Source organism: Elephas maximus, chromosome 7 (genome assembly GCF_024166365.1).
Source record: "Elephas maximus indicus isolate mEleMax1 chromosome 7, mEleMax1 primary haplotype, whole genome shotgun sequence".
NCBI classification, from domain to species: Eukaryota; Metazoa; Chordata; class Mammalia; order Proboscidea; family Elephantidae; genus Elephas; species Elephas maximus.
The window spans coordinates 7,348,916-7,460,894 of NC_064825.1; the positions used below are offsets into that span (position 1 = coordinate 7,348,916).

A 111,979-nucleotide genomic window follows, 5' to 3' on the forward strand; every position below is an offset into this window, starting at 1 on the left:
CACTCCATTCACCGGATTCATCTCCAGCTCTAGCATCAGTGCGGTGGAGCACTCCACTCACCGGATTCATCTCCAGCTCTAGCATCAGTGCGGTGGAGCACTCCACTCACCGGATTCATCTCCAGCTCTAGCATCAGTGCGGTGGAGCACTCCACTCACCGGATTCATCTCCAGCTCTAGCATCAGTGCGGTGGAGCACTCCACTCACCGGATTCATCTCCAGCTCTAGCATCAGTGCGGTGGAGCACTCCACTCACCGGATTCATCTCCAGCTCTAGCATCAGTGCGGTGGAGCACTCCACTCACCGGATTCATCTCCAGCTCTAGCATCAGTGCGGTGGAGCACTCCACTCACCGGATTCATCTCCAGCTCTAGCATCAGTGCGGTGGAGCACTCCACTCACCGGATTCATCTCCAGCTCTAGCATCAGTGCGGTGGAGCACTCCATTCACCGGATTCATCTCCAGCTCTAGCATCAGTGCGGTGGAGCACTCCATTCACCGGATTCATCTCCAGCTCTAGCATCAGTGCGGTGGAGCACTCCATTCACCGGATTCATCTCCAGCTCTAGCATCAGTGCGGTGGAGCACTCCATTCACCGGATTCATCTCCAGCTCTAGCATCAGTGCGGTGGAGCACTCCATTCACCGGATTCATCTCCAGCTCTAGCATCAGTGCGGTGGAGCACTCCATTCACCAGATTCCTATTTTCTTGACCTTTCAAACGCAGCATTCCCAGTGATAGCTGGGAGTCCACTATGTGCGCCGCTGAGTTGATAAGAAAACGCTAACACAGCATTTTAAAAGGCAGAAGTGTCCACAAATATAAAGAATTAAGAAAGATGGTGAGAGACCAAGATAATTTTGTCTTAGATATCTGGTGCTGCTAAAACAGAAATATCACAAGTGGATGGCTTTAACAAAGGGTTTAGGAGGCTAGAAGTCTGAGTTCACAGTGCCAGCTCTAAGAAAGGCATCCTCTGTTGGCTCTGGACGAAGGTCCTTGTCTCTTCAGCGTCTGCCTCCTTGGCGATCTTCCTGTACTTGACATCTCTCTTTCCCTCTCTCTGCTTCTCTTACTTGCTTGTTTAATCTCTTTTACGTCTCAAAAGAAATTGCTTTAAAACACACCCTACACTAATCCTTTCTCATTAACATAACAAAGATAACCCATTCCCAAATGGGATTATAACCACAGTCATAGAGGTTGGGATTTATATCTATCTCTAAGATCCCCTTCAAATTTAGGATTCTAAGAAAATGTGTCATCTGGGAGGAGATACAGAAAATTTGAAATTGTTTTCAATGTTTAGAGAGAATCACATATTCTTCATTTAGAGAATATCCATCACAGCTAAAACTAAACTTACAACAGCTAAAACTATGGCGTGGCTACTCATCCTTTAAAAGAGCCAAAGATAGACATATAAATCCATTTTCCCGACTGGAAAGAAATTCCTATGGACTTGACAGGTGCCATCAAGCCTCTGCTTCCTGCTTCATGCAGGAACCTAATCTATTGTGGGATAGTGCTCATTAGTAGAAGAAGCTTCCTCATATTGGCTTCGTGTATACTTCTCTCTAACTTCTGCATGTAGATCTTAGTTCTTCGGTACAAGAGAAACAAACATATATACACCCATTGTCATATTCTTTCTTCAGATTTCCACGCAAAACATTCTTAATTTAACTATGTAACTGACTATGTTTCCAGCCCTCTACCTTTTTTTCTTGTGCTACTCTGGACTCTTGCTGAAAGTGAAGAGTACTTGAAGCACGTACTGATGAAGATCAAAGACTACAGCTTTCAGTATGGGTTATACCTCAACATAAAGAAAACAAAATTCCTCACAACTGGACCAATAAGCAACATCATGATAAATGGAGAAAAGAGTGAAGTTGTCAAGGATTTCATTTTACTTGGATCCAAAATCAATACTCATGGAAGCAGCAGTCAAGAAATGAAACATTGGGCAAATCTGCTGCAAAAGGCCTATTTAAAGTGTTAAAAAGCAAAGATGTCACTTTGAGCACTAAGGTGCGCCTGACCCAAGCCATGATATTTTCAATCACTTCATATGCATGTGTGAAAGCTGGACAATGAATAAAGAAGACCGAAGAAGAATTGATGCCTTCGAATTATGGTGCTGGTGAAGAATACTGGATATACCATGAACTGCCAGAAGAATAAACAAATCTGTCAGCCAGAATGCTCCTTAGAAGCAAGGATAGTGAGACTTCGTCTTGAATACTTTGGACATGTTATCAGGAAGGACCAGTCCCTTGAGAAGGACATCATTCTTGCTAAAGTAAAGGGTCAGTGAAAAAGAGGAAGACCCTCAATGAGATGGATTGACACAATGGCTGCAACACGGCTCAAACATAGCAATGGTTATGAGGATGGCGCAGGACCTGCCAGTGTTTCGTCCTGTTGTACGTGAGGTTGCTATGGCACCTAACAGCAACAACAGCAACAAAACGCTGGACTCTGGTTTGTCAATGTTTCTTTCAAAATATTGTTCCAAAAACTGATTGCAGGATTCCAGATGTAATCTCAGCAGTACAGGATACCAACTACTGACCAGTCCCTCCTTTGATCCAGACAGTTGACTCATACTAACTCAGCCAAAGGTTGTGTTAGTTTTCTTTTTAGCAACCACAACTCACAGTTAAGATTTTTTGTTTTTAAACGCTGTGGCATCAGCTCTGACTCATGGAAGACCAACTAAAACCCCTGGGTTTTTAAAAATAATAAATATTATTGCATTTGGTCACCATCATCATTTTCTTAGGAAATTGATTTTTTAAAAATATAAGTGGTAATTCTGATAATTAGACTGTCATCTTGTTGATTTTTGCTTAGTGGTCCAGGTAATAGAATCATTTTGATTCTCTGCTCTGCCATCTATCATATTACCTAATTTTTAGTTTTCTGAGCTGTGTAAAAATTCCACCAGCATGCCTTCTGTATTTTTAGTGCAGCCGTTATTCTCTGTATCACCACTGCTAGCACAAGTGCAGGGCTCATAGTAGCTTATGCCTGTTGATTGATACACTGGTAAATGGGGCAGAGCCGGGACCAGAGTTCTGACACCTTCCAGTTTGACTTCCAACAATTTCTTAGTCAGCGTTCACTTGATTTGGTTTTTCATATGACTATGAGTAAAAAAAAAAAAATTTTTTTTTTTTTTTTTTTTTTTTAATGAGTTCTGGGAAGATTCTGTAGCCATGCTACTGGGATTAGGTTTAAAAGAGCCTCCTGGACATCCTAATACAAATATTTCAATGTGTAAGATATTCAGCTCTCACTCAGTTACTTTCCATTTAGTTTATTTCTTTCTATTACTGTAGTATTTTACTAACCTCTCCCAACCCCATCAGAAACCCTGGTGGTGTAGTGATTAAGAGCTATGGCTGCTAACCAAAAGGTCGGCAGTTCAAATCCCTTAGGCGCTCCTTGGAAGCCCTATGAGGCAGTTCTACTCTGTCCTGTAGGGTCCCTATGAGTCAGAATTGACCTGACAGCAGTGGGTTTGGTTTTGGTTTTCCCAACCCCATCCCCCTCAACTAAGGCATTTACTTCTTTGAGGGTAAGGATCCTATCTTAGTCATTTTTGAAATTCCTAAACTTTTTGGCAGAATTCAACAAATGAGATTCAGTTTGACATTTATTGCATTTGAGGTAGACACTGGAAGTGTAAATATGAATATGACACAGTCCTTGCCCTTGAGAAATTCCTGGTTTAGAGTGTGAGCTCTAAAATCCGACTGCATAAGTGTGAACCTTGGCTCTACCACTTGCTATCTGGTGACCTGTGGAAAGTTGCTTAACTTCTGTCTGCCTCAGTTTCTCATTATTGTTTATGGCTAATAATAGCATCTACTTCAGAGGATTATTGTGGAGTGGTAGACACATAAACAGATACCTTTAATGTAATGTGTTGAGCGCTAAGATAAGAAGTTTGCCCAAGGAGCACAGAGAGATACTAATCTCAATTTAAAGGTTTTCAGGGGAGACTTCAAAAGATTAAACCTGAGAAGAGGTGTAAAGGCCTAGTAAGAGTGAGCCAGGTGAAGAAAGATTGGATGAACATTCAAAGAAGAAGAAATAGCATGAGCAACAGCCCTGAAGTAGGAAGGTGCCTAATGTGCTCGGGTAAGTACCATCAGTGGTGAATGTCTAGACTCAGTGTTGACAGCGACCACAGATAAAACAGAAAGAAACATGGAGATCAGGTCATGGAGGGCTCCCTCTTCCCCTTCCAGCATGATTGCTGCTCCGAAACCCTTCCACAGACAAATTCTGAAGCTGCACCTGGGTAGGAAGCTGCTGAAGTGATGGACTTCTACAATAGCAGTGGTAGACAGATGTGAAGGATGGGAGGGAGGGAGACAGGGCTTTTGACAGGAGTAAACAGATGCAGTTAGTTGCTGAGAGCTTACCATGTGTCACTCACTCTGCTGGGCACTGAACATACAAAAACCAAAACCAAACCCGTTGCCATCAAATCGATTCTGACTCACAGCGACCCTATAGGACAGAGTAGAACTGCCCAGTAGGGTTTCCAAGGAGTGCCTGGGGGATTTGAACTGGTGACCTTTTGGTTAGCAGCTGAGCTCTTACCCACTGCACCACCAGGGCTCCAACATACAAAGGTGGATAAAACACGGTCCCAGCCCTCGAAGACCATTTAATCTCTTTCATGCAGACATTTAGCCCTTATTTCTCTAATACATAAAGATATCATGTAAGACTGTTAAAGAACTTGCTGAAACTAACATGTGTCTGTGCATTGCAGTGAAATGAGTTGTGCTAGATGTCAAATGTTCCACATTGCCATTCCCGTGCATTCTGTGTGCTTGAGTATCTGGATACATAATTCTAGAGCTTGGCAGAGCAATCTAGGCTGGAGATTTAGAGACTGCCAGACCTGGTAGTTGATGTCATGAATGTGGATGGTATCCCTCAATGGAGTATGAAGAATAAAAGAAGGCAGAATCCTACAGTACCTCTCCAGCCCTCAAGGGAGTGAGCTAATAAAGAGAGGTATCCTCTTCTCCTCAAAGAGAGTCCAGAGAAGTAGAAGGAGAATAGATATAAAGAGAAAAATGTCTTATAAATCTAGGGAAAAGAGAACTTAAAGGAGGGAAATTTCAAGAAGAAGTACTTTCTATCACTGCAAATATGTCAAGCAAGATGAAGGTTTTGTCGTAAAGGGGAAACTGATGATCTTTGCAGAGGTTTTCTGTGAAGTGCTGGGGGTGGAAGCCAAACTGGAGTGAGTGGGAAGTAGCACGGAAAAAGGACAGTAGAATGTTCTTTCAAGAAATTTGTATGTGAAGAGACAAAGATAAAAGGGGATGTAGAGTCTAGTGATGTTTGATGAGGTTTTTTGTTCCTCAACTGGTAGAGAGTTGAGCATTTTTGGAAAGAACCAGAAGAGGGAAAGGTTGAAATAAAATTTATTAGAGGTCATCTGTAGAGGGCAATGGAATCCAGAACACAAGGGAATATTTGGCCAGGAGGTAAAATGCTTCCTTTATTATGAAGCGGAGGAAGGATGCAACGGCAGCTTCGGCTGCAGTTAGGTGGGTAGTTGGCAGTGCTAGAGGTTTACCCTTGGCATATGTTTCTTCTATGAAATAGGAAACAGATTATCTGTGGAGAGTGTGAGGGTGGAGGAGTAGGAGGCTTTAGATGAATAGTGAAGGTGTGAAAACCGCCATGAGAATGGGATAGGAAATTGATTAGTGCATACTGAAAATTTACTGGGCAACAAGAAGGTTTGATTGAGGTGGGGGAGACCGTGATTGCTAGAAATACCAATCCACATGGTCATGGAACTTTTCGCAGCAATGCTTGGTAGCCTGTACACAACTGCAGAGAAGGCCTAGTGTTGGATTGATACAGAGCTGGAGTTTGCTGGGTGGATCCTACAGAGTGTCAAAGGGGCCAGAAAGTTGAGGATTCAGGAAGTCAGTGAAGATAAGAATGGGCTGGGAGACTGGGGGGAAAAGTGGAGGGTGCTAGCGTCTGGAGCATAAATGAGATGAGAATGAGGGGATAAAAGGTCTTGAAATGGAATCATATTCTATTCTGGCATATTTGAGTTAGAGGCTGTTCTAGATGATGATGAGGTCGGGGGATAGCCTCAAGAATGGTTAAAGTGAAGAAGAGAGATCTTTCCCACTTTAGTTCCAATACCTACTGCAGTGCCTGGAATGAAAGAAATCCTTGATAGACATTTGTTCAACAAATGAATAAAAATGCTTTACTTTCTGCTTCCCAGTCTACTACACCGATTTCCCTCTTTCCCACATATTTCATTAGTTAATTAAAATTATGGTAAGTGCTATAAATGAAAAATACTGCATGCTATGAGATCGCTTACAGGGGATCCTGGTCTAGTCAGGGTTAGGGAATGGTTAACAAGTTTCCTTAAAAAAGTGACATTTAAGGTGCGGTCTGAAGAATCAGGAGTTAGCCAAGGGATGAGATGTGAGGAGAGCCTTACCAGAAATTTCTGAACGTATTGAGGTGGGAGGAAGCTGAGAGTGCTCCAGATGGGTGGAATGAGGGAAGAAGAGGGATGGGGCTGGAGAAGAATTTTGGAGCCATGTTATGTGAGGTCCTGTACATCTCCTAAATCATGGAGTAAATTTTGGCCTGTAAAACTTGGGATGGTAAAAGTTGACTTAACTGTTGTTGTTGACTTAAAAGCACTGATAAGAATTATAATATTATTATGGGTGTGTGATTCTACACAGTGGGATTTGAAAGCTGAAAGATTACAATTTGTCTAAAATGTCCCTTCCAGTAGCCTGCTACTTCCTTTCTGCAAAGCCTCAAGTGCAATTATTGCTCTGGATTAAATAAAGCAGAGGCGCTGGCCTTCCAAAAATCACTATTAAAATGTACTTTTGTTACTTGGAGAGAGAATTACCGGGTACTGGGTAGGTCTTCGTCTTTGCTATCCTAAATTTTTCCCATTAACTTTATAATTGGGTTAATTAGATATTTGCATTGTTGAAGGACCCCTGGCGACACAGTGGTTAAGCACTCAGCTGCTACCCAAAAGGTTGGAGGTATGAACCCACCAGCCGCTCAGTGGGAGAAAGATGTAGCAGTCTGCTTCCATAAAGATTAAAAAAAGCTTTGGAAATCCTATGGGGCAATTCTACTCTGTCCTGTAAGGTCTCTATGAGTTGGAATCGACTCGACAACAATGGGTTTTTAGTCACTCTTGAGTCAGCTCTGACTAACTAATGGTGACCTTATGTATAACAGAATGAAGCATTACCCATTTCTGCATCTTCGCATATTTTATAGGAAACAAATAAGCTTCAACTAATGAAATGTGAGGATGGCAAGGTATAGAACAGAGACCTTTGGCAGATGATGGAGAAGAGAGGCTCAGGTAAGTGAGCATCAGAAGGGAGATTTTGAATCTTGGGCTGTCCTGGTGCAGCGATAGGCCTCAGGAGATCTTTGTTTCACAATTTCATCTATTATAAACCTATGTAAAAACATGTTTTAGATTCAGGTTATCCAATTTCGTCAAGGTATAAAATTAGCATGGGCTGGCTGCCTATTCCAAGATCATTCTTGGAGAAACCATAGAGAAAAACCATTATGAAATTAGGAATAATGGGAAAAAGACAGAGAAATCCATGACCAGAAGGAAACCTCTTTTGAAGTGGTGTGTGTGTGTGTGTTTGCAGGGGGGCTACTGTTGGAATTAGAGGCATAGGCTCAGACTACTAGTGAACTGTCTACAAGGACAAAAATCAGGGCAGAACAGAAACCAGAATTGTGGAAAACTGTTAGGAATTGACTGACAACCCTATCCTACTGCCTCCAGCCACTAAACCCAAAAATCAAATCCATTGCCATCGAGTCAATTCCCACGCATAGTCACCCTATAGGACAGAGTAGAACTGCCCTATGGGGTTTTCAAGGCTGTAAATCTTTATGGAAGCAGACTGCTACATATTTCTCCCATGGAGCAGCTGGTGGGTTTGAAGTACCAACCTTTTAGTTAGCAGCCGAGCACTTAATCACTGTGCTACTGGGGCTCCTCTTCAGCCCCTAGGACTAGTGAATTACAATGTAGATTTAGCTCCTCTCCAGTCTTCTCCTTGGAGAGGACGAGGCATAAGGTAGGGCCCCACCTGAAGAGTTGCTTCGTCACCTGAGTGATTAATTATGGTAGTCTGGTGCTTGGAGCTCTCCACCCTAGTGCTTGTCCCTTCTCCTATCCTTGAGCTCATTGGGTGTTGACGCAGACTGTGATCTTGCCTTTGGTCAGCTGATACCATCAGAGGAATATAACTCGTAGGCCAGAGTAATGACCCATCTCAGGAGCACAACTGCTTCAAAAGAAAACAACAACCTGGATTACAGATGCCACCAGAAGCAACTATGTTAGATCAGACAATTAAGAAATATAAAATAAACATAATAAATAATTAATGAAAAAATCAGAAAAAGGAAATACTAGGCATGAAAAATATGTAGTTCTTTAGAACATAACACATGAGATAGACAGTGAAAGAGACATAGCCAAAAAAACCAAATTACTGAGCTGGAAGAGCAGATAAAAGAACTCTTCTAGAATGAAGCAGGAATGAATAAAGAAAAAGAATATATAAAAGTTAAGAGATTAATATAATTGGAAAGCCAACTGTAGATAACAGGAGTGTCAGAAGGAGAAAAAAAATATAAAGGGAGAAAATATTTGAAGAAATATGGAAATAAGATTTCCAGGGTTAAAGAACACCAAAGAAGAGAGAGAAGAGGAATATAACCCTGGCAATATTAGAATGAAATTGAAGTATACCGTAGGCAAAGGTAGAATTCCAAGAGCTTCTAAAGTGATAGAGCAGATTAACTATAAAGGAACTAGAATCATAATGATCTCAGGCTTCTCAAGAGCAACAAGAAGACAATGGGATAATATTTTTAAAGTATTGAAAAGATAAAAGAACTTTGAATTATTTTATACCTAGTCAAAATTGTCATTAAAATGTGGGGGTATAATAAAACTATTTTCAGGCATACCAGGCCTCGGAATGTTTGTCACACAAAGACCTATATTGAAAACAGTATTGGAAAAAGTACTCAAGAAACAAATCCAGGAGATGCTGCTGGAGATGTATGAAGTAAAGTTAATTAAATATCTGAGTAATGTGTGATGTTGTCTTTCAAAAAATGGTAAAGACCAAAGAAAAGAAAATATGTCCACAATAACCTAGACTTAAATTCTAGACAATATCAAAGGATATCCTTAAGGGATACTCTTTAAGATAGAGAAAATAGAAGAAAGAATTACTTTAAAGAAAGTAGAAAGAAGATGATAAAAATTATAGCCAAATTAATGAAATAGAAAACAAAATATAATACAGAAGATCAACAGAACCAAAAGTGGGTTCTTTGAGAAAACTAATAAAATAGACAAGCCCATGACAAGTATAATCAAGGATAAAAGGAAAATTAATTTAATAAACTAGTGTTCTCTTATAATCTTTTAACCTCAACTTTATCGTAGGTATATCCATTTTTTTTAATAAGGTATATCCATTTTGTTGTTCATAATATTGTCTCGACATTATACAAAGACATTTGAAAATAGATGAAATGCGCAAATTCCTAGAAAAATATAACCTACAAAAACTGACATAAAAAGAAATAAAAGATCTTAACAGTGCTATAACTATTAAAGAAATTGAAACAATAATTTGAAAATAGTCTCACAAATAAAACACCAGGGCCAGGTAGCTTTTTAGGCAAGTGTCTGCTGTGATACAAATACCACAAATGGGTTACTTTATTATTATTATTTTATTTTTATTGAACTTTAGATAAAGGTTTACAGAATAAACTAGCTTCTCATCAGTTAGTACACACATTGTTGTGTGACATTGGTTAACAACCCTGTGACATCTCAGTGCTCTCCCTTCTCAACCCTGGGTTCCCTATTACCAGCTTTCCTGTTCCTGCCTACCTTCCAGTCCTTGCCCCAGGGCTGGTGCGGCCCCTTTAGTCTTTTTTTTTTTTTTTTCCATGGGACTGTTCAATCTTTGGCTGAAGGTTGAACCTCAGGAGTGACTTCGTTACTGAGTTGAAAGGGTGTCTGGGGTCCGTACTCTCAGGGTTTCTCCAGTCTGTCAGGCCAGCAAGTCTGGTCTTTCTTTTTGAGTTAGAATTTTGTTCTCCATTTTTCTCCAGCTCTGTCCGGGACCCTCTATTGTGATCCTTGTCAGAGCAGTCAGTGGTGGTAGCTGGGCACCATCTAGTTGTACTGGACTCAGTCTGGTGGAGGCTGTGGTAGATGTGGTTCATTAGTCCTTTGGACTAATCTTTCCCTTGTGTCTTTAATTTTCTTCTTCCTGGCGAGACCAGTGGAGTGTCTTAGATGGCTGCTCACAGGCTTTTAAGACCGTGGGTGCTACTCACCAAAGTAGAATGTAGAGCATTTTCTCTATATACTATGTTATGCCAAGTGAGCTAGATGTTACTCAAGACCATGGTCCCCACAGCCCTTATTCCAGCAATTCAGTCTCTCGGGGAGTTTGTATGTGTTTATGGAGCTACCATGTCTTGTACAGGTTGTGCTCACTTCCCCAGTATTGTGTACTGTCTTACCCTTCATGAAATTTACCACTTATCTATTGTATATTAAGTGTTTTTCCATCCCCACCCCTCCCTCCCTCATAACCATCAAAGATTGTTTCTTTTTGTATGTAAACCTTTTCATGATGTTTTTACAGTAGTGGTCTCATACAATATTTGTCCTTTTGTGATTGACTTATTTCACTCAGCATAATGCCCTCCAGACACGTTCATGTTATGAGGTGCTTCACAGATTCATTGTTGTTCTTTAGCATTGCGTAATACTCCATTGTGTGTATGTACCACAGTTTGTTTATCCATTCATCTGTTGATGGGCATCTAGGTTGTTTCCAGCTTTTTGCTATTGTGAACAATGCTGCAGTGAACATGGGTGTGCATATATCTATTCGTGTGACAACTCTTATTTCTCTAGGATATATCCCTAGGAATGGGATTGCTGGATCATATTGGTATTTCTATTTCTAGCTTTCTAAGGAAGCACCAAATCGTTTTCCAAAATGGTTTTATCATTTTGCATTCAAGTAGGTTACTTTAAAGAACAGAAACTTATATTTTGACAATTCTGAAGGCTAAACATCCAAATCAGAGTCTTGACTGTGTTGATTTCTTCCTTGCCTGAGGCATTCCTTCGTTGGCATTCCTTGGCTTGCAGACAATCCTCACATGATGTCTGTCATCCCTTGTGTATGTCTCTGTGTCTATTCTGGTCTTTTTATAACTCAGCAGTGATGAGATTTAGGATCCACCCTCACTGATATGGCCTCATTAACATAACAAAAGAAAAACTCTTTTTCTAAACAGGATTACATCCACAGGTATAAGGGCCACGAATTCAACACTTATTTTAGGGGGACTCGGTTCAATCCATAACAGGGAGTTATAACAAACTTTCAAGGAACATATCATACTAAATTTATTATATTTTATTCCAGAAAATAAAAAGATTCATTTATGAGGCCAATATAATTTTGATTCCCAGATAAGACACGAATAGGGTGAGGAAGGAAAGTAATAGATCCATTTCACACAGGAACATAGGGGCAGAAATCCTAAACAAAATATTAGCAAACTAAATCCTACAAGGTACACAAAGTAAAATATATCAGGACCAAGTGGAGTTTACCCCAGGAACGCAAGTGTGGTTTAATATTAGAAAATCTATACACATAATTCGGAGCCCTGGTGGTGCAGTGGTTACGAACTTGGCTGCCAACAAAAAGGTCGGCAGTTCGAATCCTCTAGTCGCTCCTTGGAAGCCCTATGGAGCAGTTCTACTCTGTCCTATAGGGTCGGAATCCAGTCAGTGGCAACGGGTATACATGTAATTCACAACATTAACCCTAACAGCCTCGTTTCTGGTTTCTCACTTCTTTCAAGTACACCAAATATGAAGCTCATGCCCCCTCTACTGGTCAGCCACACTTTGTCATTAATGTCTTTCTAAAGAGGACTCCATCCTTGTGTGTAAACCTAATTTGGTATTTATTTCTTCTGCCCTGACTTTTTTTTTTTTTTGGAGGGGAGAGTTGGCAGTGAGAAAGAGAAAGAAAGAGGAATACAAATGTATATTTTCTGTGAAGAAGACATAATGTCACCAAGAACCTGACTTGTGAGCAGATGCCATATAACTTGTATGAAAACTTCGGGGGAAGAATATTGGAGTTGTGGAATTTACCTTTAGGGGCAGCATCTTCAACCTTTGCTTTATAGCAAAAACAACAACAAAAAAAAAAACGGTTCATTTTCTTCAACTCACCATCAAGTTAAATTTATTAGGCACTGTCACAGACCTCTGTCATATTGGATGTCTCTCTATCCCCTTGCCCTTCAAGGGGTGTTCTCTTCTCCTTCCTATGTTTATATGTCAAATCTATTCATCAGAGTAAAATGAGGACCTCTGAGGATGGAGATCACCTCTAATTTTCTGTCAGGTTCAGTCCCCAGCCCCCAAGTAGTGCACACCACATAGTAAATAATAATTATGCTACTTAGCTACCCCTCTCAAATTGCCATGTAAGAACAAAACATCCCCATCCACTAGCCTAAGGAAATCCAAATCAAAAGGGTGAAGGAGGATGCTGACCACTTACCAGAAGACTAAACACAGTAATTTTATTGTTGTGCCCATAATCACCCTTTGACCAGAAAAAATTCAGGATATGTTGATTTCAAGATTTGGAAGTTCAATGATCAGATTCAGAAAACATCTATTAAAATTTTTCTCCTTTAACTTCACCCTTGAACTTCCAAATCCTTAAACACTGAAGAGGGCTAAACAGTGATGATTTTTAAAAAATTCTTTTCATCTCACATAATACAGAAAACATTATTCCACATCACTTGCACTGTGTCCTTAAAACTAGACCACAAATCCCTGATAGAAATAGACAAGCAACTCTGGGCATCAAGAACCTGAAAGTCAGGCAGCATGGTTCTGTAACAGCCCTGGATTCTGGTCTCGCCTTCATTACCTTGTACCTAGGTAACCATTGGAGGGTCACTTGAATTAGTTCGTCCCTCAGCTTTCTTATTTGTAAAATAGTAATTATCATACCTGATTATTAACTTCACTGGGTAGGTAGGTAAACTCTTTGGCCCTAGGTCCTCTTCTCACGCTGCATACTGTTCTGGAATTGGGGGTGTTATATCCACTCTTCCTACTTCCAGCATGCATCCATATACTGAAGACTTCTGACTGCCCTCACATGGGCAAGTGGAGACCTGCACTGGTGGTGTGCTTTAGAGAACCGAGCATATCACCAACCACACGTAAGTACACACAAATTCTTAAAGAACACATGAGCCCCTCTGCCACTTGTGCACTTGGCACTGGCACAGCATGGCCATATGCCTAAATGTCCACTCTTGTAATTAGCATTGTTTATTGTTGTTAGCTGTCATAGAGTTAGCTCTGACTCATGGTGGCTGTATGGATAACAGAATGCAACATTGCCCGGCTCTGTGCCGTCCTCACATTTGTTTATACATTTCAGTCCCTTGTTGTGACCACCTTGTCAGTTCATCTCAAGGAGGGTTTCCTTCATTTTTGCTGACCCTCTGCTTTACAAAATATATCCTTTTCTAGTGTCAGGTCCTTCCTGGTGATACATCCCAAGTACGGAAAAAAAAAAACCCATCCCCGTAGAGTCGATTCCTACTCATGGTGACCCTTTAGGACAGAGTAGAAATGCCCCATAGGGTTTCCAAAGCTGTAATCTTTATGGAAGCAGACTACCACATCTTTCTTTCCTGGAGCAGCTGGTGGGTTCTAATTACCGACCTCTCGATTAGCAGCGGAGTGCTTAACCACTGCACCGCCAGGGCTCCAATGTCCAAAGTAAGCAAGGCAAAGTCTCGCCATCCTTGCTTCTGAGGAGCATTCTGGCTGTACTTCCTCCGAGACTGATTTGTTCGTTTTTCTGGAGCTCCACAGTGTAGTCAATATTCTTCACCACCATCACAATTCAAATGCCTCTATTCTCCTTTGATCTTCCTTTGTCATTTTACGGCTTTCATATTCATATGAGGAGAATCAAAAGACCACGACTTAGGTCAGGTACACATTAATCAGCAAAGTAACATCTTTGCTTTTTTAACACTTTAAAGAGGTCTTTTGCTGCCTGTTTGCCCAATGCAGTATGGTACATTGTTGATTTCTTGACAGCTGCTCTCATAGGCATTGATTGTTGATCCAAGAATGAAATGCTCGACAACTTCAGTTTCTTCACCATTTATCCTGATGTTGTTTATGGGTCCAGTTGTGAGGACTTTTGCTTTCATTATGTTCAGGTGTAATTAATATGTGAAGGCTGTAGTCTTTGACCTTTCTCAGTAAGTGCTTCAAGTTGTCTTCACTTTCAGCAAGCAAGGTTGTGTCATTTGCATATTGCAGGTCGTTAATGAGTCTTCCTACAATCCCAATGCCTCATTCTTCTTCATATAGTCCAGCTTCTCGGACTGTCTGCTCAGCATACAAATTGAAAAAGTAAGGTGAAAGAATACAGCCCTGCCATACACCTTTTCAGATTTTAAACCGTGAAGTATCCCCTTGTTGTGTTGGAATGACCGCCTTTTAATATATGTACAGTTTCTGCATGAGCAGAATTAAATGTTTTGAAATTCCCATCCTTTTAATATTATCCATAACTTGTTATGATCCGTACGGTCAAATGCCTTAGCATAGCTGAACATTGTTTAGGCCCCAGGAAAGCATTATTCCACATCTCTTGCACTATGTCCTCAAAACATAAGGTAGTTGCATCTGAACGCTATAAAGATTTGTGAGTTTTGCTATTCACAATGACAAAAACTGATACTACTTTGAATTATGGAGAGCATCGTGCTTAGATGAAAGGAAAGACAAATCAATTCTTCAAATCCTCTCTTTTAACAAAAATGAAGTAGATTTTTCCATAACCAAGAATTGTTCCCCAATAAGGCTGAGTGCACGTTTTTTTTTTTAAATTGAACTTCAGATGCAGGTTTATGGAACAAACTAGCTTCTCATTAAAGCATTAGTACACATATTGTTTTATGACGTTGGTTAACAACCCTATGACATGTCAACACCCTGCCTTCTTCCTATTACCAGCTTTCCTGTCCCCTCCTGCCTTCTAATCCTTGCACCTGGGTTGGTGTGCCCCTTTAGTCTCATTTTGTTTTATGGGCCTATCAAATCTTTGGCTGGAGGGTGTATTTCATTACTGAGTAACTTCATTACTGAACTAAAAGGGTGTCCAAGGGCCATACTCTTGGGGTTTCTCCAGTCTCTAAGTTTGCTCTTTTTTTGGGAGTTAGAATTTTGTTCTACATTTTTCTCCAGCTCTCTCTGGAACCCTCTATTGTGATCCCTGTCAGAGCAGTCAGTGGTGGTAGGTGGGCACCATCTAGTTGTACTGGACTCAGTCTGGTGGAGGCCATGGTAGTTGTGGCCATTAGTCCTTTGGGCTAATCTTTCTCTTGTATCTTTAGTTTTCTTCATTCTCCCTTGCTCCCAAAAGGGTGATACCAGTACAGTATCTTAGATGGCTGCCCATAGACTTTTAAGGCCCCAGACGCTACTCACCAAAGTAGAATTTAGAACATTTTCTTTATAAACTGTGTTATGCCAATTGAGCTAGATGCTCCCTGAGTCCACGGTCCCCACAGCCCTCAGTCCAGTAATTTGGTCCCTCAGGGAGTTTGGATATGTCTATGGAGCTTCCATGACCTGCCTTGTACAGGTTGTGCTGGCTTCCCCAAAGTTACCACTTATCTTTAGCGTTTTTCCATCCTCACCCCTCCCCTCCCTCGTAACTATCAAGGATTTTGTGTGTGTGTGTGTGTGTGTAAACCTTTTCATGAATTTTTATAGTAGTGGTCTCATGATATTTTGTCCTTTTATGATTGACTTATTTCACTCAGCATGATGCCCTCCAGATTCATCCATGTTGTGACATACTTCACAGATTCATCATTGTTTTTTATCGTTGCACAGTCCTCCATTGCGTGTCTATACCATAGTTTGTTTATCCATGCATCTGTTGATGGGCACTTAGGTTGTTTCCATCTTTTTGCTATTGTGAACAATGCTACAATGAACATGGATGTGCATATGCCTATTCATGTGACTGCTCTTATTTCTCTAGGATAATATTCCTAGGAGTGGGATTGCTGGATCATATGGTATTTCTATTTCTAATTTCCAAGGAAGTGCCGTATTGTTTTCCAAAATGGTTGTATCATTTTGCATTCCCACCAGCAGTGCATAAGGGTTCCATTTCCACACAGCCTCTTCAATATTTGTTATTTTCTGTTTTTTTCGATTCATACCAGTAATGCTGGGGTGAGATGGTATCCCATTGTGGGTTTTTTTTTTATATATATAATTTTAATTTTGCTTTAAGTGAAAGTTTACAAATCAAGTCAGACTCTCATACAAAAATTTATAAACACCTTGCTATATACTCCTAATTTCTCTCCCCCTAATGAGACAGCATACTCCTTCCCTCCACTCTTTCTTTCCATGTCTATTCCGCCAGCTTCTGACCCCCTCTACCCTCTCATCTCCCCTCCAGACAGGAGATGCCAACATAGTCTTATGTGTCTACTTGATCCAGAAAGCTCATTCTTCACCAGTACATTGCCTATCCCATAAAAAAAAAAAAAAAAATTTTTTTTTTTTTTTTTTTTTTTATCCCATAGTCCAGTCTAATCCCTGTCTGAAGACTTGGCTTTGGGAATGGTTCCTGTCATGGGCTAACAGAAGGTCTGGGGACCATGACCTCTGGGGTCATTCTAGTCTCAGCCAGACCATTAAGTCTGGTCTTTTTACGAGAATTCAGGGTCTGCAGCCCACTGCTCCCCTGCTCTTTCAGGGATTCTCTGTAGTGTTCCCTGTCAGGACAGTCATCTATTATAGCCAGGCACCATCTAGTTCTTCCAGTCTCAGGCTAATGTAGTCTCTGCTTTATGTGGCCCTTTCTGCCTCTTGGGCTCATAATTTGTGTCTTTGGCATTCTTCATTCTCCTTTGCTCTACGTGGGTTGAGATCCATTGATGCATCTTAGACGGCTGCTTGCTAGTGTTTAAGACCCCAGATGCCACTCTCCAAAATCGATGCAGAATGTTATCTTAATAGATTTTATTATGCCAATTGACTTAGATGTCCTCTGGAACCATGGTCCCCAAACCCTACACAGGCCTTCAAAGCATTCAGTTTATTCAGGAAACTTCTTTGCTTTTGGTTTAGTCCAGTTGTGCTGACCTCCCCTGTATTGTGTGTTGTCTTTCCCTTCACCTAAAATAGTTCTTATCTAGTATCCGATTAGTGAGGACCCCTCTCCCTTTCTCCCTCCCTCCCCCCTCTTATAACCATCAAAGAATATTCTCTTCTCTGTTTAAACTATTTCTCGAGTTCTTATAATAGTGGTCTTATACAATATTTGTCCTTTTGCAGCTGACCAATTTCACTCAGCATAATGCCTTCCAGATTCCTCCATGTTATGAAATGTTTCACGGATCCGTCATTGTTCTTTATCGATGCATAGTATTCCACTGTGTGAATATACCATAATTTATCCATTCATCCATTGATGGGCACCTCGGTTGCTTCCACTTTTTGCTGTTGTGGTGCAGTGAACATGGGTGTGCATATATCTGTTTGTGTAAAGGCTCTTATTTTTCTAGGATATGTTCCAAGGAGTGGGACTGCAGGATCGTATTGTAGTTCTATTTCTAGTTTTTTAAGGAAGCACCAAATCAATTTCCAAAGTGGTTGTACAGTTTTGCATTCCCACCAGCAGTGTATAAGTGTTCCAGTCTCTCCACACCTCTCCAACATTTATTATTTTGAGTTTTTTTTTTTATTAATGCCAGCCTTGTTGGAGTGAGATGGAATCTCATTGTAGTTTTGATTTGCATTTCTCTAATAGCTAATAATCGTGAGCATTTCTTTATGTATCTGCTAGCTACTTGAATGTCTTCTTTGATGAAATGTCTGTTCATATCTTTTGCCCATTTTTTAACTGGGTTATGTGTGTTTTTGTAGTTGAGTTTTTGCAGTATCATGTAGATTTTAGAGATCAGGTGCTGATTGGAAATGTTATAGCTAAAAACTTTTTCCCAGTCTGTAGTTATCTTTTAACTCTTTTAGTGAAGTCTTTGAATGAGCATAGGTGTTTGATTTTTAGGAGCTCCCAGTTATCTGGTTTCTCTTCTACATTGTTAGTGATGTTTTGTATACTGTTTATGCCATGTATTAGGGCTTCTAGTGTTATCCCTATTTTTTCTTCCATGATCTTTATCGTTTTAGATTTTATATTTAGGTCTTTGATCCATTTTGAGTTAGCTTTTGTGCATGGAGTGAGGTATGGGTCTTGTTTCACTTTTTTGCAGATGGATATCCAGTTATGCCAGCACCATTTGTTAAAAAGACTGTATTTTTCCCATTTAACTGACTTTCAGCCTTTGTCAAACATCAGCTGCTCATATGTGGATGGATTTATGTCTGGATTCTCAATTCTGTTCCATTGGTCTATGTATCTGTTGTTGTACCAGTACCAGGCTGTTTTGACTACTGTGACGGTATAATAGGTTCTACAATCAGGTAGAGTGAGGCCTCCCACATTGTTCTTCTTTTTCAGTAATGTTTTCCTTATCTGGGGCCTCTTTCCCTTCCGTATGAAGTTGGTGATTTGTTTCTGCACGTCATTAAAAATGTCATTGGAATTTGGATCGGAATTGCATTGTATCTATAGATGGCTTTGGAAAAAACAGACATTTTTTACAATGTTAAGTCTTCCTATCCGTGAGCAAGGTGTCTTTTTACACTTATGTAGGTCTCTTTTGGTTTCTTGCAGTAGTGTCTTGTAGGTTTCTTTGTATAGGTCTTTTACACCTCTGGTAAGATTTTCCTAAGCATTTTATCTTCTTGGGAACTACTATAAATGCTGTTGATTTGGTGATTTCCTCTTTGATGTTCTCTTTATTGGTATAGAGGAATCCAGCGGAACTAGGTACTCTTAACTATTGATGCTACATAGAATAGACTGATGGCTCCATCTCCAGTGTAAGCTGCCAGTGTCACCATGAGCACACTCTCAGACTGTGTGTCTGAAGATTTCCAGGACTTTTAATTTTAATTTTTTCTTTTTAATTTTTATTGTGCTTTAAGTGAAAGTTTACAAATCAAGTCATTTCTCACACAAAAACTTATATACACCTTGCTATGTACGCCCAATTGCTCTCCCCCTAATGAGAGAGCCCGCCTGCGCCCTCCCTCCACTCTCTCTTTTCGTGTCCATTTCACCAGCTTCTAACCCTCTCTACTCTCTCATCTTCCTTCCAGGCAGGAATCCAGGACTTTTTAAATCCAAAAGCAGAAGACTTTGTGGTACTTGATGGCTAATTAAAAATTTTTTTTTACTTATGGTTAGTGTTCAGTATTGGGTAAATAAGCATACTTCTTATCTTTGTTCCTGATCTGTCTCTAACTCTCAATTAACAAGGTCAACATGTACAAAGTAGAGCAAAACATTCCTTAAATGGTGACTTGTTGCAAATGATGTCTCTGAATTCAGAAAAAAATTGTGTACAATATCTTAGGACATGTTAGATCTTTGGACATATTATTAGATTATAAGCTAACACATTAAGAGGAACATTTAAGAAAAATAATTCTGAGAAAATAACAATACATATTGATTGGCTTTATCTGTAAAACTACGCAGATTAATGGTTATTATTATACAAAGTGCCACTTTCTTTAGTTTTCATGATGATGTCATGATTTAGTTAGGTTCAATGCGAATCTTTCTTCTTTCCCATAGGGATATGACTGGGTAAAGAAAATTTGTAATGAAAACCATGCCATAAATGTCATATTTAGAAACAAATTTCATTTAATTAGCTATTATAAACTAACTACTAAGAAACAAAGATGCACTTAATTGTGGAAATGATGCTTATAAATTCCTTCCAGAAAACTTGCCTTGTACTTGCTCTGTTGTTAGGTATTACTGAGTCAGTTAACAGAATGAAGTACTCCCTGTCCTGTGCCATCCTCACAATCGTTGCTATGTTTGAGCCCATTCTTGCAGCCACTGTCTCAATCCATTTTGCTGAGGGTCTTCTTCTTTTTCGCTGACCCTCTACTTTACCGAGCATGATGTCCTTTTCCAGGGACTGATTGCTCCTGATAACATATCTGAAGTATATATGTATATGAGGCAACTGAAAATACCTTGGCTTGGGTCAGGCCCATGTTAGTCCTCAAAGTGACATCTTTGGTGTTCAACAGTTTAAAGAGGTCTTTTGCAGCAGATTTGCCCAATGCAATAAACCCAAAACCCAGTGCCGTCGAGTCGATTCCAACTCATAGCGACCCTATAGGACAGAGTAGAACTGCCTCACAGAATTTCCAAGGAGCGCCTGGAGAATTCGAACTGCCAACGCTTTGGTTAGCAGCCGTAGCACTTAACCACTGCCCAATGCAATACGTCATTTGATTTCTTGACGTCTACTTCCATGGGCATTGATTGTAGATCCAAGCAAAATGAAATCCTTGACAACTTCCATCTTTTCTCCATTTATCATGATGTCGCTTATTGGTCCAGTTGTGGGAATTTCTCTTTTCTTTATTTTGAGGTATAATCCATACAGAAAGCTGTGGTCTTTGATCTTTAGTAAGTGCTTCAAGTCCTCTTTGCTTTCAGCAAGCAAAGTTGTATCATCTGCATATTGCAGGTTAACAAGTCTTCGTCCAATCCTGATGCCATGTTCTTCTTCATATAATCCAGGTTCTCAGATTATTTGCTCAGCATACAGATTGAATAAATATGGTAAAAGGATACAACCCTGACGCACGACTTTTCTGACTTTAAACCACACAGCATCCCCTTTTTCTGTTTGAATGGCTGCCTCTTCGTCTATATACAGGTTCCTCAAAAGTACAATTAAATGTTATGGAATTTCCATCCTTCACAATGTTACCCATAATTTGTTATGATCCACGCAGGTGAATGCATTTATGTAGTCAATAAAACACAGGTAAGCTTCTTTCTGGTATTCTCTGTTTTCAGCTAAGATTCATCTGACATCAGCAATGATATCCCTAATTCCATGTCCTTTTCTAAATCCATCTTGAATTTATGGCAGTTCCCTGTTGATGTACCACTGCAACCGTTTTTGAATTATCTTCAGCAAAATTTTACCTGTGTGTGATATTAATGATGTTGTTGTTGTTAGGTGCCCTCAAGTTGGTTCCGACTCATAGCAACGCTATGTCCAATAGAATGAAACGCCGCCCAGTCCTGTGCCATCCTCACAATCGTTCTTATGTTTGAGCCCATTGTTGCAGCCACTGTGTCAATCCGTCTCATTGAGGGTCTTCCTCTTTTCCGCTGACCCTCTACTTTACCAAGCGTGATGTCCTTCTGATAATATGTCCAAAGTATATGAGATGTAGTCTCACCATCCTTGCTTCATGATAAACTACTTTACCAAGCGTGATGTCCTTCTGATAATATGTCCAAAGTATATGAGATGTAGTCTCACCATCCTTGCTTCATGATAGTGTTCAATAAATTCCACATTCTGTTGGATCACCATTTTTTGGAACGGACATGTACATGGATCTCTTCCAGTGGTTGGCCAGGTAGCTGTCTTCCAAACTTCTTAGGACAGATGAGCGAATACAATTGGTATTTCAACAATTCCTGGAGGCTTGTTTTTCAGCCATTGCCTTCAGTGCAGCTTGGACTTCTCCCTTCAGTACCATGGGTTCTTGATCATATGCTACCTCTTGAAATTGTGGAATGTCGACCAATTCTTTTTGGTACAGTGACTCTGTCTATTCCTTCCATCTTCTTTTGATGCTTTCTGTGTCATTCAGTTTTTTTGCCCTTACAATCCTTCAGTATTGCAACTTGAGACTTGACTTTTTATTTCCCATTCCTTTGGTTTAAGAAATGCTGAGTGAGTACTTCTCTTTTTGATTTTCTGACTTCTCATCTTTCCACATTTGCTCTTTGGCTAGTAAAATCTCAGCCTACAGTTAGTAAAGAACTGACAGGCCAGGAATGTTGACAAACATGAGAACCTTAGAGAAAGAAAGATACACCAGTTACGTGGTTACTGCAGGAAAAGTTTGGTAGAGGCAAACTGGATGGTTTACCTGAACTTAGAATCCAGTTCTAGTTGTCCTCCAGTTGACCCTGACTCATGATGCCCCCATGTGTGTCACTGAAGAACTCTGCTGCATAGGGCTTTCAATGGCTGATTTTTCAGAAGTAGATCACCTTTTTCCTGGGGCACCTCTGAGTGAACTCAAACCTCCAACCTTTCAGTTAGCAGTCGAGCATGTTAACTGTTCGCACCACCCAGGAACTCCTACTTTGGAATAGATGAACTCATAACAGCAATTCAAATACTTCTGCAATACTGATGGGGTCAAAGTATGACTAGGGATTTTACAAATCCTCTTGACAAAAGTTAATTCTCTAAGCCTTTGTATCATATAGCTTTAGTTTTTAAACCATACAAGGAAATCTTTGAGTATTAATACCTTTTGAGGCACCTATATAAATTAAACTGGCCAAATAGAAAAGAAAAATCCACCAAATTTATAATTAGAATCAGAATATTGTTGAACAATATTATATATATTGAATATATACTGGACAAATACCTATGTGGCAAATCCATGCTTTAGGGGCAGGAGCTGACCAGTGGAAGGGACTAAGAAAACAGAACTGACACCTTGTCCTGCTGACATTGTGACATAGCGCATTATGTAACATCCATACATACCCATTGCCATCGAGTCAATTGCTACTCATGGCGACCCCCATGTGTTACAGAGTAGAACTGCCTCATAAGGCTTTCTTGGCTGTAATCTTTATAAACTGGAACGCTGGTGATGCAGTGGTTAAGAGCTCTAGGTGCTAACCAAAAGGTTGGCAGTTTGAATCCACCAGCCACTCCTTGGAAACCCTATGGGGCACTTCTACTTTGTCTTCCAGGATTGCTGTAAGTCGGAATCGACTCGACAGCAAAGGGTTTAAATCTTTATAAAAGTAAATTGCCAGGCTTTTCTTCAGAGGAGTCATTGGGTGGGTTCGAATGGCCAACCTTGAGGTTAGTAATTGAGCACAAGCCATTTGCACCACCCAAGGACATTTTGTGTACTACAGGAACTAGAAAAATTATAGGAACCCTAGTGACACAATGGGTAGGCACTCAGCTGCTAACAGAAAGGTTGATGGTTCAACCCCACCCAACAGCTCCTTGGGAGAAAGACCTGGTGATCTGCTTCCATAAGGATTACAGCCTAGGAAATCCTATGGGGCAGTTCTACTCTGTCATAGGGGGTTACTATGAGTCGAAAACCGGTATCTAACAATAACAACTATAAAAAATAAAAAGCATTTGACATTCTTAAATAAACCAGAAAAAGGCAGAAACATCCTGTATAACAGGAGTCTCTAGGTGAAGCCTTGAGCCCTCCCTGTAAGCTGCTAACAACCTAATGCAAACAACTTTATTCTTACAATACTGACATCTACAAATGCATGACAGCCCTTGCAGATATGACAATCATGTGAGGAACAAACTGGTTATAATTTTGGTAACTACTTGCTTTTTTCACTAAATAGCTGCTCTGATGGTTAAGGTTGCGTGTCAGCTTGGCTGGGCGTTGATTCTCAGTAGTTTGGCAGTTATGTAATGATGTAATTTGACAGGTAATGATGTAATCAACTCCATGATGAGATCTGCTTTGACCAGCCAATCGGTTGAAAAGGGAGTTTCCTTGGGGGTATGGCCTAGTGTATAAATGGATGTTCCAGCAAGGCTTTCGCTCTGGATCTGGCGTCTGGCTCTTCATCTGACCTCTGGTTCTTGGGACTTGAGCTAGCTGCTTACCTGCTCATCTTGGGATTTGTCAGCCTCCATGGCCTGTGAGCCAGAGGCCTGCTGACTGACCTGGCAATCTTGGGTTTGTCAGCTCCTGCAGCTACATGAGTCAGGAGAGTCCTCCAGCCTGATGCCTGACTCATGGACTTGGGATTTGCCAGTCTCTTTGTAACTGCACGAGCCATTTCCTTTAGATAAAGCTCTCTCTCTATGTATATATATATATATATATACACGTCACTGGTTTTGCTTCTCTAGAGAACCCAGCCTAAGACACCTGTTGTGTTCTTTGTTTGGACAGCCCAATTCTTTCTGAAGCATGCTTTCTGCAAAATACTGCCAGTAAAAATTCTTTTCTTAATGCTTTATTGTCTGAATTCTCTTTTGACAATTGATAATTGTTGAAGCTAGGTAATAAGCATTTCAGGTTCTTTTATCTTCTAGTTTTATGTATGCTTTAAAATTTCCATAATTAAAATTAAAATAATATACAGGGACTCTACAAAGCAACAGAAGGATAGTGTCAGTGCTTTCGTACAAACACACAGGGCTTAGTCTCACTTTAACTATTTTCGAAACTTGAAGGCTACCTTGAGGTTGTGTTTAATTTTAAAGCACATGCTACTAGGAGAAATGATGAACGATCACACAGATAGTACTGAAGTTGGCAACCTAGGATCAAGGAAAGTTATCTTTTGTGGTTGTGAAGCTGGTGTTTTCTGGTCTCACTGGGAGGTTAGAACCCTCAGAGTCAAACAGCAATGAAAGGAGCCAGAGTTTCTAAATTATTTGCTGCATTCCGTGTGCATGTCAAAAATAGTTCCCAAAGCTATGGTAACTGAAAAATATTTGTTTTAATCACTGTTTATAAAAGAAATGCTGGTATTTGGCTTTAAGGCTGGCTTCTCCAGAATCAATATTGGCATATTCAATGCACAATAAAGTCCTATAGCCACTTGTGTTGTATTTTTTTTTTTTTTAATCCCATATGGACTTACTCTGTAAAACCTTTTGGCACATTTGCTCAGTTTTATTTTCTGGAGGTTCCTTTGGATTTGCTTGACTCTGTTATCATGATTATTTTTTTATTTTTTCCCTTAAAGTATAGAAAGAAAGGGAGAAAGAACACTGCATCCATACTGGTTACATTCTGTCATTTATATACCAAACCGAAACCTAACCCATTGCTGTTGAGTCGATTCTGACTCACAGTGACCCTATAGGACAGAGTAGAACTGCCCCATATGGTTTCCAAGGAGTGGCTGATGGTTTCGGACTGGCAATCTTTTGGTTAGCAGCTGAGCTCTTAACCACTGTGCCACCAGGGCTCCATTAATGGTCATAACCCCCACCCCCCCCAAAATCAAAAGAATATATAAAACAAATCAATTCTGTTCTACATTTTTCTCCTGCTCTGCCTGGGACCCTCTATTGTGATCCCTGTCAGAGTGATCCGTGGTGGTAGCTGGGCACCATCTATTTCTTCTGGGCTCCGGCTGGTGGGGGCTGTGGTTCATGTGGTCCATTAGTCCTCTGGACTAACGCTTTCCTTGTGTCTTTGGTTTTCTTCATTTTCCTTTGCTCCGAATGTGCTGGGACCAATAGATATATCTTAGATGGCTGCTTGCAAGTTTTTAGGACCCCAGATACTACTCACCAAAGCAGGATGTAGAACATTTTCTTTATGAACTGTGTTATTCCAGTTGACCTAGATGTCCCCTGAGACCATGGTTCCAGCCCTCAGCCCTAGTAATTCTGTCCTTCAAGGTGTTTGGATGTGTCTAGGAAGCTTTATGACTTTGCCTTGGTCAAGTTGTGCTGACTTCCCCAATATTGTGTGTTATCTGTTCTATCACCAAAGTTAACACTTGTCTACTATCTAGTTAGTAATTTTCCCTCCTTACCTCTCCCCTCCCTTGTAACCATCATTGTTTTTTTCTGTGTGTTAATCTTTTCTTGGGTTTTTATAATAGTGGTCTCATACAATACTTGTCCTTTTGTGATTGACTTATTTCGCTCAGCATAATGCCCTCTGGATTCATCCACGTCATGAGATGTTTTGAGGACTTATCATTGTTCTTTACTTTTGCACAGTATTCCATTGTATGTATGTACTATAATTTATTTATCCATTCATCTGTTAATGGGCACTTAGGTTGCTTCCACCTTTTTGCTGTTGTGAAAAATGCTGCAGTGAACATGGGTGTGCATATGACTATTCATGTGACTCTTGTTTCTCTAGAATCTATTCCTGGGAGTAAGATTGCTGGATCATATGGTATTTCTATTTCTAACTTTTTAAGGAAGCACCATCTCGTTTTCTATAGTGGTTGTACCATTTTATATTTCTACAAACAGTGCATAAGAGTTCCAGTAATCTTCCCGAACCTCTGCAACATATGTTACTTTCTGTTTTTTTTTTTTTTCTGGTTAGTGCCAGTGATGTTGGGCTGAGATGGTATCTCATTATAGTTTTGATTTGTGTTTCTCTAGTGGCTAATGATTACGAATATGTCCTAGCCACCTGAATGCCACCTGAATGCCGTCTTTGGTGAAGTGTCTATTCATATCCTTTGTCCATTTTTTAATGGGATTATTTTTCTTTTTGTTGTTGAGGCATTGACATATTCTGTAGATTTTAAAGATTAGACCCTTATCAGGTATGTCATAGCTGAAATTTTTTCCCTAGTCTGTAGGCTCTCTTTTTGCTCTTTTGGTGAAGTCTGTTGATGAACATAAGCACGTATTTTTTTAGGGGCTCCCAGTTGTCTAGTTTATCTTCTGGTGTTTGTGCATTGTTAGTTATGGTTTGTATTGTATTTATGCCCTGTTTTTTTATTAGGGCTACTAGTGTTGTCTGTATTTTTTCTTTCATGATCTTTATCATTTTAGTTTTTACATTTAGGGCTTTGATACATTTTGAGTAAGTTTTTGTGTATGGTATGAGGTATGGGTCCCGTTTCATTTTTTTACAGATGGACATTCAAGTTTTGCTGGCAGCATTTGTTAAAAAGACTGTATTTTCCCCATTTAGTGGACTTTGGTCCTTTGTCAAAGATCAGCTGGCCATAGGTGAATGGGTTTACATCTGGATTCTCAGTTCTGTTCCATTGGTCCATGTGGCTATTGTACCAGTACCATGCTGTTTTGACTACTGTGGCTGTAAAGTTCTGAGATCAGGTAATTTGAGGCCTTCTATCTTGTTCTTTTTCTTTGCTTATCCAAGGCCTCTTTCTTTTCCATATAGTTGGTGATTAGTTTTTCTGTCTCATTATATCTATAGATCAATTTGGGTAGAATTGACATTTTCACAATGTTGAGTCTTCTTATCCATAAGCATGGTATGTTTCTCCACTTATGTAGGTCTCTTTTGGTTTCTTGAAGTAGTGTTTTGTAGTCTTCTTTGTATAGGTCTTTTATGTCCCTGGTTAGATTTGTTCCTAAGTATTTTATCTTTTAGGGGCTATTATAAATGGTATTGTTTTTCTGAGTTCCTTTTCTAAGTTTTAACTAATTTTTGTATGATGATCTCATATCCTGCTATTCTGCTGAATCTTTCTATTAGTTCCAGTAGTTTTCTTGTGAAATCCTTGGGGTTCTTTATGTATAGGATCATATCCTCTGCTAATAGGGATAGTTTTACTTCTTCCTTTTCAATTTGTATGCACTTTATTCTTTTTCTTGCCTTATTGCTCTAGCTAGGGCTTTCAGCACAATGTTAAAAAGGAGTGGTGATAGAGGGCATCATTGTCTTGTTCCAGTTCTCAAGGGAAATGCTTTCAGCCTCTCTGTCCATTGATAATGATGTTGGCTGTTGGTTTTGTATAGATGCCCTTTATTACACTGAGGAATTTCCCTTCTCTTCCTATTTTATTGAGAGTTTTTTATCCAGAATTGGTGTTGCACTTCATCAAACTCCTTTTCTGTGTCAATTGAAATGACTATGCGATTATTTTTTTTTGTTCTATTTATGTGGTAGATTATACTGACTGATTTTCTAATATTGAATCATCCTTGCATACCTGGTATATATCCCACTTTGTCGTGCTGTATTGTTTTTTTGATATGATGCTGAATTCTATTAGCTAGAATTTTGTTGAGAATTTTTGCATCTATATTTGTGAGAGGTATTGGTCTGTAATTTTCTTTTTTTGTGGTACCTTTTCCTGGCTTTGGTATCAGGGTTATGCTGACTTCATAGAATTAGTTAGGGAGTACTCTTTCCTTTTTTTGCTCTGAAATATTTTAAGTAGTACTGCTGTGAGCTCCTCTCTGAATGTTTGGTAGAAGTCTTCAGTGAAGCTGTCTGGGCCAGAGTTTTTTTTGCGGGGGTTGGTGGGGTTTAAATTACTTGTTCAATTTCTTGTTATGGGTCTGTTCACATTTCTACATCAGTTTGTATTGGTTTCAGTAGATGGTGTGTTTCTAGAAGTTTTTCCATTTCCTCGAGCTTCTCAAATTTGTTGGAGAACAACTTTTCATAGTATTCTTTTTTTTTTTTTTTAATAATTTTTATTGTGCTTTAAGTGAAAGTTTACAAATCAAGTCAGTCTCTCACACAAAAACTTATATACACCTTGCTACATACGCCCAATTACTCTCCCCCTAATGAGACAGCCCTCTCCCTCCCTGCACTCTCTCTTTTCGTGTCCATTTCGCCAGCTTCTAACCCCCTCTACCCTCTCAACTCCCCTCCAGGCAGGAGATGCCAACATAGTCTCAAGTGTCCACCTGATGAAAGAAGCTCACTCCTCAGCAGCATCCCTCTCCAGCCCATTGTCCAGTCCAATGCATGTGTGAAGAGTTGGCTTCGGGAATGGTTCCTGTTCTGGGCCAACAGAAGGTCTGGGGGCCATGACCACTGGGGTCGTTCTGGTCTCAGTCAGACCATTAAGTCTTGTATTTTTATGAGAATTTGGGGTCTGCATCCCACTGCTCTCCTGCTCCCTCAGGGGTTCTCTGTTGTGTTCCCTGTCGGGGGAGTCATTGGTTGTAGCCGGGCACCATCTAGTTCTTCTGGTCTCAGGATGATGTAGTCTCTGGTTCATGTGGCCTTTACTGTCTCTTGGGCTCGTAATTGCCTTGTGTCCTTGGTGTTCATTCTCCTTTGATCCAGGTGGGTTGAGACCAATTGATGCATCTTAGATGATCGCTTGCCAGCATTTAAAACACCAGACACCACTCTTCAAAGTGGGATGCAGAATGTTTTCTTAATAGATTTTTATTATGTCAATTGACTTAGATGTCCCCTGAAACCATGGTCCCCAAACCCCTGCCTCTGCTATGCTGGCCTTCGAAGCATTCAGTTTATTCAGGAAACTTCTTTGCTTTTGGTTTAGTCCAGTTGTGCTGACCTCCCCTGTATTGTGTGCTGTCTTTCCCTTCACCTAAAGTAGTTCTTATCTACTATCTAATTAGTGAATACCCCCTCCCACCCTCCCTCCCTCCCCCTTCTTGTAACCATCAAAGAATATTTTCTTCTCTGTTTAAACTATTCCTCAAGTTCTTATAATAGTGATCTTATACAATATTTGTCCTTTTGCAACTGACTAATTTCACTCAGCATAATGCCTTCCAGATTCCTCCATGTTATGAAATGTTTCACAGATTCACCACTGTTCTTTATCGATGCGTAGTATTTCATTGTGCAAATATACCATAATATAATTATCCATTCATCCGTCAATGGTCACCTTGGTTTTCCATCTTTTTGCTATTGTAAACAGTGCTGCAATAAACATGGGTGTGCATATATCTGTTCGTGTAAAGGCTCTTATTTCTCTAGGATATATTCCAAAGAATGGGATTGCCGGATCATATGGTTGTTCTATTTCTAGCTTTTTAAGGAAGCACCGAATCAATTTCCAAAGTGGTTGTACCATTTTACATTACTTATACAGCAGTGTATAAGTGTTCCAATCTCTCCACAGCCTCTCAACATTTATTATTTTGTGTTTTTTGGATTAATGCCAGCCTTGTTGGAGTGAGATGAAATCTCATTGTAGTTTTGATTTGCATTTCTCTACTGGCTAATGATTGTGAACATTTCCTCATGTATCTGTTAGCTACCTGCATGTCTTCTTTAGTGAAGTGTCTGTTCATATCTTTTGCCCATTTTTTGCTTGGGTTATTTGTCTTTTTGTGGTTGAGTTTTTGCAGTATCATGTAGATTTTATAGATCAGGTGCTGACTAGAAATGTCATAGTTAAGAACTTTTTTCCCAGTCCATAGGTAGGTAATCTTTTTACTCTTTTGGTGAAGTCTTTGGATGAGCATAGGTGTTTGCATAATATTCTGTTATGATCCTTTTAATTTCATTTGGGCCTTTTGTAATGTCTCCCATCTCATTTCTTATTGGGTTTGTTTGCTTCCTCTCCTCTTTTTCTTTTTTCAGCTTGGTCAATGGTTTGTTGATTTTGTTGATCTTTTCAAAGAACCAACTTTTAATCTTGCTGATTCTACTGTTTTTCTATTCTCTATTTCATTTATTTCTGCTTGAATCTTTATCATTTCCTTTCTTCTGGTGCCTGTGGGCTTCTTTTGCTCTTCTGTTTCTATTTGTTCGAGTTGTAGGGGTAACGTCTTGATTTTGGTCTGTTTCATTTTTGATATGGGGATTTTATTGCTATAAATTGATCTCTGAGCACTGCCTTTGCTGTGTCTGAAAGGTTTTAGTATGATGTGTTTTCATTCTCATTTGATTCTGGGAATTTTTTGATTCCCTCTTTGATTTCTTCTGTTACCCAGCTGTTTTGAAGCAAACTGTTATTCAGTTTTCATCCATTTGATTTTGTTCCTTGCTGTTCTTGTTATTGATTTCTTCTTTTATGGCATTGAGATCAGACAGAATGTGTCTTAGTCATCTACTGCTGCCATAACAGAGATACCACAAGTGGATGGCTTTAACAAAGAGAAATTTATTTTCTCACAGTCTAGTAAGTTACAAGTCCAAATTCAGGGTGTTGGCTCCAGGGTAAGGCTTTCTCTCTCTGTCGGCTCTGGAGGAAGGTCCTTGTCCTCAATCTTCCTCTGGTCGAGGAGCTTCTCAGGTGCAAAGACCCCATCTCCAAAGGATGTGCTCTGCTCCTGATGCTGCTTTCTTGGTGGTATGTGGTCTCCAGCTCTCTGCTTGCTTCCCTTTCCTTTTATCTCTTGAGAGATAAAAGGTGGTGCAGGCCACACCCTAGGTAAACTCCCTTTACCTTGGATCAAGGAGGTGACCTGAGTAAGGGTGGTGTTACAATCCCACCCTAATGCTCTCAACATAAAATTAAAATCACAAAACAGAGGACAGCCACAGAATACTGGGAATCATGGCCTAACCAAGTTGACACATATTTTTTGGGGCATACAATTCAGTCCATGACAGAATGCTTTGTATTATTTCGATGTTTTGTATTTTATTGAGGGTTGCTTTGTGGCCTAAAATGTTGTCTATTCTGGAGAATGTTCCATGTGCATTGGAAAAGAATGTATACTTTGCTGCCGTTGGGTGGAGTGTTCTATATATGTCTATGAGGTCAAGTTGATTGTTTGTGGCCTTTACATCTTTTGTATCTTTTTTGAGTTTCTTTCTACATGTTCTGTCCTTTACTGAGAGTGGTGTGTTGAAAAGTCCTACTATTACTGTGGAACTATTTCTCTTTTCGTGTCTTCTTGATGGATTGATTGTCCCTTTAATCATTAGATAGTATCCTTCCTTGTCTTTTATGGTGGATTTTGTCTTAAAGCCTATTTTGTCTGAAATTAGTATTGCCACTCCTGCTCTTTTTTGGTTACTGTTCGTTTGGTTTATTTTTTTTATCATTTGATTTTTGATATATTTCAGTGTCTATCTCACGGGGTTTGTTGAGCTTCTTCAGTGGTCAGCTTTTTGTCTTTCATGATATTTGGGAAGTTTTCTGCCAGCAAATCTTCTCTGTGTTTTCCAGTTTCTCCTCCTGTTCTGGAACTCTAATCATACACAGATTTTTGCTCTTGATTTTGTTCCATGTAATTCTTAGTGTTTTCTTCATTCTTTTCTCTGATTTTTCCTCAAACAATGTGGTGTCTATGGATTTGTCTCCAGTCTTGCTGATTCTGTCTTACATTGTTTCAAGTTTGCTCCTAAAACCTCAATTATTTAGTTGTTTATTTCTGAAATTTTTTTGTGTATCTTTTGGATTTCTAGTTGGTGTTTTTGTATGATTTCTAATTGTTTATTCATTTGATGTTTTGTTCTTGTATTGTTTTCCTGAATTCTTCTATTCTCTGTACTTTCCTTGCTTTTGGCTATGTTTTTGTTGGTTTGGGCTGTGTTTTCCATGATTTTATCTATTTTTTTCTTTGGTTTTGTCTGTGTTTTCCTTGATCTCTTCCCTAATCGCTTAGAAAACCTAAAATATTAGTCTTTTGAATTCTAAATCAGGTAGTTCCAATGCCTTTTCTTGTACTGGAAGGTTATGTGATGCTTTATTTTGGTCACTTGCTGGAGTCATCTTCTCCTGCTTTTTTATATGATATTGCCTGCTGTCTCTGAGACATTTAAATATTCTTTTCTTTTCTTTTTATTAATTGTATGTTCATTCGTTTCATACTGGTTTGTTTTGTTTTGTTTTGTTTTGAAATGTCAGGCCAGGCAGGTTGGGCATGCTGGGCATGCTTTTTTTTCCCCCTTTATTGTAATTTAGGTGAAAGTTTACAGCTCAAGTTGATTTCTCACACAAAAATGTATACACATATTGTTATGTGACGTTAGTTGTAATCCCTGTAATGGGACAATACACTCTCCCTTCCCAGCCCGGGTTTCTTGTGTCCATTAGTCCAGTTCCTGTACCTTCCTGCCTTCTCGTCCTGCCTCCGGACAGGAGCTGCCTATTTGGTCTCATGTATCTGATTGAACTGAGAAGCATATTACTCATGAGTATTATTTTTTGTTTAATACTCCAGTCTAATCTTTGAAGACTGGGCTTCGGGAATGGTTTTAGTTCTGGGTTAACAGAGCATCTGAGGGCCATAATTTTGGGGGTTCCTCCAGTCTCTGTCAGACCATTAAATCTGGCCTTTTTACATGAATTTGAGTTCTCTGCATTTTCTCCTGCTCCATCTCTGTTGTGTTCCCTGTCAGGGCATGGGTGGGCATGCTTTGTTGCTTGCTCATCTGTGGGCACCATAGCTCTCATCTTCTTATCTGAGTGGGCAGGGTAGCAGCAGGCAGGATGAGCCAACTTTGCTGTACACTGGTTTGGCAAGTTGGCTGAGGGCAGGCTGGGCAGGTGCTCTCTGTCTCCTGATGTTGGTCCAGCCGTGTGGGAACGTGCACAGATGGACGAGGGTGTTGGATGGGGAGTGGTATGGGCTTGCTTTCCACATTTCAACAGCTGGTAGAGTAGCAGGAGGGGAGGGGCAGTGTGGGCCCAGTGTGGCCACAAACCTGAACTCCAGGAGCACTGTAGCCATGGTGGCATGGTGGGAGCTGCTGGGAAGTGGGGGAGGTGGCATATGGGGCTAGGTGAGAGCCAGCAGTGGTGGGGGGGGGAGTGGGCAGACCTGGAGGCTGGCGGGAAGAGGGGGGAAATGGCATATGGGAGGGAGAAAGAAAAGAAGGAAAGTCAATAAAAAAGACAATATCCTTTATTTGTTTATCATATTTCATTTGCTAGGACAGAGTAGATATTATGTAAATGTTTGTTCTACCACCTGTCTGTCAGTTTGTCATACTGTGGTGGCTTGCGTATTGCTATGATTCTGGAAGCTATGCCACTGGTATTTCAAATATGAGCAGGGTCACCCATGGTAGACAAGGTTCAGCAGCACTTCCAGATTAAGACAGACTAGGGAGAAAGGCCTGGTGATCTTCCAAAAATTGGCCGATGAAAACTCTGTAGATCATAACAGAGTATTTCCGATATAGTGCTGAAAAATGAGCCTCCTAGGTTGGGAGAGTCTCAAAATACACAGGAGCTGCAACAATGGACTTGAGCATACCAACAATCCTGAAGATTGGTGTAGGAGTAGGCAATGTTTTGTTCTGTTATACCTAAGGTCACCATGAATCAGAGCCAACTTGATGGCAACTAATAACAACAACAAAAAATGTTTGTTGAACTAGTTCTAGTGTTCTCTCCATGCCACTTCATTATTATTTCCTGTAAGGAGAAACTCAGTGGGGTTTCTAAGCCTCTCTCCCTCAGCCCTTAGCAGAAGGACTTCCTCTCTCAGCAGAATTAAAAACCAAACCTGTTGCTGTCAAGTCGATTCTGACTCATAGCAACCCTATAGGACAGAGTATAACTGCCCCATATGGTTTCCAAGGAGCAGCTGGTGGATTTGAACTGCTGACCGTTTGGTTAGCAGCCATGGTCTTTACCAGTGTGCCAGCAGGGCTCCTTAGTGGGACTGGAGATCTGCAGTTCCCCCTTTCCTCCCATTTATTTTTTATTTTTTACTTTCTAATGGGAACTTTCAAACATATATAAAAGTAGAATAATACAATGAACCCCCATGTGTCTCTCACTCACCTTAAGAAGTTACCAATAGTTTGCTAAATCTTTTTTTCACCCATCCTCCTTACCTCTTAGCACATTTTAAAGTAACCCCAGAAATTGTGTCATTTTACTAGATACATCTTTTTTGGATATCGACTTTCATCTTATAAGAAACCATCATACCATTATCACTACTGATAAAAACAAAGAGAAATCCTTAATTTTATCTAGTACTCATTCCACGTTCAAACCTTTCCAGTTGTCTCAAGTGGTCTTTTTCTAGTTGATTTATTTACATCAGGAGCCAAACATCTATAATGCCTTTTACTTAAAATTCCAATGCAACCTGAGGGTTGTGTCTGCCCTGAGGCAAGTTGTGGCATCGACCTGGGTATGGGCATTTTGGACCACCCTGGCAGAGGATACTGCCTCATATCTTCTCTTTATCATGAGCACACATGAGTTCCCTTAACTGCTGACAGCCCCCCGTCTACCCCGTGAGGCCGAGTCTCTTCTTTGAGCCCAGGGAAGAGAAGAATTGGGTGAGTTGTCTGCCGGGGGGTTCCCTGGGCATGCAAATGGTTAATATGCTCAGCTGCTAATTGAAAATTTGAAGGTTTGAGTCCACCTAGAGGTGCCTTGGAAGAAAGACCTGGTGATCTACTTACAAAAGAACCAGCCATTGAACAGCCTGTGGAGTACAGTTCTACGCTAACACACCTGGCGTTGCCATGAGCCAGAATCAACTCCGAGGCAAGTGGTACCGGTCCGCCCAGGATACTGACTGGCGTTTTTTCTCATTCAATCCATTCATGATTCGTTTATTCATTGCCTGTGGGTTAGGGTTGGGGGTAAAATGGTGAAAAAGTGTGTGGTACAGGGTGGGGAGCTTAGGAGTAGTTCCTCAGCCTCGATCCTACCTAGCTGATCTCAGTCTTTAATAACGCTAGCTGTTAGAGATTCTAGATTTTAGCAAAGAAAAAGAAACAAACTGCTAAACTTCCCTGCTCCCTTTCTTTTCCCAGCTTCTATGGGGTTGTCTTAGGCTGGGTTCTCTAGAGAACCTGAACCAGTAAAGCATATAAATATTTATGTAGAGAGATTTATATCAAGGAAATGCACACATGGTTGTAGAGGTTGGAACATCCCAAGTCCGTGGGTCAAGATAGAGATATTTTCTGGCTCATGTAGCTGCAGGGGCTGGCAAACCCAAGATTGGCAGCTCAGAGAGCAGGGCTCTTGCTCGCAGGCTGCAAAGATCGACAAATCCCAAGACTGGCAGGCGAGACTGCAGGTAAGCTGCTAGCTCAGTTCCCCAGAACCGGAGGTCAGATGAACAGGAGCTAGCTGCGGGATCCAGAGTGAGCAAAAGCCCACGAACCTTACCAGAACATCCACTTACATTCAATGCAGGCCACACCCCCAAGGAAACTCCCTTTCAACTGATTGGCTACTCACAGCAGATCCCATCATGAGGGTGTTCATGTTATATCAGATTTCATCACGGAAATGATCACAACAGCATACAGCTGCCAAACCACTGAGAATCATGGCCCAGCCAAGTTGACACACAACCTTAACCATCACAGGGGTCAAAGGAAAATGGCTGAAATTCATGTATTGAGATGAGAAGAAAGGTGCTTATCAAATCCAACCTTCCAATCACCAATGGCCCCCCCCCCGGTCATAAGAACTAGCACATATATACTGCCTTACAGCACGTGGTAGAGTGGCACAAAATCATATCTGGGGGCTCCAAACCCTACCCCCAGTGCATCACGTGACCTCTTCAGGTGCCTATTCAGGGAGGGAAACCTTACAATTCTCATTGTTAGAGGGTATCTTCCTACATCCCTGAAATCCACCTGCCTTTAATTTTTGTACCTCTGGTGCGGTGGTGAAGCGCTCGGCTGCCAACTGAAAGCTCAACAGTTCGAACCCACCAGCCACCCCACAGGAGAAAGATGTGGTGGTCTGCTTTTGAAAAGATTACAGCCATGGGTCAATTCTACTGTCCTATAAGGTCACTATGAGTCGGAATTGGCTTGACCTCAACAGGGCTGTTTTTTTTGGCCTTAGTTCTGTAAAATATTAAGCGACACAGGAAGCATCAAAAAAAAAAAAAAAAAAAAAGGAATACACAGAGTCATTATACCAAAAAGAATTAGTCGACATCCAACCATTTTAAGAGGTAGCTTATGATCAAGAACTGATGGTACTGAAGGAAGAAGTCCAAGGTGCACTGAAGGCATTGGTGAAAACAAGGCTCCAAGAGTTGATGGAATATCCATTGAGATGTTTAAACAAGTGGATGCAGCACTGGAAGTGCTCACTTGTCTATGCCAAGAAATTTGGAAGACAGCTACCTGGCCAACTGACTAGAAGAGATCCATATTTATGCCTATTCCCAAGAAAGGTGATTCAACTAACCGTGGAAGTTATTGAACAGTATCATTAATATCACATGCAAGCAAAGTTTTTCTGAAAATCATTCAAAAACAGCTGCAACAGTATATCGACAGAGAACTGCCAGAAATTCAGGCTGGATTCAGAAGAGGACGTGGAACCTGGGATGTGAGATGTCGGATGGATCCTGGCTGAAAGCAGAGAATACCAGAAGGATGTTTATCTATGTTTTCTTGACTATGCAAAGGCATTTGACTGTGTGGATCATAACAAACTATGAATAACGTTCCGAAGAATGGGACTTCCAGAACACTTAATTGTGCTTATGAGGAACGTTTACATAGATCAAGAGGTGGTTGTTCAGACAGAACAAGGAGATACTGAGTGGTTTAAAGTCAGGAAAGGTGTGTGTCAGGGTTGTATCTTTTCATCATACCTATTCAATCTGTATGCTAAGCAAATAATCCGAGAAGCTGGGTTATATGAAGAATGGGGCATCAGGGTTGCAGGAAGACTCGTTAAGAACCTGCGTTATGCAGATGACACAACCTTGCTTGCTGAAACTGAAGAGGACTTGAAGCACTTGCTGATGAAGATCAAAGATCACAGCCTTCAGTAATGGATTACACCTCAACATAAAGAAAACAAAAATACTCACAACTGGACCAATAAACAACATCATGATAAATGGAGAAAAAGATTGAAGTTGTCAAGGATTTAATTTTACTTGGATCCACAATCAACACCCATGGAAGCAGCAGTCAAGAAATCAAAAGACGCATTGCATTGGGCAAATCTGCTGCTAAGGACCTCATCGAAGTGTTAAAAAGCAAAGGTATCACCTTGAAGACTAAGGTGCGCCTGATCCAAGCCATGGTATTTTTGATCACATGATATGCATGTGAAAGCTAGACAAAGAATAAGGAAGACTGAAGAAGAATTAATACCTTTGAATTGTGGTGTTGGCGAAGAATATTGAATATACCATGGACTACCAAAAGAACGACCAAATCTGTCTTGGAAGAAGTACAACCAGAATGCTCCTTAGAAGCAAGGGTAGCAAGACTGTGTCTTACGTACTTCGGACATGTTGTCAGGAGGGATCAGTCCCTGGAGAAGGACATCATGCTTGGCAGAGTATAGGGTCAGCGGAAAAGAGGAAGACCTTCAACGAGGTGGATTGACACAGTGACTGCAGCAATGGGCTCAAGCATAACAATGATCGAAATGATGGCGCAGGACCAGGCAGTGTTTCGTTCTGTGGTACACAAGTTGGCTATGAGTTGGAACCGACCTTATAGCACGTAACAAGTTCTGTCCACTGTTTCTACATAGAATGTTATGATTTGGGACAATGGGGTATATTAATCTATGATGGCTAGAAAATTCCCTTTAATTTATAGGAAAAACAGAATTGTTGTCTCAGGGCAATTAGATTAACAGTGTACACGGCTGCTTGTGCACGAGTGTTCATAGCAGCACTATTCATAATAGCCAAGAAGTGGAAACAACCCAAATGTCCATTAACTGATAAATGGATAAATAAAATGTGAGATATTCATACAGTGGAATGTTATTTGGCAATAAAAAGATATAACTTACTGATACATGCTACGACGTGGATGAACCTTGAAAACATTATGCTAAGTGAAAGAAGGAAACTCTGGTGGCATAGTAGTTAAGTGCTACGCCTGCTAACCAAAAGGTCAGCAGTTCGAATCCACCAGGCCCTCTTTGGAAACTCTATGGGGGCAGTTCTCATCTGTCCTATAGGGTTGCTATGAGTCAGAATTGACTCGACAGCAACAGGTAAGTGAAAGAAGGTAGACACAGAGGCCACACGTATTGCAATATTCTGTTCGTCTGAAATCTCCAGAATAGGCAGATTCTCTGTTTTGAAGTAGATAAGTGGTTGCCTGGATGGGGAAGGGGATGTACTGGGAAAAAAGGGGTGACTGCTAACGGATATGAGTTTTTTTGGGGGGGGATGCAAATGTTCTAAAACTGATTCTGGTGATGGTTGCACAACTCTGAATATACTAAAAATCACTGAATTGTACACTTTAAAAAGTGAATTGTATGTTATGAGAATTACATCTTAGGAAATCTGTTATTTTAAAAAGTATAAAAGGCTAATCTAATGACGGCTAATATTTAATGAGCACTTACCATGTGCCAAGGATTTTACATATATTTTGTGATTTTTATTTTCACAACAACACTTCTAGGTAGATAGTTATTATCTCCATTTAAAAAAAACCCAAAAAACCAAGCCCGTTGCCATCAAGTTGATTCCGACTCATAGTGACCCTATAGGACCGAGTAGAACTGCCCCATACAGTTTCCAAGGAGCACCTGGTGGATTTGAACTGCTGACCTTTAGATTAGCAGCCGTAGCACTTAATGACTACGCCACCAGGTTTTACAATCTCCATTTTAGAGACGAGGAAATCGAGGCTTGAATAATTAAGTAACTTGTTCAAGATGGCATAGCTGGATAAATGACAGGAACAGATTTAGAACCTAGACACTCTGATTCCGGAAACCAGGATTTTCTCCTCCGGAACCCAGGATCTTAACTACTTCGGTGTATTCTCTTATTTCTCCTTATATCCTTCTTTCCTCTTCTTCCCTTTGTAGTTAGTTTCAGGAAGTTACTTGCCAGAACCAGTAAGCATTGTGATTAGGTAGAATTTCCAAGGCATTCTTACACTGCCACCTGGTGGTAAAGATAATTAAAGCATCCTCCAGCTATCTTGGTAAATTGCATTAGGTGAACCGCTCACAGGCTTTTCTCTCTGATTACATCAGTACAGTCAAGCAGTTATGAGTTCTGTTTGATCCTGCTTTGAACCAAACACAGAGCATATGAGAACAAAGGAACAGAACACTTTGAGTCCCTGAGAGGTTCTAAATTTTGCCAATTAAAAGATGTAGCTGATCATAGAAAGCTCTTGAGCACCTCTTCTGTGATAATCTCTCTTCAGCAGATTTATTGATACTTTTTGAAACCGTATGCCTGGTCTTTGGAGCTCCTCGATGGTGTCAACGGTTAAGTGCTCAGCTGCTAACTGAAAGACTGGAGGTCTGAGTCCACCCAGAGGCTCCTCGGAAGAAATGCCTGGCGATCTACTTCTGAAAAATCAGCCATTGAAAACTCTTTGGAGCGCATTTCTACTGTGACACACGTGGGGTCGCCATGAGTTGGAATCAGCTTATTCTATTTTGAAGAACTAGTTCCTCCTGTTGCCCTCGTTCTGATGACTCATTTTAGTCACTGTTTCTTTCTGATCTTAAAATTCAGGATTTAGAAATAATTTAAGGTTAGTTAGTAACTGTTCATACAGGACAGCCATGAGTCTGAATGACAGGATGGTAACTTACAGCAGTAGCAACAACAACAACAACAAAGCAACCATTTACTGCTTTGCAAAAGAAAGAAAAGGGGAGGGCTGTACAGAAGAATTTGTCTTCTCCACCTCTGGACATGCAGTTTTCTAGGGCTCCCTTTGGTGCCTCTATTTTCAGTAGCTATATAAAACTTTTTTATCCACCATTTAAAAAAAAAATTTTTTTTTCATCCACCATTACTCATAGCAACTCATAGGTTGCTATGAATTGAAATCAACTCAGTGGCAATGGGTTTGGTTTGGGGTTTTTGGCTCCATCATTAGGCAAGTCTTAACCACGAGTTCAGAAGTCATGTGGGTATAACATGATCAACAGTAAGCTAGAAGAAATCATCCAGAAATCAACTAATTTTAGAGCTGGAAGACACTCAGAGCTTGTTTAGTCCAGATAACACAATCGGTTTGCATTTTCACAGGAGAAAGATTGGGAAATCTCGAGGAAAGGGATGGCTGAATTGATTTTTTGGGGTGCTGGCCCTAATCAGAAAGTACGAATCATGGCTCTCTGTAGCCTGTAAGGACATGGCAAAGGTGATGTGCTGGGGGCTGGCTGTGAGCCCGGGCTGGGGTGCTGATCCACCCCTTTAGCAATGCTTCATTTTTGTCTTGGATCAGAGGCTCTCAGACACTGTCAGTCACAACATCAGGACAAACTGGTGAGCTGAGCTTGGAGGTAAGGTGTACTGCAAGTAATGTTACCAGTAATAATTAGAGCACCAATGCTTGCAAATGCTTTTTCTTAAACCATTTCAAACTAAGAGAAAAGTTGCAAGTACAGTACAAAGAGCTTTCTTCTCCAGAGCCATCTGAGAGTAGGTGGCCAACCCAATGTCCTATCAACCCTTAATTCTTTAATGTGTATTTACTGCAAACAAGGCATTCTCTCACGTAATTCATAACAATCATCAAAATCAGGACGTTAACGCCGTGTCTCTTTTCCTGTTTTTATAAAGACCCAGGCATGAAGAGATTCAAGTGCACCCAAATGACCTCATCCTAACTAATTATATCTGCAACAACCCCATTTCTAAATAAGATCATATGCACAGGTAAAAGGGGTTAGGCCTTCAACAAATCTTTTTGAGGACATAATTCAATCAGTAACACCATAATAATACCTAGCACCCCGTGTAGTTCCTGACACAAAGAAGGTGTTTAAAACCTTTTGAATAAGTGAGTGAATGAATAAAATAAGAAACAATAGAGAGCATTATAGCTGCCGTATTGGAACATGCATGTAAAGGACAATCCAATTTTATCTAAGTCTTCACCTGAAACTTGTCTATGTCAGGCATAGCACCTAGCATGGAGCTTGGCGCATAGCAGGTATTCAGGAAATTCTTGTTGAATGGATAGACCCAAGGACTTATCTGATAATACATTTCATCTGTCTGTAAATTCTTTATATGTACAGACACAGACACACACACACACAGACACACACACACACACACAATGCTGTAATTTCTGTCTCTTTATGATTACGTGTGCTGCCGTACAGAGCAAGAAAAACAGAACCCAGAGGTAGGTCTCCCAAGCTCCACATCACAACCCTTATCCCTACCAATTATAGCACTGTCCATTGAAAGGCAGACATAATCAATACAATCAACATTTATTGATAGTCTACTGCGTGCCAGACCCTGAGCAAGGTGCTTTCTTATAAGGTCGAGCTGGGTGAGAGGCTGGAATAAGGGGCCGTCAAAACTTTGGGATCACATGCCAGTGGGGATCACATGCTCACTCCCAAGGCCTTATCTGAGAGTTTCACCAAGCTAAGCATTTTTGTAGAGCTTCTGAGCTTTTCCTTTGTAGAAAATAAAATTCTGTTTCTTTTTTTCTTTCCCATTCTTGTTCAATTTTTTTTTTCATGCATTCTATTAACCATATATTTCATTTTCCACCCATCCAGACTCCCTGCTCCTTCCCATTACGTCTGGGGAGAACTCGTAAATGTCATTGGTGACAAATCCACTCTCTGTGCTCGCCAGGGTCACAAACCCACTTTCAGATGGGTTCACAGCCATGTTGTCGTAGTCACAAGACATGTTGTCAGGAATGGCTTCTCCTGAACACACGCGGAATGAAATATTCTTCAGGTCTGGCCGGGTCTCAGCTAAGTCAGCTTCACTTTGTTTTCTTATGACATTATAAACCTCCAGATCTGGGCTATTTCCTTGGTGGGGAGATGGCCAGATAGTGTGTTGCTCCTTTGTGCTATGGCATGGCTGCTCCCGTGTTCTAGGGGAAAAGTAAACCAGAGCTGAGCGTTTTAGCCACAAGGGGATTGAGAACGACCCTGTGCTTGTCTCTTCAGGCAAGAGGAAGTAATTCTAGGCAGCCTTACCAAGCTGCACTTCCTACCTACCTCAGTTTACAGGCTACGGCTTTGGAGTGGAAAGAACAAACCAGAGGAAAGTGTTGTTATGTCCCAAACGATTGTGGATCTATCATTTGCTGTTGCCAGAATGTAGCCCAGGGGTAATGACCCTGGGGTCCACAAGACCCTTAAAGGGTCCATGGACGGAAATGGTTGGGGGAAACATACCACATTAAAACAAACAAACAAACAAAAACTCACCTCTTGTTGAAATTTAACATATCCTTCAATCATGAATGTAGAAAGTAAGCCATACTAGAATTAGTAATATCTGTGCCCTGGTGGTGCAGTGGTTAAGAGCTATGGGTGCTAACCAAAAGGTCGCAGTTTGAATCCACCAGCCGCTCCTTGGAAACTCTATGGAGCAGTTCTCCTCTGTCCTATAGGGTCGCTATGAGTCAGAATCGACTTGACAGCAATGGGTTTTGTGGGTGCTTTGTCACAGATACTTTCATATCTTGTCACCATTATCATAGATGTCTTCAAATATATTTTAATATCATCTCTACTTCACAATTATGATAATTATAAACCTGGTGCTATTGAGTTGATTCCAACTCATGGCGATCCCATGTGTGTCAGATCGGAACTGCACTCCATAGGGTCATCAATGGCTAGAATCTCATGGAAGTAGATCACAAGACCTTTCTTCCGCAGCGCTGCTGGGTGGGTTTGAACTGCCAACTTTTTGGTTAGTAGCTGAGCACAAACCATTTGCACCACCCAGGGACCTTACAATAATTATACCTACTACTAAATAAAAAAAGGCATTAATAAAGAAGCACGTGTATTACTGTATCCCAAATTCATTTTTGGAAATATTTTGCTATATGGAATATTGCTTCCTTTGTAATCTGATGTTATTTTATTTTATGCATTTAAAAATGTTCTGGGAAGGAGTTCCTAGGCTTCATAGACTACCAAAGGGGTCCATTGCAGAAAAAAAGGTTAAAAATCCCTAGTATAGACAGAAGAGCCCTAGTGGTGCAGTGGTTAAAGCACTCAGCTGCTAATTGAAAGGTCGATGGTTCGAGCCCATCAGCCACTCCACGGGAGAAAGATGTGGCAGTCTGCTTCTGTAAAGTTTACAGCCTTGAAGCCCTATGAGGCACCTCTGCTCTGCCCCATAGGGTCGCTATGAGTCAGAATCAACTGGACAGCAATGGATTTGGTTTTGGTTTTGGGATAGACAGACCCCCAGCTTCTGAGTCACGATTACCAAACCCTGGTAAGGTACAAAACAGGTGGCTTCACAGAGGGAAATCAAGAACCAGCTGCAGAGTAAGCAGTTGGAAAATGAGTTTGTAATATTTTGAACTAAATTCTACATTTTAGGGTAAAAGGAATTAATTTAAAAAATCATAATAAGAGCTAAAATTTTTGGAATGCTCGCTGTATGCCAGCTCTGAATGCACTAACTCCTTTAATTCTTATAAAAATTCTATAAGGAAATGATTATTAAATGAGGTCAGTTCTACGCTAGAATCTTACCATTTCATCTTAAATCGGTAACAAAAAGGATTCACATCTTAAATTAGATTTGACTAAAAATGGTGGCACACAACCCAGCTTCTAAAAAGAGTGCTCTAAGCTACTTATCGTAGCAATCAACGCTTGTGTGTTCGATTAAAAGAAAAGTCATCTAAAAGGATTTTGGCTATTTCATTTGAATTAAGTGGTTTAGTTTCATATATTTAACAAAATGTGTTGGAACAGTTATGTTCCATTTGGCTCTCCGTTCATTTCTTTGCTCACTTATGCAACAAGAATTTTCTGAGTGAGGTCACACACTCATAAGAGCCCTTTGCTGGGTGAATAACACAGTTCACCCCTGTGTCATTTAAAACCTTCCACGCACACACAAGTTAAAGAATGGCAGTTCACTCTCTTAGTCACAACGAGGCACAAAAACACTTAGTGCGTGCGAATTCCTTGAGTCCGTCAGAGAATGTGCTGTCAGCTCAGCAATGGTGGTATATTTGGAGCTGCCAAGGCTTTTAATTAAGTGAGAAGGGCAATGTCCAGATCTCAAAGAATGCCCTTTATGCAGAGACACAAAGGTTTACACGATGCAGGTTTTACTTGCCTCCTTCTACAGATCCAAACCCAACATGCAACTGTGGTGACCACAAGGAGGAGGAAAAGGGGGACACTGGGGATTAGGATGTAGACAAGATTCCAGGCAGCTTCTGTAAAGAAAAATGCACATTCACAGCATTACGGATACTTTAGGTGAGCACATTCCTGGAAGGAAACAGATAAATGCAGTTTTTCAGTGAGCAAAGAGTTTTCTAGCATCAATAAATGAGCGTTTTCTACCTGTCGTATTATCCTAGGTAATAGAATAAGGAGCCCTGGTAGCACAATGGTTAAGCATACAGCTGTTAACCAAACAGATTGGCAGTTCAAATCTACCCAGTGGCTCTGCAAGAGAAAGACCTGGCAATCTGTTTCGGTAAAAATTACAGCCTAGAAAACCCTATGGGGCAGTTCTATTCTGTCACACAGGGTCACGATGAGTTGAAATTGACTGGCTGTCACCTAACAACGATAACCTAACCTGTTGCTGTCGAGTCAATTCCAACTCCTAGTGACCCTACAGGACAGAGCAGAACTGCCCCATAGGGCCGTAATCATTACGGAAGCAGACTGCCGCATGTTTCTCCCAGAGTGGCTGGTGGATTTGAATCATCAGCCTTTCAGTTCGCAGCCATGCTTAACCACTGTGCCACCAGGGCTCCTTAACAACAACAATAGTGTGAATAAGTTTGAATTTTTGGGTCTCTTGCAAAATATCAGGAGGCCACTTTTGTTAATTAAATATCTCTCCCTCCCCAGAAAGGAAAGACACCCTCTTTTTCTTGTCCTTACTCTCCCTTAGCAAAACAGGGCTGCTAGGGCTGTGTTGATGCTATTACCTCTAAGGACAGCCACTGTGGTTACCAAGGGTGGGGAAAGGGAGGAAAAAAGAAAGCAAACCAGAAGTCTCAGCATTATTTCTAGGAAAGAGAAGGCCACAAGAAGCACATGAAATAGACTGGAAAACCTTCCCGTTGTTTTTGCTTAAGACTAACTGAATTCATGAACAGAGACTGTGAAGAACTCTTAGAAGTCTGCTTTCATGTTGGTCCTTTAGAACTTGTTAGCTGCCACTGAGTCGGCCCATCCATGTGCGATGGAATGAATGCTGCCCGGCCCGCACCATCTCTGTGACTGGCTGTGTATCGGAGGGTTGGGGTCCGTCGGAGGGCTGGGATCCGTCGGGGGGCTGGGGTCCGTCGGGGGGCTGGGGTCCGTCGGGGGGCTGGGGCCCGTCGGGGGGCTGGGCTCCGTCGGGGGGCTGGGGCCCGTCGGGGGGCTGGGGCTCCGTCGGGGGGCTGGGGCCCGTCGGGGGGCTGGGGTCCCCAGGATTGTCACTGGCTGATTTTTGGAAGTAGATCACCAGGCCTTTCTTCTTAGTCTAGAAGCTGCACTGAATCCTGTTCAGCATTGTAACAACACACAAGTGTCCACTGGCAGACGGGTGGTGGTCGCACACGAGGCTTATTGGCCAGGAATTGAACCCGAGTCTCCGTCATGGAAGGCGAGAGTTCTACCACTGAACCATCAATGTCCTCCCTTTAAAGCTTAAAACCAGAGAATTTTCCCTCAAGAAGCTCCAGGGAGAGTCAAGGATTGAGAACTGACACCCTTCCTACTCCCACTGATCCAAGATTCCCAACCATCCAGAGGCCTTTGCCTTGTATTTCTGTGAGGCTGAAACCTGACAACTATTAAAAAAAAAAATCCCAAGAACACTTTAAATACGGCCAATAATAACAATGAGCAATAAAAGTGCTCCCCACATTTGCTAGCACTGTCATCTTTGTTCAAAGCATTTTCACATATTATATCCTATTCCATTTTAGGGACACAGTCATGCTCTCAGGTAGGTAAGAAAAGTATTATTACTTCTATTTTGCAAATGATTAAACAGAAAAAAAAATATTACTTCTATTTTGCAAATGATTAAACGGAAAAAAAAAAAAAAAAAACGGAAGCACGGAGAAATTAAGTGGTTTTTTAAAGTCACCGAGTGATAAAGACCCAGATGTCTAGCGCTCCAATTTATTACCTCTTTTATGGTTTACCTTTTAAAATGTTTTGTCCATTTCCTCTATTTGTTTCATGGATGCCTTTTTTTTTTTTTTAAAAAAAAAAAAGCTTATTTATTTTATTGTTGTTGTTGAAAATATACACAGCAAACCATACACCAATTCAACGGTTTCTACATGTACACAATTCAGTGACATTGATTACATTTTTTGAATTGTGTAACCATTCTCACTCTCCTTCTCTGAGCTGTTCTTCTCCCATTAACATAAACTCACTGCCCCCTAAGGTTCCTATCTAGTCTTTGGAGTTGCTGTGGTTAATTCGAACCCATAAGGGTATTATGGATGCCTGTTAGTCATGGATGTTATGCATCATGACTGGGTCTTTCTGCTCTTATTTCTCTGTATCCACTTTCTCAGCCATGCCCCTACCACTCCCCCTCTGGGTGGTTCCCAGGCTCTATCTTCATGCCAATTTTTCACCTCCTGTCTAGTCTAATTGCCTTAGGTTAGGGCCATTTGCACACTTCACTGATGACACCTAACATTTAATGCAGTTTTTGCAAAGACACGGATATTTATGTCTAGTTCCATTTTTTAGCAGCTGTGGGAAAGAACAAAGTAGGGAATATTAACCACGGGCAATGTGTAATCAGGAGAGTTCCATTATCTCTTTGTCCCAGGAGGGTTTGGCACAGACCTTTGCTTTCTTTAAATGTTTCTTTGGCATCTTCTCTCTGTGTGTCTTCTGGAATTACGGATTGCTGGGTTGCTGGCTCTGTTCTGTCACCTGGGAGAGATACACAGATTGGGAACCTGGAGAAAGCGTCATAATCCAGGTGTTCTCTGAGGTCCTACCAGTGCCAAGCTGGGATGCAGAAAAGCAGCAGCAATTCGACCAGTGCAGTTTATAAAGATAGAAAAGTAACGGATCGGATTTTCTGCCCTAGAGCTTTCATTGTCCTCATCTTTTTGGTGAGACCCTTGCTGCCAAGGATCAGGTAATGAAACAACCAAGAAGCAGCTGGCACTGGACACATAAAATACCAAGGTGCCATGGGGAAGGGCCAGTGACTCACTGCTATAACCATAAATTATCAGTTTGGCTCACTTCCTGTCTCATTAGATGATATTATTCATTTCATATTGTGAATAATGACAAGTAATATCCCAAACTGAATTTGCAACTGTTGCTTTTTCAGCTTTGAGAGAAATAGCAGAACTACTACAGAGACTGAGACTAATGAACTACTCGTCATGGCTGGGTGTGGTGTGCACCTGTCCAAATCGTCTGGTTAACACCAATGGTATTTCTGTAGAATAATCTGGTTTAAAGAATATATGTTTCTAAATCTACGAAAAGAACCAAAATCCAGACCAATTGCTGTGAAGTTGATTCTGACTTTTGCAACCCCATGTATGTCAGAGCAGAACTGTGCTCCACAGGGTTTTCACTGGCTGGTTTTTGAAGTTGATTGCCAGGCCTTTCTTCCAAGGTGCTTCTGGGTGGACTTCAACTGCCAAACTTTCAGTTAGCATGCTTGGAAACAACCCAAATTAACCCAAATCTCAAACAACAGGCTTACCTCTAGGCCTTGTAGAAGGAGCTGTTGGTTTCTCTGTGGTAGAAAGAAACAAAACCGAAAATAATTACATTTCCAGGCCATCTGAATAAAATCGACGTGAACACAGAATTCATTTGTTTGTTCATCCCGTCATCCCAAGAAACTTTATCCAGTGTTAGCAGGTCCCAGGAACTGGGTTAGTTAATCAAAAGAATCTTTTCTCTACAAAGACCAGAGGTGACATACCAGAATCTGACCAGCTTTCTCCCAGCTTTATTTGGGTGCTTTCCTTTTAAAATGAATTTTAAAGCCTTTAAATATGAGAATTTCCAAATATACACAAAAATAGAACAACTGATAATAATGAACCTCCACGCACCCATCAAAAAGCTTCAACCGTCATCGACAAGTGGTGAACCTAGTTTCAGTAATAGCTCCACCTCCGGCCTGGATTATTTTAAAGCAAATCCTGAACATTTTATCAGTTTGTTTTGGGGGATGCTTTAGAGAACGACACACACTAATCTCTGAGCAATGGAAGTGGTTGAGGGGCTGCTGACTGAGAACCTTGAATTATTTTAGATATTTCAAAGAGCCTCAGGAAAGTCAGGTTGCACAGACAACCTATATCCAATGCCTTTGCTCTTGGATAGGACTGTGTTAACCCCTTGTGTTGGCAGGGAGTCTCTTATGCTGATCAGATGCTCTGGGGTTCATGGGAACAGGGTCTTTAAGGGTAAGATGTTAGGAATCTCAGTCCTAAGGCCAGGATGTCAAGCCTGTTCTCAAGTCTTATTCAGAAAGGATAGGAACTTTTAATTATCTCTCCATACACACGTGTGTGTGTGCGCGCGCGCGTATGCGTAGAGGTGAAGCACATCCACTATTCATTTCAAAAAACAAACCAAAACACAAATTGTCTACTATATGATAGGCACTATTCTAAGTGTTTTATAAAAATAAACCCAATTAATCCTGACAATCTTATGAAAAAAAAAAAAATCTTATGAAGTAGGTGCTATTATTACTGTGGTTTAATACACAAGGAAGCTGAGGTACAGGGAGATTAAGTAATTTACCCAAGATCTCACAGCTAAACAGTAGCTGAATTGAGATTTGAACCAAATAAATTAAAATACGAAGGAGATGAACTGCAGTGGGGATACAATCCTAAATGAGAAATAGTCCCAGAGCTTATACTCTACAGGATAGCCATAAAATCTGGAAATACAGGAGAATATTAATTAATATTAATTTTGTGATATTCCATTATAATACATAGTATACTCAATGATAGGAACCCTGGTGGCGTAGTGGTTAAGTGGTTGGTTGCTAACCAAAATGTCAGAGGTTTGAACCCACCAGCCCACTCTGAGGTAGAAAGATATGGCATTCTGCTTCTGTAGAGATTTACAGCCTTGGAAACCCTGTGGGGCAGTTCTACTCTGCCCTGTAGGGCTGCTATGAGTTGGAATTGACGTGACAGCAGCGGATTTGGTTTTTTGGTTTATATTCAATGACATGGCATGATCTGTTCATTTTGTTGTCTGTCCATAATTCAATCCACTGTGCAGAATCGCAACACACATGGCACATTAACGCAGCACCTCCATCAATCCCTGCACGTGCATCTGTGAGGCATTGCTTCACATGATTTGTCTCTAATTTCCACCTGTACTTTTAACACACCCCTGGAGAAGCAAGGAAGCCCTGGTGGCATAGTGGTTAAGTGCTACAGCTGCTAACCAAGAGGTCAGCAGTTTGAATCCACCAGGTGCTGCTTGGAAACTCTATTGGGCCATTCTACTCTGTCCTATAGGGTCGCTATGAGTCAGAATCAACTCAACGGCATTGGGTTTTAGTGGGTTAGAAGAAGTAATCAAGGGGTTCCAATCTGGGTAGCACGTAGCCCATTCCACACGGCCACATTGTCAAACCCAGCTTTAGTTATTGTCAGTCAACGAGCCCTTTGCCACTCTGGAGTAATGGGATGATGGTATGCCATCCTGTTGGAACCACGCTGGGCAGCCCTCGAATGCAGTCAATAATTGGTCAGACACATTCTATTTCCAGACTTCATGCCAACCATGACAAACTTGTAAGTAGGTAGTTAAAGTACAATGTGTGATGCTGTGATTCTTATAGCAGGGCTACCTCGCCTAGTTTTGAGGGACCCTGGTGGCATAGTGGTTAAGAGCTATGGCTGCTAACCAAAAGGTTGGCAGTTCAAATCCACCAGGCGCTCCTTGGAAACTCTATAGGGCAGTTCTTCTCTGTCCTACAGGTTGATATGAGTTGGAATCGACTTGACAGCAGTGGGATTGGTTTCTTGTTTTGGAAGCCTTCCCACAGGAGCTTATTTTTTAACTTCTTAAGCTGAAATAATTTCAGATTTATAAAAATTTGCAAAAATAGTACAAAGAATTACCATGTATCTTTCACCTAAATCCCCCAAATGTTATCATTTTACCACACTCATTTGCTTAATTATTCATTGTCTACCTGCCTAGCTACCTAGCTACATACTTAGCTACCTACCTACCTATCCATCTACCTGCCTGCCTACCTACCTACCTACCTACCTTTCTATCTATCTATCTGTTATGGATTGAATTATGTCCCCCCAAAATGTGTGTATTAACTTGGTTAGGCCATGATTCCCAGTATTCTGTGTTGTCCTCCATTTTGTGATTATAATTTTATGTTAAGAGGATTAGGGTGGGACTGTAACACCGCCCTTACTCAGGTCACCTTCTGGTCCAATGTAAAGGGAGTTTTCCTGGGGTGTGGCCTGCACCACCTTTTATCTCTCAAGAAAGAAAAGGAAAGGGAAGCAAGCAGAGAGTTGGGGACTTCATACCACCAACAAAGCAGTGCCAGGAGCAGAGCGCTTCCTTTGGACCCAGGGTTCCTGCGCAAAGAAGCTCCTAGTCTGGGGGAAGATTGATGAGAAGGCCGACAGAGAGAGGGAGCCTTCCGCTGGAGCTGACACCTGAATTTGGACTTTTAAACTACTTTACTGTGAAGAAATAAATTTCTCTTTGTTAAAGCCGTCCACTTGTGGTATTTCTCTTATAGCAGCACTAGATGACTAAGATACTATCTAGTTTTTTCTCTGAGAGTAAGTTACAGATATGATGGTCTTTTACTTCTGCATACTTCAATGTGCATTACAAAGGGGGAGCATTCTCTTGTATAACTACAGTGGGCAGTAACAGAAGCAACAGAGCATGATCCACAAAACAAAACAAACAAGCAGAAAAACAAACAAAAAACTAAATAGGTTCAAAGTCCCAAAAGAAAAAGCTATGAAAACAAAATTCAAAATTTCACATTTCAAAAAATGTTTGCAGTTTTAAGTCATAAAGCTAATAAAATGTAATGATGGAAAGCCAGTTTGTAACAGGTTCCTTGCTTTCACTGCTCTGAAAAAGGCTAAGCCAGCCCAGGCCTTTGCTCTCTCCCTGCAGAGACAACTCTGTATAGTAGGGAGAGGCAGGCCACTGGAGAGAAGAATGCACCTGAGGGGGTGAAGAGGAAAAACACCTCTTAGCAGCAAAACTGCAGCAAAACCATAGTCAAATGCAAACAATTTAAAAATGACACCATTATTTAGTCCCAAATGAGATACAACTAACAAGTCATGCTATGCCTGCCAGGAAAGAATGCAGATCTGGGGCCAAGAAGTTGCCTTCAAGGGGGTGAGAAACTTTAGGGACAGATCAAAAATCACTTCAAGTTTAGATCTAAACCAGTTAGGATGAAGGAATCTGGGAAAACCCAGCTGCATGAGACTGTGGGCTTGTAGCCAGTTCAAAACCCTTAATAGATTTGGAAGCAAATGCCAGTTGGATTTTCCAGGCATATTTAGACGGTGCTCTGGGGAGTTTAAGCCTGCTTATTGAAGTCCTTGCTGTCTCCGTCCAGTGCTGGTGAAATTCGTGTATTCTACCATCTACCTCCTGTTTCCTTAAAGCCCCAGAAAATAATCTCATATAGCCATTAGAAGACTTGCAGGAGCAATGGTCAGCATCCTTTCATATTTCTTCTTTATTTCAGGTTCCTACAGCAAACCTTACATGTAGAGAGAATAGGAATTTGGGGTTGTCCATGTAGAGGGCTTATTATGTCCTGAAAGTTCTAATAATTCTTGCTTTATCATACATAAACCAGACCCTTACTTTTCCCCATCCCTTATCTCAGCAATTTTTGCCTCTCTCCTTTGCTAGAGTTACTCCTCACTGAGGAAGTGCCACTACGTTTCCCTTTACAAGAGCTGCAAATGTTTAACATTGCTGGCATTTGCAACAAGCTTTTTCCCAGAGAGACCATATAACAAAGTCTTGGTACGAGCAGCTGCTTATGAAGTGAGAGAAGAGGCTGAGAATTCAGCCGCGTAGCTTGGAGAAGATTCATTACCGTTGGAATATTTGCAAATGAAATTGTTCTTCATGTCGCATTGGTCATCATTCCACTGGAACATGTAGGGGCCCCCGATGCCGGCGGGTGCTGACGGTTGATGGTACATGACCACACAGACCTCGCTGCCACAGGATGGCTCATCCATGTACCAGTTCCTGCAGGAAAGGCGTCAACAGTGAAGGCAACAGGGCAGGATACCCCAAGACTTCCCCATCAGGTTCTAGCGAGCCATGAACTTCAGAGTCTGCTTCTGAACATGATATATAGTAAGGGAGGGATTGAAGGACTGCCAATAAGTAGAACCACATGCTTTCTATGGATGTCTGTGGACGTCACAATCAATCATCTGACATCTACCACAACCTCTTTGCAGGGAGGAAAATACGTCTGCAAAGTAATTATGAGAAAAAGCAACTAGCAGGGCAGTCTGGATGATCTGATTTCTTTCTTGCTTTTTGATAATTGGGTTTTGTTTCCCTTTTGCGGGGGGATCAGCTGCACTGAGAAGAGACATGACTTATTTCATCCAGAGCTTACCCTGCTCCCATCTCTACATGCTTTAATCACAACTGCCTTCCTAATCCTGAGGGAAAAAAACCTAAAAAACCATTGCTGTCTAGTCCATTCCAACTCATAGCAACCCTGTAGGATAGAGTAGAACCGCCCCATAAGGTTTCCAAGGCTGTAATCTTTACGGAAGCAGACTGCCACATAGCTGTCCCCGAGAGCAGGCTTGTGGGTTTGAACTGCCAACCTTTCGGTTAGCAGCTGAGTGGTTAAGTAGGGGGAAATTCAAGCTTTTAAGCAAGACTTTCCAAAACACAGAGGCTGTCAAAGCAGCTGAGGGGGTGGGGACTCTTGTCTCAGTGGAGGTTCACTAGGTCTTTTTAGAATTTTTGATTGTTTCCACCTGAGCAGGCTGGTGATGCTACACCCCTTCCCCCCCCATCAGCCTCTGCTGTCAGATTTCTTACCTTTGTCTCCGTAGCTCCCTGAAAGGATACCTCAGGTAGCTCTGCCATCCAGTGGTAGGGGAATTAAGTGGCACTGCCATAAGGCTTGATGCTCCTTAGAAGTGAGGATGCTTTAACTTTGTCTTGCTTGCTTTGGACATCTTACCAGTAAAGACCAACTGGGGACAGGCCAGAAAGACTTCAGGGACAGATCAAAAATCATTTTAAGTTTAGATTTAAGCCAGTTATGATGGAGAAGTCTGGAACCCCCCAGCCGAGTGAATCTTTGGGCTTCCAGCCAATTCAAAACCCTTAACAGATCTGGAGGCAAATGCCAGATGCATTTGCAAGGCATATGTAGAGGGTGACCCAGAAAGGATGTCATATTTGGTAAAGCAGAGGGTCAGCAAAAACAAGAGAAACCCTCAACGAGATGGACACACTAGCCACAACAATGGGCCCAAACCCAGCAATAATCATGAAGATGGCACAGGACTGGGCAGTGTTCCGTTCTGTTATACATGAAGTCAGCACTAGCTTGAGCCAACTCAGTGGCAACCAGCAATGACAACCACCTGGTTGGATATGTGGGTGTCAGGTTAAAGCCTGGGATCCCATACAGCTCTAAGTGCTGCGAGCACTCACTCCATAAGTTGGCTCACGGCTTGGCTTTGCAGTCTGCCTGGTTTCCCCTCCCTGAGTCCAGTTTCCCTCTGGAGCTCAGATCTTGCCCTGGTTCTCAGACTGTTTAGCTGGGCCCTGCAGTTCTGCCCAGCTCTTGTCAGAGCCCCTCCTCAGGAAGGAGGCAGCTAACAGACAGGCCTCCTGGTAGCACCTCAGTTTGGATTGGCTTGAGTCCTGTGTTGCTGTCTACCAAAAGGAAGATCCTTTGCTGCTCCCACTGGGTTGAATTTGCCAGCATGATAAAAGGCTGGGCTTGGTACATCATTAGTTACCTCTAGCCCATTTTTCAACACCACTGGAGGGCCTTCTGCCCTGACTTGCCTTGTTCCCCTCCACACTGGCCTTATATGGCTTTATGTTATTTCATCTCATGGATGGATGGAATATTATGCTTGGTACATAGTTTCAGGACTTGAGCCAGTTTTCAGACTCAGAACGCACTGATAAGAGGGAGAGTCCAGGTTTCCAGAAGTAAGGTGAACATGGTAATGGTTTCCCCTATTCTTCCCCAAAAGGGACTTACGGTCATTCACTCAGGCAACTGTACACTGGGGAAAGGAGTATACCCAAATATTACCCTGCAAGTTGACATTGATACCTGAAGACATGAAGTATCATCAAGGCTTCTGGTAGAGAGGGGACATACTTGGGCCAGTTCTTAAGTGGAGTCTGGTCTAGGTCCAGCTCACAAAAGAACCCGCCCAGTGGTCATTCCCCAGTCCCCAAATACACAAATACATATTTGGTATACTCCCATATTGGTTCCTTAGACTGTGGAGTAAGAGCTATCATAGTGGAGAAGGCCAATGGAAGTCTCTGAAATTCCACTCCCTTCTCCCCCACCCCCGGCAAGACAGCAAATCAAAAACAGGGGAAGATGCCACCCTTAAAGACCTGGAGAATGCAGGGCTAGTGCTCCCCATCACAGCTGTATTTAATTCACTAGTCTGATTGCTGCAAAAACCAGGAGAAAGACTGGAAGATTGGGGACAAGGAGGGCTTGTATTAAGTGATATAAATAGACATAAAGGAGTGGGCATAAAGGAAGAGAATCTTTCCACCTCATGTTAAAGCTCACCAGAGAACATCTACTATGGAAGAGGCACTAAACAACCAAAGAGACAAATGACCCAGCCAGCCTGTTATCAGCCACCCCAGTGCTGGTGCAACAGATGCACGAACAGAGTAGTCATGGCGGCAGGGATGAGCCTGAGCCCAACAGTCTCAGCTAGCAACAGAGGTCGATGCTGAGTTCCTGATACAGCACCAACCCAACACTTGGTGGCAAGTTCACAACACTGAATGCCTTTCACCTTGAAAGGGGCAATGATTTATTTTGACAGGAATAGACACATATCTGACCTTAGGGCCTTAACCAGCACAACTATCTAAAGGTATTTGATCTACAGCACAGAATCCCAAAGAACATCTCATCAAACCAAGGGACCTACTTTATAGCAAAGGAGATGTGGGAATAGGCACTTGACCATGAGATTTACTACTCCTCAGGGATGAGAGTGATAGATGAGAGTGGGTCATGCTACAAGGTAAGCCACTGAGACCAGCAGAGGGTGAGGGGGATCTAGAATGGATGGTAGAGGAAGGAGGCCAATGAGCGTTAGTTGTGACCCTGAGACCAGCTGCACTGCTGTTCATACTTCTAACCTTACTCTTTTTACTTTCTTCTAGGTAGAGATCTACCAGAATCCTGGAGGAGCTAATCCCAAAACTTATATAAAGATATGGATCTGATTAGCATATGGGTGGACATTAGCATAATGGTGGACAGATTATGACATGCTGCCTTAAATGTAAAAGGTAAAAAAAGGTATTTTAACCTGCATTCTTTTGATTGATAACAAGATAAATTTTTTTTTTCTGTATGATTGTTTACCAATTTGATTTCCTATTTTGTGAACTGTCTGTTCAGTCTTTTGCCCCTTTATCTTTTGGAGTCTTAGTGTTCTATTGATTTATATAAACTCTGTCATAAAAAGATAACCGCTCTTTGTCAGGTTTGTTGTATTTTTCTAGTCTTATGTCTGCCTTTTAATTTTGATATTTTTGATGTGCAGAGTTTTAAAAATGTTGTAAGTCAAGTTTGTCTATTTCACTGTATTTCTTAGGGAGGGATGACAGCAATGCTATGATGGCAGGGTGGGTGTAAAGTCCTGATACTGTGGATTTAGGAGGACTCTCTAAATTGTAGCCTTTCTGTAGATCCCACTCTTGGCCAAACCATAGAGGCAGATCTTGACTCTGATTTTCTGCCCATTATCAGATTTCCCTGAGGTCTGGACTCTTATTCTGGGTCTCAGCCCCATAGAACTTCAATCTCTCAGTGAGGTCCTAGTCTAAAAGGCCTGATAGTTAGAACCACTGTATTTAAGCCCTGTGGGTATCAAAACAAGGCTGCACCCACCTGAAAAAAGCATTTTGGACATCAGATGGGCCCATATCAAGGATGCATCCACCAACTTCACTGTACTGCTTTGGTCAGTGGCTATCCCAGTGCTACTACCCTCTCAGGGCTCTGCTTAGCTGGGCTTTCTCTTCCTCACTGATGTGTTACCATGGATCCAGCCTGCCTCCTTTTAAAAAATTTTATTGTGGTTGTTGTGTTGTTAGGTGCCGTTCAGTTTGTTTGGAGTCATGGCGATCCTATGTACGACAGAAGAAAACACTGCCTGGTCCTGCACCATCCTCACACTCATTGTTATGGATAGGCCCGTTGTTGCAGCCACAATCCATATATTTGAGGCTCTTCCTCTGTTTTGCTGACCGTCTACTTTACCAAGCATGATGTCCTTTTCCAGGGACTGGTCCCTCCTGATAACATGTCTGAAGTACATGAGATGACATTTCACCATCCTTGCTTTTAAGGAGCATTCTGGCTGTACAAGACAGATTTATTCATTCTTCTGGCAGTCCATGGTATATTCAATATCTTTCACCAACACCATAATTCAAAGGCATCAATTCTTCCTCCGTCTTCCTTATTCATTGTCTAGCTTTTGCATGCATATGAGATAATTGAAAATACTATGGTTTGGGTCAGGCCCACCTTAGTCCTCACAGTGACATCTTTGCTTTTTAACTCTCTAAAGAGGTCTTTTGCAGCAGATTTGCCCAGTGCAATACGTCATTTGATTTCCTGACTACTGCTCCCGTGGGTGTTGATTGTGGACCCCAGCAAAATGAAATCCTTGACAACTTTAATCTTTTCTCCATTTATTATGATGTTGCTTAGTGGTCCGGTTGTGAGGATTTTTATTTTCTTTATGTTGAGGTGAAATCCATACTGAAGGCTGTAGTCTGATCTTCATCAGTAGGTGCTTCCAGTCCTCTTCACTTTCAGCAAGCAAGGTTGTGTTATCTGCGTATCGCCAATTCTGATGCCACATTTTTCATATAGTCCAGTTTCTCTGATTATTTGCTCAACATACAGATTGAATAAGTATGGTGAAAGGATACAGTCTGGATGTACACCTTTTCTGACTTTAAACCACGCAGTATCCCTGTTCTGTTTGAACAACTGCCTCTTGATCTACGTACAGGTTCCTCATGAGCGTGATCAAGTGTTCTGGAATTCCGATTCTTCCAATGCTATCCATAATTTGTCATGGTTCACACAGTCAAATGCCTTTGCATAGTCAATAAAACACAGGTAAACATGTTTCTGGTATTTTCTGCCTTCAGCCATGATCCATATGACATCAGCAATGATATCCCTCATTCCACGTTCTCTTCTGAACCCGGCTTGAACTTGTGGCAGTTCTCTATCAATGTACTGCTGCAACAACTTGTGAATGATCTTCAGCAAAATTTTGCTTGTGTGTGATATTAATGATGTTGTTCGATTCTGCATTCTGTTGGATCACCTTGCTTTGGAATGGGCACAAATATGCATCTCTTCCAGCCGGTCTGCCAGGTAGCTGTCTTCCAAATTTCTTGACATAGACAAGTGAGCACCTCCAGTGCTGCATCTGTTTGTTGAAACATTTCAATTGGTATTCCGTCAATTCGTGGAGCCTTGTTTTTCCCATTCCCTTCAGTGCAGCTTGGACTTCTTCCTTCAGTTCTTGATTATATGCTACCTCCTGGAATGGATGAATGATGAACAATTAATTCTTTTTAGTACAGTGACTGTGTATTCCTTCCATCTTCTTTTGATGCTTCCTATGTCATTCAATATTTTTCCTGTAGAATCCTTCAATTTTGTAACTTGAGGCTTGAATTTTTTCTTCAGTTCTTTCAGCCTGAGAAATGTTAAGCTTGTAATTCCCTCTTGGTTTTCCAACTCAAGGCTTTTGCACATTTCATTATAATACTTTACTTTGTCTTCTTGAACTGCCCTTTGAAATCTTCTGTTTAGCTCTTTAATTCATCATTTCTTCCTTTCACTTTAGCTACTTTATGTTCAAGAGTAAGTTTCAGAATCTCTTCGATATCCATTTTGGTCTTTTCTTTCTTTCCTGTCTTTTAAATGACCACTTGCTTTCTTCATGTATGATGTCCTTGATGTCATCCCACAACTTGTTTGGTCTTCGGTCATTAGTGTTCGATGAGTTAAATCTATTCTTGAGATGGTCTCTAAACTCAGGTGAAATATATTCAGGATTGTACTTTGGCTCTCTTGTACTTGTTTTAATTTTCTTCAGCTTCAACTTGAACTTGGATATGAGCAATCGATGGTCTGTCCCTCAGTCAGCCCCTGGCCTTGTTTTGATTGATGATACTGAGCTCCTCCATTGTCTCTTTCCACAGATGTAGTCGATTTGATTCCTGTGTATTCCATCCGGCGAGGTCCACATGTATAGTCACCATTTATTTTGTAAAAAAAGGTATTTGCAATGAAGAACTCATTGGTGTTGCAAAATCCTACCATGCGATCTCTGGCGTTGTTTCTATCACCAAGGCCATGTTTTCCAACTGCTGATTCTCCTTTGTTTTCAGTTTTCAAATTCCAATCACCAGTAATTATCAGTGCATCTTGATTGCATGTTTGATTAATTTCAGACTGCAGAGGTTGGTAAAAATTTTCAATTTCCTCATCTTTGACATTAGTGGTTGATGTACAAATTTGAATAATAGTTGTATTAACTGGTTTTCCTTGTAGCCATATGGATTTTATCCTATCACTGACAGCGTTATACTTCAGGATAGATCTTGAAATGTCCTTTTTGACGATGAATGCAACACCATTCCTGTTCAAGGTGTCATTCCCAGCATAGTAGACTATATGATTGTCCAATTCAAAATGGCCAATACCAGTCCATTTCAGCTCACTAATGCCTGGGATATCAATGTTTATGTGTTCCATTTCATTTTTTTTTAATAACTTTTATTAAGCTTCAAGTGAACATTTACAAATCCAATCAGTCTGTCACATATAAGTTTACATACATCTCACTCCCTACTCCCACTTGCTCTCCCCCTCTTGAGTCAGCCCTTTCAGTCTCTCCTTTCTTGAGAATTTTTCCGGCTTCCCTCTCTCTCTATCCTCCAATCCCCCCTCCAGACAAGAGTTGCCAACACAATCTCAAGTGTCCACCTGATATAATTAGCTCACTCTTCATCAGCGTCTCTCTCCCACCCGCTGACCAGTCCCTTTCATTTCTGATGAGTTGTCTTCAGGGATGGTTCCTGTCCTGTGTCAACTGAAGGTCTGGGGAGCATGGCCGCCAGGATTCCTCCAGTCTCAGTCAGACCATTAAGTTTGGTCTTTTTATGAGAATTTGGGGTCTGTATCCCACTGATCTCCTGCTCCCTCAGGGGTCCTCTGCTGTGATCCCTGTCAGGGCAGTCATCGATTGTGGCCGGGCACCAACTAGTTCTTCTGGTCTCAGGATGATGTAGGTCTCTGGTTCATGTGGCCCTTTCTGTCTCTTGGGCTCTTAGTTGTCGTGTGGCCTTGGTGTTCTTCATTCTCCTTTGATCCAGGTGGGTTGAGACCAATTGCTGCATCTTAGATGGCCACTTGTTAGCATTTAAGACCCCAGATGCCACATTTCAAAGTGGGATGCAGAATGATTTCATAATAGAATTATTTTGCCAATTGACTTAGAAGTCCCGGCAAACCATGTTCCCCAGACCCCCGCACTTGCTCCGCTGACCTTTGAAGCATTCATTTTATCCCGGAAACTTCTTTGTTTTTGGTCCAGTCCAATTGAGCTGACCTTCCATGTATTGAGTGTTGTCTTTCCCTTCACCTAAAGCAGTTCTTATCTACTGATTAATCAATAAAAAACCCTCTCCCACCCTCCCTCCCTCCCCGCCTCGTAACCACAAAAGTATGTGTTCTTCTCAGGTTTACTATTTCTCAAGATCTTATAATAGTGGTCTTATACAATATTTGTCCTTTTGCCTCTGACTAATTTCGCTCAGCATTTTTGACTATTTTTGACTATTTCCAATTTTCCTAGATTCATACTTCGTACATTCCAGGTTCTGATTATTAATGGATGTTTGCAGCTGTTTCTTCTCATTTTGAGTCACGCCACATCAGCAAATGAAGGTCCTGAAAGCTTTACTCCATCCACGTCATTAAGGTCGACTCTACTGCAAGGAGGCAGCTCTTCCCCAGTCATATTTTGCATGCCTTCCAACCTGAGGGGATCATCTTCCAGCAGTATGTCAGACAATGTTCTGCTGCTGTTCTTAAGGTTTTCACTGCCCAATTTTTTTAGAAGTAGACCATCAGGTTTTTCTTCCTAGTCTGTCTTAGTCTGGAAGCTCTGCTGAAACCTGTCACCATGGGTGACCCTGCTGGTATTTGAAATACTGGTGGTATAGCTTCCGGCATCACAGCAACACGAAAGGCACCACAGTATGACAAGCTGACAGACACCTGGCATTGTCCCAAACGGAAACTCTGTGTCTATTAAGCTATAACTCCCCATTCCTCCTTCCCTCCAGCTCACAGTAATCTCTAATCTACTTTCCAGCTCTGTGAATTTGCCTATTCTAGATATTTTACTGAGCATAATGTTGTAGCAGGGCCTTGGTGGCACAGTGGTTAAGCATTTGGCTACTAACCAAAAGGTTAGCAGTTTCAATCTACCAGCTGCTCCTTGGAAACCCTGCAGGGCTGTTCTACTCTGTCCTATAGAGTTGCTGGGGTTTGGTTTTTTAGTGTTGTAGCGCACTTTGCTGCTAACTGAAAGGTTGGAGGTTTGAGTCAACCCACAGGTATCTTGGAAGAAAGGCCTAGGGACCTACTTAGGAAAAATCAGGCACTGAAAAAACCCAGTGGAGCACAGTTCTACTCTGATGTCCATGGGGTCGCCATGATTTGGAATTGGCTAGATGGCCACTTGTAGTGGTAATACTGTGGCATTTAACTTCATTCCTTTTTATGGCTGAATAATATTCCACTATATAGGGTCACTATGAGTCAGAATCGACTCGACGGCACTGGGTTTGGTTTTTTTTACATGTATATATGGAAACCCTGGTGGCATAGTGGTTAAGAGCTACGGCTGCTAACCAAAAGGCTGGCAGTTCGAATCCACCAGGCACTCCTTGGAAACCCTATGGGGCAGTCCTACTCTGTCCAATAGGGTCGCTATGAGTTGGAATTGACTTGACGGCAACAGGTTTGGTTTTTGGATATATATACATATATAGTATATACAGTCGATTTTCATTATTCATGGATTCCATATTTGAAAATTTGCCTAGTTGCTAAAATTTATCTGTAAACTCAAAATCAATACTTGTGGTCATCTGCTATGCATTCACGGACATGTGCGTGTGCAGAGTGAGGGGAACGTGAGTCACCTTTTGTGACATATCCAACTGAGGTTGAACAAGGCTGACTCAGTATTTGCTAATTCAGTGTTCTGGGAGACTTTATAGAACATAACTACTGCAAATAATAAGAATGGACTGGGCCATGTTTTTTTAATCCATTCATTTGGTGATGGACACTTGAGTCATTTCTACCTTTTGGCTATTGTGAATGATGCTGCAATAAATATTGGTGTGCATGTGTCTGTTTGAATCCCTGCTTTCTACTCTTTTGGGCATATACCCCGCCTGCCTCCTTTTTGAGTTATGTCAAGTGAGTCAGCTGCTGTGGATCCCACACACTTACCTAAATTTTGATGTGCTGCCATCAGTCCAAGCATAAAGGTCCTGGCAGGGTGTGCTGTTGCTTTGCTTCTCCTCACGCCTCCTGAGCCCAATCCAGAAATCACCATCAAAAGCCAAGAGGTTTTCGATGAACTTTTGTATCAGTCTCTGTTCATCTTCAGACTCGATGCTGACTAGCTGGCCCCTATCCCTCCTGCAGGCTGCTCTGGCTTCTTCAAAGTTCAGTCTTCGAGAAGCATCATAGAAGTAAACGACTTTATAACAAGGCCTCTGAGTTCCTCTCTGGCAGACTGGCTGCCCTGGAGAAAAAAGAAGTCAACTTGTTTTAGCATCCCAAAAAGTACACCAGGGCAGGGATGCTTTGCAGGTATCTGAATACAGTATGGCTGAGCAGGAATCCTGATTACTCATTAGGGGACTGTTGTGTCAGTTACGGTTCCCAGAGCAAATCAGTACCCCTTCCAGCATGGAGGTGCAGTGATTTAAACTCTGATGCCTTTATTGTGTAGGGACTCTATGTTTTGTTTCAATACCTGTTCAGTTCCATTGGAAACCCTGGTGGTGCAGTGGTTAAGAGCTATGGCTTCTAACCAAAAGGTCAGCAGTTCAAATCCACCAGGCACTCCTTGGAAACTCTATGGGGCAGTTCTACCCTGTCCTATAGGGTTGCTGTGAGTCGGAATTGACTCCATGGCAGTGGGTTTGGGTTTGTTTTTTGGTTTTGGTTCATTAAGTGGACATTTTGGACTATCCTTTAAAAAAGAGGTAGATGAAGAGTTATGATTTCACTTAAAGACATACAAGTAAGTCTTTCATGCCATTAGGAAATCTCAGGAGACAGTGTGGCTTAAAGTAAATAACTCTGGTGGTTCCTTCAGAGAGACAATCTGAAGTCGGGTGTGGCCTCCTCCACCCTGGAACCTTCTTCCTATGTAGCAGGGTTGAGAATTCACTTAGTCTGTTGTGTAAACAGAAGCTAACAGTATCAGATCCATGAGGTTGTCTTCTACTGACAGTCAGCCCTTGCCTAAAGATAATATCTGCTGTTGTTGATGGATTCTGATTCACAGAGACCCCAAGTGATGGAGCAGAACTCCCCAGAGGGTTTTCTAGGCTGTAATCTTTACAGGAGCAGACCGCCAGGTCTTTCTCCCGTGGAGCTGCTGGGTGGGTTTAAACTACAGACCTTTTGGTTAGTAGCCCAGCACTTAATTGCTGTGCCACCAGGGCTCCTAGATAACAGCTAAGGTTTCTGACTTCTTACTGTATGCCAGGAACTACGCTAAGGGCAGGAACTCGGGTGGCACAGTGGTTAAGTGCTCAGCTGCTAACCAAAAGGTCAGTAGTTTGAACCCACCAGCTGCTCCTCTGGAGAAAGATGTGGCAGTCTGCTTGCATAAAGATTACACCCTTGGAACCACTATGGAGCAGTACCACTCAGTCCTATAGGGTCATTATGAGTCGGAATCAACTTGATGGCCATGGGTTTGGGTGTTCTGGATGCTAAGGGCTTTACATTCACATATATACTGTGTCTCATTTAATCCTCATAATAAACTCCCAATGTAGGTATTGTTTATGCCCCATTTTACAGATGAGAAAACTGAGGCTCAGAGGAATTAAGTAATTTGGATAAAGTCACACAGCTATCAACAGCATCACCTGCATTAGAACCCCAATCTAATTACAACGTCATGCCAGTAAGTACTGAACTATACCACTCACTCCAGCTCCATCCCAGGCTCAGGTTACACTGGGAACCCGTGAAATGTGTATCAGCTGACTGACAACTGAAGGGCTGAAGACCATCTCAGACAAATGAATGGGGTTCTATAGAGGGGTGAATATAATAAACCATTCACCAGAAGACACTACTCTAACTTGTGTCTGGGTGACTGAAGTCTTGCTTCACCAGAAATATTAGCCTCATTACTCCTTTGTTCCATCGGCATTTCTTGAATATAGGCTCTGTGCCTGGCACTGTGCTAGGCGCTGGGAATAAAGGAACAAAGGCCAATTCCTATCCCACAGGAGCACACAGCATCTGTTTCTGAAGCCAAGTGTCCAAAAGTGAAAACCAAATTTCAACCAGGGGAGTACTCGCTGCAATTTGAGAGCCGAATTGTGGGCTGTGGGTGTAAATTGCTGCTGCAGAGTGAGAGATAAGGGATTTGGTTTGGGGAAACCTCTTTCCAGCTCTCCTGGAATGTTCTCGTTTTCCTAACTTATTTTGCAGCTATGCAAGGAACCATATGGCATTCATTATTCCCAATACTCTCCTGAATACAGGGCAAAAGGCTACAGTTAACTGCATTATCAATGCTAAATGGGAACAGGGCACACAAAGATAATCCAAAAAGCTCCTGTGAATCTATCTTTATTTTCGATTTCTCTCATCACTTCTGTACAGAAATTCTAATAAGTAACAAGTAATAGCAGTTTGCATCTTTTCCCTTTCCTTGTGATTCTTCCACTGTTGCCGCTAATAGGGAGAAACTCTAAACTGGAGATCTCACGAAGCAGGACATTCTCACCAAAGAGGTGATCCAGAGAGGCTGGGGACCACCAGCCGGAGAGGCCGCGGCTGGGAGCCGCCTGGGGAGGAGGCTGCGGTGGTCGAGTCGATTCCGACTCAGAGCGACCCTATAGGACAGAGTAGAACTGCCCCATAGGGTTTCCAAGGAGCGGCTGGCGGATGGATTCGAACTATGACTTTTTGGTTAGCAGCCCAACGCTTAACCATTGCTCCACCAGGGCCCAGTGATTCCTTAAGGGGGCCCCAAATCTAGCAGCAGAGGGAAGGAGAAGGACTAGGAAGAGGAACCCACCAACCCGGCCACCTACAAAACAGACGCTGGAGTTGAATTTACTGGCAGCCCGCACTTCAGAATTGTCAAAGGAAACAACACGTTTAGCGAGTTTCCTGCAGCCTGGCCTCACATTCCGAGTCACCTGGAGGGTACCAGCGAGAGCCAGAGCTGGAAGGAGGCCCGAGGGCGCATCTGGTCCCCCTGTTTCAGGATGTGTCCTCTCATTCGCAGGAAGGGGAAAGGCGGGCGGGTCTTCTGCTCCCCACCATCCCCCCCGCCCCCCCCATCCCTCGACCAAGGACAGAGCCTATGTAGCTCTAATCGAAGCAGCTTAACTCGGTTACCCTCCTCTTCTACAGCCTCACACCCTACCCCCATCCTGAAACCAACTTTAGATTCTTTAACTCAGTTTCAAGAGCGGGGATAACTAGAGTGGAAGAAGTTTTTCCATCTTCTTGCGTTCCTCTTTGCCAATCTGCCGGCACCCGCGATGCAGGCCTGAGAAAGGGGCATGGACATCTCCCCACCTCCCCGCCCCGGCATGCAGATCAACTGGAAAGGCAAGAAGTCAGAACACGGTACCTCCTCCGAGGTCCAAGTCTGGGGCTACAATGAAACGACAAGAGAAAGGAAGCAGAGTCATTGCCGGGAGTCAGGCGGGGCTTGTCCGCCCTAACTAGGCTTCTTTCCCGATCTCTAAGCGCTCTCATTTCAGGCACTGGATCCAGCCATCCTCCCCCAAGAGGCGAACTGTAGTAACAGGCAAGGTTCCCACTGCTCCCAACGCCTCCGGGGCTGCCTCCCCCAGTGGGCGGGAGGTGGGAGCTAATTGGTGAGCCCTTCCGGCGAAGTTTGCCCACTGTCCCTCCAGCCTACGTCTCCCGGCCCTCCGCAATCTTATACCGGGATCGGACTCTGCGCGCTCCGGGATACGCAGGGAACTGGGGAGCCACGGGAACCCTGGGCAGGCGCGGGGTGATTGCTCCCCTGGAAGCACGGGGCTCCAGAGAGCAGACTCGGGGAGTGGGGCGGGCAGTGCCGCCCCCTCCCACCTGGCAAAGGGCCAGAGAAGAGGCGCGGCGACCCGGAGAGGGTCATCAGCAGCTGGGGTGCAGCGGGAGCATCAGCCCAGCCCGCCAAGCGCCTCACTCCCCGCCCCAGCGCGCGCACTCACCGCTTAGCAGTCGAACCGACGCGCCCCGCAGCCCAGCCAGCAGCACCGCTAGCAGCGCGGCCAGCAGCGCGGCTCGCGGCTGCATGGCCCGGCTCCGAAGTCCCCTTGGACGCCGGGGCGCTACGGCCGTGGAGTGGGCGGAAGGGCAGCGGCTTGCGCGACCACTGCAACGGCGGCGGCAGCGGCAGCAGCAGCATCTCCAGAAGACCCACGGAATGGGCACTGGGAAGAGGCGGGGAGGGCGCAGAGCCAGCCCGCCACCCCTCCGCCCCCTGGGACGTCACTGCGGGGAGGGCAGCCCCGCCGGCTGGTCAGCCCCGCCCGACAGCCTCCTCCAGCGCGCTAGGCGCCAGCTACTGGGCTGGCCTCAGGGGAGCTAGACGCGGAGGGTAGCCATCCACCCACCCTAGCTTTGTGGCGAGATAATGAGCAAGCCAAGAGCGCAAGGCGGAGGGAAATCCGTCTGGCGTGTCTGAAGTCTGGTAGGGTGTTCTGTGGCTAAAAACTGCACGGCATCTTGGCCCCATTTCCTCCGCCACTTCCCCCGACACACCCAAGTTCACCTAATGCCCTAGGTTCTGCATGTGGGCCAGTGGGAGAGACTAGGCACTGGAACCTACCTGAGGGCCGGTGGGCTGCAGTCAGGGCTGCACCTAAGAAACGGATGGTCCATGCAGAGAACATACGCTCAAGCAGGAGGTGCAGGCAGTGTGCACACAGAAAGGCAAGTTATGGGCACAGTGTGGGTAGTAGCATCCAGAGAAGACAGCTAAGTTGGGGTTCTTCTGGCTGACAGGAGAGCGGCTTCCACAAGAGCCAAGGGGTGTTCCTGGACTCAGCAAAGATGTGAGTCTGTTTTTTGCAGGGCACATGTTGGGAGGTGGGAGTGAAGGTTATGGAATTCAGCCTTGGACTGGTGGTAGAAGGGAGCTGAATGGGGGAAAGAATGACCCATTTCCTCTGGAAAAGCTTTCCTAACCAACCCAGCCCTCAATGTCTGCTCCCTCTTCTAACTCCCACGGTAGTTAATTGTGTTTTATATTTGTTTCTTATAGTAAGCAAAGTGTTTTCAACTATATTCAAATAATAAAGTGAGTCTCCTGTCCAAAGACAACTGACAGGAAATGGATATGATTCCTGCATTTCTCCCCATACCAAGCTGATGTGAAGCATAGCAGAAGCCCCACCTACTCCACTGACTTCTGGGTTTTGGTCGAAGATTGCTTCTGCTTGCCTGCTCGTCTTGCTTTCCAAAGCAACAGTTAAGAAAGCGGGGCTGCTCCTTAGGCCTTGAGCCTCTGCAGTTCTAGACAAATTCAGGCTGGGGAAGGATCTATTGTAGTATCATCCGATGACGTGGGGAAGCCCTGCTAGTGCAGAAAACAGCAGCATCAGCGGGGCGAGGATTGACCATTATGGCAAATTTCGCTCACAGCCTGTCTCTGTGTCCTGATTAGAATATCTCACAACCAACCCACATTCTTTCTAGAAATTCTTGGTTATCAAAATGTTCCAAGAGAGAACTGCTATAGTGAAAAGAAGCACTTGAGTTGGCATTTAATGTTCTGTTTCAAATCCCGCTTTTCTTCATTTACTGTTTGGCCTTCAGTAAGCCCTATTGTCCCTCAAAGTTTCACTTAACTCTTCGTAACACTAACAGTTACCATAAGAATTTTATGAGGGTTAGATAAGGCAAATACATATGGAAGTGCGTAGCTAGCTGGGCACAGAACCAAATGTCCATTGAAAATGATTTGTTCCTAATATTGCGACATCTACTACAGCTTAGAGAAACCGTTCATCTGGCCCAAATGTGTACGCGGTGCCCTGAGTCTGTTTAATATCCTAGACATTGGCCCAGACCGACCTTGTCGAAGTACGTAGTTAACCTAGTGTGGTGGATTGCATTACTGGTTTAATATCCTAGACATTGGCCCAGACCGACTTTGTCGAAGTACGTAGTTAACCTAGTGTGGTGGACTGCATTACTGGTTTAATATCCTAGACATTGGCCCAGACCGACTTTGTCGAAGTACGTAGTTAACCTAGTGTGGTGGACTGCATTACTGGTTTAATATCCTAGACATTGGCCCAGACCGACTTTGTCGAAGTACGTAGTTAACCTAGTGTGGTGGACTGCATTACTGGTTTAATATCCTAGACATTGGCCCAGACCGACTTTGTCGAAGTACGTAGTTAACCTAGTGTGGTGGACTGCATTACTGGTTTAATATCCTAGACATTGGCCCAGACCGACTTTGTCGAAGTACGTAGTTAACCTAGTGTGGTGGACTGCATTACTGGTTTAATATCCTAGACATTGGCCCAGACCGACTTTGTCGAAGTACGTAGTTAACCTAGTGTGGTGGACTGCATTACTGGTTTAATATCCTAGACATTGGCCCAGACCGACTTTGTCGAAGTACGTAGTTAACCTAGTGTGGTGGACTGCATTACTGGTTTAATATCCTAGACATTGGCCCAGACCGACTTTGTCGAAGTACGTAGTTAACCTAGTGTGGTGGATTGCATTACTGGTTTAATATCCTAGACATTGGCCCAGACCGACTTTGTCGAAGTACGTAGTTAACCTAGTGTGGTGGACTGCATTACTGGTTTAATATCCTAGACATTGGCCCAGACCGACTTTGTCGAAGTACGTAGTTAACCTAGTGTGGTGGACTGCATTACTGGTTTAATATCCTAGACATTGGCCCAGACCGACTTTGTCGAAGTACGTAGTTAACCTAGTGTGGTGGACTGCATTACTGGTTTAATATCCTAGACATTGGCCCAGACCGACTTTGTCGAAGTACGTAGTTAACCTAGTGTGGTGGACTGCATTACTGGTTTAATATCCTAGACATTGGCCCAGACCGACTTTGTCGAAGTACGTAGTTAACCTAGTGTGGTGGATTGCATTACTGGTTTAATATCCTAGACATTGGCCCAGACCGACTTTGTCGAAGTACGTAGTTAACCTAGTGTGGTGGACTGCATTACTGGTTTAATATCCTAGACATTGGCCCAGACCGACTTTGTCGAAGTACGTAGTTAACCTAGTGTGGTGGACTGCATTACTGGTTTAATATCCTAGACATTGGCCCAGACCGACTTTGTCGAAGTACGTAGTTAACCTAGTGTGGTGGACTGCATTACTGGTTTAATATCCTAGACATTGGCCCAGACCGACTTTGTCGAAGTACGTAGTTAACCTAGTGTGGTGGATTGCATTACTGGCACCAATTCTGTTATGCTGCCTGTATTCATGCCCTTTACCATGTGACTTTATAGCTCCTCCCACTAAAGGGACAGTGAAACCCTGGTGGCGTAGTGGTGAAGACCTACGGCTACTCACCAAAAGGCCAGCAGTTCGAATCCACCAGGCACTTCTTGGAAACCATATGGGGGAGTTCTGCTCTGCCTATAGGGTCACTGTGAGTCAGAATTGACGGCAATGGGTTTGGATTTAATGGGTTTTGATTTTGTGCTCAGTCACATGACTTGCTTTGGCTGATAAAATGAGCCAGAGGTTCTGAGCCTAGACCATAAGAGGTCTCACATATTGTTTGTTCTTTTGATTCTCTGCCGCTCTATGAAAGGAACGTACCTCAGATATCCACTGAAGAAGATGATACATGGAGCAGAGCTGTTGAAATCAATCAACAGACTTGTAATAAGAAGCAGAGCTGCCCAGCCAAGCCAAACCCCAGCTGACTACATATGTGTGAACAATAGTAAATGGTCATTGTTTGGGACCACTTGATTATGCAGTATTGTTGCAGCGATAGCTAACCATTGTAACTGCTAATGCAGGGAGGTGTCACTACCGGAAGGCTGGTTGCCAAGAGGGCTCACAAAGTGATATTTATCTTGGTAAAATTATCTTGGTCCAGGGTCCAATCCTTAGTTTGGCAAGCTCAAACTCAATCTAAGAGACTAATATAAATATATTTACATGTTGACAAATATAATTGCTAGGTAAACAAGATGTTTGCCTTGGCCTGGTGAGCACATATTTTCCTGGTGGGCATGAGAAGATTTCTCAGGGCATGGAATCAGAACAACGGGAATTATATGATTTGAAGGTTAATACTTTGATAACCTGCTATGTCCATCTTCACAACAGAAATCTACCTGACAAATACATCAACCTGGCAGGGCACTGTTTATTTTTTATGGTACTTGGATGGATATTGCCAACTTAAAACTTTTTAGATTTCCCGTTTTCTAGGCCTAACTACCTTCTGTTCAAAATATTTTTCTTCCAGTAGTGTTCTGTGACACTATTAGTTGCCCCCAATATCTCTTGTCCACTTCTTTTAGTGATGGAGTCCCTGAGTTTCAACTAGGCAGAGGGCCTTCCATCTAAAGACCATTTCCCAGCCTACCTTGTGGCTTAGTGTGGCCCTGTGATTAAGTTCTGGCCAGTGGGATGTGAGAGGAAGTATTATATTCAACTTCCAGGTCATGACCTCTAAAGGAAGGGGTATGCTCTTTATTTTCCCTTTCCCCCAACTGTTTGCTCAAATGTGTACAGAATAGGGGACCTGGACAGCCATTCTCACCCACGGGATGAAAGCAGCTTATTGACAATGGCAGAGCAGCAAGATAGAAGGAACCTGGGTCACTGATGATTGGAGAGCTTCCATATCAGCCTAGGGTTGCCTATCTGACCTTTTTTTTTTTTTGGCAAGAGAGAAATAAACCTCTTTCTTGCTTAACCCCTTTGCTTTGAGTCTCTCTTTTACAGCAGCTGAACCAATATCCTAAAAAATATGGATACTAGACAAATGATTTCATTTATGCTTACTACGTTACTAGAATCCATATTATGGATGACTGTTGACTGGCATTTCAGGAATCCCCAATTTCTTAGACATAAATTTCAGATAATCTCTTGGCTTACTCTTTCAAATGGGAAATTATACTAATTATGTGAGAATTTTACTAGTTCAACTCTGAGGTTAACTTCATTTTCCTTATTTCCAGGTTCTGAGTTGGTACTTTACTGTTACCCCTATATTGGCAAGTAGCCCTTGACTAGGACTGATATCATAAAGAATAAATATGCCAAATTTTTTGAAAGAGACATTTGGTAACAAATGTAAGAAATTGGTTTATGTTAAGGTTGGCTACTGAAAACTTATGTTTTCGGTTTTTTTTAAAGGAAAAAAGTCTTAAATGCAAGTTGAATCTGAAGAATAGTACCATTCTTTTCTCTTCCTCCAGAGACTGGATATGAGGGTGGCTCTTGACTAATCTCTGAATGCCCAGGATGAGTAGTTACAAAGCTGAGCCTATTTATGTGGTTAAGGAGGAGCCATTAGGAGAATGTAGTTCAGCAATATGTCCCTTCTTATTTATAGGAAACACATTGCATGTTACAATTTTAAGATTTTCCTTCCTTTCCTTGTAATTCCCATTACTTACCCCAATACTTCAGTAAAGTCTAAGACGGACTGTCTCAAAGTGGTGGGAAAAAGTGGTGAGAGAAAGAAGGGGTCGTGTGGAGGACCCCATACCCACTTCTCTGGTGGCACTGTGGAGTAGGAGCAGCATTTTAGGGGTTTGCCAAGGAGTTCAGGCAGAGGCCAAAAGTGAATGGTGGTCCTGAGTAGAGCCCATGAGCACCAGGAGAGAGTATACACCTATGAGTAGGACTGTCAGTCAGGCAATTCAGAAGGAATATACACTTAACATTCTCTTTTCCAATATATACAAAAGGAAATGACCCTTGGAAGTGAGGGAGGTTGGCACTGGGATTGCATGTGTAGGCTAAGCCATAGGCATACTAAGCCAGTTATTCACAAAATCAGAAGCAATTCATTTCTGGTAATGACTTCAGACACATTCCAGAAACTGAGTAAATCAAATTTTGGGAAAGGGTTTTTTTTTCTTTTAAAGCAAGAAAAATTTAAAGAGTTGTCCTTTCATCCCTATTTTCTTACTAATTGTTTTTACTGGTGGTCTACAGGTTGGGGTGCATAAAGCCCCTGTTTCTAGATTATCTGATATTCATAATATAGGTCAAATCTAGAAATTCGGGAAATACTCTTAAAATACGAACATGATAAATAGGAGTTTGAGAAGATATGAGAGGACAGAGACGATTATTGTGTAACATCAAACACAGAAGGATCCAATAAGTAAAATAAACACAAGTATTCAATAAGTGGTAAAACGCCAAGGAGTTTACATATTTAACCTTTATTTCTTCGTCCATTTTAACTAAGTGATCGCAGTGATCCTGATGTAAGAGTAGGTTGTTTCAAAAATGAAGATGTAAGTAAGCCATCCTCCACCATGCGTAGATCAAATTAGTCCAGGGCCTTGACTTCTTCTTGATCCAGTTTCTCTGACTCTGATATCTCTTTCCTATTGGTAGTAACACAAATCAGTTCCAATACGTAGAACTCTGTAGTTTTGAACACACCATAGCATGAAAACAACTTCTGAAAATTTCCCCAGTAAAAATGCACTATCTTGGGATTCTGGTTATGTGCCAGGTTTACTTGCAACCAAGTATGAATTTGTATGTGGGAGAAGCTGAATCTGAAGAATGGCACCTTTCCTTTTTCTTCCTCCAGAGACTGGACACGAGGGTGGCCCTTGACTAAACTCTGAGTGCTCAGGATGAGTAGCTTCAAAGCTGAGCCCAGTCTTTATGTGGTTAAGGGAGAGCCATTAGAAGAAATGCAGCTCTGCAATATGTCCTTTCTTATTTATGGGAAACACCATGTGAAATGTGATTTGAAGGGCCTGGGAAAGATCCATGGGAGAAGACCTCTTACCCAACATGCTTTGTTCACAGTCAAACTTTTAAGATTTCATCAGTGGTAATTCATTTCTTTGGATTACCCATTATTCCCTAGAGTCAGTCCTCTTTTAAAAGGCAAATAACCCTGGGATGCATAATAAACATATTGCTACTAAAACCTTACTATGAATACACTTTCTAGTGCTTTCTTTTTGACAGGGAGACCTACATTACTCTGAGAAAATTTGTTGGGGGAGGGATGGTAAATGTGTATCTGTGTATGCCGAGGGTTCTGAACAGAGAGCACAGGATGGAAGGAAGAAAAAGAGATCAAATTTAAAGCATTTTACAATTGTTCCTAAAATATTTACGAAATTTAAAAAAACGCTTATAAATTAACACAGCATAAAACATCACTTTCTAAATTAGCTAATACTGAACTACATGATATTTTTGAATGAAAATTTTTTGTGACAAATATCTTTTGAATTCCTACATGTAGGCAGTGTGGCTAGGCAGTTTGAGGGACCCAATTTCTCATACAACTTAAAATATAGTCATGGGATAAGACATAAATATGTGAAAAGTTAAATAACAATTGAAGAGGTTATAAGAGTTAAATAACTGTAAGATACTGGCACAAAGTAGTACATGATTAATGGTCAAAAGAATGGTACAGACAATAAATGCAGAAAAAGTTCCGAAACCAAACCCATTGCTGTCAAGTCTCTCCCAACTCACAGCAGCCCTACAGAACTGGTCCATACGGTTTCTAAGGAGCGCCTGGTGGATTTGACTGTTGACATTCTGGTTAGCCGTAGTAGCTCTTAACCACTACGCCACCGGGGTTTCCGTAAGAAATTCAGAGAAAGGAAATGACAGAGTGAACTGCAGTAAAATTCCAAGGCTTCAGGACAGACGAGTGAAAATGAGCAAGTCAATATACAAAAAGAGCTAAGTAACTAAGCTTTTAAATTATTAAAAGAATTATCTGTTCAAGCTCTGAAGTAATGTTTTACTGTTAGGGTGGATCAACGTGGACAGTATGCACCCCCACATATCTGTTGATACTACTGAGGTAGAAGTCTTCACCCATTATTTTAATCAGATCAGTGAATCTTTTGATTGTACTAGTTTTGCTCTACATTTACAACCTATGTCAAATCAGCTGGCTAAAAAGCAAGAAATTAAATTGCTGAGCCTTGTGTAGACAATATAGATATGCAATTAAATATTTTAATTTTTTCAAAAGATATTTATTATTAGAGTAGATATAACCATTGTACTGTATGGGTATTACTTAGGTAACATTAAAGAGGGTCAGCTTCAATACATATTAGAATCACAAGTCTATTACTTTCTAATTGTTCTTTCCTAAATTTAGTATGCAAATAAGTATTTCCCAAATTAAAGTTGAGTTAGCTAGTTTAGTTTTCAGTTATAATGCAAAAATAGAGAGGTTTCTGATTAACCAGTGTTAGCTGGTTTCCTTTAATATCTTCTAGACCATGTGCCTGGTTCCCTTCTAATATTATTCCAGGAATTAGGCTATTAGTCCATCACTGAGAGACTATAAAGCCATTGCTATGTGAACTTGGTTTTAGAAAGCTCAGATATGCCTTTGGCGGTATCATAGCTGGTGGTCTACAGACCTGCTGATCTGCTAAAGTTCGTGGGGTAGGAAAGGGTGAAATGGGAGGGCATTTTGGCAGGTTAATACAATAGCTGGGATGCAAAGGAATAAAAAAGAATGTACATAGAGAGTCAAGGCTCCTGTGTTCTCCTGATATGCAAGTGGGCCTACAGCTCTTAATGTTTCATGAAGAAAGTTTATTCAAGTTAAGAAATCTCTGATACAGTGGGTGGGTTTTTAGAAGACTTGAGAAAAGGGGCAAAGTGAGTAAGAAGAAGAAATGCTTCTCTATATAGTAACAAGAAAAGTGAGATTATTTTGACAGACGTAAACTTACTTTGCTTTGTGTACTTTGGTCTTTGGCTTACAACGAAGGGAAATCATTTCTTTCTAAAAAATAAAAATAAAAAAAAAGAAAACTAGAACTGAAAAGGAACAAATTCACTTCTTGCACTGACTGAAATTTGCTGACTGGAAAAAGTCTGAGGTAAAATTATGAAAGAATATATATAGATTAGCCTCTTAACTTAGACACTGTGGGTTCAGAAACATTCCAGTGGGTTCTCTTAGAAGAATGTGTATTTTGAATCCACAAGTTTACAGGGTGCTCTTATTGTTTTTATTAAGCATGTTCTTCATTTTGCATTTATTTCTCTATGATCTAAGCTAGATCAATCATTGTAAAACAAATATTAGCTCTAGAGTAGCCTATGTTAATACCCCACAGATTTGTAATATGTGGACAACAATCTTCACTGAAAATAATACCTCATGTTCCATCCCAGCAGAGCTGCAAACTCTGGAGATATCTTTGGTTTTTCAAGGACTAACAAACATCCCGATTTTTTTTACCTCCCCTATAGTTTATTTATTTATTTTTTTTATAGTTTATAGGGAAACCCTGGTGGCATAGTGGTTAAGAGCTACAGCTGTTAACCAGAAGAGTTCAAATCCACCAGGCGCTCCTTGGTAACCCTATGGGGCAGTTCTACTCTGTCCTCTAGGGTTGCTTTGAGTTAGAATTGACTCAACGGCAATAGGTTTGGTTTTTTTTGGTTATCCAAAACCACCCAGTGCCGTCGTGTCGATTCCAACTCATAGTGACCCTATAGGACTGAGTAGAACTGCCCCATAGAGTTTCCAAGGAGCGCCTGGTGGACTCGAACTGCCAACTCTTTGGTTTGCAGCCGTAGCACTTAACCACTATGGCACCAGGGTTTCCGGGTTTTTGGTTATAGTTTATAGAAAGTAATGTATTTTTGGTTATAGTTTATAGAAAGCAATATATTTTTGGTTATAGTTTATAGAAAGTTCTGGACCATGGGTATCTAGATTTAAGGGGTCAGTGTACAAAACCTCTGAGAAGTTGCCACAGTTCATCCCTCCAAAAGACTTATCTGAATGCCTCACAATCAATCTCACCATGATCCTTTCTTCTCTTTGTTTTCTTAATAGTTGGAGAATCTCATCTCTCTTTTTAGCCTGTTTAAAGGAAAAACAAAAAAAGTGGGTGAGTCTTGACTCAATAATAGAGCTTTGTGCCTGTGGAGGGTAGAAGTTCTTCCGTTTTCTTCTCACATTCTTTGGCAGGGTTTTAAAATATTTTTTCCATGAAAGATTTATATTTTATCACTTCAATACAAAAATATGTAACACAATCCACTGTTGGATGGATTCTAGAGGATGTTGCTTTACAAAGTAATGGCATTTTTTCCCCTCCATCTAATGGAATTTTTTCCCCTCCGTCTAATAATAGCTAATTCTTGTTACGCCTTTACTACGTGAACTATGCTAAGAACTTTACACAAATTACGTTACTTATTTCTTGTAACAATTCAGGAGTTTGAGACTACTTTATTACCCCAGTTTTACAGATGAGGAAACTGAAGCTTAGGGAGGTTAAATAACTTACCCAAGCTATTAAGTGACCCCAGCTCCATGTGGCAATAAAGCCCAGGGTGTTGACTACTGTGCTAAATTGCCATTTAATGGTAGCAAGATACAAAATCAGCCAGCTCAAAGAACATGCCACGACCTAAGTTCATGGTTAAGCAGGCTCTTCTTGGTGGCTCTTATATGGGAACAAAACTCTATTCTCTCATCTCTCCTTTCTCTGTCCTAGATATTGAAACATATACATTCTCTGGTAAGTTTTCTTAAATGTTAAAAAACTAATTTAATACAGGCACAAAGATCTACCAAGATATAAAAACCAAACCAGTTTCTGTCAAGTTGATTCTGACTCATGGCAACCTGATGTGTGTCGGATTAGTGCAGTTCTAATATATAAGTACAGGGTTTTCAATGGCTGATTTTTTTGGAAGTAGATCACCAGGCCTTTCTTTCAAGGTGCCTCTGGGTGGGTTTGAACCACCAGCCCTTTGGCTAGTAACCCAGTGTGTAACCATTTGTGTCACCCAGGGACTCCTAATTATAGGTACAATATATTTTTAATGGACTCCATCTATGTTCAGTTTTGGAGATAGGCAGAAAATCACATCGGTAGTATGCTAGAAAAAAAGAAAAACTGGAGAATCTGAAAGATAAAACTTGTACTTCAGGTGGCCAAGTAAAATGAAAGAAACTCCATTTAGATAAGGGTAGAAGTAAGAAATAACTGAAAATAGACATAGATTTGTTATAACCAGATAAAATTCTAAGTCATACATCCAATATTTATTGAGCACGTACAGAGTAACATTATAGTGCCAGGGGTTGAACGGAACACAAGCCCTGCCTGAACGGTGATTGCAGATTTGTGGAGAGAAATGTGCTGCAATAAGGTTAATGCAGGGTGCAATCCTGATTCAGACAGCACAGGGAATCTGTCCCAGAGAAGGTGATGTCCAAACTTAGACCTGAAAGTGGTAGTCACCAGATAACAGTGGGACAGGTTGAGGAAGAGAGCTTTTGAGGCAGAGTGTGTGCACAGACCTACAGGCCGCTACATTGCTAAGTAATTCCTCAGGATGATCCCAGACCCTAGGCCTAATGGCTCAGCTGCATGGAGACCTGGGGACCTCGGCATGTTCCACCGAGACACGTGAGAGGAGGAGCCTCTCACATGATTACAGGCAGCTGTAATCATCAGCTGGGCCAACTACACTGGGTGCCTCTGCTTTGCATCATTCTGTTCAAATCTTATGAATCTTCCTTTTGAGCCTTTTATTTTGAAACTTTTTTTTTTTTTTAATTTTAGGCATCATACAGTTACCACCAAAAAAAAATCAGAGTACTTCTAAAAAGTAAGCTAAGCTTCATAATACCTGTCAACTTGCTATCGGCTGAATAAAATGTCTGTAGACAATACCTGGGGTATTTACAATGTACATATTCAATCTTAGTTTCTTTTCCAGCTGTTTCATTACACATGTACTCAACTGGAATTAATTTCCCCCATATTGTGATTACATAGCATTTCATACCTTTATTATGGTATTGATCTTACTTTCCCTGCATTATTACTTAGTTGCTACCATGTCTGTGCCTTTGGGAGTCTGACTTTTTACTCTTCTTTAGAGCTTAGTAGTACCTTGTATATGATCCTTGATGAATTTTTGTTGAATTGAATTGATTGAGCCATGAACTGAATTCATTGAGTCATGATGGATGAATGAAATATTGCACTGTCTAATATACAATTATTGTTGTTGTTGTTAAGTGCCGTCAAGTCGGTTCCGACTCATAGCAACCCTGTGCACAACAGAACGAAACACTGCCTGGTCCTGCGCCATCCTTACAATCATTGTTATGCTTGCACTCATTGTTGCAGCCACTGTGTCAGTCCACCTCGTTGAGGGTCTTCCTCTTTTCCACTGACCCTGTACTTTGCCAAGCATGATGTCCTTCTCTACAGACTGATCCCTCCTGAAAACATGTCCAAAGTATGTAAGACGCAGTCTTGCCATCCTTGCTTCTAAGGAGCATTCGGGTTGTACTTCTTCTAAGACAGATTTGTTCCTTCTTTTGGCAGTCCATGGCATATTCAATATTCTTCGCAAACACCACAGTTCAAAGGCATCAATTCTTCTTTGGTCTTCCTTACTCATTGTCCAGCTTTCACATGCATATGATGCCATTGAAAATACCATGGCTTGGGTCAGTCGCACCTTAGTCTTCAAGGTGACATCTTTGCTCTTCAACACTTTAAAGAGGTCCTTTGCTGCAGATTTACCCAATGCAATGCATCTCTTGATTTTTTGACTGCTGCTTCCATGGCTGTTGATTGTGGATCCAAGTAAAATGAAATCCTTGACAACTTCAATCTTTTCTCCGTTTATCATGATGTTGCTTACTGGTCCAGTTGTGAGGATTTTTGTTTTCTTTATGTTGAGGTGCAATCCATACTGAAGGCTGCGGCCTTTGATCTTCAATAGTAAGTGCTTCAAGTCCTTCTCACTTTCCGCATGCAAGGTTGTGCCATCTGCATAATGCAGGTTGTTAATGAGTCTCCCTCCCATCCTGATGCCCCGTTCTTCTTCATATAGTCCAGCCTCTCGTATTATTTGCTCAGCACACAGATTGAATAGGTATGGTGAAAGAATACAACCCTGACGCACACCTTTCCTGACTTTAAACCAATCAGTATCCCCTTGTTCTGTCCAAACAACTGCCTCTTGATCTATGTAAAGGTTCCTCATGAGCACAATTAAGTGTTCTGGAATTCCCATTCTTCACAATGTTATTCATAATTTGTTATGATCCACACATACAATTATTAGCCCAAGCAAAAAGCAAAAAAAAAAAGGTTTTAGAAAGTGAGTCAAACAGTGGGATAAGTTTAGCTCTCAAAATCCCTTAGAAGCAAAACTATATGATTATTTTCTTTGTTAACTATTGGATGTTCATAGGCAAGCTATATTGTTATAATACTTTTAATTTTATAAATAATCACCAGGTTATAAAATCATAGTATAATAAAAATACATTCGTTTTTTACTTTGATTTCAGATCTTTTTATTATTATAATGGGTTTTAGTAACAAACCAGTTTTGCAACATAGTGCACAGAAACAAAGCTTTCAAGTGTGATTTGATTTCTGTTTCCTGGACCTGCTTCCTGGAAATGAACTTAAAAACTACTGTAAACAACTGTGCCAACTATTCTAAGAAAGCTCTGCCAGGATAACTAAATATAATTCAGTGGTAAGAGAAAATCCTTACAACCTTATTAGTAGGGAAAAATAATTTACTTGTTAATTTCATAACAAAAAAAGGATTCTTATTTCTAATCATTGTACTTTGGTTGTGTTTATTAATGAAATTTTATATTTATAAAACATTTAACACAATTTAATCTATTAATTCTTAAAATAATACTGTTAGGCAGAATATATATTTATAATATTTCTATCACATTTTGTTTATACTTATTATTATTCCTGAAAAAATAAATCATGGAATAAAAATTGATTATAGGAAACTCGGGCATGATGATATATAGATTGAGTGTCTCATAGATGCTTAATAATTTTTAGTGTCACGTCATAGTTAAATTGCTTAGTGTTGTCTTTTTGACTTTTTAGAGCCAAACAACTTAGGTGGCAACATTGATCTAGATTAGTGGAGTCAAATAAATTTGGGATTGAATTTCAATTCTGTTTTGTGATTAATAGCAAGTACTTTTTTTTTTTAAATAATATTTTATTGAGTTTTTGGTGAAAGTTTACACAGCAAGTCAGGTTCCCATGTGATAAGTTCCACACAAGTGTTCAGTGACACTAGTTACATTTATCACAATGTATCAACATTCTCTTTAATTGTATTGTGTTTGTTTCCTTTCCAGTACTCTAGTTTCCCAGCCCCCTTATCTTCTCATCTTTGCTTTTGAGAAATTGTTGACCTTTTAATCTCATGCTGATGTTTTTTTTTTTAGACGGGAACTGATCTTATAGGTAATATCCTTTATTTTGTGTGCCATTCTGCTATTTTGCTAAAAGGTGATCTCAAGGGATAGGCTCGGTTCTAGGTTTAAAGAGTGTCTCAGGGCGATGCTGTTGGAGGGTCTTTTGTTCTTTTTTGTCTGGCATTTTTTTTTTTTTTTTAAATAAAAATTTGAGGTCAGCTCCATATTTTTATCCCATTCTATCTAGGACCAAGTATTGTGGTCCAAGTCAGAATAGTTAATAGTGGTAACCAGGCCCCATCTAGTTCTTCTGGTCTCAGGTGGATGAGGTTGTGGCTTTTGTAGACTTGTTTCCTCTCTGCACTTCTGGTACCTTCTTACAGTTTTGCTCGTAGTGAATCAAGACCTGTAGTCGTGTCTTAGATGGCTGCTTGCAAACTTTTAAGACTCCAGATACTGTTCACTTCACTAGGAGGCAGATCATGATTTTTGTGAACTACGTTACGCCAATTGACTAAGTTGTCCCATAGACTATGGTCTTAAGCCTTCAAACCCAGAAAACCAATGTTGGAAGGTATGTGGTTATGTCTGAGGAGTATCCGTATGTGTGTCTTCAATGAATACAGGAGCCGGCACCCACATATTTATTCAAACCCACCAGATGATTATCTCTTGAAAAATTGTTTCTGTGGTTTTATTGTTGTCATGGTGCTCTGCAATCCAATAATTCTAATGTTAGGTTTCTTAATTGAATCTCACATTTCCTTTTGGGTGTGTTCACTTTTCTTTGTTCTTTTCTCTTCTTTCCCTTGAGACTTGATAAATTCAGTTATTTTGTCTTCTAGTTCACTATCTTCTGTATGTTCAACTGTATGGTTGAGTGTTTCTTTTGCTTTTTCTAATTCAGATGTTTTATTCTTTTTTGGGGGGGATGTTTTAAATTTCTTTGTTAAGTTTCTCATTTTGTTCCTCCATTTGTTTCCTGAACTCTGCTAGTTTGTTTTCTGTGTGCTTTTCACTTCCTTTAAGCATATTTAGCGCCACGGTCTGAAATTATCAATTCTTTGCATTATTCCGTCTTCCATGGGAGAGATTTCTGCTTCTTCATGTTTTACTTTTGATCGTTCCTTGTTCTCTTGTGATTTTATGTTTTATTAACTTTTGTTGAACTTGGGCTATTTTGTTTTCTTATTGTGGGTAAATTTTCTGATTGGGTATACTGGTTTTTTTTATACCGGTGGCACAGCTGCCAAGCACCTGGCTACTAACTGAAAGGGTGGGGCCTGCTCCCACACAGCCGCTCCGGGAGAAAGATGTGGCAGACTGCCTCTGTAAAGACTCACAGCTCTGGGAACCCCGTGGGGCAGCTTCCCTCAGCCCTGCAGGTTTGCTGTGAGTCAAAGAGGCAGTGGGCTTGGTATCTTCTGAAAACCACTAGATATTACTCTTATCCATAGGTTTTTTCAGTGCTGGTTCAGGAGTTCTGTGTACTTGGTCTCTGGAATTTAGTACACATTCCCATGAGGGGTGGGGGTTCAGTTGTTCAGAGACTGTTGTAAGCAATGGGGCTTGACTTCCCTGTGATGATGGTGTCGGGCTTTTTATGTCCTACAAGCACCTCTGCAGAGACACTCCCACAGTGCCTTGTTATGGGTCATTCCCTTTGCCTCTAACAGCCAGAAGTATTCCCAACACCCTGCTGTCCTTGCAGTTCCTCCTGGTCCTAGTGCCCATCTGTCTGGTACCTCAGCAAGATTCAACAGCATCCTCACACAGTTCACAGATTCCCTTTGCCCCCTCCCAATCGGGCAGCCCATGAATTCCCACAGCCAATTTCCGCTGCCTTAAAAAAAAAAAAAATCAGGCTACAGCTTCCTCAGATTAGCTCCTTTTCTGTGTTATGCGTTTGGGGGGTATTAGCCAGCCTGGTCTCAAAATAGCTGCAATGAGTGAGTGCTTCTGACGTTAGTGGGTAGTATCTCCTAGCTTTTGAACTTTCCTCCTCTCCCCTACTTCTGGATTCACCCCAACTGTCCAACACCTCAGCTGCTTTCTGGAATTCTGAGATCTCATTCTGTGTTTGTTTTTATTTGCTGTTCAGTGAGTTAGTTGCTGGAGAAGTAAATGGAAGTGTCTACTCACTTTGCTATCTTGCCCCACCTCTGGCAAGTACTATTTTAAGTATCCCTCTTGTTCCTCCTTTACTCCTTCCAATTGTAATCACTAACCCATAGGTTAGAGGCTGTAATGTTGAATAAATCAATGAACCACTTCTCTGAGTTATGGATTTCTCATCTGTAAGGAAGGTTGTTGTGACAATTAGAAATAATACAAAAATTGCTTAGCATAATGCACGGCATATGTTGGACACAGTGGTTCAGAGCTCAGCTGCTGACCAAAAGGTTGGCAGTTTGAACCCACCAGCTGCTCCTTGGAAACCCTATGGGGCAGTACTACTCTGTCCTATAGGGTCGCTATGAGTACAAATTGACTGGACAGCAATGAGTTTTTTTATTTATTATAATATTATTATGATTATGAAAGGAAAATTTTCTTTAGATGCATCCAAAATGTGGAAAGAGTGAGAAAAAGAACAGAAGGATGGCTTGTCCACTTTCTGTGTACAGGCATGGAGAATTTTTAATGGCTCAACTTTTGACTTACGGATTAGTTAGTGAGCATAGCTGGAGGAAGAAAAAGAGAAACAAGGAAGGATGTTTAAGATTATTTGGCATTAAATATACAGTAAAAATTTTCTGTCCAGATCCTCTAGCATATTATAAAAGTTTTCCTCAGTTAATCATCAGTTTTAAAAATAGTTCTTAATGAATACGTAACTTTAAAAATAAAAGAAAGTCATTTTCTTCTCAAGACCTAATTCACATATGAAAACTTCGTTTCTTCCTTAGATTATGATTGAAATTTTTTGACTGAAACAGTTATCAAAAATGACATTAGGCAGTATTTATTTCTCTCAGATTACTCATCTACATTACCGAAAGAAATTTTCTCTTGTCTACCATGGTATGAAAGATGAATTACTGAATTTAATCTTAAGAATGTCTTCAAAGTGGATTGCATTGATTCCATTTTGCTTAGTTAATTGGCAGCATCCCAATACTTAGAGAATCTAGAAACTCTTGAAAATAGTGTGGCATAGTAGTTAAGCACCTTGGCTCCATTGCCAGATGGAAATGGGTTCAAACCTGTCTTTACTGTATTTTAGCTATGCAAGGTTGAAAAAGTCACTTAACATGTTTCAGCTGCAGACAGACTTGTTTTGAAAATTAAATAAGATTGTGCACTTAAAGTGCACATGGTATGTAGTTAGTTTTCAAAAATATTATTATACAGTGACAGGAACAGATAATTTGAGAGGAAAAAATATGAAGAAAACAGACTAAGAAGTATTGGGGAAAAGATACTGATTCAAATGGGAATTAAAAAAATCCTTAATTCCTTCCATTGGATATAAACGTAATATATGCTCATGGCAAAACAGTAGAAAATATAAAAAAGCACAAAAAAGGGAAGTAATGTCCACATAAAATCCACTGCTGAATTTAAAATTTTATATTGTTCTTGTTAGGTGCCGTTGAATAGATTCCGACTCATAGTAAACCCACATGACAGAGTAGAGCTGCCACATAGGGTCTTCTAGGCTGTAATTTTTAAGAGAGAAGAAACTTAAAGGAGCTCAAAAATGGATAACCTAAGGATTTAAAAATACCACATCAGTGGAACAATCAGAATGGAAATAATGAGAATGTTCACACATTGTGAAGAGTGTAACCTATGTCACTGAAAAGCTTGTGTAGAATTGTTGAATGGGAAACTAAACTGCTCTGTGAACCTTCATTGAAACACAATATTATTTAAAAATCCAGGAAACTAGAATACACACACACACACACACACACACACACACACATACATACCAAAGGGAAAGGCCAGCTAGGGAAGCAGTAGACTAGCTTAATGACATCAACAAAAAAGTATGCTCAGTGATGAAAAGAAGATAGCAGGCCAATTAAAAATAAGTGGAAACATGAAGGTGACTATGAGCTTGGCATGCTTAAAATGGTGATAAGCCTGAACGGAATGAGGCAAGATGTGTATTTTGGGGAGCAGGATTATAAAATGTATGATAGTTTGAATGACGTCATACTGAGGAGCAGTATGCTCCTTTTTTTTTTTTTTTTTTTACATTACAAATACAACAGAGTAAGGTGAGAATTATATGATTGGCTTAAGATAAAACAATGTTATCAGTAAAAATCTTACATTTGGGCTTGATTCCAAAAGACAGTATGTACCCGTAGCTTGTTGACACTGATTACAGAATGCTTCAACTATGAATTTATTCCATGGATTTATTACCACTCCCTCTGCCTATTAATTAAAATCTGTTATGTACAATCTACAATTGCCTTATAGTAAATTTATATCTACTATAATAATAAGACAGAAGCCCTGGTTGCACAGTGGTTAAATGCTCGGCTGCTAACCGAAAGGTCTGCAATTTGAACCCACCAGCTGTTCCACGGGAGAAAGATGTGGCAGTCTGCTTCTGTAAAGATGCCCTGTGGGGAAGTTCTACTTTGTTCTGCAGACCACGGGAGAAAGATGTGGCAGTCGGCTTCTGTAAAGATGCCCTGTGGGGAAGTTCTACTTTGTTCTGCAGACCACGGGAGAAAGATGTGGCAGTCTGCTTCTGTAAAGATATACAGGCTTGGAAACCCCGTGGGGCAGTTCTACTTTGTTCTGCAGACCACGGGAGAAAGACGTGGAAGTCTGCTTCTGTAAAGATATACAGGCTTGGAAACCCCGTGGGGCAGTTCTACTTTGTTCTGCAGACCACGGGAGAAAGATGTGGAAGTCTGCTTCTGTAAAGATATACAGGCTTGGAAACCCTTGGGGCAGTTCTACTTTGTTCTGCAGACCACGGGAGAAAGATGTGGAAGTCTGCTTCTGTAAAGATATACAGGCTTGGAAACCCCGTGGGGCAGTTCTACTTTGTTCTGCAGACCACGGGAGAAAGATGTGGCAGTCTGCTTCTGTAAAGATATACAGGCTTGGAAACCCCGTGGGGCAGTTCTACTTTGTTCTGCAGACCACGGGAGAAAGATGTGGCAGTCTGCTTCTGTAAAGATATACAGGCTTGGAAACCCTTGGGGCAGTTCTACTTTGTTCTGCAGAGCCGATATAAGTCAGAATTGATTTGAGAGGAACGGCTTTTTTATAATAATAAGACAGAACTGTTGGACCTCAAATGATCTACTACTGTGACTTTAAAAGAGAGGCAGAATAAACAGTGAAAAGGCTTTCTCCAGCACAAATCTAATTCTGGAAGGTGGACCGAATGGCTGCAATCTCTGGGAGTAGATGAGAGATGTTATAGGAGGGAAGAGGAATGCTGACTTGCAGGAAAAATATGCAGATCTCAACACCTTTCCATACCTCCTGGAAATTGCTTGATACTGGCCCAATTCCCGTATTTCACATATGTAATTTTCATCAAAAAAATAAGTTTACTAAAACCAGGAAAACATATCAGTCATTAAATCTGAGGGAGTCAATATGATTTTTCTTAAATGTAGCTGTCAGTAAAATAAGAATTTATCTATTGTGGGGAAGAAAAGTTATGTATTTTTCTTGGTACTGTTATATATATTTTCTTAGTTCTGTTATATATGTTTTAATGGAAAGCCAATATAATTACCTGAGGAGCATAGCTCATGTTTTAAAACACTAACACACACACAAAAAATGCGGGCAGGGCAGTATAAGTGAATTAAAAAAAATAATGCTTTCATGTTGTTTTAAAAGGCACTGATTTTTAAAAAGGCAGTGAGATTTGAATTTTAATGTTGAGAAAAATGAATATAACATGAGCATTACATTTTTAAAAATTCAATCAAGTATACATGTATTAAGGATACCTCTCCTTATAGGGTTGAATTATATACTATTAACGATTCGGCCTGCAATATCTATCAAAGCTTGTTTCTTAGCAAACAAGTAACCGCTGAGTCTTAAAGGCTTTCATCATGTTGGATAGCTATATAGATAAGATAAATGGGTGAATGGAACTGACTTCATCTTTTGGATATGTCTATCTTGTCCTGCCCATTAGGACTTAATAAGGAGGGGGTGGAGGATTCCCCACACAGATGACTCTCAAACCTTATCTCTGGCCCATATATCTCTGAATTTCTAGCCATATATCCACATGCTTATTTGACAGCTCCTCTTGCTTATGTCAAAGGCACCTTAGCTGAATTTATGATCTACTCTCTTAACATTCTCCCCTCCCCCCACAAAACAAAACACCTGACCTGCCTCTAATGTTCCTTGTTTCAAAGAATGGCACCACCATCCTGCTATGCGAGCCAGAAGACTATGAGTTATCTTTGATAGTATGCTATGCCTCGTCTTCCATATCCATTATGTAATCCAAGTCATGGTTTTTTACCTCCTAAATATCTCTCAAAGATATCTACCTTTTCCTACTCCCACCATCCTAATCCAAACTACCATCACCCCATGACTGGATGATTGCAATGACTTGCCAGTCTGGTTTTCCATTTTCGCTGGGGCCACTTTCAGTTCATTTCCCTGTATTATAGTCTCTTGATCTTTTCCAAAGTCTGTTGTCATAACGCATCAACTTAAGACCCTTCAGTGGTTTCCTGTTGCTCTTACTATGGCGTAACCTTCATGCGACCGCACTGGCCATTCAGTTTCTGAAACGTGCCATGCTTTTTCCAGCACAGGGTCTTTGCACGTGATCTTTCTGCTGCCTGGAACACTCTCCCAACCCTTCCTTTTTGTGGGGGGAGGGGGGAATGTTAAGAGAGTAGATCATAAATTCCTCTTCTTTCTGGATTAGCTAATACCCAAGTTTCTTCAAATCTCAACTTAATTATTACTTGCAGAAATCCTCCCTGATGCCCTTTTTGGATCAATACTGCCCTTTTAAATACTCTCCTAGGTTCGTGGTTAGAACCTACCCAGTGGCACTGCAAAAGAAAGGCCTGGAAATCTGCTTCCCTTAAGTTAACAGTCAAGAAGACCTTATGGAGCAGTTGTACTCTGTAACACATGGGGTCACCATGAGTCAGAATTGATTTGATGGCAACGGGTTTGCTTTTTTTTTTTTTAAACATCACATATAATTCTTTGATCAGTATCTCTCTCCCTGATTAGACTGCAAGTTCCATAAGGACCGAGTTTGTATCTTTAAAACATATTTTATGTTGCTGTTCATCATTGTTCATCATCAATGCCTAACAAAATGCCTGGCATATAGAGCTACTCAAGAAATACTTGTTGAATGAATCTTGCACAATTCTTCCAAATCAGATTCTTCTAACTTTTGGCTTCATGATTCATCTTACTGTTCATGGTTTTACCTGGACCTTCTTGTCTGAGCTTGATACTGCTTCTTCAGCTTTGACCCTTCATTTGCCTACCTTAATTTTTAAGGCTAGGTAGTTTCCAGCTACTTTGGGGATACATTTTGTGAATTTTAGGTTGGCCCCATGTCCCTACATTTTTGTGCAGGGCTCTCACCTGTCTGGAGTGAAACCTAGACAATGTCCAATTCAACCTCAAACACACAGATGATATTTTATTTATATCTATTGGTAGCATTAATGGTCATAAACCTCCCAAAATCAAAAGATAATATATAAAACACATTTTAACTACAGTTAATAACTATCTTTTCTTCTTTCTGTCTTTAGTTATTCAGTGTTCTAAAAATTTATCCTTTATAATAAAAATTTTCAAGTTTGGATACTCTAACCTAAATACTCCGTCCTATGAGTCGGAATCGACTGGGGGGTGCTGGGTTCTGGGTGGGTAACCTAAATACATTTTTTAAAAGAAGTTTTCCCCTTACTGTTTCTGCATTACTGTTAAAATGAAACTATACCTTCTTTCCCTTGAAAAGCTGTTTTTTTAAAAAACATTACCATTGAGTTGATTCCAACTCATAGAGACCCTATAGGACAGAGTAGAACTGCCCCCATAAGGTTTCCAAGGCTATAATCTTTACGAAAACAGATTGCCACATCTTTCTTCCATGGAGCAGCTAGTGGGTTCGATTCTCCAACCTTTCAGTTAGCAGCTGAGCTCCTTAACCACTGCGCAACCAGGGCTCCTTAACTGAATATATATCAACAACAGAATTAACTATTTGTAAATTGATTTTTGAACAATGTTTTTTGACTGGGCAAAAACAACCAACCAACCATAGTTAGGTAAATTTGTTTGTCTCAAACACAGGTGGATCTAAGGTTGTTTTCTGGATATGTCTGTAGGGCATGACACAAATGTTTAGTAAGGTGACTGGAGTTTCTAGGATTTTGCTTTCATTTTTATAGGCGAGCCTCTCTGGTACCAAAGTTCTAGCATATGGAATATTGTCTTGTCACCTGTGTCCAATTCCTAGTCTTATTCTTTGTGTAGTATTCCAGATACTTTGGGATGGTGGTTCTGCCTTATTTGTCAATCTTGACCCTGTACCCTAATTCCTATGGCAAGGTTTCTCTTTCATGCTGTTAAACCTTGGCACTATGCCCTTGGATTTCTATCTATTGCCTTTTTCTGGGATTGCTTCCTTCAGAGAAGATACAGGGCTCTGATCATCTATTTGACTTCCTCCTATAGCCTAGAGACTGTATTTCCACTCTTGCCTGTTGTTTACACATCCTTTTATATAACTGGTAAATGTCTGTTCAGTATCTACAAGTTTGTGAGGTCTCTGGATCTTGGCCATCCCATTATGGGCTGTCCTCCTATTAAATGATTACCTCATATGGCATCTAGGTCCAGGAACTGGGCTATCATGCAAGATCCTGGTCCAGACAAGTTAGATCACCCATTCGTTCATTCATAAGCATTTACTTGGTAGGTTAGAAATCATCTATTATTTGTCAGGTACTGTGATTATAAGGTCAAAAAAGTCATGGTCCTTTTCCTTAAGTGACTTAGAACCTGCAAGAGAGATACGTCAACTACACCACAGTTCCATATGGCAAGGGCTATGACAGGGGAATGCATAGGGTCCTAGAGAAGCACAAAGGAAGGAATATTCATATTAGACTGAGAATGTGTGACGGTAAGGAAAAGCTTGAATGTGACCATTGAGTTGTTTTCAAGTACAAGCTTAGTGAAGAAATTGGGTGTCTTAGGCTGGGTTCTCTAGCGAAGCAAAATCAGTAAAGCATATAAATATTTATATGGAGATATTTATATCAAGGAAACAGCTCACACAATTGTAGAGGCTGGAATGTCCCAAGTCTGTAGCTCATGATAGATACTTCTCCTGATTCATATAGCCACAGGGGCTGCTGAACCCAAGATTGGCAGGTCAGAGAGCAGGGCTTTTGCTCACAGGCTGTGAAGATCAATGAACCTCAAGATTGGCAGGCAAGACTGCGAGGTTCTCCTGATTTCACATAGCTGCAGGAGGTGGCAAATCCAAGATCGGCAGATCGGGGAGCAGGGCTCTTGTTCACAGGTTGTGAAGATCAGTGAATTCCAAGATAGCAGGTAAGCTGCTACCTCAAGTCCCCAGAACCAGAGGTCAGATGAACAGGAGGCAGCTGCAGGATCCAGAGCAGGCAAAAGCCAGAACGTCCTCTTATATTCGGATGCAGGCCACACACCCAAGGAAACTCCCTTTCAAATGACTGCCTACTCACAGCAGATTCCATCATGGGGGGTGGTCACATATAAACACTGAGAATCATGGCCCAGCCAAGTTGACACACAATCTTAACCATCATATTGGAGAATGGTAATTCTAGGCAGAAGAAATGGTAGATTCAATGCCACAGGGGTATGAAATAGCTTGGTGGGTTCTTGGAACTACAAGTGGTTCAGAATGACTACAGAGTATGAATGGCATTTAAAGAGGAATGATGGTAGATGAGGCTGGGGCGATAAGGCAGGAGGCAGATTGCGAAAGACTTTGTATACTAAACTACCAATTTTAGAAGTATTACCAACATAGTGGCTTGGGAACTGTAAAATCTCAAGATCCAAACAGGCAAACGACTATATCATCTCAGGCTCTGAGGGCATACTTGACCAGAATTCATGTGACTAGAATACACTATGATAGAAAATGATAAAGTGATAAGTAAATATAGATACATAAATCATTTAACTTTATCTAACTCTAATATAATTCGTCTAAGGATTTTCCATCTTGCCTTGTCAGAGGAAAAGGGCAAAGGTAGATTCCCTGAGTTACTTTAGCCATAATAGAATTCAGTTATTCAATAAATCCTATTCAATTTTCCCTATTGTTTATAAAGTGCATACTCATTTGAACAGTAAAGCTTCATGTAATTGGAATCAAATTGAGAGTTACACATTTATTTTTAAAAATACATGATCTTTTTTTGCTTAATTCTGGGTTCAGTCAATTTATTTCATTATGTTTTATAAGCAGATAATTAACATAGGTCCTTGCTCAATAGTGCCTTAGGGTTTAAAATGCTTTTATTTTATTCTTAAGGTTAACAGGTATGGAAGATAAAGTGTACACAGTTTTGGAAAAAAGGGAAGAGATGCATTTGGGGCATGGCCCTATCAAACTTCGGGGTTGGACCTATACAGGGCAAATGAATTTAACTGTTTAGTTCCAAATCTTATTCCTTTCCCCAAGGCCCTTTTCATGGACTATAAATGTTACTATAGATGATTTAGAGGGAATCCTCAGCTTTCAACTGAAAAATGTTCCCCAAGATTGAATAATGTTTGAAAATAAAGTGGTATTACTGATGATATAAAAAATTCATATTTGTTATGGATTGAATTGTGTCCGCCAAAAATGTGTATCAACTTGGCTAGACCATGATTCCCAGTATTGTGTGATTGTTCACCATTTTGTTATCTTGTTACCTGATGTGATCTTCCTCTGTGTTGTAAATCCTACCTCTATGATGTTAATGAGGTAGGATTCAATCTACAAGATTAGGTTGTGTTTTAAGTCAATCTCTTTTGAGATATAAAAGAGAGACTCGAGCAGAGAGAGATGAGGACCTCATACCACCAAGAAACAAGAGCCAGGAGAATTGTGCGTCCTTTAGACCTGGGGTCCCTGCGCTGAGAAGATTGATGACAAGGACCTTCCCTCAGAGCTGACAGAGAGAGAAAGCCTTCCCCTGGAACTGACACCGTGAATTTGGACTGCTAGCTTCCTAGACTATAAAAGAATAAATATCTCTTTGTTAAGGCCATCCACTTGAGGTAGTTCTGTTATAGCAGCACTAGATAACTAAGATAATATTTATATAATCTTTTAATTATCAATTTCTACCAAAATATTTACTTGTTATTGTGCATGCAGAATCTGTTTTTATGACTCTTCCGCTTGAATACTTTGATGAATTAGGAACAACAAGAATTTAAATTTTTCATGGTGAAGGAGAAATCCATTGCTTCCCCTTGGAACTTCTTTACAGAAAAAAATGAATCTTTGAAATGTTACATTAGGACACTATAACAAAGCTGTTACTGAGAAAGTTTAGGTTTATCCAGGAAGCCAATTCCAATCATTTTGACACCAAAGTGGGTCTTCTTTTTTATTTGAATATCGTGGCAGTGACACTGATGAAATTCCTTCCATCTTTGTTCTTGCTCTATGAAGTTGATTTAGAGTGATTCTGAGTGTCCCTCTTACTACTTTGAAAGCACACTATATAGATCATGGAAGTTTTCCACTTCCAAGACTCTACTCAGTATCTAAAAACACACCTTTGTGAAGCTTCTTTTTCTAAGATTCATATCCTCATAATAAGTGTAACTTGCTTTTGGTTCAAGGATGTGTGATACAGCAAACTCACTTTTGAAGGAGACTTACACTATGGTCAGTACTGGTAGCAGAGGATGTATGATTGCACATATTAAAACCTCATTCCCAGTAAAGAACATATCTGGAATGTTGCTCTGCAAATTCCACAGTTGCCTTGTAGAAATCTTTGGTGTATATTCATTCAAGTTAAAATTCTGATTCTAGATGGGCATCTCCAAAGATTTCATCTATTTACAGCCCCTAAAATACCGCTCTGATCTCTTCTTCCTTCTCCCAGCAAATGAATTATTTATAATTCTTTTCATAAAGAGATAATCAGCTAAAGAGCCCTTTTAAAGGTGGCAAAACTAAAAAAGCAAATTAGTTTTATGATTTCAAGGAATTAGCTGACTATTGATTTATTATAACGTTTTCAGGCTACTTCAGAACTCTCAAAGGAAAAATAATGGTCCAGTGTAGTGCTATAAGGTTTTCTTTATAGACAGATTAAGCCATTTAGTCTTGATAGACTCAACCGTTTTTGATTTTCTGCCATGGATATCCATCACTGAAATAGTAGTTAATTAATAGCATTTCTTACACTAACCAAATGCATTTATAATGCATACCTGGAAAATAGTCCAAAAAAAAAAAAAAAAAAGGAACAATGTTAAACTTAAAAAAAAAGTTCAACAACTGAAAAATCAGTATCAGTTGGAGAGAGCACTTTTGGAAAAATAGAAAATAAATTTTTAGATTTTCATTAATTTTAGGGTGAAAGTGAAAGAATAAGCCTTTAAGAGAGAATTGATGGGAGATATTTTTTCCCATTCTAAGCCAGAAATAACACCTAGAATTTGCTTATCAATGTATGTGTTCAAAACATGTAGAAGGTTCTCTTAAATTAAGTAGACCATTATGAATGTTTTATTAGTTAAAAATCTGTCTTTACCCCCATTTATTTTCTGTCATCAAGTTAAAAATTGTAGAATGGCGGTGGCAGCAATGCAGAGAGAATACTATGGACTTAGAAAAAGAGAAGAATCCAAAACTAGGTTCTATATTTCTGTCGTCACAGGAGGTCTCACTTACTTCCATCATCTATAGACCCATGAGATAAAAGCTAAACTGAGAAGAGAGATGATGTGCTAAAATGGTTCTTAAAGAAGACTTGCAAACAGATTAGATTCTGGGAGTCTTGTTGCAAATATTATCATCCTAGAAAAATTTGCCAGATAGATATACATGGAAAAGGCCAAACAAAACTGAAGCAATCACTATATAGAGCATTCATTCAATTAATTCAATTATGGATTCATTCAATGAAGTATTTATTGAGTTTCAATACCTAATAAGCAAATAAGACATATCCTCTGCTCTCATAGAGGAAAAGAGAATTAACATTTGCTGAGGGCAAACTATAGCCAGGTGTTTTACATATCTTACATTAACTCTATGAGGTAGATATTTTTATCGTTTCTTCTCTTACATATGAGGAAGCTGAACCTCACAGGGGTTAAATAGGTTGCTCAAGGTCACACAAATAGTTAAGTGGCCAAGGTAGGCTTCCAAACTCATTTTTTGTCTCCAAAGTTCACTACATAATGGTGCCTATAATCTAGAAGGGAAGACAGAAACATACATAATTACCTACAGTACAGATCAGAAAAAAACTAAACCTGTTGCCGTCGAGTTGATCCCAACTCCTAGTGACCCTAGAGCACAGAGTAGAACTGTCCCATAGGGTTTCCAAGGAGTGCCTGGTGGATTCGAACTGCCGACCTTCTGATTAGCAGCAGAACTCTTAACCACTATGCCATGAGGGTTTCCATACAGATAAGAGATTGTGATAAATATTCTAAAAGTATATGTGACTTGCTATGACAGAATGGAGAAAGGACTTATTTATTCTGCCAGTCTCCAGGAAACCTCTGCGAAGGCTTCACAGAGGAGCTGGTATTTGAACTAGGCCTTCGAGGCAAACGGGGAAGACCATTTAGGAAGAGACATGAAAGTGCACTGGGTGTTCAAGAAACATCTGGAAACAGGTTTCTCATACTTGCTGTAGTCACGTAGTTTTAAATTTTAGAATATTTGGCAGCATAGCTGAAGGGATAAAAAACACTCCAAGTCAGTAACAATTACAGTACAATCAGTCTATTATAGGGTTAATCACATGGGCTTTGGCATGTGGCTACTGGGGTTTGAATCTAGGCTCTGCCACTTACCAGTTGTGGGAACTTTGGGAAATCATTTAAGCCTTTTTTTTAAGGTAAAATGGGAATAATCATCATGGAGCTATTTTAATAAGCATATGAGTTGATACATGTCAACTGCTTATTAAACTGCATATAACACATATTATACCAAACTCACTGCCACTGAGTCGATTCCAACTCATAGTGACCTTATAGGACAGAGTAGAACTGCCCCATAAGGTTTCCAAGGAGTGGCTGGTGGATTTGAACTGCCAACCTTCAGGTCAGCAGCCAAGCTCTTAACCAATGTATAAGCAGGGCTGCAACACATACTATGCACTCCATAAATTAGCTGTTATGAATACCACATTATAATAATATCTCAGAATATCTATAAGACATTCAGTTATTGCAAGATTCTCTTGGTTGCCCTTCTGCACTATTGGCAGTGTTTGAATAGAGCTGTACTGTACAGTTCTGACTAAGCTCTCCTGTATACAGACAAGGCATAGTTTCAGTAACATTCTCTTTCTTTCCTGCTGGCTTGTTGTTTTGTCTTCTATTTTCAAAAAAATCTCCTCTCAACAAATAGAACCTCTTTCTATGCTGCACTGCAGGACCTATTGCAGGCAAAGTGGCTTAATGTACACTTTGGCAGATATTACAGAATAATGTGGTTGTTTAAGTGTAGCACAAAGATATTTTACCCATTCATCGCTTCTGTAGCACATGTGGGGAGGGGCACATGGTGTGCCTTGGCCTAGTGGTTGAGAACCAACTGCATATTGTATACTATGTTGGGAATAGGGAAGGGGACATAGGAGAAGAGAGAGTGGAAAGAGTTCAAGAAGCCAGTCAGGTTATGGTTAGATTGTAAAGGAACTTGAATGCTATGCAATGCTGAGAAGTTTGGTCTTGATTCTGTAGGAAATGGGGAACCATGGAAAAACAGTAAAAGTAGGAGAGCAATATAATCAGATTTGGATGTTAGGAAGATAACTGGTGTAGTACAGAGGGCTGCTTTGCATACTCTGCACACATCCTTCAAAACTCAGCTTCCTTCAATAAACCGAATGCTTCGAAGGCCAGTGTAGCTGCAGAGGGGGCTTGGGGACCATGGTTTCAGAGGACATCTAGTTCAATCAGCATAATAAAATCTATTAAGAAAACATTCTGCATCCCACTTTGGAGAGTGGTGTCTGGGGTCTTAAACGCTAGCAAGAGGCCACCTAAGATGCATCAATTGGTCTCAACCCACCTGGATCAAAGGAGAATGAAGAACACCAAATTATGAGCCCAGGAGACAGAAAGGGCCACATAAATTAGAGACTACATCAGCCTGAGACCAGAAGAACTAGACAGTGCCTGGCTACAACCGATGACTCCCCCAACAGGGAACACAACAGAGAATCCCTGAAGGAGCAGGAGAGCATTGGGATGCAGACCTCAAATTCTCATAAAAGACCAGGGTTAATGGTCTGACTGAGACTAGAAGGACCCTAGTTCTCATGGTCCCCAGACCTTCTATTAGCCCAAGACAGGAACCATTCCCAAAGCCAACTCTCCAGACAGGAATCAGACTGGACTATAAGATAGAAAATGATACTGGTGAGGAATGAGCTTCTTGGATCAAGTAGACACGTGAGACTATGTGAGCAGCTCCTGTCTGGAGGGGAGATGAGAAGGCACAGGGGGACAGAAGTTGGCTGAATGGACACGGAAATACAGGGTGGAGAGAAGGAAAATGGTGTTTCATTAGGGGGAGAGCAACTAGGAGTATGTAGGAAGGTGTACATAAAGTTTTATATGAGAGACTGACTTGATTTGTAACCTTTCACTTAAAGCACAATAAAAATTAAAAACAAAACAGAACAAAACTCAGCTTCTTTGGAAAGGCTTTTTGACCCCTTAAGCCTAATTTTGATGTCCTTCATTGTGTTTCCATAGTATTATGTGCTTACATATGTCCTAATAATCTATCATAATCATTTATTTTAATTGGCTGTCTTCCCTACCAGATTGTAAACTGCCAGAGATCAGGGACCACATCTTATGTTTGCATCTCCAACATCTAGTACAGTCCTGGGTACATGGCAGGTTGTCTATAAATATCTGTGGAATTAAGTAAGTAACTAATAAATTAATAGAAGAACTGGATGCAAGGAAATCATCTCTAAGACTCAATGTAACAGCCCAGTAGCAGAACATACACCTGTAACTCACATCATATTGTCTTATTGACAAAAGCTGATAAAAATTAATAACAGTTTTAGTTGTAAACTGTTTATTTCTGTTCACTTCCTAAAGTGAAATAAAATGAAAACTAAATTCCAAAAGTACTGTAAAAGTCAACTTTTAATGATTTTTAATTCATTGAAAATTAGGCTTTTTCCCCTCCTAAAAAGTCCTGATACAAATATACAGTACATAATATCCTAAAGGGAGAAGAAAATGCTGACTATTTCAAATCACTGAATTTGTAGTCCACAAAATGAATTAATGTGATCAGCAAACTCAAATGCATTGTTCTGTAATTTATGTAGAATCCCAGATAAACCTTTCAGAGTTTGCCAATATGTCCAATGATTAAAGACACTAGGCCAAAATGGATCTTCCATCTTTGCTTTTATACTACACGAACAGTTATAGAATGGAATTTATCCATTAACCAAATGAGATGGTTCTATAAATCACTGTATTAATTGCTGAGTTAAAGGCTTTGCCTATATCATGAAAAGCACACAAGAGATGTTGCCAAAAAGAGATGTGTTCAGTTGATTTGACTACACCAATGTGTTTAATTTCAGCTTTTAGGCAAAATGGTTTTAGATGACAGGCTCATTCTTCTGACCATTTAATTCTGACCTATTAAGATAATTAACTCTATTTGAATTTTCCAGTTCTTACGATATTTCTGTTCTTGGAATGTTACATATGGTTTTGGGCCTTATTGGACAGAAAGCATGTGAATCTGTCTCCCCCCTTTTTCCTATTATCCTGTTGTTCCTATGAATCCTTGGGCTTTTGCAAAGACTGAGAATAGCCAACGTTTAAACCTCCAAGGAAGCACTTGTTAGCCATCTCCAAGGAGTTATACACTCAAGCAATAACTGGGACTAGCTAACCAGAGGTCGCAGAACCCTTTGGGCTGACACCAAGTCATTCAGCTCCTAGGTCTTCTACGTGAAGAGGTTATAGGTTAGAGAGCATTCCTACAAGATTGCAGCAGAGATCATGAAGCTTTGGAGCCTTCATAATTTCAGTATGAAGCAAGACAGAATTGGAAGAGTTATTGATATTTTGAGCCAGTATCCTTCCAATAAAATTATTAATATTTGTAAAGCACTTTATGGTTCACAAAACACACATACTAGATGCTTTCAAGATCCTTACTATACCCAGGTGACCCAGTAAAGACAAGTACCATATGCTCATTTTAAAGTAAAAGAAACTGAAGCTCAGAGAGATCCAGTATGTACTAAATAATCAGAAGAGCTGGACTCAAATCTAGGTATTTTTGACTGTAAATACTATGCTCTTTCAACTATACCCAGTAGACAGATTTATATGTTGTCATCATCTTCACAGATAAGATTCTCAGTTAATAAACCAGTATGATTCTAGAGATTTGGCTACCAACTCAATTATGTGTTTGCTGTAGCTAATTCATTATTTTAGTACTCTATAGTTATTTTAGCAGAGCACTGGTGGTGCAATGGTTAAGTGCTTGGCTGCTAACTGAAAGGGGGGCTTTGCTGGAGAAAAGACCTGGTGATCTGCTCCCATAAAGATTCCAAAACCAAAACCAAACCCATTACTGCTGAGTCAGTTCTGACTCACAGTGACAGAGTAGAGCTGCCCCACAGGGTTTTCAAGGCTGTAATCTTTATGGAAGCAGACTTCCGCATCTCTCTCTGTGGTGCTGCTGGTGGGTTCGAACTCCTAACATTTCGGTTAGCAGCAGAGTGTTTAGCCTCTGGGCCACCAGGGCTCCCTCAAAGATTACAGCCTAGGAAACTCTACGGGCAGTTTTACTTTGTCCTGTAGAGTTGCTATGAGTCCAAAGTGACTCAGCAGCATACAACAACATAATGAAGACTGAAAGCCTGAATTTATAGTTTATTTCCTGATGATTGATAAAGTTACATCTAATAATCTAAGTATTAATTTAGAACTACTCTCTAAAATGCAGATATACAAAACAGTAATAGAAACTAATTAAAATTCTAGTAAAAGTTTTTCTAATTGCTTAAGCTAACACACTAGAAATGGAGAACTTTCACATACGTATCATTGAGGAGGTTCTATGACAATCAGAGGACCTTCTGCGCTATCGGCCTACCTCTTGGAGATACTCTAGTTTCTCCACCGACCGCTGAACCTTTAGGGCTTCCTCAACTTCCGTACCCTCTAAAAGAAATAAAGTCAAATTCAATCTGAAAGAACTTTACCATGATTTTACAATAATCTTGAGACAGGCAATAGACTAGGAGGGTAAACACAACTCTATACTGTGCCTTGAAAGTTCACAAGCTAGATTCGTACAGAAGTGGAGGTTGAATTAATGAGCTAAGGCAGCAGGGAACCTCTAATTTCCCGAAGGTGAGTAAACCTGAGTCCAGAGACAAGGAAAGGTCTGTAAGGAGAACACAGCCGCAAAATCAGAGATTAGGTATTGTCCTCCGCATACACAGGGTAGTCACTGAGGCAGGGTTGGGTATGCAGCTCAGATCGTTACACCAAAGCATAAAGTTGTATCCTTATACGTATTACCTATTTTCTGGAGAACCCGAGTCAGGGATATTGAAAGGCAGAACACTTGATACTTACTGTTATTCTCAGAGGGAAAAGGCTGGAAGTGACATTTCTCTAAAAAATATAAATGGGAAGTAAAGAAATCATTGGAAAAGACCACAATATTAAAGAATTTGAGCTTTGTATACCTGTAAAATTGCATCATAACGGTTTCCACATCCTAGGCCTCACTCTGGGCTTGCCGGCCAGAGAATTTGATTCCTACTGTTTACTCCGCCTTCAACTTTCTCTAAGGCTTTCATGTGTGAACTCGTTATGTAAATTACTATCCTTAATATCCTTCCAGTCAACATATAACATTCCCCCAGATTATTCTATATTGCTTGGTCAAAAAGATGCCATTAACTTTAAGACGTACTTTTAGGTGTAAGGAGGAAACCGTCCTGGGGTAGAGGTTAAGAGCTACAGCTGCTAACCAAAAGGTCAGCAGTTTGAATCCACTAGGTGCTCCCTGGAAACCCCATTGGGCAGTTCTACTCTGTCCTATAGATAGGGCCATTATGAGTCGGAATCGACTCGACATTAATGGGTTTGGTTTGGTTTTAGAGGTAAGGAGGAAACTACTGATCCTTTTCGGTTGGAAGGATTGATGGGAAGGTTTAGGAACAATTTGAATAGTGTTTTAAACATCTGAAAGAAAAATTCTTATTTAAGAATTTGTTGTTGTGTGCGGTCCAGTCGATTCCGACTCATAGCGACCCTATAGGACAGAGCAGAACTGCCCCATACGGTTTCCTAGGCTGTAATCTTTATGGAAGCAGATTGGCAGGTCTTTTCTTCTACGGAGCCGCTGGGTGGGTTCTAACTGCCGACTTTTTGGTTAGCAGCCTAGCGCTTAATCTTTGAGCCACTGCGATACCCCACGTTGGTTAGGGTGGAAGCAGAAAGTAGAAATCCTCTACAGGAGGCAGCAACTCACCTGACGCGCTGCATCCAGAGGGCCGCGCCACGGGTAGACGCTGCCTGCTATCTCTGGACAGCACCAGCTGGGATTCGGTAGGAGGATATAGCGACGCCGAGATCCAGAACTGCTTGGCCAAGTTTACGTCTGGTTCGGAGGAGCCGGCAAACACCAGTGGTCCGTGCGGGAAAGTTTCATCCGACTCTTTTAGGCTGCTGGGACTTCCTCTGGGCCGCGTCTCCATGGCAGCTCAGGACGCTTCTCCGAGCTCTCTCTTCCCTCCCACAGGCCCGCCCCTCCGGGAACTGCTAGGTTGGTAACAGTAACAGCCGGAAGCCCTTGGTCTTCTCGGTAGGTGTTGGGGTCTAGCGCGTGCTTTGGGAAGACCTGAAGCCTACGTCTGCGGTGATCAGAGGTTTCGGGACCAGTCCAAGCCTTGGAGTTGAGAAGAGTCAAAACCCCAACTTTGGGGCGTGTCCTGTCCTATTGGAGCCAGTGGGGTAGTAGTTTAGCCCTCGCATCCTCAAACTGCTCTCCACCTCCCAAACTCCCAACCCAAAAAGGAAATCCTAAACTTTAAATACCTTTGCCCCACAGCCCCAATCTCTGCTTCCAGCCTAGATTGCCGAGGCTCAACATCCCCTACATGGAAATTCTGGTGCCTGCGTTGGCTGGAGAATTCAATAGGGCGGCTAAGATATTAGCCTATGGGAGAGCTAGGGGTATGAACTGGGCCGATAGGTACTCATGCTTATAGGCTATGAGATATTCTTTTTCTCCAAATCTTTTAAGATAAACCCTACGAAATAAGCTTATTTATTTAGATCCTAACGCCATCTGCTAGTCATTTTCACTAAAGGCTGCCTAGAATGCAACAGTTGGATCACTAAAAGAAGGAATGTATCAGAATGGATTAAGTCCCTTCATGAAAAATAAGTTTTGAAAGATTGTTAATATAGTCTAATCAAAATATAAACAAATATGTGCGCATAGCTTCCCTGGCAGGTTTTGTTAACCGAGGGACAATAACCGTTTCAGCAACAGAAGTTTTAATTACTGTGATAGGAACACAGATGGACATAACAGAGCCAGTTCAGGAAAGGAAATGAAAACACAGTAATAACCATAATTTATGTCTCAGTTGGCACTTTATTCTTTCAAAGTATTATTAACAATATCTTCTCATGGAAAGATAGTTCAAAAGTTGATAATCACAAGACTATATAGGAAAAAAAATTCCTATTTTCCAGTATGTTAAAACAAACAAAAAACCCCTAAACCGGTTGCCATCTAGTCGATTCCAACTCATAGTGACCCTATAGGACAGAGTAGAACTGCCCCACAGGGTTTCCAAGGAGCAGCCGGTGGATTTGAACTGCCGACCTTTTGGTTAGCGGCGAAGCTCTTAGCCACTGCACCACCAGGGCTCCAATGTATTAAGGTATCTAAAATCTTTTGGTTAAGAGCTTGAAGGAATATTGAAAAATTATACCCATCTCATACATTGCATGTTTTAGCAGATAAAATGTTGCTGTCGCTTTGTTCAGCTATTGGTAAATAGGCGATGCGTAACAGCAGCATGTATCAGCACCCCACCCCCCGCCCCGTCCCCAAACACATCAGTGTTGCATAAGTAGCTTAGGATGAATTATCAAGCCTTTTTACCTGGCTGTGTGGTTAGTGATTGGTCCTGTTAGCAATCAGCTAACTACACTGCCTAGTAACTAGACTCACGAAAGGTAATTTCTGTCAGAAACTGTAGTCTCCAGGTGGTGCCTCCATAAACTGCGACAGGCAGATCATGGGTTTAGTTTAGTCGACAGGTTGGTGACTAGCCTAGTAAATGATAAACACAATGAATCTCGGCATACAGTTTCAAACGTTATATGGTGGGCTCCTCCAAGCAGTTTAAAGTCATTAAATCCCACAAATTTTGCTTTCCTCATATGAGATTGTACAATCTGACTTTACTCATAGAGATAGCTAACCATTTAACTGTGTCTAGAAAAATAAGCCTGAGCGTCCGCAGGTTTGCTCAGACTTTGGCGAGGTGCTCGCGCTGAGGGCGCTCTCCCGGGCCGCCGCTGACGCACCGAGTCGCTAAGCGCAGCCTCCTCCTCACGCGCCGCGAGCCGGGCGCGAGCCCCTCCGGCGCGGCGCCGAGCGATGCTGTGCCTTGTTTTGATGGCAGTGGAGTTAGTGATTGTAAGCGCCCGAGTACAATCAGCTAATTACACTGCCTACAAACCGAGCACCGGGCGCCCGCGGGCTGCAGCTCCGGACGGTCCGCAGCGTCTCCGGCGGGTCGGGGCCCGACTCGGCCCCACACTTCACAGAGGGCGAAGCTCGACGGGGCTCGGGCGCGCGGCCCAGGGCGAGGGGCTTCCCGGCCCCCGGAGCGCGCTCCTGGGCCAAGCGGCACCCTCGCCCGGCCGGCGCGCGTTATGCCAGCCCCGCCGGGTCCTCGCCGCGTAGCCACGGCCAGGGGGCGGCGCTGCCGGCGGGGACGTGCCTCCCCGGCCGCGCACCCCAACCCCAGGTGACCCTGGGAGCTCCAGGCCGGAGGGCTCCATCTCCACCAGCCGGAGCGCCCCCGCCCTGCCTCCGTGCCCTCAGTCTACCCCATCTTCGAGGTCCCTCCCCCTCAGGTTCCTCTTCTCCTCGCTTTCTCAGGCCGACTCCCACCTCCCCGTCCCTCGGCTCAGAAACCTTCTCTTCAGGTCCCAGCCCAAACCCCAGAGACTGGTCTCTCAGCCCTGTGCGCCCCGCAGCTCCGAACAGCCGAGTGACCCCAGCGGTGGCCAGCCAACCGCCCTTGGAACCCCGCGGGTGGAGGGGCGGGGCGGACGCGCTGTGGGGCGGGGTGGGGGAGGGGAAGGGAGGGGAGGGTGGGGTGGGGGAGGGGAAGGTGGGGTGGGGGAGGGGAGGGTGGGGTAGGGGAGGGAGCTGCGAGACCGGAAAGAGGGCGGGCCCCTTGAGGGACTCTTGGGAAGAGGCCTTGGAGACAGGCATAGATTCTTGAGCAGTTTCTTTCCTGACAGAGGTGAAAGGGCAGAGTCCCCCATCCCTCTCCCCAAGAAACCATGAAGACCCATCGTGTTTTTATGTCCATTGCATTCAGGGAAAACAGATTTCCAGGTACCTCAAATTGTAGGCCTGGTTTTTCAAATGGAGGTAGGCCTGGGTAGCCTCTGACAGGTGGAAAGACTGCCTGTTGAGAGTTCCATCCCTGCCTGTGCCTTCCCTTGAGGACTTGGCCTTATACTTTTGTAGGGTATGCAGTGAGGCAAAAGGCTGGATCTTCTAGTCAAATAAAGAGCCAGCCAGCTCCTTAGTTATGAGCAAGGTGTGGTCCTCTTGAGATCCAGGCCTTAGTTTTGAACTCTCAAGGTCAGCTTTAGGTAAAATTATTCCTGCTTTCAGCAAATATTTAAATAATTGCTGTGTGTTCAGCAGCTAAGAAGTATAAGGCATGGCCATTCTACCTTCCAAATGCACCTTCTAGGTGTAACACAAAGTGAACAAGTGCTATTTACCATTCAAGACAGTATATAACAAATCACTAAACGGTGTAGGCTTTACTGCTAGAAATAGAAGCAGGGGAGCAATCAGTCAGGGATAGTTAATGGAGGAGGTGAGACTAGAGTAGGGCCTGAAGCAAGAGCAAATTTGGATATTTAGAGCAAGGGTTGTGGAAACTAGAGAAATAATGTCTTGGGAGGAATTTTATTATCCTATTCTCAGAATTTTATTCCTAAAGATGTAAAGGTGTTTATGTGTGTATTCAGAGTAGATCAGACAAAGGAGGCAGCTACAGAGGACTTCTGCTCTACTAATAATTCTTTCCTTTTTTTTAGTACTCCTTCCCCTCTTCCTTCAGTGAAAGAATCAGGAGAAGAAAAGCAGTGTGATCTGATGACAGACTTTGTGGGACTCAGTTGGGAAGAAGGAGACACCCTAGAGTATAATCTTCATGCACCAGCATAGTGCAATCACTGTTGACCCCGAAGGCTAGTTTTCCACAAGGAACACTTTGCAGCTGTAGATTGACTTCCTAAACTCAGCAAATGGCCTCACGGATGCCACTAGTAACAGGGATAGGACCAGGTAACCTGGATCATTCAACACAAACTCCAAAGTTACACTAGTAAACACCAGAAGTACTTCCCAAGGATGAGTTTGAGTGAGTTACAGCATTATTTTTGTGTATGAAAGACAGCACATTTCTGCCAGGCGTATGGTTTGCTGTGAACACCAAAGTGAAGAGTAACAAACCAAAGTGAAGTATAAAACTAAATCACTTACACTTGTTAAAATGTGTATTATACCAAGCTGCACCAGGCGACATGCTAAAATCAGAGCTAATTAGCCTCTGGGCTACCTCGAGATAACTGCAGAGCCAAGTTTGTAATTTTATGTTTATATAAAAAATCAGGAGTAAAATAGCCTCCATTCCATTAACAAGTATGCAGACTTATAAAATCTCTTAGGTTTAGGACATAGTTATTAAGAAACAATTCTGTTGTTTCAAATTGTTAGTCATTTTTACCAAATTCAGTATTTAATACTTCTTCCCAATTGATATTTTATGATTATTAGTTGCATCTTAAATGTCTTACCTGAATTGGATTGCTGCTCTCCAAGGCAATGGTTGAGGTAGATGCCTTGACAAATTAGACTTTTAAAACGTTTCTTCAAAAGTAGTTAAAAAAAAAGAAAAACTCATACATAAAAGTCTTCGAGATACATTGCCTACTGAAATAATTTTTTAAAATGCAGTTTATGTAGTATGTAATACAACTAAAAAATTAAAATAATGACAAAAAATGTGTGTGACCTAGTTCTGTTCACATTGAAAGAAAGAAAAAAAAAAAAAAAGAATGACTGCTTGTTCTTATGGTTGCTGTTGATTTGGCCTGCAGTTACTAGAGAAACTCCAAGGGCCTCACTCCCTTTATGGTTCATGTCTAGGCATGCCTGGAGACCAGGGAGACCCACAATTTAATCTAAGTAAGAATGCTTGTGGTGTTTTAAATGCCCAAACAGAAGATTGCATTTGTTTTAGACAGCACCAGGAAGGCACCTTTCAGGGGAATTGTTTATGGTTTTAATTTATGGGCTTTTGGTCATTGGGGAGGTTGGGGGAGATGAGGGATAAGGAGAAGTGGTGAGGTTGGAGATTAGGAGGAAACCAAGAAGAGTATAGAAAGAAATACCTCCTTATTTAGATTTGGCAAATTTGTTTTGTCTTAACTTATCACACCGAGGTAAAAGACTAGAGAGATGGGGGTTGGGGCTTTGGAAATAACTTCTTCCCTTTAATACGCGAAACCTCACAATGTGAATGTTTTCTATTTCTCACAGTTTTTGAAGGATGCTGTTGGGGGAGGAAGAAATCAAGAGTCAGAATGATTAGAGATTATTGGATTTTAGTAGCTTCTTCTTAAACCTGTTTTAAAAAAAAATGCATATTTTCTCTTAGGAAATATAAAATTATGTTTCGTTTTTACCTGCATCAATAAACATGAGATTACCTTATTAACATTCATGATGCTATACTTAGGAACTACTTTATATCTTGAAGCAAGACTAAATTGAAGTCAACATTAGTGCTTTTAAAGAACTAAAAATTGATGATTCATTATGAGAGATTTTCCTCCTATCTAAAATGAAGTGCCCGCAGTTTTCATAATTTCATACTTCTGGTTCCATTTCATTCTGCTCTCATTATTAGTAAAAGTGTACCAGATTCTTAATTAGCCTCTTGATTGTGTTCATGGATTAATCAATACTGCTGCTTTCAATAAAAATGTTAATTTGTCTTTTGCTAATCGGAAACAATCTAACAAAATAGGCTTTATAACTGAAGTTGCACTGGCTCTTAGTTATGGCTTCCTGGGTAGGAACAAACATATTGTGTATTTACCATATTTAGAGAACACAGCCTCTGTGGATTTATGGTCTAGTTGGATAGGAAAGTTGTATGCATAGATAACTAACTAAAATAGATTATATTAAGTACCAAAATGGTTAGACTAATAGGTGCTTCAGGATCCTGAATACTAATGCAAGCTTCATTATTGCAAGCATTTAGGAAAAAGGAAAATCATCAAACTTTCGGGTAACAGGAGAAGGCTATATGGAAAAGATGAGATTTGAGCTGAATCTAGAAAGAAAAATGGTATCCCTGGGTGGTACAAAGAGTTAAAGTACTCACTGCTAACAGAAAAGTTGGAGGTTTGAACACACCTAGAGGCACCTTGGAAGAAAGGCCTGGTGATCAACTTCCAAAAAATCAGCCACTGAAAACCACTATGGAATCCAGTTCTACTCTGACATACATGAGGTCGCCATGAGTTGGAATGGACTCAGGGGCAACTGGTTTTAGAAGGAAAAATAGGATATAGATAAAGGGAGAAAACGGAGAGTGAATGTTCTTGGTATTGGAACTACTTGAGAAGGAAAAATGCATGCAAATTCTTGGAGACCATAGTATACATAGCAAATTGGGAGAGCGAGGAGCATGCCCCCACTGCAGAAATACGGTTAGAGAGGCAGATAAGTAGGAGATAGATCATGGAGAACTTCAAATGTTAGGCCAGGGAGTTTTAATCTCATTTTTCTAACAGAGAGGCCCATGATATATACACCGTGTGGTTTTATGGAGAATAATAAAGTAGCATAAATTATGAGGGAGAGACAGAGGAGACTAAAAATCCATTTTGGAGATTAATTGTCTGGGTATGAAAAAAATGAAGTGATGTAGAAAATATGGAATGAGTGACAAGATTTTGTGATGGAAACTTTACAGAACTTGGTGACTGGTTAAAGTGATGAGAGAGAGGACAAGATTAGCTTCCAGATTTCAGTGATAAGTAGAGGTGTGGGGAGACAAATCTAGTCCGAGGACAATGATGATGAGTTTAAGTTTAGGTGTATTGAGTTTTAGGTAATGGGAGGACATTGTGGTAGAGTTAGCTATATGGAACTGGAATTCTAGAAAGAAGCCAGAACTGAAAAGAGAGATTTAGTAGTTTTCTGAAGCTGAAATAGTTGAACCCACAGGGGTCAGTGAAGTCCCTAAAGGAGGTGCATTATCTTATTCTTCACTGGGTCCTTGTGTGATTAATCTAGCACAGAGTAGGTATATATTGTTTATACAGACAGCAATGTATTATTCTTGAATAAAGAGAACGAGGAAAGCTAAAGAGTCAGGGCCAAATTTTGAGAGTATCCCTCCCCTGTTTACAGGCCAAACCCCAAAACCCATTGCCAACAAGTTGATTCTGACTCATAGCGACCCTATAGGACAGAGTAGAACTGCCCCGTAGGGTTTCCAAGGAATTGCTGGTGGATTCAAACTGCCAACATTTTGGTTAGCAGCCATAGCTCTTAACTACTTCACCACTAGAGCTCCTATTTACTGGCGGGAGGAAGTAAATCTTGAAAAGAGTTAGCCCACAAGGAGAAGCAGAAAAGGCACTGTCACAAAACCCAAGCTGATTTAAACAGGGCCATATACACACACAGGAATTCAACGGAAACTGCTGTATCAGCCCAATCACATCATAAGGTTTGTTTAGTGAAATTATCCACAGGGCAGCAGAAGATTGAATTGGCTTTACCAAATGATTGGCTCTACCCCAGTGAAACCACCACTTATTTGTTCGGTTTGTCATACTATGGTGGCTTGTGTGTCATTGTGGTGCTGGAAGCTATGCCACCAGTATTTCAAATACCAGCAGGGTCACCCATTGTGGACAGGTTTCAGTGGAGCTTCCAGACTAAGACAGACTAGGAAGAAGGACCTGGTGATGTAGTTCTAAAAAAGTTGGCCAGTGAAAACCTTGTGGATAGCAGCAGAACTTGGTCTGATATAGTGCTTGAAATGAGCTCCTCAGGTTGGAAGGCACTCAAACTACTACTGGGGAAGAGCTGCCTCCTCAAAGTAGTCGACCTCAGTAACTTGGATGGAGTAAGTTTTCAGGACTATCATTTACTAACGCGGCATGACTGAAAATGAGAAGAAACAGCTGCAAATATCCATTAATAATTGAAATGTGGAATGTACGAAATATGAATCTAGGAAAATTGGAAGTAGTCAAACATGAAATGGAAGACTTGTAGGTATCCTAGGCATTAGTGAGCTGAAATGGACTGGTATTGACCATTTTGAATTGGACAGTCACATGGTCTACTATGTCAGGAATGAGAAATTGAAGAGGAATGTCATTGCATTCATTGTCAGAATGAACATTTCAAGATCTATTCTGAAATACAATGCTGTAGGTGATAGGATAATATCCATATGCCTACAAGGAACACCAGTTAATAAGACTATTATTCAAATTTACCCACCAACCGCTAATGCCAAAGATGAAGAAATTGAAGATCTTTACCAACTTCTGTAGTCTGAAACTGATCAAACGTGCAGTCAAGATACATTGATAATTACTTGTAATTGGAATGCAAAAGTTGGAAACAAAGAAGAATGATCAATAGTTGGAAAATATGGCCTTGGTTATAAAAATGATGCTGTATTACACAATAGACTTTTGCAAGACCAACAACCTATTCATTGCAAAGACTTTTTTTCAACAACATAAACAGTGACTACACATGTGGACCTTGCCAGATGTAATACACGGGAATCAAATCGACTACATCTGTGGAAAGAGATGATGGAAAAGCTCAATATCATCAATCAAAACAAGGCCAGGGGCTGACTGTGGAATAGGCCATGAATTCCTCATATGTAAGTTCAAGTTGAAGCTGAAGAAAATTAGAACAAGTCCACGAGAGCCAAAGTACGACCTTGAATATATCCCACCTGAATTTAGAGACCATCTCAAAAATAGATTTGATGCATTGAACACTAATGACCGAAGACCAGACAAGTTGTAGGATGACATTGAGGACATCATACACAAAGAAAGAAAAAGGTCATTTAAAAGACAGGAAAAGAGAGAAAAGACCAAAATGGATGTCAGAAGAGACTCTGAAAGTTGCTTTTGAACTTAGAGTAGCTAAAGTGAATGAAGGGAAGAAATGATGAAGTAAAAGAGCTGACCAGAAGACAAAGCAAAGCATTATAATGAAGAGTGCAAAGACCTGGAGTTAGAAATCCAAAAGGAAAGAACATGCTCAGCATTTCTTAAGCAGAAAGAACTGAAGAAAAAATTCAAGTCTTGAGTTGCAGTATTGAAGAATTCTATGGGCAGAAACTGAGTGATGCAGGAAGCATTGAAAGAAGATGGAAGGAATACACAGAGTCACTGTACCAAAAAGAACTGGTCCATATTCAACCATTTCAGGAGGTAACATATGATCAAGAACTTATGGTACTGAAGGAGAAGTCCAAGCTGCAGTGAAGGCATTGACAAAAAACAAGGCTTCAGGAATTGACAGAATACCAATTGAAATGTTTCAACAAACAGATGCAACGCTGGAAGTTTCTCACTTGTCTATGCCAAGAAATTTGGATGACAGCTTCCTGGCCAACCGAATGGAAGAGAACCATATTTGTGCCCACTCCAAAGAACGGTGATCCAAAAGAATGCGGAAATTATCAGACAATATCATTAATATCACTCACAAGTAAAATTTTGAGAAGGTAATTAAACGGTCGCAGCAGTACCTCAGCAGGAACTGCTAGAAATTCAAGCCAGATTCAGAAGAGGGCCTGAAATGAGGGATCCCTTTTGGATTTCTAACTCCAGGTCTTTGCACATTTCATTATAATACTTTGTCTTCTGTTCAGCCCTTTTGCTTCATCATTTCTTCCCTTCGTTCACTTTAGCTACTTTACGTTCAAGAGCAACTTTCAGATCAGCAGTTCGAATCCACCAGCTGCTCCTTGGAACCCTTATGGGGCAGTTCTACTCTGTCCTATAGAATTGCTGTGAGTTGGAATCGACTCAACAGCACTAACAACAAAAGCAACCTTTATTTTTATTTTGTTTTTAAAAATTAATGTGCTTTAGGTGAAAGTTCACACCTCAAGTTACCCTGATAATTTTAGCTCATCTTGAGTCTTTCCCTTGTCTAACTCCTTTTACACTCAGTATATTCGTTCTACAATTAATATCTTCCTTTAAGTAGGAGGGAAACCCTGGTGGTGTAGTGATTAAGTACTACGGCTGCTAACTAAAAGGTTGGCAGTTTGAATCCACCAGGTGCTCCTTGGAAACTCTATGGGGTTCTACCTGTCCTATAGGGTCTCTATGAGTCAGGATCGACTCGACAGCAACAGGTTTGGTTCTTTGCTTTTAAGTAGGAGAGTATTATTCTCCTATACTGTAATTGTATTTTGAGTTCAGCACTTTTTATAATAGTATAGAGTGCTTACACACACACATTCATTTTATTAGCATAAAAAACAAGGTCAGTGGTTGGAACTCACTGGCTGTTCTGTGGGAAAAGATCTGGCATTCTGCTTCTGTAACAATTTACAGCCTTGGAAACCCTGTGGTGCAACTCTACTCTGCCCTATAGGGTCGCTATGAGTAGGAATCAACTTGAAGGCATTTTGTGTGTGTGTGTGTGTGTGTGTGTGTGTAAAAAAACAAACAACTAATCAAACCAGTTGCTGTTGAGTCAATTTCAACTCAGGGCGACCCTATGTGTTTCAGAGTAAAACTATATTCCATAGAGTTTTCATGGCTGTGACTTTTCGGAAGCAGATTGCTAAGCCTTTCTTCCAAGGAGCCTCCATTTTTGCCAACACAAATGGTTAATATTAATATTAGCATAGAGTGCTGTATATACAAACATTTTCTGACACACTGAATTTTTTTGTGGATTGTCTTGGTTCCCCAACTTGATGCATGGTATATTTATTTCTTTTGTGGCCTCTAGCGTAGTGCCCTTTACATTATAAGGGCTCTGTAATGAACATAGAAAATACAAACTGGGAAAAACTCTTGTGGGAAATAAAACACTTGGATGGTAATTTTACAAAAAAGCAGTACATAGTATAGGACTTGTTTAGTTTATCAATTAAAAGAGTTTCACTTGGAAGGTTAGAGTACTTTAAACTTAATTTCTTTTGGGTTCAAGTCAACCTTGCATGACTGTAGAGTTTTATTAGGTAACGTTTTTTGGATATACAATTTTGTTCCAACAATTAATGTAACTTCCTATATGTGATTTGAACATGATGGGACTGAGTTTGTGTGCGGGTTGAAGAATCAGTTCATTGTTTTACAAAATAGTGTTACAAAAAGTACACTTCCCATCAGAAGTGAGATTTTTCCTAAAACACCTTTACTTTTTTGCTTGTTAGCAATGATGTGCATCTGCAAATGGATGGGTGAGCCTCAGGTTGTGCTTGTCACTTAAGAAAAACCAAACCCACTGCTGACCAGGCCATTCCAACTCTGGGACAGAGTACAACTGGCCCATAGGGTTTCCAAGGAGTGGCTGGTGGATTTGAACTGCCAACCTTTTGGTTAGCAGCCAAATGCTTAACCACCACACCACCAGGGCCCTGACTTAAGAAAGGAAAGTTAATAAAATCAAGGAGGGCTG

At 41.1% G+C, this 111,979-nt stretch overlaps 2 protein-coding genes across 4 annotated transcripts; both read right to left on the minus strand.

Moving 5' to 3' along the window:
- Positions 1-41,914: 41,914 nt before the first annotated feature.
- Positions 41,915-66,864, minus strand: LAYN (layilin). 2 transcript variants are annotated; one of them, XM_049889321.1, is made up of 7 exons: positions 66,488-66,864; positions 62,505-62,802; positions 52,767-52,924; positions 48,369-48,401; positions 47,483-47,572; positions 44,775-44,877; positions 41,915-42,549 (listed from the first exon to the last, which is right to left on the minus strand). In XM_049889321.1, the coding sequence occupies exons 1-7, from the start codon at positions 66,570-66,572 to the stop codon at positions 42,189-42,191; spliced, it is 1,128 nt and encodes a 375-aa protein (XP_049745278.1). In that variant the 5' UTR covers positions 66,573-66,864; the 3' UTR covers positions 41,915-42,188. The 2 variants fall into 2 exon arrangements, with proteins under 2 accessions (XP_049745278.1, XP_049745279.1); XM_049889322.1 differs by lacking the exon at positions 66,488-66,864 and adding an exon at positions 65,896-66,147.
- Positions 66,865-72,692: 5,828 nt separating this feature from the next.
- HOATZ (HOATZ cilia and flagella associated protein) lies at positions 72,693-105,233 on the minus strand. Of its 2 annotated transcripts, XM_049889327.1 has the most exons (7): positions 105,070-105,233; positions 100,469-100,933; positions 99,565-99,603; positions 99,077-99,144; positions 76,303-76,362; positions 75,218-75,270; positions 72,693-72,865 (listed from the first exon to the last, which is right to left on the minus strand). In XM_049889327.1, the coding sequence occupies exons 2-7, from the start codon at positions 100,692-100,694 to the stop codon at positions 72,808-72,810; spliced, it is 504 nt and encodes a 167-aa protein (XP_049745284.1). In that variant the 5' UTR covers positions 100,695-100,933; positions 105,070-105,233; the 3' UTR covers positions 72,693-72,807. The 2 variants fall into 2 exon arrangements, with proteins under 2 accessions (XP_049745284.1, XP_049745286.1); XM_049889329.1 differs by lacking the exon at positions 75,218-75,270.
- Positions 105,234-111,979: the final 6,746 nt, after the last annotated feature.

Coding starts and splice junctions, on each gene's coding strand:
- HOATZ (XM_049889327.1), bottom strand. CDS start 100,694: ATGGAGACGCGGCCCAGAGGAAGTCCCAGCAGCCTAAAAGAGTCGGAT. Junction 76,363..99,076: donor AACTAGAGTATCTCCAAGAG/GTAGGCCGATAG, acceptor TCCTTTAAACAG/GCTAAAAAGAGAGATGAGAT. Junction 72,866..75,217: donor ACCAAAGTACACAAAGCAAA/GTAAGTTTACGT, acceptor TACTACCAATAG/GAAAGAGATATCAGAGTCAG.
- LAYN (XM_049889321.1), bottom strand. CDS start 66,572: ATGCAGCCGCGAGCCGCGCTGCTGGCCGCGCTGCTAGCGGTGCTGCTG. Junction 52,925..62,504: donor GGCAGCACATCAAAATTTAG/GTAAGTGTGTGG, acceptor CCTTTCCTGCAG/GAACTGGTACATGGATGAGC. Junction 47,573..48,368: donor TCCTTCTACAAGGCCTAGAG/GTAAGCCTGTTG, acceptor TATCTCTCCCAG/GTGACAGAACAGAGCCAGCA.